The sequence below is a fragment of the Chiloscyllium punctatum genome, chromosome 45 (assembly GCF_047496795.1).
Source record: "Chiloscyllium punctatum isolate Juve2018m chromosome 45, sChiPun1.3, whole genome shotgun sequence".
Classification (NCBI taxonomy): Eukaryota; Metazoa; Chordata; class Chondrichthyes; order Orectolobiformes; family Hemiscylliidae; genus Chiloscyllium; species Chiloscyllium punctatum.
The window spans coordinates 36505779-36627674 of record NC_092783.1 but is presented as its reverse complement, the minus strand read 5'-3'; the positions used below and the strand labels follow the sequence as shown (position 1 = coordinate 36627674).

Here is a 121896-nt window from a genome sequence, read left to right as displayed (position 1 = left end):
AGAAAAAGTTTGAATTCAAAAATACACAATGCATAAATATAAATTAGATAAGCAAACAAAAAAACGAGGTCAGGCAGGCATGAAAGGAGGGAAGGAGACAGAAAGAAGAGGACGAGTCACTCTTGATTGCCTGATTATTCAAATTAAAAGGATAGTGGTTGGCATTTTGTCACCCTTCAGTTTGTCTGTTGGTCACTTGCTTTGGTTTCAAAGACTTGAACTGAAAGACTTAAAACATTAAAAACCTAAAAGTGGCTAGAAAACTTCTCAAAAAATATTCAGCAAAGCCATTCATCATATTTGAACTCAGACCATAACACTACGAAATCAGAAATGTTTCAGAATTTATGCACTCCCAGAAGTAAATCACTGCAGAAGCTGGATATGTGAAATAAAGTGACTGCTAGAGAAGCTCAGCAAGTCTTGACAGCATCTGTAAAGACAAACAGAATTAGTAGAGTCTAACAGCTCTTCTTGAGGAAGCCAGAGAACAGACTTTCAATTCAAAACATAATTGTGTTTCTCTCTCCACAGATGCTGTCAGACCGGAGTTTCTCCAATACTTTGTTTCTCTTTAAACTCAAGATCTAGGCCAATATTTAAATGTTTTTTCAAAGCTGGATTGTCCTGATACAGGAAATATCAACAATTTTCCAGGCAGAACTTATTTTTGAAAAAGCATTTGAATTTATTTCAGAATAGTTTTATGGTTTTACTACAACGTCACACCTGGCAAGTCACGGTCCAATTACAAAGAATTCTACAGATAGAACCAACTTGAGTAGTTATTAATATATGTAAAATATTTTTCATAATTCTACTTAACTTTACACAAAAGTGAAGCATTTTAATACAAATAAGTAAATTTACCTAAATCTTGAATCTGTGTTATTACATTCCCATTCTAACAGTGAAGACATGCCACTCTTAGTTGTAGTAGTATTGCTGAACAGTCAAGTAGGTTTTTAAAATGAAATCACAATAAAACAAATCACCCCTTTATGCTGTAAACAGCAAATATATCTATAAATTAATGTACATCCCATTTGTACTTTTTATAAAAGTAACAATTACTGCATGTAGGTTTCTTTTAGGCTTGGGTGGTTTCGTACATGTAATTAAAACATTTAAAATAGTATGCAATTTTGAAAATAAGGCATACAAATACACAAAGTTTACCAGTTCCAATACAAGTGCTTGCAAGGGATATAGTTAGCAAACAAACCAAGTTCACAGTGGACGACAACAGCAATATACAAAAAGCTGGCAATTGCCCAGGATTTAGCAAAACATGCAGGCTGTAGAAGAATTGTTATAAAAGTTCTATTTTGCCCTCACCCACAAACAATCCGTCATCAAGACCATGATAGGCACTTGATAATATTGGAAAGAACAAATCAGTCGAACTGGTTAAGTCCTCACAGTGATGCAATATAAAAGGATCGTAGGACTGAAGTAAAGTTTTCATGGTGCCAAGTCCATACACTCTACTTGTAACTCAGGTGGCACAAAGCTCAGTACTTCTTCATAGGTTAATCCTGAAGATGGAAGAATAACGTATATTTTAAAGTTTGGATAAAAACATTGAATGAAAGTTAGCCACATTATACACAAGATTCAAATAATATTTAACACTTATTGTAGATATTCAATTTTGATTTACAAACAAACTCAAAAGGACAAAAGACAAAATTTGTGTCAAACTACATTCTACAAGTGTTAATTCATACATATTCATAAACAGATCTATTGTCCTTGCAAAGACCTCCTCACTAACATCTAGAGGCTCGTGCCAAAATTGGCACAGCAGTCTCAGACTAGTTAAGCAACAGCCTAACAATCATATTCATGGAATCATACCTTACAGACACCATCATCCCTGGATATGCCCTGCCCCACTGACTGGACAGACTCAGCAGACATGGCAACACAGACATATAGTCAGGGAATTTTACTGGGAGGATTCCAGACCCCATGAAGTCTCATGGCTTCAGGTGAAACCTGGGCAAGGAACCCCCTAATGACTACCATGTACCATCCTCCCTCGGCTGATGAATCTATACTCCATGTTGAGCAACTCTTGGAAGAACGGCTGAGGATGGCAAGGGCACACAATGTACAGTTGGTGGTGGTTTTGGGGAAGGTCTCAATGTTCAGCACCAAGAGTGGCTCAGCACCAAGAGTACTGATCAACATGGTCAGGTCCTAAGGACACTGCTGTTACACTGGGTCTACAGCAGGTGGTGAGGGAACCAACAAGAGAAAAAACATACTTTATCTTATCCTTACCAATCTGCCAGCTGCAGATATCTCCGTCAATGACAGTACCAAGAAGAGTTGACCACCACACAGTCCTTGTGGAGACGAAATCCCACCTTCACATTGAAGATAACCTCCATCTTGTTGTGTGGCACTAATCATATGCTAAATGGGACAGACTTTGAATAGATCTAGAATCGCAAGATTGGGCACCCATGAGGTATTCTGGGCTATCAACAGTAGAGGAATTTTACTCCAGCACAATCTGTAACCTTATGGCCCAACATTTCCCCACGCCACCATTACATCAAGCCAGGGGATCAACCTTGGCTCCACAGAGTGGGGGAGGGAATGCCAGAAGCATCACCAGGCATACCAGAAAGTGTGATGTCAGCTTGAAGATACCAAACTGGACTACTTGCATGCCAAACAGCAAGGTGATCAATAGAGGTAAGTGATCCCACAACCAACAGTTCAGATTTACGCTCTGCAGGTCTGCCACATGCAGTCATGAATGGTGGTGAGCAATTAAAGAACTCATTGGAGGAGGAAGCTCCACAAAAATCCCCACCTCAGTGCAAAAGGCTGAAGTGCCATGTGGATGATGCATCTCTGCCTATGCCAGTGGTCCCCAGCTTTACAGATACCACTCTTCAGCCAAATTCAAGAAATGGTGGAAGACACTGGATACTGCAAAGGCTAGAGGCCTTGACAACATTCTGACAATAACACAGAGGACTTGTGCTCCACAAATGACTAAGCTCTTCCAGTACAGTTACAACACTGTCATCTACCTGACCATGTACAAAATTGCCCAGATATGTCCTGTATATAAAAAGCAGGACAAATTCATCCCAGCCAATTACCACCCAGTCTATTCTTAATCAGTAAAGTGATGGAAGGGCTCATTGACAACGCTATCAAGTAGCACCTGTTCAGCGATAACCTTCAGTGACAATCAGTTCGGATTCTGCCAGGACCACTCAGTTCCTGACCTCATTATAGCCTTGGTTCAAAAATGGACAAAAGAGCTGAATTCCAGAGCTGAGGCGAGAGTGACAGCCCTTGACCTCAAGGCTGCATTCAACCAATGAGACACAAATCTAAACACTGGCCCTTGATGGTGTTACCATCACGGAATCTCCCACTACCCACATCCTGAAGGTTACCATGGAGCAGACTCAACTGGATTTGCCACTAACAGTAACTACAAAAGCAGGTCAGAGGCTAGGAATACTGTAGCAAGTAACTCACCTCCTGGTTCCCTAAAGCCCGTCCATCATCTACAAAGTACAGTCAGGAGTGTGATGGAATACTCCCTACTTGCCTGGATGAGCGCGGCTCCAGCGACACTCAGTTTGGCAACATCCAGGACAAAGCAACATGCATCCACAACTATCCACTCCCTCTATCATCAACACTCCGTACCCACTGTTGTTACTATCTACAAGATGCACTGCAGAAGTTCACCAAAGATCCTTAGCACCTTCCAAACACACGACCAGTTCCTTAGAGAAGGACTAGGGCAGCAGATACATGGGAACACCATCACCTTCAAAATTCCCTTCCTAGCCGCTCAACATCCTGATTTGGAAATATCACTGTTCCGTCACCATCGCTGGGTAAATATCCTGGAATTCCTCCCTAACGACGTTGTGGGTCAACTCACAGCAAGTGGACTGCAGCAGGGTCAAGACAGCAGCTTACCACCATCTTCAAGGGCAACTAAAGGACTGACAATAAATGCTGCCTAGCCAGCAACACCCACATCCCACAAAAAAAGGAATTTAAAAAAACTCTAAAGACTGACAAAGAATTCTCATTGACTTTCCAAATCATTTGTGATAATAAAACATTGACCTAGAATTATGCATGGCATAAAAGCCACCCTCAAATATTACATTCACAACTCATTCTCAAAAAACACTGATTTTTAAAAATGTTTCCACTATTTTGTATATACCGATCTATGGTATAAACAGAAAGCCTGTCTAGTGAATGTCAGACTGTGCCAATGCAAGAGCAATGCCAATGCATTCAAAGGATGGTAGGATGGTGGTGATGTCTTCCTGAAAGTGAAATGCCAACAGTGAAAAGGGTGTGTGGGGCCAGGAGGATCTTGCCCTGCTATGCCATTATGGTTCTCCTGAAGCAAGCTTTGGTGGGCGGCATGAGGAAAAGAGAAGAATCAGTGAAATGGTGATAAACATCTCACTATAGTCTACACTGTTCAGGGCCAAGTAAGATCCCACCCCATAAGTTTCATTTTGTTCAGCTGGAACCAAGACACTCATTTGTAGCTCTGCAGCTGATCTTCAGATTTATTTTTAGAAACAAACAGATCCAGTTATTGGTTATACATTAATAGTCTTTATTTAAAGACTTCGTGATACTCTGAGATACACTTTAATGTCTATTTGGCTATGACCATCAAAAAACTAGCAAAATTGGGACATGCACAATGACATTTTTGTTTTGGAAATTAATTAACCTAAAGTAAATTGGAAATAATTTGAAACTACAAACAGGACACATTATGGGCTCTAAATTCACAGTTCAACATTCACCTAAATTTACAACTCATCAGGTCTGGACCAGAAGCTCACGAAAATGTAATCCCCTTCTTTGCATTTCTGTAGAATTTTAGATCATATTGACCAATCAACTTGGTATTATATTGGAAGATATTTTCTTCCAGGTAATATGCCATACTTGCACACCTTGTGCTTGGTTGAAGGTTTCAAATTTTTATGTGCTAAAAACTTATCAATACATCAAAATACACTATACAAATGCAGAAAGATGACAAACTGTAAATCAAGTCTGCAAATTTTATGTTTTAATGTTATAAATATTGTTTATCTTAGAAGGCTTACTAACCATAAAGAAAATTGCAAGTGTGTTTGGGCTTGTTGTACATTTGCCAATTGTAGAAACTCAACACCATATATGAAACATTCCAACTCTAACCTGTCTGTAGTGTTTGTGTTTGCAAATAATGTTTCTACACTTTCCACAAGAGGGCATCCTACTTGTCCAAACTGGAACCTCTCAGGGCAGTTATTGGAACCAAGGATTAGTGATGCTAATGTATATTTAGATACTTTATTGGTCTTAACCAGTAAACTCATTCTCAACTAAGCAAAGCCATTGACTATTATTTGTCCAGCAAGGGAAAATGCTGTAAAGCTTTAAGTCCTTGTAATAGATGTGGCAAAGTTAATTGAATAAATTACTAGACAAAAACAGACTAAGCAGGATGGACAATAGTTTACAACACTTACCTCAACAGTCTTTTGATGGTTTATCTGAATGTATACTATTACAGGTACACAATCCTTTAAATCAGAAATTCCGAAATCCAAAGCTTTTAATCATGAAGTTATTTTTCTGCACAACAAGGCTGTTTGGTGTACGAACAGGTGACCCAACACCACACCCACTCAACGTCACATCTGAATGATGGGGGTCACTGCTTGGCCCAGCACTGACAGGCATCGAATGTCTCAGCACCGTACTAGTCATACGTGGGTCTGTACTTGGAACTACATGAGAATCATGGCTAGTAAGTTTTTTTTATTTCACTGTGAAAGTGTCATTTATTCTGAAATCTGAAAAATTCCAGAATCCGATAAACAACTGGCCCCAAGGATTTTGGATAAAGGATTATATATACACATACCTGTACCCACAGCTTGTGCAGAACAAGTACAGGTCCAAAATCATGGGAAGTGTAGGCCTAGGATTTTGCTTCAAATTTTATAGCGCACAGGCTTATCATGAGGATGGGCTAAGAAATTAATTTTAATGCTTTTAATGCAGTAAGAGTAAAACTCTACTGGTACTTTTCTGACTGCTGTGTTACCCTGCAGAGCATCACAATGCACATGTAACAAGCTGAGCAAGAGTCCCAGATAGCAACAGTTAGTACATTTCTTAAATAGGTGAACAGAACCTATTCTTCCACCAAAATTTGTAATGGTCTTCACTCAGTTTGATAATCTTTAAGATGGATCAGGGTGAAAATATATGCAGTGTACATTTCACTAATGTACGAGGTTCATGGATAATAAGGCTGTTTTATGAGTACAGTGCAGTCAACTAAGGTTGTTCAGTAATCTTCCAAAATCACGGATGTTTTATATCACTATTACATGGCTATTTGAGCAGTGAATAATTGCTACGTCAGCCTGATGAGCAATGACTACAGGAAAAGGAATTGCGAGAAGGTAAAAGTTTATGAACTCTAAGCACAGCATTCCTACAAATATTAATTTAAAGAATAGTTTCACTTACTCTTCCATTCTTCTATTTCAAGATCTCTGCTTTCAAACGACTGATCATAAGGGTCTGCTTCAGGTTCATCATCTGGGTCATGATACTGAGAGAAATACGAATGAGCCAATGCTTCTGCTGCTGTGATCCTCTTATCTGTGTCCAGCACAAGCATTTTCTCCAAAAGGTCAACAGCTACACAGTAGCAGGAATAAAAATGGATAATACAAAATTGATTAGTTTTGTGTAATATTACTACCTAGCACTATTCTATTCAATTCAAAGTTTGACACTGTTACATCAGTTGAGTTTTTAAATGTCAATAAAAGCAAGCAGAATGCTTCAAAAAGCAACTGCAAGAAAGAAACATCGCACGTAAAAAAAACTAGCAACCCTAGCCTTCAATGCTTGGATCAATTGCATCCTAATTTTGAAGGAATTTTGAAAGAACAACATCAGTACCTCAGTACCTCAATGCAAGTTTGGAAGAAATAATTTGCTATAAGGAAAAACAATAGTGTTATAAGAATAGCTTAAAAACCTCAATCTCAAGTAATGTCTGATTAAAGAAACCAATCTTTCTCCCTTTTAAAAAAATTCCTTAGCAATCTGCTTGAATGATAAATACAGTACAGCCTGTCATTTCTGCCAAGGACATAACTTTAATGTAGTTCCAAGTAAAGACATTTCTGAACCTGTTAAGGTTGGATCTTCATGACCCAGTCCTTAATCAAGAGACTAAATTAAGGTTGAACAGGATGCCCTACCAAGCAGTAAGGAACAAGATAACTTCATGGAGACAAAATCAGAAGAATTACATCAAATATCTGTTGCATGCTAACAAACTAAAGTGACCGACACGATATCTACAAGTACAGATACAGATGAGCTTCAGAGCAGTGGAAAAGCACTTTAAATAGCAAAACATTTTTCCAAAGTGAATCCATGCTTGTTTTCACTTAACATTTCATCCAGCTCCAGAACACAGGATAGGAAACAGTAATATGTCAGTGACAGATAAATTTCTCTCATTTGTTTGGCTGAGACCAATAAACTGTTCACACCTTATGGGCTATGCACCTTTTCTGCCTGCCTATTTAAATATTATCACTACACTGATAATAAAATGCTTTAACATCTAAACTTTTTTTGGTAATTTGTGACGTTAAACCAAATCTTACTAGATTATGTGAATAGAAAAAGGGGAGTTGCCCGCCCAAAATAACCAACATTAAGTATGAGACTCTTTGGCGATTGATTTTTACTGTGCAAGTTAACTTCACTTTTCATTTTAGTTAGCTGCCTCTTAAAAGCATGGAAAAGACTGTACACTATAGATCCACTGGAGGGAAACCAATGTCTCCAATTCCTAACAAGGAATTAGAATATCAATGTTTTCATTGTATTAAAAAGAAAATATTATCAAATATCAGAAAAGCTACTCAAATCATTTATACCTCTCCCAGTTCCAATATGGCAAAGATGACTGAAACATAGTTTTACATTCAAATCAGGATTGGAAAACTAAGTTTATCTGACAAGATAAATGCACATTTAGAAATGCCATTACCTTGAGGATTAGCTCCAATGAATACATCTTCAAAGCTCTGCTTTGGCATGTGCTGTAAGGATTGTATATAGTTTCTAGCCTGCAGAAATAGTTTACATTGATTATTTTTTGTCTTTTCAAAAGTAATTTGTCCTCAATCCAAGCTGTTGTATCACTTTTCCTTGGTATTTTATGGAAGTATACTGAACACTAGTTGGTTGGAAGTATAATAATCAAAATACACAGTGCAACAACGCAGTATTTATATTTTAGGAAACTGATTTTACATTCACCTAGCAAAATCAATTTAAGTTTAGAAATATCCTAGTGAGGGTCCAATCAGTATTGTTCTTGTTCTGAATCTGAGACAGATAATATTTCAAGTCCACTTGAAAAGTGATACCACAAGCTAATGTTTAAGTAAAATCAATTCCAAACATTAGTAGGTTTTTAAAGAAAATACAATTAGGCATGCCACAATGCAATCTTAAGCAACCACAACACTTCTCAACTGGTCACAGAGAAGAAGGTTAAACACCAAGTGCTTCCCAAATTGGGGATTACAAACTCTGAGGCAGCAATGATCACCTGTCTCCAACCAACTTACAACAGCTGCACTTCTACTCTAGTTGGCTCCCATTCTCACAACTCTCTCAGGTCTCCAATCCATACCCACAGCTGACCAGTCACCTCCATTTTCACAGGTATCTTTTTATTCCTCACCCGCTTTGACCTCCCACTGAGGGGGTGTCACAATTTCATTAAAACATAATAAAATTCTGATTAGATCCAATTTGCTGCAATGCTTTCAATTAGATCACTTTACAGAACCTAAAAAAGTTTAACAAATATTGTCGTGAAATTATTTGTAGAATCAAGATTTGAGAATATTTGAAGTTCTTACACCCAATGTTTGACCAAATTTCACCACTATTAATTCAGAACACTAGTTTTGCTGAACAGATTCCAATTTCCCAATAAATTCTGAACATAGAAATTCTTTTGGATGACAAAAAAAATCAAATCAATCTGCTAGTGGAACAGTAATATTAAAAATAATTTTATAAAATATCTCTCTTCACTGACTGATGCCTTCGTCAGCAGATATCAGGTCAAGTTAAGGACATGAGCATCTTCAGAATTAAATACATGTAAACTTAATGAGATACTGAAGTCAGTCAGGAAAACTTGAACATGATTTTGTATATAGTGCAACTAATTAATCATCGACCACATCTTGGCATACAGCAGAAAAAAATTTCAATTCAAAGCTCAAAAGGAAAGACAGCATTGAAAAGTTATTTAATTAGCTAATAATGATTCAACAGAAGTGACTGCAGATAAGCTGCATGTTTGGAGGGTGGGGAGCAGCACCGGGCCTATGGAAATAAGCTGCTAGAAAGTACCTAAATTTTAAACATCTTAGTCATATACTCAGTAAGCTTACAGTTGCAAATTACTTGTGCAGAGATCTGCATAGGATGCAAATGAACAATCAAAAACAAAGTTGGACTTTAGATTGCAAATTATCTAGAAACTACAATTAGGAGGATTTTGTGCTTCAGAACAGAAAGCTAATTGTGGTGAGATTAATTCTTGACTATGTTGAAGAACACACTATACTGAAGTGACTTTATAGATACTACTTGTTTAGATGATATCATGGACTAGCTTCAACCACCTTTGGAAGAAAGTTTGGAAATTCCTTTAATATTTCATATAGATCTTGGCTTTTGCCTTAGGACGAAGGAAAGATGCAGGGCAGGAACAACAGTGGGTAGAAAGTGAGCAATATATACTGCCATTCATAAACCCAGGAACCCCAACATGCTATGTAAACAAATCCTTGATATCAAATGATTTAGTCCTCACCTCTGCAGATCTGGAACAGAAACAACAAACAAGCTGGGAACTTTTAAGAGTGAAATTGACTTTTAACCTCCAATGTTCTAGTACAGAAATAAGCCATTTAATATCATGGTACGTCACAGAAGAGAGAGAGTGTATTATTTTTCTCAGGTACTTAATGATTATTCATTATGCTATCCACAAGCTTTGGAATAACAGGTGGTTGTTAGCCATTAGAGCAATTATAGAGCTTCCTACATTCGAAGGAATAAGGAACGTGAACTATTTCACAAATACAGAAACTGGAATGAAATTATAATTTTGATTTTTAAATAAAATCTAAATATATAGTGATCAATCTTCTATATCAATCAATTCTTGGAAAACCTCTCGCTTCCAACGTTAAAATAAAACAAAAAAAACACAAGATTGCTTTCTGATTCCAGTTCAGCAAGATTACATACTTTAAGCATTCATAAGCAATGAATAGTATGCCTGTGAATGTGGAGACTACTTCACCATTTCAGTGAAAATTGAATACAATTTTAGAAGTTTTACACCGCAAATTTCAGAAATCTTTAGTGTGCAAGAAAATATGCAAGAGACTTCCCATTTTCTTAAGGGTAGGCTCTTTGTTTGAAAAAAGTGAAGAGATGAACTCCACAAGATCTAGACAATCCTACACTCCAAAAGGTTGTACAAAAAACAAGCTCTTAATTATTCATGTTCCATGATTGCTAAAAATAAACTTGCGAATTTGTACCAAATTATTGCCTGCAGTTTTAATCCAAAGAGGATTCATTTTTTGTAAATGAGTCCTCATTTAGCAATGGGCTTTCTATGTGGTACATTTCTTAGAAATGTCAACAGTAAAACATTATACAATCATTAGAAACACCATATGGATATGTTGTCTCATGTCAAGTTGCTATATTGAAATCTTATTCTGCACACAAATTAAGAAAACAGAAGACAATTTATCCAAAACAATAGCTAGGACTCACGTTTACTGAAAAGTTGATACTAACCCAAATGGTCTATTAATCAAATACAGAAAATATGAATAGCAACACAAATCCTCCCTCTGAAGAGCTTTTAGCAGCCTGTCTGTCTCACCTCATGGCTGGGCATCCTGTTAATTAAGGCAGGAGGAGGGGTTCCTGTCAATCTCATGATCTGCTGAAGCTGGTTAATATCTTAAACGCCCAGGTCAAGGCGTTTATCCATTTTTCAAAAGGGTATGCCAAAAATTTTAAAAGCTGAGTTTTCAACAAATTTAGTAACCATTCTAATGAAATTTTTGTGTTGGAGGTTGTTACATTAGAAAAAAAAGACAGCAGGATGCAGTAGAAAACAAAAAAGACACACAAACATGCAGAGGCAAGGAAGGGCCATGACCAATAATCCCATAGCATGCTGGGTTGTATCTGTTAGTACTAAATGGATGTTACTACATTTTCATATGGAGCACTTTAAAATCTAAGCAAATTACCAACTTTCAAAGTTTTATATTTTCAAACTTTACTTTGAAAACTTAATTCATAAGACACCAAGGTACTTTTAATATTTTAAAACTTGTTATGGATTAATATAAAATATTACCTGCAGTCTTAATTCTGTATCAACTAAAATCAGTGCAGCAAGTGGAAAACATTTCTAGTAGAAGCCAAACCATGCCAATCAATGTTGGTACATTTGTGCTTTGGTGCTTTAAACTGGCAGTGTTGCAAAAGTGATTTACTAGGAGCGGTCAATAACTATCAGTGGAAGTACACGCAATACATTAACTCACAGAATCAGATGATATTTTCATCAAAAGTTCTGGCCCTGGTGTTCCGACGAGCTGCATTATTAGCTTCAACTGATCAATATCTAACATTGTAACATAAAGGAAAACATAGGGGACAGGTTATAACATAAACGGCCAATGCATTTTAGAGTTGTAACGATAATGGAATAGAGGAATCATAAGCCAATGTGCAGGTCATAAGTGATGAATTACTTCTGTTAATTTCTGAAAAGAGAGGATTATGGCTTCCACAAATTGTACCAATTATTTTTGGAACAATAAGATAATAGGTTTTACTCAGCAATACAATTCAACTCTAAGTAATGGATATTCTTATGCTTTTAAATGACTACTTCATTGAAAAATTAAAAATACAAGTTAATTTCAGCTATTGTAGACTGAATGTGAACTTTTCAGCTCATGTCAATCAGCAGTATTAAGACTGTTACATTTCAAAATGGACAGTAAACTCTCAAAACCTCAGACTTGCTTTATTTTATGTAAATCTGTGCAATTTAAATACTGAGTCTGCTTCAGAACAAGTGCTGAAAATAGACTCAATGAATGAGCGGGAAACAAAGAAAAGCGTAAGTATAAAATAGGATTATTTCGATGTTTTAAATTATTTGTAGATGTTTTGTTTTAACTTTGCTAATCTTGTTACTTTTAAAATACATTTTTATAACTTTATTTGAAATGGCAAAGAAACCAACCTGTGGTCATATTCGCAAGATGAAGGAAGCGGTCATATTACCGATACAACTCTAAACCAATGCCAAAATAAAAATACCCTATTCAGACACACATTTTACTCCATTATTTATTTTTCCTCCTTTTTTCCATTTCCAACACCTATTTCCTGGGGACTTTTCCACTTTTGCATTTACGGTGGCCATAATGGCAGTTATGGGTGAAAGCCAACCATTCATATTTCCATTTATGATATCCATTTCTAGTAGCATAGTGAAGACTGTTGGCACTTGAAACTCAGCAGTGTGAAAGGAGACCATACAGGATTTAAAATAAATTTTACTCCACCTCCATTCTCCAAATGAAATAAATTTCTGAAAGAAACAAAGCTTTGCAGTTTCACATTTTCCAGTGCCGTCTATTGATTCTACATGTACCTCAGTAGAGTACATGACGACATTTAAGCATTCAATCAAAATGTCAATATAATGATCTATAGATAATAAATTCCAGAATTCCTGAAAACAATACATGTTTTATGGATATATGAAGTCAAATCATTTCCTCTAAATGTACTCTAGTATAAGTTGGAAGAGTATACTTGTGAAGCAAACTGCAAAGTTGATTAATTTATTAAAAATTCAATCCAAAAATTTTCACCAAACATAAAAGGGGTAGTGAAAAGTAAAGATGAATCACAAAGTTCTCCATTACCTTTCAAAAGATTCATACTTTAAAATCAAGCATGCGAGATATATAGTAATTTTAAATCCCATTCTAGTGATCTAAAGGAAATTTAAACACTTGCATCATTATTTCATCTGCTTCAACTGCAGACTAACATCCACATTCTGTCAATTTATTTTTAAATTATAAAAATGTGGTTAACAAAGTGATACCAACAACATAATTCTTTTAATGGCATCAATTGAAAGCTTGATATTACCCAGAACACCAGAGATAATTTGCCTATCCTTACTTGAAATAATGCCATGCAATCTTTTTACATCCACCTGAATAGGTAGATGGGACCACAGATCAATATCTCATCCAAAATGTAGCACCTATGATGGAGCAATATTTCTTTGGTACTGCATTCAGCGGTCAGCCTTCGGTTTTACGTGCTCAAGCCCTGGAGTAAGGCTTAAGTTGGGACCTTGTGGTTCAGTGGCGAGTGCATGAAAAGCATGCCACTGTTTCATAGATCACAAATGCTAACATGTTTTAAAAATCCTAACTTATGCAAAGCTGAAGGCTAGATTCAGCACCAGTTGAGTATTAGTAAACTATCAACAAAAGCCCTTAAATAGGAGTACTCACACCCAGTGATTAATTCTACCAGCAATGGTAGCCCCAGTGTCTTAAACATTCATGCTTTCAGATTCAGAAAGTTTAACATGCTTTTCAATCATAAATGCTATCAAAAGCAGTCTGATCTTTCTTTAAACACAACTAGTATTCCTAGAAATTTAATTTTGGCAATATTTTCTGGATTAAATTAACTGGCCTTATTATGAGGTCAAAACATTGAATGTTTTTAAGGAAATTTTGGGTTTGGGTGAAAATGGAACAGGGTACAGAGATCGATGATCAGCCATGATCATATTGAATGATAGTGGGCTTGAAGGGCTGCACAGCCTATTCCTGTTCCTTTTGTTTCTAATAACAGGCAAACCAAACATTACTAACTAATCACCTCAAAGATGAGCTTGTTCCCTAGTTGGTATGTGCAGATTGAACTGTCCTCAAGGTTTGAAATTTCAAGTTGTTAATTTTAACAGCTCAGTGTTGTTTGAATCTTTGCTCACTGGATATCAAGTACCTAACTAAAAAGGTAGTAATTATTTTAGTTGACATACAGTCTTAATGTCAATACATCAGAAGTCAATCCTTACTTCTTGAAGGTGGTTTGAACTTGAATTTGCACCCTCAATACTATACACAGTATGTAAGCTTGGTTAAGGTGGCATGCAAAAGTTACCCCCAAAATTAATTTTGTGACAAGCTATTAGAGGTCTAACAAGTAATTAAAATGTTTGTCTGAGCAGGATTGGGGTTAGTAAAGACAAAACACAAAAGAAAGAATGAGTGTAAACACATGAAACTATGGCTCATGCAGAGACCAAGTAACCACAGTGTTAAGAAAACACTTTCCTGTAGCCAGTTATATGACATGCATAGTTGAGGTCAAAGCTGTGGTCTTCCTTCTAAGCAAAAAGATAATTGAAGCAGGAGAGTAAGTATTATATAATATTTCACTGAAACAATGCATCACTCCATGCATAGAATGCTAACAAACCTACAATCAATTTTATGATTAATTTTGTAAATTATCTCGCGCACAGATCTGGCACAAAAGCATAGTTCAGAAATGTTATACTGATTAATGAGTAAGGGAATCACTCAAAAAGGCATCATAAATACAATTACAGAACAATGCAAATATAATTGCAGAGATGATTGATGGATTATGCAATTCAATACTCTACTGTTCTAAAAATAAAATCACAAGTGTTAAAAATATGCAGTGCTCAAATGAAAGACAAGTCTAAAAAAATTGTCAATAGATTCAGGTCCTGTAGTAGAAAAATTCTAATCACAAACCAGTATTTACTCGCACATTGATCAGTTATAAAGTAATTCAGACATGTGTCTTGATCAAAGTTTGGGCTCCCAAGCACTGAGAATGTCACCTAGACTGGGGACGAAACATCCACAACACAAATTCCCAGCTTGGCGAACAGAACCACAACGAGTATCTCGAGTTGAGAACATTGAATTCAATACTATGCAATGGATAGATAACTTCTGAAATATTCACTTTCCAATACAGAATCAAAACTGAAGTAAAGTGTAGAAATTATTAAGAAATGGTGTTTCAATGGTGTCAATGTGCAATTGGCATGGTCTTAACCAAAAACAAAGTTGGAAAAATAAATGAGTTTTGCTTGGAAATGTCAGGACACTGAACTCAGTTTGGTCACAAAACAAACTTGGTTGCTAACTTCAAAATCAGAGCCAGTGAATTGGAGCAAAGAATTAAATAGAAGCAAAAAAAAACTTACATCCAAAACAAATTGAACTATTGTGTGAATAAAGATAAAAGGGAAACATTAAAGGTCATGAAAGTAAAGTCATAAGAAAAAGAACTGCAAATTAGTATTGAGAGAAAAGAACTTGAGATTGATTGTTGAGACAGCTAACTGGACAGAACCCAGCCTATTTAGCAGTAAAACCATTAACCTTTAGGTCTGTTGTGATGGAATAGCTCACAACCTAGAGACATGATAATATGGTAAATTGTTTATGCATAAAACATATGCACATTTCTAAGTCAGGCATCTAAGAGTTGAAAACAATGACTGAACTTGCCAGTTTTTCACATTTTGCTTTGTGCAAAGATTTTATGGAAGTTGGTATCAGCTTTGGCAAATTTGTGGCTGGGTAAACAGAACTAAAAAGCAAGAGGATAGAGTATAAAAGCAAGCAAGTGATGCTACGCCTCTAAAAATCATCAGAGCATATCTGGAATATTATGCTACATTTTGGGCACCTTGTTTAAGGATGGATGGTAAAGCCCTGGTGACAGTACCAGGAACAAGGGATTTTAGATACAGGGAAAGATTAGAAAAAAAATGGGCTTATTTTTCATGCAGCACAGGAAATTAAGAGCTGACCTTGAGGTGTTTAAAACTATGAACAATTTTGACAGAGAAAAGGAGGATATCCTATTTCTAATAGTTGACATATTAGTAACTAGACTTCACAAACTCAAGGCCATCAGCAAGAAGCCAAGGAGTGAGATGACTTAAGATTTGGAATGCACTGCCTGGGAGAGAGTGGTGAAGGCTGATGCCACAAGAGGTTTCAAGAGACAGCTGGACATATATTTGAAAGTAATGAATATGAAGGACTACAGAGTTAAAAATCACAACATCAGATTTTAGTCCAACAAGTTTATTTGGAAGGACTGGTTTTCGGAGCGCTGCTCCTTCATCAGGTGGTTGTGCAGTATAAGATCGTAAGACACAGAATTTAGAAGTTTACAGTGTGATGGAACTGAAATTATACATTGAAAAAGACCTGGATTGTTTGTCAAGTCTGTCATCTTTTAGAATGAACATGTTGGTTTCAATTCTTTCATATGCAAATCCCAGAACATTTTTGTTTTAAAAGTTATGTTCTCAAGTGAACTTTAACAACAGCTATAACATCAGTTCATATTGAGGTTAGATTAGATTTCTTACAGTATGGAAACAGGCCATTTGCCCAACAAGTCCACACTGACCCTCTGAAGAGTGACCCCCCACCAATCGCCTACCCTGATTAATGCATCTAACACCGTGGGCAACTTAGCATGACTGATCCAGCTAACCTGCACATCTTTGGACCGTGGGAGGAAACTGCAGCACCCAGACAAAACCAACGCAGACACCACACAGACAGTCACCAGAGGCAGCAATCGAACCCGGGTCCTGGCGCTGTGAGGCAGTAGTGCTAACCATTGAGCCACCATGCCACCCATAATGTACTGAAGGTGTGAAGTGCCCTATGTGAGGCTGTGTCCCAATGTTCAGACTGATTCTATTTCTAAAAAAGGGATTTACAGCATCTTATGTGGATTCATGCAGTTTGAGCAAAATAAAGTATATCTGTAAATATAAATTCACCCCACAAACTTGTGTCTATATATGCATAAGGGTGTGAGAGAGGGCATGAGTATCCAAGTGTGTGCAGCTGAGAGCAGTAGTAGGAGTGTAAAGGGGTAGAAGTCTGAGAGGAAGCATGCGTGGGTGTGTATGTGTGAGCATGAGAAACAACTGGTTTTTGAGGGGGTCCACGAAACTGCATGGGTCTGTAGGAATGTGTGCATGCACGTGCATGTGGTGCAGTGGGGTCACCGGTAGTGTAACATGAACCCAAGGTCCCAATTGAGGCCATTTCCATGGGTACCGAATTTGGCTATCAACCTCTGCTCGGCCACTACAGATATAGCCCCATTTTCCAGCCGACCTGTGTAGCTTTTTAGGGAGCCAGTAGAGTCTCCTTTCGTACTGTAAAAGTCTATGATTCCACAATGCAATTAGTATCAAGTTGATTTTGTTTTTAGGTGATTTCTCAGGAGATGCAATCACAAGTGCTAAAAGAAAACAAAAATAAATTTATAAAAAAGGTAAAGACGAGGACTACAGAGCTGCTCTGAGCAAGACAACTAGATTGGGGGGAGGAATGGAGAAAGTTAAACCTGAGGGTCGCATGCCTCAGGCAAAGGGCAAGGCTGAGAAGGCAGGATCTTCCAGTGTGCAATTTGAACCTGAGCTTTTGGCATCACTCTGCATTGCAAACCAGCCATCAAGCCAATTCGGACCCAAACAGGACAAACAGTACAGACTACAGATTCAAAAACACCAGCAACGGCTCTCCTTAAAGATCCTCCGCTCCACGCTTGCAGCAATGCGCCGGCATCTAACCTCTATACAGTCAGCTCTGCCTCAGCTGAGGGCCACACTCTCAGAATTGCAAAGGAGAATTCATACTCTCAACAAACATTCCAGAAGATTCCCCCGGCCTCTGGAACTACTGACGCCATTAGCCATTTGGCTGGTGCAGCTACCATCCCCACGCTGATTGATTTCAAATCCGCCCCCATCATGGCCACTCCCACAGCCACTCCCACCCCTCAATTCCTCATGCATCACATGTGACATCACTCCCACCCCTCATAATCGCTGATGTCACATGCTCAGTGACTTCTGCCACCCCGACTGCCGTGTATGCCACCACTTCCGTTCCCACCAACGCCACTCACCTGCATTCTGCTGACACGTTCCCCACCCACTGTCACCATTCTCAGCCGCCAGAACCGAGGGGAACACCATCCCTGCTCACGACTCCACCCCCACCATCACACCCAGTCCAGTTACCGGCTCCGGCCCCACTCCCAGCTCCACACCCACACCAGATCCCAGCTCCCAGCCCTGCCAAGTTTTCACCATCCCTCCAGATCTCCCCCTCACTGAGGACGAACGAACGATCAGTCCTCACCTTCATCCCCCCTCCGTCCACGCAATGAATTTAATACACGCCGTGACGTCGAACACTTCTTCTGCTGCCCCAGAGCTTACTTTCACAATCAGGACTCCCGCTCACCTTCCGAGGACCCCTTCATCCACCTCCAACACACTGCATCCACCTGGACACCCTGCACTGGCTTATTACCCGCCCTCGACATCTTCATTTCCAAATGCTGCCGGGACATTAACCGCCTCAACCTGTCTACCTCCCTCCCCCAGTCCAACCTCTCACCCGCAACAAGCAGCCCTCCAATCCCTCTGCTCCAATCCCGACCTCAACATCAAGCCAGCAGATAAAGGGGCGCAGTGATAGTCTGGCACACTGACCTCTACACCGCTGAAGCCAAATGCCAACTTGAGGACACCTCTTCCTACTGCCCCCTCCACCATGACCCCACCCACTATCACCAAACCATCATCTCCCAGGCCATACAGAACCTTATCACCTCAGGAGATCTCCCACCCACAGCTTCCAACCTCAGTCCGGGAACATCGCACTGCCCGGTTCTACCTCCTTCCCAAGATCCACAAGCCTGACCATCCTGGCTGACCCATTGTCTCAGCATGCTCCTGCCCCATTGAACTCATTTCTACCTACCTCGACACTGTCCTCCCCCCCCCCGGCCCCCGGTCCAGGAACTCCCCACATACGTTCGAGACACCACCCACGCCCTCCACCTCCTCCACGACTTCCGCTTCCCCGGCCCCCAACGCCACATCTTCACCATGGATATCCAATCCCTCTACACCTCCATTCGCCATGACCAGGGCCTCCAAGCCCTCCGTTTTTTCCTCTCCCGATGTGCCCAAAGTACCCTTCCACTGACACTCATTCCTTTGGCCAAACTCCCTTAATTTTTAGGTTCCTCACCCTTAATTTCTCCCTCAAATCCTCCCACTTCCTCCACACCAAGGGGTAGCCATGGGCACACATATGGGCCTCAGCTATGCCAGTCTCTTTGTTGGCTATGTAGAGCAGTCAATCTTCCGTAATTACACCAGCACCACTCCCCCCGCTATATTGATGACTGCATTGGCGCCACCTCGTGCACCCACGAGGTGGTTGAGCAATTCATCAACTTCAACACATTCCACAGTGACCTTAAATTTACCTGGACTATCTGACACTTCCCTCCCCTTCCTGGACCCCTCCATCTCCATTAAATGACGACCAACTTGACACTGACTTTTTGTTTTACAAACCAGACTCCAATAGCTACCTGGATTACACCTCTTCCCACCCTACCTCCTGTAAAAATGCCATCCTATATTCCCAATTCCTCCATCTCCACCGTATCTGCTCCCAGGAGGACCAGTTCCACCACAGAACACACCAGATGGCCTCCTTCTTTAGAGACCACAATTTCCCTTCTCACGTGGTTAAAGATGCCCTCCAACGCATATCGTCCCACACCTCCACCCTCAGACCCCACCCCTCCAACCGTAACAAGGACAGAACGCCCCTGATGCTCACCGTCCACCCTACCAACCTTCACATAAACCAAGTCATCCACCGACATTTCCGCCACCTCCAAAAAGACCCCACCACCAGGGATACATTTCATTCCCCACCTCTTTCCGCCTTCCGCAAAGACTTCCCTCCGTGACTACCCGGTCAGGTCCACGCCCCGCCCGACAACCCACCCTCCCATCCTGGCACCTTCCCCTGCCACCGCAGAAATTGCAAAACCTGCGCCCACACCTCCTCCCTCACCTCCATCCAAGGCCCTAAAGGAGCCTTCCACATCCAAAGTTTTACCTGCACATCCACCAATATCATTTATTGTATCTGTTGCTCCCGATGCGGTCTCCTCTACATTGGGGAGACTGGACGCCTCCTAGCAGAGCGCTTTAGGGAACATCTCCGGGACACCCACACTGCCCTGTGGCCCAACATTTCAACTCCCCCTCCCACTCTGCCGAGGACATGGAGGTCCTGGGCCTCCTTCACCGCCGCTCCCTCACCACCAGACGGCTGGAGGAAAATGCCTCATCTTCTGCCTTGGAACACTTCAACCAGGGCAACATTGTGGACTTCAACAGTTTCCTCATTTCCCCCACCTCACCCTAGTTCCAAACTTCCAGCTCAGCACTGTCCCCATGACTTGTCCTACCTGCCTATCTTTTTTTCCACCTATCCACTCCACCCTCCTCCTCGACCTATCACCTTCATCCCCTCCCCCACTCACCTATTGTACTCTATGCTACTTTCACCCCACCCTCTAGCTTATCTCTCCACCCTTCAGGTTCTCTGCCTTTATTCCTGATGAAGGGCTTTTGCCCGAAACGTCGATTTTACTGCTCCTCGGATGCTGCCTGAACTGCTGCTCTTCCAGCACCACTAATCCAGAATCAAGTCAACTGACCTAGTTATTTTATTGGAAGCATAGAAATTGAGTTAATGCAATAATTCAACTTCTTTTGAGTAATGGTTAATTAGGTTGTATATGGCAATACATTTGCAGCAAGTTTGGAGCAATGCTTAAAATACAAATAATGATTGATTCAAAAAAAAAAAACAGCTGGTCAACAAAACAGTAGAGGTCTTCATGTAAAGACTTTGTTGAGACATTAATAGCAGATAGAATTTTGCAGTACCTGAAACAGGCTGGGCTGGGTCATGGGACAAAGCAGAGGGACAAGAATTAGAGATGTAATCAAAAGCACAGTAAGGTAGGTCTTCGTAAGTCTGTAGAACTTGTAGAGAAAAGTTGTTTAAGAGATCTTCAGAACACAATATGAAATAGAGTCATATAGTCAGAGATGTACAGCATGGAAACAGACCCTTCAGTCCATCCCATCCACGCCAACCAGATATCCCAATCCAATCTAGTCCCACCTGCCAGCACCCGGCCCATATCCCTCCAAACCCTTCCTATTCATATACCCATCCAAATGCCTCTTAAATGTTGCAATTGTACCAGCCTCCACCACATCCTCTGGCAGGTCATTCCATACAAATATATCCTGCCCCTTAGGTCTCTTTTATATCTTACCCCTCTCACCCTAAACCTATGCCCTCCAGTTCTGAACTCCCCAACCCCAGGGAAAAGACTTTGTCTATTTATCCTATCCATGCCCCTCATTTTCGTAAACCTCTATAAAGGTCACCACTCAGCCTCCGATGCTCCAGGGAAAACAGCCCCAGCCTGTTCAGCCTCTCCCTATAGCTCAAATACTCCAACCCTGGCAACACCCTTGTAAATCTTTTCTCAACACTTTCAAGTTTCACAACATCTTTCCAATAGGAAGGAGACCAGAATTGCATGCAATATTCCAACAGCGGCCTAACCAATGTTCTGTACAGCCGCAACATGACCTCCCAACTCCTGTACTCAATACTCTGATCAATAAAAGGAAAGCATACCAAATGCTTTCTTCACTATCCTATCGACCTGCGACTCCATTTTCAAGGAGCTATGAACCTGCACTCCAAGGTCTCTTTGTTCAGTAACACTCCCTAGGACCTTACTGTGTATAAGTCCTGCTAAGATTTGCTTTCCCAAAATGCAGCACCTCGCATTTATCCAAATTAACTCCATCTGCCACTTCTCAGCCCATTGGCCCATCGGGTCGAGATCCTTTTGTAATCTGAGGTAACCCTCTTCACAACACCTTCAATTTTGGTGTCATCTACAAACTTGATAACTGTACCTCTTATGCTCGCATCCAAATCATTTATGTAAATGACAAAAAGTAGAGGGCCCAGCACTGATTCTTGTGGCACTCCACTGGTCACAGGCCTCCAGTCTGAAAAACAACCCTCCACCACCACCCTGTCTTCTACCTTTGAGCCAGTTCTGTATCCAAATGGCTCGTCCTCTCTGTATTCCATGAGCGCTAACCTTGCTCATCAGTCTCCCATGGGGAACCTTGTCGAACGCCTTACTGAAGTCCATATAGATCTGCCCTCAATCTTCTTTGTTACTTCTTCAAAACACTCAATCAAGTTTGAGAGACATGATTTCCCACGCACAAAGCCACATTGACTATCCCAAATGAGTCCTTGCCTTTCCAAATACATGTACATTCTGTCCCTCCAACAACTTGCCCACCAGAGGTCAGGCTCACCGGTCTATAGTTCCCTGGCTTGTCTTTTCCACCCTTCTTACAGTGGCACCATGTTAGCCAACCTCCAGTCTTCTGGCACCTCACCTGTGACTAACGATGATACAAATATCTTAGCAAGAGGCCCTGCAATCACTTCTCTAGCTTCCCACAGAGTTCTCGGGTACATCTGATCAGGTCCTGGGGATTTATCCACCTTTAACCTTTTCAAGACATCCAGCACTACTTCGTCTGTAATCTGGACATTTTGCAAGATGTCACCATCTATTTCCCTACAGTCTATATCTTCCATATCCTTTTCCACAGTAAATACTGATGCAAAATATTCATTTAGTATCTCCCCCATTTTCTGTGGCTCCCCAAAAGGCCACCTTGCTGATCTTTGAGGGGCCCTATTCTCTCCCTAGTTGCCCTTTTGTCCCTAATATATTTGTAAACCCCCTTTGGATTCTCCTTAATTCTATTTGCCAAAGCTATCATGTCCCCGTTTTGCTCTCCTGATTTCCCTCAGAGTATAAAGAAAATAGGAGTATACTTAAGGATTCACTCGATCTCTCCTGTCTATACCTGACAAATGCTTCCTTCTTTTTCTTAACCAAACCCTCAATTTCTTTAGTCATTGAACATTCCCTATACCTACCAGCCTTCCCTTTCACTCAGACAGGAATATACTTTCTCTGGATTGTAATCTCATTTCTGAAGGCTTCCCATTTTCCAGCCGTCCCTTTACCTGCGAACATCTGCCCCCAATCAGCTTTTGAAAGTTCTTGCCTAATACCGTCAAAATTAGCCTTTCTCCAATTTAGAACTTCAACTTTTAGATCTGGTCTATTCTTTTCCATCACTATTTTAAATAGAATAGAATTATGATTGCTGGCCCCAAAGTGCTCTACCACTGACACATCAAATCGCCTGCCCTGCCTTATTTCCAAAGAGTAGGTCAAGTTTTGCACCCTTCTCTAGTAGGTACATCCACATACTGAATCAGAAAATTTGTCTTGTACACACTTAAAGAAAATCCTCTCCATCTAAACCCTTAACACTATGGCAGTCCCAGTCGATGTTTGGAAAGTTAAAATCCCCTACCATAACCACCCTATTATTCTTACAGATAGCCGAGATCTCCTTACAAGTTTGTTTCTCAATTTCCCTCTGACTATTGGTTATCATTGATGAAGGATTAAGAAAGGGGAGCAAGGGAATCAGGCAACAAACCCTACTGGAGGAGTGGAGGGCATTTTCTGGGATGTAGGTTAATTATCAAGGATTAAGAGTTAAGGTCATAGATTCCCTACTTCTCAATTCAATGTAGGTAAAGAAGAACAGATTCCCAAGATCATTATATTTCATATAGAATGGGGAATAGGGTAACTGAACTATAAACTAAGTGGAAATAAAAAATGTTGTAAAAGCCAGGCAGATGGATTTCAGGATGATCATTCTATAGCATTTTCCATATGACAAAGAGCCAGTTCTTTGAAAATATATTTTGAAGTGGAGATGCAATATACTTCAAACTAGGTATTTATACATTTAGCTGAAGATGAATGCAAATAATTAACAATAAACTTCATTCTCAACGTACACATTTCAAAAAGAAACTTTGCAGTGAATAAGTCCATCATAAAAATGTTGTAGAATTTACAGGTGAAAATATTTTTTAAGCCAAAGTTTTTGCATTTAAGTTAATTGATTTAGAGGAATCCAGAAATAGCTTTTTTCCCCTGAGGGATAATTCATTTCTGGATAAAGTAATCAATGCTTAGATTTTATGATTTTACTGAATATTTTTAAATGTCTAACAAGAACAGTTGGTCTTTAAAGACACTTACCCAACTTGTAAAAATGTAACAAAGCACTTGCGACTGTGAAGACAAGTGAAGTGTTTATGACTAGAAAAAAAACCCAAACTTTGTGCTCAAATAAAACAAAAAATGGGTAATAAAGAATTTTAAAATAACTAAAGCAATCAAGGATACGATCTGTGCCTGGAAACAGAGTCTTTCCTGTCAGCAGTTCTGCCATAATGCACCCAACAGACCAAATATCAACTGAAAATAGAAAAGATAAATAATACTTTAGTTTAATCCTGCAAAAGCTGTTTAGGATTAAAGACATCTTACAGCACAATTTTCATTTATTGGTTATGGTTCAGGAATTTGTTTTTAATAAAAAGTTCAGCCAATCTGGAATTACATGTTTAGAAATATTCTATAGTGTGAAATATGTAATGAATCAGTTAACTTTTACTTTAATTAGCACTAGTCATCAGAATGCTAATAGCTATAGAGTAATTAAATTTTCAAAAGTCAATAGCTCTGGTCAGGCAAAAGGTTGATCAAAATGTGGATGTATCTGCTTGTAAATCTGCTGTCAGAGACTGCCCTTTTAAAGTTTAATAAGCCCACCTTAAATTAGGACAAAGTGTGTAACTGAGATGCACAAATACACAAAATGCAGTATCTATTCCATTCTGTCAATGACACTGAAGTTTCTGCTTCTTAAAATAAAAACCAGGTTAAATTATATGAAGTTTGATTCAACAACAAATCACAATGGAATGGCCAAAAACATCAATCAAGTGGATACAACAAGGTTCAAAAGTGGAGAAAATAATAGTTTAAATAGTTTTGAAAAATTACCACAAACAAAATCAAATTGTTACAATATTTTTGAATTAACTACTTCTGGCACTAGCTTGGATTATCTAAACTTTGCTCTTCTTACTAAAGCAAGGTTTGCAAAATGGACAAAGATACAAAAACTGCTTTAAAATGTAAACATTTCATTTAAAATGCTATCAATTTGCATTGCAGCTCAGTGCCTATGGGAGATATATAACCTCAAATTCATGAAGATTCCCAAACTAAACCACCATACTATGCTAGCAGGTTACAATATAAATCCATGACCAAAATGTCTAGGAATCCAGATTGAGAATGCAAAAACAGTAGCTTCATTTAAACAAACAGGTAGCAAATTGCAGGTGGTTGGTACAATTAGTTGAGCTGAAACAATTTCTGGATAAAAATTTCAAATAATCAAAAAGGTACCATAAAATACAACCACCAAGTAATTTGGTAAAAATGAAATATACAAGATTTATCAGCATTAAAAACAACTTTTTATATATTATACACATGTTCAAACTGCTAGAGAAATTCAACAGGACTGTGTGTGAAAATGTGAACATGTAACAACTACTTGGACAACAAAAGTACTTATGAAAGCAAGGGCGAGAGCAGACAACTTAATCCATCAATAAGAGAAAGATACAAACAAAGTAATTGGAGGGCTCATGTTGCATTTTCTACATTTAAAATATGCTTAAAAATATTTTCCAAAGCAACTCTATGGCAAGAATTGCAAGACTCAATTGCATGAAGTTTGTGAAGCCTCAGTTGAGGAAAAAGCAAAACTACACAGCTTTCAATGTATTGGAAAATATCAAATTTCTTCATCCTTGGGCCAGAGCTGAAACCCTGTTAACTAAGTTATTGCAAGTATAAAGATTCATTATTGCTCAGATTTTAAAAAATGGATTTGTCTATCACATCACCACTACACCTTACCTGTTTGATTGTAATGCATCCAATTTAGCATGATTTCTGGAGCTCTGTACCATCTGGTGGCCACATATCCAGTCATTTCATCATCAGTATGACGAGCCAATCCAAAATCCAAAATCTGGAAATGGAGGAATTAATTTTAAAAACAAATTTTAGTTTTAAAGACTGTTACAGTATTCAAGGGTCAAAATCAGTTTTTTCTGAATGTAAAGAATATTCTCACTTCAACCCCAATCCTTAAGACATAGGGAAATAAACTAATGATAGGAGATAGTGAGGAAAGAGATCAATCTGAGATTGGTACAGTTGAGAACAGAAGTAAAAACAGTCAGGGCAGGCAGGGACAAAGCAGAAAACAAGGTAGGACTGATGCATTAAACTGTATTTATTTCGATGCAAGGCGCCTAACAAGGAAGGCAGATGAACTCAAGGCATAGTTAGGAACATGGGACTGGGATATCATAGCAATTACAGAAACATGGCTTAGGGATTGACAAAACTGGCAGCTTAATGCTCCAGGATACAAATGTTATAGGAAGGACAGAGGGAGGTGGAGGGGTGGTTTCGATAAGGGATACCATTACAGCTGTACTGAGAGAGGATATTCCCAGAAATACATCCAGGGATGTTATTTGGGTGGAGCAGAAATAAGAAAGGGACGGTCACCTTATTGGGATTATATTATAGGCCCCCCAATAGTCAGAGGGATATTGATAAACAAATTTGTAAGGAGATCTCAGTTATCTGCAAGAATAATGTGGTGGTTAAGGTAGGGGATTTTAACTTTTCAAACATAGACTGGGACTGCCATAGTGTTAAGGGTTTAGATGGAGAGGCATTTGTTAAGTGTGTACAAGAAAATCTTCTGATTCAGTATGTGGGTGTACCTACTAGAGAAGGTACAAAACTTGACCTACTCTTTGGAAATAAGGCAGGGCAGGTGACTGAGGTGTCAGTGGGGGCCAACGATCATAATTCTACTAGTTTTTAAATAGTGATGGAAAAGGATAGACCAGAACTAAAAGCTGAAGTTCTACATTGGAGAATGGGCAATTTTGACAGTATTCGGACAGCACAGTGGCTTAGTGGTTAGCACTGTTGCCTCAGAGCAACAGGGACATGGGTTCAATTCCCACCTCGGGTGACTGTCTGTATGAAGTTTGCACGTTCTCGCCATCTCTGCACGGGTTGCCTCCGGGCGCTCTGGTTTCCTCCCACAATCCAAAGATTTGCAGGTCAGGTGAATTGACCATGCTAAATTGCCCAGAGTGTTAGGTGCATTAGTCAGAGGGAATGGGTCTGGGTGGGTTACTCTTCAGAGGGTCAATGTGGACTTGTTGGGCCAAAAGGGCCTGTTTCCATATTGTAAGAAATCTAACCTAAAAAACTTTCAAGAGCTAATTGGGGGCAAATATTCACAGGTAACGGCTCGGCTAGAAAATAGGAAGCCTTCAGAAGTGACGTAATGACAATCCAGAGAAAATGTATTCCTGTTAGGGCAAAAGGAAAGGCCGGTAGGTATAGGGAATGCTGAATGACTAAAGAAATTGAGGGCTTGGTTGAGAAAAAGAAGGAAGCATACGTAAGGTATAGACAGGATAGATCAAGTGAATCCTTAGAAGAGTATAAAGACAGTAGGAGTATACTTAAGAGGGAAATCAGGAGGGCAAAAAGGGGACATAAGAGAGCTTTGGCAAATAGAATGAAGGAAAATTCAAAAGGGTTTTTACAAATGCATTAAGGACAAAAGGATAACTAGGGAAGAAAATAGGACCCTTAAAAGATCAGTGAGGCGGCTTTTGTGTGGAGCTGCAGAAAATGGGGGAGGTACTAAAAAAGTATTTGACATCGGTGTTGACAGTGGAAAGGGACATGGAAGATATATGATGTAGGAAAATAGATGGTGACATCTTGAAAAATATCCATATTAGAGGAGGAAGTACTGGATGTCTTGAAACGCATAAAGGTGGAAGGATCCCCAGGACCTGATCAGGTGTACCCTAGAACTCTGTGGGAAGCTCAGGAAGTGATTGTTGGGCCTCTTACTGATTTGTATCATCGATAGTCACAGGTGAGGTGCCGGAAGACTGGAGGTTGGCTAACATGGTGCCACTGTTTAAGAAGGGTGGTAAGGTCAAGCCAGGGAACGAAAGACCAGTGAGCCTGACCTCTGTGGTGGGCAAGTTGTTGGAGGGAATCCTGAAGTACAGGATACACATTTATTTGGAAAGGCAAGGACTGATCAGAGATAGTCAACATGGCTTTATGTCTCACAAACTTGATTGAATAACAAAGAGGATTGATGAGGGCAGAGCAATGGACATGATCTATGGACTTCAGTAAGGCATTTGACAAGATTCCCCATGGGAGACTGGTTAGCAAGGTTTGACATCACGAAATACAGGGAGAACTAGCTATTTGGATACAGAACTGGCTCAAAGGTAGAAGACAGAGGGTGGTGGTGGAGGGTTGTTTTTCAGACTGGAGGCCTACGACCAGTGGAGTGCTACAAGGATCAGTGCTGCGTCCTCTACTTTTCATCATTTATATAAATGATTTGGATGGGAGTATAAGAGGCATACTTAGTAAGTTTGCAGATGACACCAAAATTGGACATGTAGTGGACAACGAAGAAGGTCACGTCAGATTACAACAGGATCTTAATCAGATGGGCCGATGGGCTGAGAATAGCAGATGGAGTTTAATTTAGACAAATGTGAGGTGCCGCACTTTGGGAAAGCAAATCTTAGCAGGACTTGTATACTTAATGGTACAGTCCTAGAGAGTATTGCTGAACAAAGACCTTGGAGTGCAGGTTCATAGCTCCTTGAAAGTGGAGTCAGAGGTAGATAGGATAGTGAAGGCGGCGTTTGGTATGCTTTCCTTTATTGGTCAGAGTATTGAGTATGAGGTTGAGGGGTCATGTTGCGGCTGTACAGAACAGTGGTTTGGCCACTGTTGGAATATTGCGCGCAGTTCTTGTCTCCTTCCTATCGGAAAGATGTTGCGAAACTTTCAAAGGTTCACAAGGATGTTGCCAGGGTTGGAGGATTTGAGCAATAGGGAGAGGCTGAACAGGCTGGAGCTGCTTTCCCTGGAGCGTCAGTGGGTGAGGGGTGACCTTATAGAGGTTTACAAAATCATGAGGGGCATGGATAGGATAAATAGACAGTCTTTTCCCTGTGGTGGGGGAGTCCAGAACTAGAGGGCATAGGTTTAGGGTGAGAGGGGAAGGATATATTAAAAAAAAAGAGAGAGACCTACGGGGCAACTTTTTCACGCAGAAGGTGGTATGTATATGGAATGAGTTGCCATAGCAGGTTGGGGGGAAATTACATTGCAAAGCAGATCCATTTCACACAAAAAACATTCCTGTTCCATCTCTCTTCTATATGCTTTTAGACGGAACCAGAACATGCTGTGAAATGGACTTTGTCAGCTGAATTCTTGAAACCCTTTGACATTTCGTTCCACAGATTGGTTATGACAGCTAGTATCCCATAGGAAAGACATGAAATACATCCAAGTTAATTGCACCAGACATTCCCTTAAGTCTTTGAAGCACTGAATATTTGAGCGCTGTTTCAAGCTCTGCTATTTAATTTTAAGGTATAGTTGTAAAACAGAGCCAAAAAACTGTATTTACAGTCAATTTGAGTGGTGAAATCAATTTTGATTGCACTGCTTTGTAGGTAATCCCTGTTTTGATCTCAGCTGTTTTTCTAAGCCTGCCTCCACTTTAGAAATCCTAGAGTGCATCTTCCCGTCATTTTTCAGTTTCAACATGCCAGAGGAGGCAGCAATTACCCATATTGAGAGCAAATTCAAACATTATGAAAAAGAACACCAGTATAGTGTAACATATTGCACAAGTCAGACACAATCACTATTTTCCTACAATGTAGGAATAGGACTTATACATCTATTTACTTTCTTTAACCTGTTTAATATGCTCTCCCTTCAGCATTCTGCTCTTCAAAAAGCATGCAATCAACTCAACTTCTCATTCAAAGTTAATTAAAAAAAGAGTGATTAATAGTATATAGTCAACCACTGCCTCCACATGTTTAAATTTTCAAGGTCCAAACTTTGAATACACAAGTAAATTTATGGATGCTATCTTCTTGCACAGGTGGGCAAAACACAAGCTGCACTAACTGTACAGTGATAGATGAAGGGGAAATATACAAAAGTTAGTGCCATGCAGTTGGCTAGAAGTAGTAGCAAACAGGAATGGTATTGTCAGCCATATTAAACGCTGGAGGTGAGGATGGAGTAACATGGAACATTCAACAATACAAAGAGTTATGACATCACATTCCTAGCCAATGCATCCCCCAGAGAAAAGTGAGAATCAAGGTTTCTTAAAGCAAATTACTGTATAAATTGGAAATAGGAATTTAAAATAGCTGGCAAGACTCAGCATGCCTGACAGAATCTGTGAAATTAGCAGTTAACTTCTCAATTCAATGTTTTTTTATCCTCTGGTCAATGGCCTTAAATATCTTCATAGTGGATATAGATCGGGCCTCTTAAAAGCCCAACTTTTCCACTCTTATAGCAGTGGAGATATAAGCCTTGAAAGGAAGGTTCAGAAAAAGGCCCCTAATTTGGTAATTTGTTTAAAAAAGGACTTTACTTGCAAAGATGAGCTAAGAAAGCTAGATTTTGTTTTATCCTGAAACAGTATCGATTTTGAAAAGGAGGATCGAAATCTTTTACAAGTGACTACCTATGGACATACTTTTTGAGTTAAGTCAGTGAGAGGAACTGAAGTACAAGTATTGCACGCACAAAACTATGTTAGAAGCCAAGAGGTACTGCCTTCCAGTAGCTGCTCGATGTAACAAGTTTCTGTCTCGTCTTGTGAAAATAAGTTGCAAAATTGAAGAGAGATGGACAGTGTCGAACATGGCGAACATAACTACATACACAAGGCAAGTGTGCCCTGGGAGGAGATTCTCTGCTTACCACTGAACTTTTTAGATGTTTTATTACTTTTAGGGATAGAGGGGGATTTCCCAGAGAATAATTTCATAGAAATTCAGAGAAACTCAGGGTTTTCTGGGGGAGTTTTGCCTCTTCTAGTTCAGGAGGTGGGGGTTAATAAATTGAATAGTTTCTAAGTAGCACAAGCTGCTCTGCACAAAAGTAAATTTCAACATTTTATATAAAACTGCTGTTTGGAGAAGTAGAAAGCTTCTTGTTGAAGTTCAACATCAAGTCACAATCACAATGTTAATTTTTTTTTAAATTGCAGAGTCATCCATACTGTGATTTTGCTTCAAGGTGACAGATTCAAAAGGACTCAAGTTTTTAGGACTATTTCACAGACAGACGCAGGTGCTACTTCAGAAAGAAAACAAGAAAGTGCAAAAATACTTCGTCAGAGATGTACAGCACAGAAACAGACCCTTTGATGCAACTCTATGCTGACCAGACATTCTAACCTAATCTAGTCCCATTTACCAGTACTTAGTCCACATCCCTCTAAACCCTTCCTATTCATTTACCCATCCAGATGTCTTTCAAATGTGGCAATTGTACCAGCCTCCAACACTTCATCTGATGGCTCATTCCATACATGCACCACTCTCTGCATGAAAATATTGGCCTTTAGGTCCCTTTTAAATCTTCCCCTCTCACTGTAGCCTATGCCTTCGAGTTCTAGACCATCCTCTTTCCCTGGTGGGGGGAGGTGGGGGGGGAAAAAAGTCCAGGTCTATTTACCCTATCCATGCCCCTCATGATTTTATAAACCTCGATAAGGTCACTCCTCAGCCTCTGATGTGCCAGGGAAAACAGCTCCAGCCTATTCAGCCTCTCCCTATAGCTGAAATCCTCCAGCTTGGCAACTTCTTTCATTATGAAATCCTTTTGAAGGTAGCAATTATACCACACAAATCAAACATATTAATCAAACATTAATATTTTGTTTCCAAGTTCCTACCATCTCCAGTTATCCACTTGAGAACCGATAAGTTATTCTAAATATTCTCATTAAGGGAATGGTATTCAAGCAAATCAGGCAACAATTGAACTGTTAAAAATATTTAGCTTCCTTGCCTTTAGCTCACAATCTTCATTCACTGCTAGATTGCTGGGTTTCAAATCCTGCAACAAAATAAGAAATAACATCTGTGAATGATTTTTCTCGACTGTTTAGCCACTTTGCAAGTGGTTCAAGTACATTCTGGACCATTCTAATAAGCACAAGCTAAATGATAAAAGCCTACGTGAATGAAGGTCAAGACAACATCCAAGCATTTTGGCTCAGATTGGCAACTTTACATTAAAAGGATGCATTCGAATTGACGGGCCCAACTTACCAACACTACTTTGAACTCCTGGATTCTCTGATGCAGTATTTACAATATCAAACATTTTTGAAGCTTAGCTTTTTTAGTGCCTCAATTTTCAAAGTGTCGCAATCTTCTATTATGAGCACACAAAAACAAAACAATCACCGTAGATGCTGGTCAAGAAACAAATAATGTTTGTATATTTCACATTACAACTTGAAAAAGCATGTGTTACAGCAGAACAACGCAAATTGGCTTTAACGCAATTGAAGAATTTAGACCACTATTTGTAGAACAGAAGCTTTCATTACCTACGTTAGGTAAAATGAAATTGCTGCTCCATGGGTTTAAATGGCGCTGCTATTGTGCAATTTTCTTACAACTCAAGTTTGCACGAGAACGGAACTATCACGTATCAGAACCAACTGTATAAAATTCTCCAACAGCTTGTCCAAAGCACAATGAGCTTTCAGACAAGTGAGCTTTCCAATCTCAACTGCTCAAACAACTGATCCAATTTTCAATAATTTTGTTGAGAAAGTAAACGTTTCCAAATAAATCTGGAGTAGAACTTGTTACAAGGTTAATCAACTTACACTCAATTCTAGTTTATTTTCCAAAAAGAATTAATTAAAATATTAACATATTTGAATTCAAGTAGGAAAGCAATGACTTCTGATCAAATTCATCTCAATGCAACCACGAAGTGATACTTATTATCCACATTTCACTCAAAAAAAGATCAGTGGTTTGTGACTTTCATACTTAAATATGGATTGTCCCACTATCCATAAAAGTTCTCTGCCCATATTCACGTCAGTCAGTCAGTCATTCTCCAGCAGACTCTTACTAACCACATGCCCACCACTAAGTTTAATCCCAACCCCTGCCCTGCAGAAGGGAGCTGCCTTCTTAAACTGTTGCAATACTTGGGATTCAAGGACACCCATAGTGTTCCTACGAACAGTATTCAAAGAATTTTGACGTGAAGCAAAATATACAATGAAATAATTCCAAGTCAGGATGAAGTGCAACTTGCAGGATTACCATGCACCTGTTGCCTTTGTCCTTTTAGGTGGTGAAGATCACAGGTTTAGAAAGTGCTGTCAGCAGGGCCTTGGTGAATTACTGCAATGCACCTGGTAGAGGTGCACACTACTGCCACTGTGCTTTGTTGGCGAAGGCAGTAAACATCAAAAGGTGATGAATGGGGTGCAACTTGCACTAGCTGCTGTATTCTTAATGGTGTCAAGCCCAACGTTGTTAGAGCTACACTCATCCAAACAAATGAAAACTATTCCATCAGGCTCTGACATGTGCCTTACAAATGAACATAAATAGGATTAGGGTTGGGCCAATCATCAAGCCCACAATGCAATTCAATATGGTCATAGTTGATTCTCAATCTTAATGCAGTCATCCTACTTTCTCTCCATACTTTAGCTTTTTTTAAGAAATGTATTCAGTGACTTCAACGCCTTAGCCTTTTGCAATAGTGATTTTCACAGATTCACCATGCTTAAAGTGAAGAAAGTTTGCCTCACTATAAAAATGTAACCCAAGAGTATGACCCTTGTCCCCCACCCAGGTTAGGGGAAACATCAGCCCTATGTTAAGGATATCCAGTCCTGTCAGAATTTTATCCATTTCAGGTGAGATCCCCTCTCATTCTTCAACTCCAATGAATTCAGGCCCAAACTGGAAAACAGACAGGCACGGGAGAAACAGGTCAGAAGTCACTGGTCACAGAATTCTGAGCTTCTACCATGCTATTATAATCACAGTATTAATAACTGACCCAGTTTAGATTAATGATCATTGGTAACACCCAAGATGTTGACAATTGGGTTTCATCAATGGTAGAACCAATGAACAAAGAAAGAATGATGGGTAGATTCTGAGTGGGAGCTGGAGATGGCATAGATGTGGCATGAATGTATCAGCCCAGGCCTGGTGTTGTTTGGCTCTTACTCCATATGGATTTGGACTGCTTCCACATCTGAGGAGTTGCAAATATTGAACGTGATTGTACAATCAAACATCCTCACTTCAAGTTTATTATGAAAGTGAAGGTCATTGATGAAACAAAGATGTTTAGGCCTAGGACAACATTCGGAGGAACTCAAAGTAAGCTTGAAGCAGAGGTGATTGACTCCAACAGCTACAGACATTTTTGTGCTAGGTATGACCCCAAACAACAGTTGAGTTTTCTCAGATTCCCACTAATTCCAGTTTTGTCAGGGCTCATTGAAACCACGATTTGTGCTCCTCAAAACAAATCGCAAAATACCTAGGTAAAAGAAAAACATTTCAGACAGCGCCAACTAATTGGCAAGCAAACTGATTGGTAGAGATCTTACCATGGAGAATGCAGTTCATAATGACCAATAGTTAATAGTCAATGTTCAGGTTTAAAATTTAAACCTGAAAAAGGTTGACTGACTGGGCAAGGTATTAAATTGAATTAACACAGAATTGAATCAACAAATGGCTGCCACTTGCTTTGTGGAATTTAAACAAGCACAGAAAGTGGACATGTTCTGTCAGAAAGGTCAGGGCCATAGATATTAATACAGATATAGCCTGCAGGATATGCAGGTGCACTGCACTAACTTCACCTAGCAAATTTAAATTAATGTCCTGGGTAATTATTTACACTTTTTTTTTTAAAAGCAAGTTTGCCCAATTGCAGAGTTACATATAATGTTGGACACTTATGCATTTTGCAAGCACGTGTTAGTTGGGGATGGTTCAGTATTGTGCTCGTTATAAATAACATATTGGATATGCTATTTAATAAAAAGTTTTAACTTGTTGTTGTGGTTCTGTTCGCCGAGCTGGGAATTTGTCTTGCAAACGTTTCGTCCCCTGTCTAGGTGACATCCTCAGTGCTTGGGAGCCTCCTGTGAAGCGCTTCTGTGCGGTTTCTTCCGGCATTTATAGTGGCCTGTCTCTGCCGCTTCCGGTTGTCAGTTCGAGCTGTCCGCTGTAGTGGCCGGTATATTGGGTCCAGGTCGATGTGTTTGTTGATTGAATCTGTGGAGGAGTGCCATGCCTCTAGGAATTCCCTGGTTGTTCTGTGTTTGGCTTGCCCCAGTCGAATTCATGTTGCTTGTCGTTTGTGTGTGGCTACTAAGGATAGCTAGTCGTGTCGTTTCGTGGCTAGTTGGCGCTCGTGTATACGTATCGTTAACGGTCTTCCTGTTTGTCTACCATTATAGGGCAAGCCAAACAGAGAACAGCCAGGGAATTCCTAGAGGCATGGCACTCCTCCACAGATTCAATCAACAAACACATCGACCTGGACCCAATATACCGGCCACTACAGCGGACAGCTCGAACTGACAACTGGAAGCGGCAGAGACAGGCCACTATAAATGCCAGAAGAAACAGCACAGAAGCGCTTCACAGGAGGCTCCCAAGCACTGAGGATGTCACCTAGACAGGGGACGAAACGTTTGCAAGACAAATTCCCAGCTCGGCGAACAGAACCACAACAACGAGCACCCGAGCTACAAATCTTCTCTGAAACTTTGAAGTTTTAACTCAAAAGCTCAGGACCGGCACTCTGTAGATGTGAAATTAGTTATAATTAGAGTAAAAGAAAATAGTGCTGGGAGTAGTTTTTGACCACTGAGCAGAACATAGTATTAAGAAAATCATATGTGCCTTTAACAAAGGCAAAATAATTGTAGAAAGTTTAACACTGACTAAACCAGTCAAATATGACTTGCATCCTTTCACTTTCTTCTTAGTCTCCAAAATCACATCTTTATGACCCTCTTCCCTGTCCCCACTCCCCCACCCCCACCCTATCCCCAAACCTATAAACTGCATTTCCTACATCTACTCATGACCATCTGACTTGCATTCTTTGCACCCCCACCAACCAAACACTTACTTACTCTGTGATTCCCTCTCATGAACCTGCATCCTCATTTGAGATCCAGATTTGATCTGAAGGCACAGCTGTGCAGTTCTGCAAATACCAATCCTGACTTCTTGAGCTGCTACCATCCTTGGGGCAGTACTTGGTATATTGTGTAAACTTATGAATGAGCCCAAAATGATCACTTTTCGTCCTCCAATAACACATTCCAAACACAATCTCTACCACAAAAGAAGAACAAGAACAGCTGATACTTTGTACCATACCTACAGAACCAAAAGCCCTGAATCTTCTCTCTCAAAATGTCCTGTCTGAGGAACCCACCTGCAGAAAACAAATTATCCAAACAAAACAAGTCACAACTATTGGCCCTAACTTCATGTGTTAATTTGTTTCAGCAACAAGGAACTCCAGCAAAGGGAGCCCAAATAGACCAGAGACTTCTCAATTGCTGGAAAGATAGTATACTTGTTTTAATCTTGATAACAACTTCATCTCTTTATCCCAGAGGAACCTTCATTACTACTTTGTTAGAAACTAATCTTTTTTTTTTAAGCAAGAGCTTAACTGATGGTTTATTTTAACTTGAACAATTCCATATTTAATAAAGATTATATGAGCATCTCAGCCTACAATCCATTGCTCACATCTGTGGAAATACCTGATGGTCATAACAATTGCAACATCAGGCTTTTGAGAGTTTTACTAACCAGATCTAGAGGCAGGGAGTAATTTCCTATCTTTATCTGATTTCATTCTCATCCTATCAGTAAGGAGGAGGAAAGCTTTAGTTTTCCCATTCTCTTTTACACAAATAATCTTGCTTCACTGATATGTGTAGACTACTAGAAAAACAGAATTGGGAGTCTGTCAAAACCAATTCTCCTTCCTATTTAGATGTTGACCACAGGATACAGTTTTTTAAAAAAAAATTTTTTGATTCAAACCCAAGAAAAACAATGTGATGTAGCCATCCTACAAACATTAGAACCTGTTTCTCTAGAAAGTCTTTTTTCCCCAACCTTATGTAGAAAAGTCACAATAAAACTCAAAGCAAAGGTGCAGTTCTACATTTAATCAAAACTACATATCATATGCACTTGATATAATGCTCAATATTTTAAGACATTATGTTAGCTTCTTTATGTCTACACTCATACACCTATAAAGCTATATCACAACATTTAAGATATACTAAAATGTTTAAAAAGAATAAGGGTGTGTCTCGGCCTACAAAAACTCAAATTGCCAATAGCTACTTCCTTTCAATGCCTCTACAGATAGCTCTTAAGAATAAGATACATTCTCAACACAAAATACTTACTCTATGTATGATCCCAGCTGAATGGATATACTGTCAAGAGGAGAGAAAAATTAGATACTATTGTTCTGAAGTTGAACAATTCTACAAATTAAATAGCAGTTTTAAATAAAATGCAGTTTCAGGTCGATTTAAATGGGATTTCACACAAAATTACTAATTTCTGATGACAATGTTGAATGTTAACAAGGATGTTTGGGTTTATGAAAGATACTGGACTGAAAATACTGACACCAATAATGACTTATTTTGATTATTAAGTGTCAATGTGGTACAATTTTGCAGAGAATATTCAGATTCTCATTAAGTGAGGACTTGTTGTAGTTCTGTTCGCCGAGCTGGGTATTTGTGTTGGAGACGTTTCGTCCCCTGTCTAGGTAACATCCTCAGTGCTTGCGATGCTCCTGTGAAGCGCTTCTGTGAGATTTCCTCCGGCATTTATAGTGGTTGTCCCTGTCGCTTCCGGTTGTCAGTTCCAGCTGTCTGTTGCAGTGGCCAGTATATTGGGTCCAGGTCGATATGCTTATTGATTGAATCTATGGAGGAGTGCCGTGCCTCTAGGAATTTCCTGGCTGTTCTGTTTGGCTTGTCCTATAATAGTAGTGTTGTCCCAGTCGAATTCATGTTGCTTGTCATCGGTGTGTGGCTACTAAGGATAGCTACATCAACTAGCCACAAAACACCATGACTAGCTATCCTTATTTTAGGACAAGCCAAACAGAGAACAGCCAGGGAATTTATACAGGCATAGAATCTGTGCTTACAAACACATCGACCTGGACCCAATATACCGGCCACTGCAGCGGACAGCTGGAACTGACAACCGGAAGAGTCAGAGACAAACCACTAAATGCCGGAGGAAACAGCACAGAAGCGCTTCACAGGAGACTCCCAAGCACTGAGGAAGTCACCTAGACAGGGGACGAAATGTCTGCAACACAAATTCCCAGCTCAGCTAACGGAACCACAACAATTAGCACCCGAGCTACAAATCTCCTCACAAATTTTGAATGAGGACTTGTATTAGCCAAGAATTAGCGATTATGAGGATATCCACTGTATATAAAATTGTTTCACAAGACACTGTTCATCAGATCAGAATATTTAAATTATTAGGAAGTGATACATTCCATACATTCTCCAAGTCAGACTGCATTCAAGAAGCCAAGCGTCATAGAAATATTTGGAGCAATGTGAAGTTATGAATCGGGAATGGATTTATTTTCAAGGTTTCTGAGGAAAGAAAAAGGGGGGTTGGTGAAGATTGCGCAGTTGGGTTGTGATATTAAATGCCTTTTGATAGTCTGTAAAGTCCCACATATTACTGTTTAACAACAGTGAATCCTGTGGGATTAAACAAAAGATACATAGCATGGATATAAAATTAATTTTTAAAAAAATGAAAGATTAGAGTGAGTGAATGCTTTTCAGACTGGTTGAAAGTGGTGTCCTCCAGGAATCTGTTTTAGAGTTGTTCTGATACACACTAATGACCTAGACTTGGGCACAGAGGCATCATTTCAAAAGATTATTTTCAAATATTGTCATCTATAGAGTCAGAGAGAACAGCAAACTCCAGGAGTACAAGGATTAGCAAAACTAGCACACACAGTAATGAAGGTAAAATGTGAACACATTATAAACAGTGGTTTTACAAGATGAGGCAAAAGAACAGAAATCTTGGTTGAGAAAATGGCTTTTTGTTGGTGTTACATACATAAATCATTGCAAGTGGCAGGACAAGTTTATAATGCTATTACAAAAGGCATACAAATTCCTCCACCTTATAATTTTGCATTCTATGTTTCAGTCTACGTTATACCAGATCTTTAGCAATCATTGGCCATGCCTCAGGTTGAATATTATGTTTAACAGCATACTCATCAGTTGAGGTTAACTTTAAAGGGATGCGAAGAATTATTTAGCAGTGTTGAAGTGTAAATAACATGAAACTGGCAGAAATGTTGATAATCGACAGTCCCAATTTAAGAGAAGAAGGAAGCAAAAACGTTTTCTTTTAAAAAGTAGCAATTTATGATGATCTGGAATGCAAGGACTGAACAAAAAAAATGATGGATTGAATAAACTTAAAAAAACTGGATAATTCAAAAAGAAAAAAAACATGGGGGGTTGGGGGGGGGGGGGGGGGGGGGGGGAAGGGAAAGAGAGGGAGGAAGAGAAAGAGTTAAAGTAGCAAGTGGAACTAATTGGATTCGACAGATCAGCACACTGGGCCAAACTGCTCCCCCAACTCCCTACGATGCAGGATTCTAGCACTTTTGTTTAGAACTACACACAAAATGACTAATATTAAGAAATGTGTTCAATTCCAATTGCCTAATTTATGAAGTCAGCCATATTCCTGCAAAGGTGATTACATCCAAAGAGAATTGGTGAAATTGGTGAAAACAGAAATCCTCACCTTTAGGCCCCGAAGAATCTGATAAATTAGGAACTGTACATGATCATCCGTGAGCTTCTGACATTTAACTATGTTGTTTAGATCTGCTCCCATTAAGCTGGTCACCAAGTAGCTGTGTAGGAAACATTAAATTCATAATCAAGTTATAAGATGTAAAATACATTAGTCCATGCAGTATTATAACAAAACAGTTAAATAATTACCCCTTTATTTTCTGATATGCCCAACAGGATTCTGAGATAGCACTGTTGATAAGGCAAATCAGTATTTACAATAGCAAACTGGCCCCTTACCCTAAAGTACAGGCAAATTTGATTGGAGTTCATTATTGGGATAGGGAAAACAAACTTATTGCTGTAAAGCTCGGGAACAGCACATTGGTATCAGTCTCTTCAAATTGGAATTACCATAGTAGCTTAGGATAAGTTTCTGTAACTGTGATAATAGCATTGCTCAAAGCTTCTACTTCAAACTTTATTACAAAAATCAGATCAACAAACGTAACAAGAATGACAAAGTAATGCTTTGATAATCATCTATGATCCTAAATAAACTCCAGCATACTAAGCTGCATTGGTTGCAAAAGTTTTCCCTCAGGCATGCTAAATTAAAAGCAACTGCAACCTAACACTGGAAATTTAATTTAGAAATAAATACACCAAAAAGGTTAACACAAACCATTTCAATGCATCCCATAATTGGCTCAATTTTCTTTCCATATCACTGCAGAATATGTATAACAGCTGACACTGAAATGATACATTTGGTAGTCTAAAGGCAGCAAATGTATTTCAAAAACTCACATCACCTTTCTTCAATAGTAATTGTTCTGTCAAATGTTAAGTCATCAAAACAATAGATCAATAAGAAGGTTCAAGCACAAATGTAAGTGCAGCGTTAGACTGAAGTAAAAAGAACAGCTTAACTGATGGGCCAATTGGCCATTATCAGTGGTGTACTTTCAAAGATCACTGATACAATACCACATTCTCATTCTTACTCAAAGTTTTCAATGACTGACTCACTGACTCCAAAGAGTCTGTACCTGTCTTCTAACATTCTTGGATTTAAAGTTTTAGACCACAGTTCCAGTGTTAAATTTAATATCTGCAGAAATAACAGTGATACAGTATGAAGAAAGCAAAACGATAGACACTGGGGAATAGATTAAAACATGGTTTGCTACTGCATTACATGCTTTATTGCTAAATATGCACGACAGTTTTAAAAATATTTGCAAGGATTAATTGAATAAAAGGGCACCTGAAATCAGTTAGCCATTCAGTTAGAAGCATTGCGGCTAGGATGAATAGACTGCAGCTGAATTAACAAGGGACTAGCTCCCAACCTTGAACTGTGCAGCAAAGGAAAGGAGTCAATTAGGAACCTCCACCATACATATCAGCAGACCAAGTGGATGGGTTGCAACAGAACCATGCTGACAGAACATACTTCTCTACACATTCTAGTTCTGCTGCAGCTCTGGACAGAAGCTCCCACTCACCAAAGGATTAAAGAAAGACCTGCATCCATACATTCTTAGCCTATTATCAGAACAGCAAACAGTTCTTTCAGCTTGACTGGATCAGAGCCAGGGCTGTAGAGTCAATGAGCTAACTGATCGTGGCACAGGAGGTTATTTGATGGTGGGCCAACAACACAAGTCCAGGTAGTTGTGTTACTGTTGGTTGCCTAAGAGAGGCGGAGGATCCAGTGGTCCATTCAAGTACTAATGACATTGATAAGACAAAGGAGGTGGTGCTCCATAATCAGTATGAGGACCAGGTATCAAATGCAGAATCTCAACATTCATAATTTAATTCCAACAATTAGATTCCATCCTCAGAAAAATGTCTGTGTGGAGTTTGCACATGCTCCAAGTGTCTGCGTAGGTTTCCACCGGGTGTTCCAAAGATGTGTACGTTAAGTGGATTAGCTATGCTAAAATTCACCACAGTGTTCAAGGATATGTTGGTTAGGTGTATTAGCCATGGGAAATGCAGGGATTGGGTACGGGTAGGCTTGCTGGGTTGAGTAGCCCATTTCCACACAGTAAGGCGTCCATATATTAAAAGACAAACAAAAAACAAGTTAGCATTGGACAAAATCAGATTTCGCGCGAGAAAGCGCACGAGAAAAAGAGAAAGAGAGAGGGAGGGAGGGAGGGAGGGTGTGGCTCATGGAGCACTGCCACCAGGAGTGGGGAAAGTGGGATCAGTACTAATGGATGGTTCCACCAGGATTTTAAACTCAATAGGAGTCCAAGAAGTCAGATTTGGGAAGGTGTAAATCAAGGGAACAAGGTCAAGGTCAAGAAAATGGTATTAACACAGGAAATTAAATAGACTTTTATAAGGAGGGACAGACAGCACAAATCTATACAGAAAAGTTAAACAAAAGGGATGAAACTAAAGACTGTATCCAAAAACTCTGCATTTGAAACAGAACAGAACAGATGAACAGAGAACACAAATAGAAATGAGCAAGTACAATCTGGTAGTACTACAAAGATATGTCTACAGAATGGATTGGAACCAAAGTCTTGAAAGATACAAGACATTTCAGAAAGTCAGCAAACTGGGAAAAGGTGGAAATCTGGCTCTACTGATTAACTGTAATTATTACTAGTAATATTTGATGACCCAAATTTAGGAAACCGAAATGTGCGAACAGTTTAGGGAGAAGTGATAGAGACAAGAGAAATTATTTGTTGGAGTGGGGTACAAACCTGAGAGCAACCACACCGAAGGGAGGGAGGTGCATAAGGAAAGTTTAATGAGTGCTTCCGAAAAGGAACAGCAATTATCACAGTATATTTGAATCTACATAGACTGGAAAGACAGACAGGCAAAAGTAGCCTCGATGAGGAGTTCACAGAATGCTTTCAGGATCGTTTCTTAGCATAGCACATTCTGGACCCAACCAGAAAACAAACTAAATGAGTTTTGATATCATGCAATGTGATGGATTAATGATTTCATTGTGAATATGCCCCTGGGTAGCAATGATCATAACATGATTAAATTTTATCCTGTTTGAGAGAGAGAGGTGGTGATCTGATACTGCTTTATTAAATTTGAAAAAGGGAACCAAAGATAAGGTATAGCTGGCTAAAGTGAATCAGCAAATTAAGATAAAGGATAGGTTAATGGAGATTCAGTAGCAGACATCCAAGGGAATATTTCAGAATATACAGAACAAGTATAGTCCAGTGAATAAAGAAAAAGTCCAAGGGATGGATCGATCATCTGTGGTTAGCCAGAAATGTTAGAAATACTAAGAAATTTAAAGAAAAAGCATGTTACTGCACAGATAATGGCAAGCCAGAAGGTTGGACGGAACATCAAGAATTATAAAAAGGAGGAAAAAAAGTTGTGAAAAATGTTAACCAGAAATACAAAACAAGCACTAAGGAGTTTCAAGGAATATTTAAGGAAGAGTTGGCAAAATGAGCATTGATCTTAAAGAAGAGGAGACTAGAGAACTATTAACAGAAATTTGGAAAATGGCAGAACCACTGAATGTGCATTTTGCATCACTTTACGATAAAGAGGACAGGTAACATCCTAGAAGGAACAATAAATCAGAAAACAGAAGGGAAGGAGCAGCTAGGAAAAATCAAATCACTGCAGAAACGATACAGTAAACTGTTCGAGCTGTTGACGAACAAATGTTTGGGGTCTTGAACTTCATCCTAAGATCCTAATGTGGAGAGAGATAGTTAATGCATTAATTTTAACTTTCCAAAATTCCCTCAGTTTGGGGGTTGGTCTCATTAGGTTGCAAATGGTGTTACTTTTGCCATCTCACAAAAAAGAAAATTAAACAAAAATCAGGAAACTTCAGGTCAGTTGGCTTAACATCTGACAAAAGGAAAACATTCTAAGAACTATTATAAGAAATTGTAAAGTGGCCCTTAAAGTAGTACAAGGTAATCTCACAGAGTCAACATGATTTTGTATGAAGGGATCATCCTTGACCAATGTGTTAAGTTCTTTGAGGATATGATGGGCACTGTGAAGAACAGGAAACAGGTGGATGCACAAGGTGTCACAAAGGCTGAGCAAAATAAAAGTTCATAGTGTAGGGCTGTGGTCTCATCACCAAGTCCGATAGTTGATCTCACTATGCACATGATTGCCTCACCGCTGCATTACTTTGTCTGACAACTGTGTTGCTAGATAAAAGCTTAACAGGCTTTGTCAACTTACATTTTTTCAGTTTGGTCCAGATGGACTATCATTGCAAATAAAGTGACTTTTGTAGTAATATTACAAATGAAGAAACAACTAAATGGGTGAAGCCTTTATAATACAGTACTAGAAGCATAGGCTATTCAGCCCTTCATTTCCATGTCAAAACCCTCTGCAAGTTAACTCAGCTAATTTCACTCCTGCACTCGTTTGCTATAAACTTGCAGATTTTTTTCCTCCAGGTGCTTATTTAACAAGTCTATACAGGATGAAGAAAATATAGAAAGCTGCTACAATCTGAACAAAGTAAGCTGAACAGGGGCCTCTGAAACAAACTGTAATGATAGGAGGTGGCTTCCCACGACTTCATTCTTGAAACGCAAGCAACATTCTAGATATTCCAGAGGTGACTACCTGCAGCAAGACCAGCAGCAGACAAAAATCAGAAATACATCTGAAGCAAGAATGGCAAGTGATGAAGCTGGAACTCCTTAAAGTGAGTTCAAAAAGTGTAACTTCCACATGGAATAGGAAAGTGAAATTCTGTTCACAACTGCAAAAATGTGTTTGCCTAATATGTCAAAGTAAAACAGGGAAATTTAGAACAACACTGAAAAATGATGCACAGGAAATTCCAGGTAGTTTACCCCTGTATGCAGGAAGTTGACAAGCTGAAAGCCATCTTGAAAGCCCAACAGTCATCCTTTTCTAAAGCAGCAAAAGGTAAGGCTTGCATTAAAGTAGTATCTCATTTGCCAATTCAGGCAAAGCATAATATATCATTCACAGATGGTGAAGTAATTAAAGAGACAAAGGCTGTGGCTGCTGACTCTTTATTCAAAGATAGGGAGAAGAGCAGACAAAGGAAGCACATGGTGAGGACAGAGCATGAGCGCGAGAGACAGAGACACAGACAGACAACCTGCACAGTTTGAATTCGTGTATCACTGGACATCGGAGTGCATCTGGGAAAATTAACAAAATGAAATTCACAACTGATCTTGGAGGAACTGTTGGACGAAGTTCACAGCACAGAATCAGATAAGTTCATTGTTGTTTTTAAGTCTGTCCAAGAGAAAGGCTGCAGTAGTGAGTATAGTGAATTCTTTCTGGATTATGTTTGTGGAGATAAGTCTCTTGACTAGACATAAAATAAGCCATAGCTATTAATCCAACCCGTCCATGCCGACCAGATATCCCAACCCAATCTAATCCCACCTGCCAGCACCCGGCCCATATCCCTCCAAACCCTTCTTATCCATATACCCATTCAAATGCCTCTTAAAATGTTGCAATTGAACAAGCCTCCACCAATACCTCTGGCAGCTCATTCCATACACATACCACCCTCTGTGTGAAAAGTTGCCCCATAGGTCTCTTATATCTTTCCCCTCTCACCCTAAACCTATTCCCTCTAGTTCTGGACTCCCCGACTCCAGGGAAAAAGAGTTGGTCTATTTATCCTATTTATGCCCCTCAATTTTGTAAACCTCTAAGATCACCCCTTAGCCTCCAACGCTCCAGGGAAAACAACCCCAGTCTGTTCAGCCTCTCCCTATAGCTCAAATCCTCCAACCCTGGTAACATCCTTTTAAATCCTTTCTGAACCCTTTCAAGCTTCACAACATCTTTCCAATAGGAAGGGGATCAGAATTGCACACAATATTCCAACAGTGGCCTAACCAATGTCCTGTACAGCTGCAACATGACTTCCCAACTCCTGTACTCAATACTCTGACCAATAAAGGAAAGCATACCAAACACCTCCTTCATTATCCTATCTACCTGAGACTCCACTTTCAAGGAGCTATGAACCTGCACGCCAAGGTCTCTTTGTTCAGCAACACTCCCTAGGACCTTACCACTAAGTGTATAAGCCCATTTTTGGATTGTGGGAGGAAACCAGAGCACCTGAGGGGAAAACCACACGGACACAGGGAGAATGCGCAAACTCCACATAGTTACCCGAGGTTGGAATCAAACCGGAGTCCCTGATGTTGTGAGGCAGCAGTGCTAACCACTGCACCACCATGCCACCAATTTGTTCTACAGTTCAGTTTTGAGATTAGGATTGTTGGACTCTAAGACAGCAAGTAGTAGGTATTAAATGTCATTTGCTCCATTGGTTTAAACAGTGCTTGGGATAGCAATGGCTCCCTCAGTCACGAAGAGTTTTCTGGGGGTGGAAGAAATGACTTTGGGGGTTTTGGAAAACGTGATTAACACCAAGCTGCCAGAATTAGCAGACAAGCTGGAGCTGTCTCCTTCCGTGAGGAAAGGAGAGATAATTACAATACCTCAGCATTTAAATTTGGTGGAAACGCCAGAATCTTTGGAAATGGCTAAAATTCAATTGAAAACTAAGCAGCGTGAGTTAGAGAGAAACAGAAATAAAAGAGTTTGAATTACAATTAAAAAGCAGAGGAAAGAAAAAAAAAGAATCACTTTAGCAGAACAATAAAGGAGAGGGAAGAAAGAGGGAGTCTGAACTTCAGAAATTGACACTTAGACAAGAAAGTCAGCTTAAAAAGATGGAGATGAAAGCTGAAGGTAAGCTTAGTGAGAAAGAGAGCGAGGATGAGCAAACCCATGTTAGCCAAAGGCCTGGTGAGAAAATGTTTAAAATATATTCAAGCATCGGCTAAATTTGATGAGAAGGATGTGGAAGCCAATTTCACCTCATTTGAAGAGGTGGCTAAACAAATGCTATGGCCACTGACCATGTGGGTTTTATTGATCCAAACAAAAACTTGTATGTAGAGCTGAGGTATTCAGGGTGTACGAGGTGAAGAAAGCCATCTTAAATGCATTTGAGCTTGTGCTAGAAGCCTAAAGACAACATTTCAAGCATTTAAGGTGGTCAAAACTACACTGAGTCCGAAAGGATCAAACAAATTAATTTTGGTAGGTGGATAAGGGCAAGAAAAATAGAGCAAACCTTTGATGCTCTTAGACGATTATTTTGAAGGAATTCAAAAATTCACTTCCTGAAATAGTGGAAACTCATGTAGAAAAGCAGAGAGTTAAAACGGCACGATTAGCAGCTGAAATGGCTGTTGATGAGTTGGTGCATAAATCAACAGACCTTTCGATCCCACTCATCCATGCTGACTAGATATTCTAAACTAATCTAGTCCCAGTTGCAAGCACTTGGCCCATATCCCTCTAAACCCTTTCTATTCATGAACCCAGCCAGATGCCTTTTAAATGTTCTAATTGTACTAGCTTCCACCACTTCCTCTGGCAGCTCACTCCATACACACACCACCCTTTGTAAGAAAAAGTTGCCCCTTAGGTCCCTTCCATATCTTTCCCCTCTCACCCTAAATCTATGCCCTCTAGTTTGGGACTCACCCACCCCAGGGAAAAGACCTTGTCTATTTATCCATGCCCTCATATTTTCAAGGTACAGATACAAACTTGTTAAGCAAGAGAGTGAGGGGTAGTCAAAGATAAGCAGGAATGCAGATTTGAAGTTATAATCAGATCAGCCTCTATCTTATTGAATAGCATAGCAGGTTAGTGGAATGAATGAACTACTCCTGCTCTGAATTCACGTGCTCATATGGAGATTAAACAGATGGTGCATTCTTCTGTTGTAACAAAATCCGAACTCCTCTGCAAGAAACTTATTTCAACACACTTTTTGTACAGTTGGTTGGGGGAGAGAAGCAGCTATTATTTAACAAACTAACGTATGGACTGTACATGGTGATGGAGATAGGGAACTGTTACTCTAGGTCAGTGACTCATCTAATCCAACCTCACCACCCACTCTTTTCCCCCCCCCCCCCCAAACACTTTCAAAATCTCATTCGGTCCCAGTGGGTAGAGTCCTCACAGCCAACAAAACCACCATACTTTACTGTAGCACCTCATCCTCTCTCCAACATAAAGCAGCTTGGTCATGATTGACCTTAGCCCCAATATCCACTACCCTCACCAATATATATAGTTTTGAAATGTTGTTACATTTGTTGCATTTACCTAGGAGGATGAGCAACTTCACCATATGAAACTGACACGAGAACATATATTCTTAAAAGCAAAATTGCAAAAAATAAAAATGTCAAGTTTTATCATTTCATCAATTTGTTCCTCAGAATGAGAATACCATAATGAGATTGTGATTTTACCACGACCACCCCTACCCTTTCATATTGTGCAGACAATATCTAAGTACTTGATAACATCTAAGATTTTAAGTGAAATACATTTCAATCCCTAATACTCTGTACTGCCAGATTCCCCAACTAGCAAAACACCATAACATTAATTTAGAACTTAGAATCTACTTTCCAGAGTATAATGGATTGCAAAGCATACTTTCAGAATTCATATTTTTCAGCCAAAACTAACCTTTTAAAAAAACCTATGAGGAGAAAGTGAGGATTGCAGATGCTGGAGATCAGAGGTGAAAATGTGTTGCTGGAAAAGCGCAGCAGGTCAAGCAGCATCCAAGGAACAGGAGAATCGACGTTTTGGGCATAAGCCCTTCTTTAGTAATCCTTTCTTGGATGCTGCCTGACCTGCTGCGCTTTTCTAGCAACACCTGATTCAGCTTTTTAAAAGCTGAATCAAGTAAAATATAATCAAATTGGCATTGCAGAGAACTGGGTGGCAATGCTTTTTTCATTTGACACCTTGAATTTCGCCAAGAAGGAAACTTTCCAGATAAAAATTCATGCTTAATTCAGCTTGCATTTTATGCAGAAAAGAGCTACAGCTGCTACCTTTGAAAAGATCTAACTGATTCAGCCAAATCACACCTCAAGCTGTTCGGCTATCTGAGATCTATTCAGAGTTGTTGGCAGGCAGAAGGCTTTTATCAATACTGGTCACTAGTCCGCTGACCAATACCTTGCTCTCAGCCAAAGCTCCAGTCATACATACTAAGTGGCTTCACCTCATCTGCAAATTTGGTTTCGACTAATGCTTGAAAAGGCACTTATAATGAATATCAGGTTACTTGCTTTTAACATTTGGAACAATCCTTCAACAGTCCTCAGGTGTTTAAAACAATTACTTTCCCTTTTCATTCCACAATCGAAAATACAGAGGAAAAGAGATATGACCTTTACATGTCAGAATGGATTTAAATGACAATTGAGTTTAGAACTTGGGATGGAATTCCTCAGAATCTCTTTCTCCATTTTTTTCCCTTTTAGTTATGATTAAAAATAAGATTTCCCTTTTTCCATTCCACCACAAAGCTTTTTTTTGTAGAACACACAGATCCGTCTATAATTATTAACCAGTGAGCACGTGAATACTCTCCATGATTTCAACCTTGCTGTGGAGTTATAAATCCCCTGACTACTTTAGAGTCAGAGTAATACAACATGGAAACAGACCCTTCGGTCTAACCAGTCCATGCCAAGCATAATCCCAAACTAAATTAGTATAACATGACTGCTCTCGGCTCATATCCCTCCAAAGCTCTCATTCATGTACTTATCCAAATGTCTTTTAAACATCATAACCGTGCCCGCATCCACCACTTCCACACGCAAACCACCCTGTCTAAATAAATTTGTCCCCTTGTCTTTTTTTAAAACCTCTTTCCTCACACCTTGAAAATATGCCCCCTAATCTTGAAAGCCCACCTACCATGAACCCTATCTATACCATGATTTTATAAACCTCTATTTAAAAAATGTCACCTCTCAACCTCCTCTGCTCCATGTGGAATTCTTAATGCAGATGTTCTTAACGCATTCACATTGATCACACAAAAGTGTCGGACATTGGTCTTGATGTAGACTACAGTTTAGAAAGATTTTAACACAAACAACAAAGTTTCAACCCTGTTTCTCCAACATTAACTATTACAGAGGTCCAGCCACAAAAATAATGCCCTCTCTCAATTCTAGGTTTCTACTTTTTTTTTTCCCCCTCCGTGGAATACACAGAATTTTACAATTCCCTCCAAATCTGCAGGCATGAACCTTTCATAATTCTGAGGATCTAAATTCACTCAGTTTTCACGACTTGAAGACTACTATACCAACTCTTTGGGCTTAGGGTTTCACAGACAAGAAAACAATTCTGCTGGAGGTGACTGGCTTCCCCGAACAAGCCATATTCTTGTTAGAACAGTCTTAATTAAAAGATGTACCTGTACAGTAGGTTATAACAGGCAGTTTCTGTTGGCTTTTCTAATTCTACCGTCTTTTAAAAGATGTATTACTTGTTCAAAAATAGTCAACTTATCTTATTTGAACATGCATTTAAAAAATACTTTTGTAGCCATTTCAATACTTTATAAAAATAGCAACAGTAAAATTTGAGAATAGTACAAACTTGTTTGAAAAATGCAGAACATAAAGTTACAAAATCAGAAAAATCAACAAATCTGATGTCCTCCATGATTTCACAGTGTCATTCAGAACTATCTCCACCCAGAAAGCAGATTTATTTTAAAATCTAAAAAGTAGCCACACAAATCCAACTTTAGGATTACTAGCTACTAACTTCAAAATAAATTGGCTTTGTTAGGTTGCTTAATAAATTGGGCTGGTTAAGGGGATGAAATGAATAACAGTCAGTGATATATGAAGGCCTATATCTGTAAACAATAACTCCAGAGAAAGAATAAATTTATAAAGATAGCACACTTACACATCAGTAAAATCTTGCAATGTTGTTGCTGGTGTGAAAACATCCAATAGGCCAATTACCTAAAAGAACAAAAACCTAAGTCAAGGCATAAAACTCAAGATGCAGAACTTTTATCTCAGTTACAGAAGCTCAACATGTTCTAAACTCTTCTGCAATTTCCAATGGGATCGATCATATTTTTCCTACTAGTTATTCAGGCACTAGTGACACCACTCTGTTTATAGTTTGAAAGATTTTACCAAAGATAAAATGTACATAAGTCAACTTTTCCTCAAACATGACATGTAGCAAATGCAGTTAGACAGTAATGAGGGACCAATCTTATAAACATCACTCCAGATCTTCCTTTAAATTCTTGAGAGCGCAGGTTTGTGAATAAAATTTTGTGCAAGTTTGCTTCCCCACTTTAAAAAGATCACATTGTTTAAGCTTTGCTTTTCTTGGACAATAAGTTAATGGAGTATCAATTTTAAAACCACTTATAAGTTGCATATTTCTGGGTGGGGGTTTAACAATGAGGAAATGCTGGAATGCTACTTAAGTCTATTTAATTGAATAAACACAGGCAAATTCTGCATATATAGAAGTAAGTGTTCCATAGAGAAAGTCATCATATTCGACGAACTGCCCAAGCAAATCACTGTTAGCTAAACCTTCATCCTGAGGCAGTGGATTAAAAATTCCCAAACAAGTACAAAGTACAAGCAAGTATAATGAACTGTGAAATGGGTCCTGAATGGCTAATATCCTACTCATTTCAAAATAAGTAGTTTTTGAAAACTAAAAAGTCTGCATGAATACTTTGTGAATGATTTAAAATGTTCAAATATAGGAAATGAGGATTCAGTTTACTGAACATTTGTACAATTTTTTAAAAATCGTTTAGGCAATTTGTTTTCAGATTGAGCTAAGGGAGGACATACGTCTATATGCACTCCAAGAGGAGTGCAAATCAAAACAGAGGGCATGCGATTAATGTAATGAAAGAATTTGAAACACAGTTAAATATTTTAGTAGCTGCAGGGAGAGATGCTCTTGGGCAAACAGAAAAACTGTGCAGACAGCTCTCCAAAACGTGCAGCAGTGGAAGCATGTGCCAACATTGGAGATAAGCGAGTTATGTTGAAGATGTGACTGTGGTAAGGGAGAATTTGACAAAAGTGGGAATTGGATTTCGGATCGACTGAATTAACTTGCACTGTGAGGGGGGAGAAACTAGTGCAGTTTTGGGATTGGGGAAAAAAAATTGTCAGGACAATGGAGCATTATAGGGTATGGAACATGTTGCATACTAATACGGAAGAGCTCCCAGAATAGGAAATATTTGACGGCAATCCTGGGATCTCTTCATACTCTCACCTGTCGCAATAATCTAAAGAAGCTTTTGCTAGACTAGGTGAAAAAAAGCAGGCAGGAGGATCAGTAATCAAAGGAACAGATTCAAGATAGCTGAGAAAGAATGAAGAACAAACTGATTTTCTTTCAAGCAACAAGTTTCTACCATCTTAAGTACGTACACACACACACACCTCAAAATTACTTGAAGAGAAAACATTTGCAAGGATAAAAAAAGTAATGCACAAATTATGTAGATTGTGAATTACGTAGATCTAGCTCTTTGACAGTAATGTTAGAAATAGCTTTTGTTCTCAATCATTCTGAACAATCTAAATCACATTAAGTTTGGAGCAAATTCACACACATAAGTAAAGCTGTGGGAATATTAAACTAATCAGATAAAAACAATCTAATTCAAAAGGTCTGCAAAATTTAATACAGCATAATGCAGTACTGTATACTATACCATTTATAACATGTTTCAGTGGCAAAGTATTTACACTATTTTGGAAATGAAATTCCATGTCACATGGATAAATGTAACAATGTCCAACATTTGCAAGAGAAAAACGGTTTTCATTATTCTAATAGTTCTTTTAGGATGCCAGAATAAGTGACATTATTAATATTCACTTAAGACCATAAGACATAGGAGTGGAAGTAAGGCCATTCGGCCCATCGAGTCCACTCCGCCATTCGATCATGGCTGATGGGCACTTCAACTCCACTTACCCGCATTCTCCCCGTAGCCCTTAATTCCCCGAGACAACAAGAATCTATCAATCTCGGCCTTGAAGACATTTAGCGTCCCGGCCTCCACTGCACTCTGTGGCAATGAATTCCACAGGCCCACCACTCTCTGGCTGAAGAAATGTCTCCGCATTTCTGTTCTGAATTTGCCCCCTCTAATTCTAAGGCTGTGTCCACGGGTCCTAGTCTCCTCACCTAATGGAAACAATTTCCTAGCATCCACACTTTCCAAGCCATGTATTATCTTGTACGTCTCTATTAAGTCTCCCCTTAATCTTCTAAACTCCAATGAATACAATCCCAAGATCCTCAGCCGTTCCTCATATGTTAGACCTGCCATTCCAGGGATCATCCGTGTGAATCTCCACTGGACACGTTCCAGTGCCAGTATGTCCTTCCTGAGGTGTGGGGACCAAAACTGGACACAGTACCCCAAATGGGGCCTAACCAGAGCTTTATAAAGTCTCAGTAGCACAATGGTGTTTTTATATCCCAACCCTCTTCTTGAGATAAGTGACCACATCGCATTCGCTTTCTTAATCACAGACTCAACCTGCATGTTGACCTTTAGAGAATCCTCGACTAGCACTCCCAGATCCCTTTGTACTTTGGCTTTACGAATTTTCTCACCGTTTAGAAAGTAGTCTGTGCTTTTATTCTTTTTGCCAAAGTGCAAGACCTCGCATTTGCTCACGTTGAATTCCATCAGCCATTTCCTGGACCACTCTTCCAAACTGTCTAGATCCTTCTGCAGCCTCCCCACTTCCTCAGTACGACCTGCCTGTCCACCTATCTTCGTATCATCTGCAAACTTTGCTAGAATGCCCCCAGTCCCTTCATCCAGATCATTAATATATAATGCGAACAGCTGTGGCCCCAACATTGAACCCTGCGGGACACCGCTCGTTACCGGCTGCCATTCTGAAAAAGAACCTTTTATCCCAACTCTCTGCCTTCTGTCAGACAGCCAATCCTCAATCCATCCCAGTAGCTCACCTCGAACACCGTGGGTCCTCACCTTGCTCAGCAGCCTCCCGTGTGGCACCTTATCAAAGGCCTTTTGGAAGTCTAGATAGACCACATCCACTGGGTTTCCCTGGTCTAACCTACTTGTCACCTCTTCAAAGAATACCAACAGGTTTGTCAGGCATGACCTCCCCTTAGTAAATCCATGTTGACTTGTTCTAATCAGACTCTGCTCTAAGAATTTAGAAACCTCATCCTTAATGATGGATTCTAGAATTTTACCAACAACCGAGGTTAGGCTAATTGGCCTATAATTTTCCATCTTTTGTCTTGATCCTTTCTTGAACAATGGGGTTACAACCGCGATCTTCCAATCATCCAGGACTTTCCATGACTCCAGTGACTCTTGAAAGATCTAAATGGGAGTACTTACATTTTCATGTTTCATATGCTTCAACAACCGTAGCTCTCTGTATGTTCGTTTTGCATGGATGATAGACTGAAATGGTCTGGAAAGTTTTTTTACTGCTACGCGATAACTTGATTGCGTATCAAAAGCAGAGCTGCAAAAAGACAAGAAAAACTCATTTCTGTTCAGCTATCATTACCATCAATACAACTGCATTGCAGTGTGAATATATATAGGTAGAGCACTTGGCATATAAATCAATCATATTCAAAACCCCTAATAAACTGCACTCACCCTTTCTCGCTCACATAGAAAGCATTATATGCAAAAGTTGATAAATTTGGAAAAATGATTTCAGTGGTCTTTGCTTCCTGACTCAGATGTTAAGATAACACTTCTTCAGGTAGTCACACCCATGGTTTTCAGGTGTCTTTGTTTGGAAGATTCCACTGGTTTGCAAGTCACACAGAACAACTGATTTTTCAATTCAACAGTCACAACTCTCAGCAACTAACACAATAAAGGCAACTGGTTTTCCTCAAGTATAAACAGTCATTTTTACTCTAGAAAGCATGCAGTTTCTGCTGGAGAGCAACTATACATTCTTGTTAGGGAGAGAAAGACACTTGCTTCCAGTTCCAACTTGCTCAGTTAGGTGAGAACCAGTTTCACTTGTAACTAATTCCTCAGCTTCTCATCAGCTGTATATTGTAGGAACCCACAGCCACAAAAGCAGTTCACAGTTGGTATCAAATTCTTTGCTGTGAAATTATGCAGTCATCTTGGTAAATCTGTTTAAAACATTTTTTCTTCCACCACCCCCCCCCACCCCCACCGCAGTCCACCATGTTTAGAGACACAGAGAAACAATCCTACAAGTATACTGATTATACTGCTTCAAGTATTTGAAAACAAGTACATTTCAGTAGTTATGGCCTTACCAATATTTTAGTAAACTAGGTTACTAATAGAAAACTGAAATGTAACATTCCACTTAACAGATCTGTTTGCATTCAGTCACTTGCCATTCGTCATGCAATATCCCTAACTATAAATTCATCTAATTGTGAAACCAAAATGTTTAAAATTATTGATTACATAAAGTTTGTTTCTGGGCTTGTGTGCAGTAGCAGTGTGCCTAGCTACCCAGGAGGCCTGGGTTAAAGTCCCACCTGCTCCAGAGATGCGTCATAACATCTACAAATGAGCGCAGCCGAACATGAAATGCAAGTCCCCCTAGATTAGTTAATGGGGAATTGAGTGAGGGAGGAAGGAAGTGTCTGCTTCTTTGAAATTACCTTTCCACTATCTTGTCCTATCAGAATTGGTTTTTGCTCTACTACAGGGAAAGGAGTTAGGAAATAAACAACAGAAAAACTAAAAAGGGAGGCAGCTTCACATTTTCACATCTCGAAAGAGGGGATATTCAGAGCTCAGCATTATCAGTGCAAAGGATAAGGCGGAATCATTTGCATCCACCTTCAGCCAGAAGTGTCAAGTAGTTGATCCATCCTGGTCACCTCCTGAGGTCTCAATATCAGAGACTTCAATCTTCAGCCAATTCAATTCATTCCACTCAAGGTTAAGAAATGGCTGAAGACCTCAGATAGTGCAAAAGTAATGTGATCCGTCAAATGCCTACAATAAACACTGAGAACATGTGCTCCAGATATAACTGTGCCCCTGACCTAGCTTTTCCAGTACAACAACAATAGTGCATCTACACAGCAATGCGAAAAATTGCCCTGGTATACTCTGTACATAAAAAGCATGATAAATTCACTATTACCACTGGGATATTATAGCCATTACAGAAACATGGCTAAGGGAGAATAGGACTGGCAGCTTAATGTGCCAGGGAACAGTTGCTTTAAGTGGGACAGAGGTGGTGAGAGTAAGAGAGAGGGGTAATTGTCTTTTTGATTAAGGCAGGTATCACAGCAGTAGTCAGATGAAATAACTGAAGGATCATCCAGTGAGGCTTTGTGGGTGGAACTAAGAAATAAGGAGGATATGGTGACTGGGGTTGTACTATAGGCCTCCAAATAGTCAACGGGAATTAGAGAAACAAATATGTGGGTAAATTGGGGAGACTTGTAGAAGAATTAGAGTTGTCATAGTAGGGGATTTTAACTTTCCTAACAGACTGGGACTGCTGGTGTTAAGGCCTTAGATGGGGTGGAATTTGTTAAGTGTGTTCAGGAAATTTTCCTCAAGAGGGTCCTACTCAGGAAGGGGCAAAAACTCGACCTACTCTTGGGAAATAGGGCAAGACAGGTAACAGTGTGACAGTGGGGGAGCACTTTGGGACTCGTGACCACAGTTCTATTAATTTTAAAATATAGTTATGGAGAGGGACAAAACTAGTCTAAAGTTCAAGATCTAATTTGGGGCAAGGCAAATTTTGATGGTATTAGGTAGGAGATTGCAGGGGTTGATTGGAGTAGTTTGTTTGCAGCCAAAAGGACCTCTAGCAAGCAGGACACCCTCAAACATGAGATAGCTTGAGTTCAAAGTCTATGCTCTTGTGAGGGTGAAGGACAAGGTTGGCAGGAATTGGGAACCCATGATGACAAGAGATATTGAGGCTTTGACCAGAAAAAAAAAGTGTGGCTCAGTCACAGGGAGCTGGGATCAAGGGAATGCATAGAGATATGACGTGAAGGTTCCGGTTTGGGACTAGAGTGGGTGAAGTTAGAAATCATAACACCTCCAAATAGGTTTATTTGCAAGTATAGGCAGCCTGACGAAGGAACAGCACTCAAAGCTCGTACTTCCAAATAGATCTGGATGATAACCTGGTGATGTGGATTTTAAACTGAATACAGGAGTTTACTAAAGGAGGAAATCAGGAGGGCAAAAAGGGGGCACAATAAGCCTTGGCTGATAAGATTAGAGTGAATCCAAAGAGGTTCTTTAAGTATATTAAAAGGAAAAATAACTAAAGAGATGAGGGTTCCTCAAGGACCAAAGTGGACATGCATGTGTAGAACCACAAGAGATGGGAGAGGTTCTCAGTGAATATTTCTGTGTTTACCATGGAGAAAGACACGAAAACTTGGGGAAGTTAGGCTGAGGGGTGACCTAGGGGTTCACAAAATTATGAGGAGCATGGATAGGATAAATAGACAAAGCCTTTTCCCCTGGGGTGTGGGGGGGTGGGTCCAGAACTAGAGGGCATAGGTTTAGGGTCAGAGGGGAAGATATAAAAGAAACCTAAGGGGCAACTTTTTCCACATATCTAAGGACACTGCTAGAGAAAGTGCAGGAGCCCTGGCTGATATTTTTGCATCATCGTTACCCACAGGGAAGGTCCCAGAGACTGAAGGGTAGTGAATGTTGTGCCCTTATTCAAGGGCTGCAAAGAAATGTCTACGAACTATAGATCAGTAAGCTTAACAGCTCTGGTGGGTAAGTTACTTGAGAAGATTCTTAGTGATATGGTATACATGCATTTGGAAAGACAGGGTTGGATTAAAAGTAGTCAGCATGGCTTTGAGCGAGAGATCATGTCTCACAAATTTATTACAGTTCTTTGATAAAAAGTGACCAGGAAGGTTGACGAAGTAGGGGAGTAGAGTCTATATGGATATCACCAAGGCCTTTGATAAGGTTTCATATGGCATGTTGTTCTGGAAGGTTAGATCAATCGGAATCTAGAGCGAGCTGGCAAGTTGGACACAAAACTGGCTTGATGGCATGAAGCAGAGGGTTAACAGTGGAAAGATGCTCGTCAGACTGGAAGCCTGTAACTAGTGTACTGCCTCGGGGTCAGAGCTGTTTGATATCTACAGCAATTATTTAGATAAGAATGTACAAGGCATGATTGGAAAGTTTGCTGATGATACTAAAACAGACGGCATCATGGACAGTGAAAAAGGTTATCAGAAATTGCAGCAGGATCTTCACTAGCTGGGGAAGTGGGCCAAGAAATGGCAACTGAAATTTAACATAGATAAGTGTGAGATCTTACTCTTTGGAAAGTCAAATCAAGGTACGAGTTTCATAGTGAATGGTAAAGCTTTTAGTAGTGTAGTGGAACAGAAGATCTTGGAATTTAGATGCACTCTTCTCCGAAAGTGGAGTAACAGGTAGATAGGCCCATGAAGGTTACCTTTGGCACACTGGCCTTCAGTCAAGGCAGCGAATATAGAAATTAGGAAGTTACGTTGCAGTTATACAGGCCATTGGTGAGGCCGCACATGGAATATTGTGTTCATTTTTGATCACATTATAGGAAGGATGTTATTAAACAGTGCAGAAGAAATATACAGGATGTTGCCTGGACTCAATGGTCTCAAAAGGAAGAGGTTGGACAAGCTAGGACTTTGTCTTCAGACCTTAGGAGACTGAAGGGAAACCTTAAAGAGGTGTACATGGTCAAGAGAGGCATGGATAGTGTGAATGCAGTCAGTCTTTTTCTCCGGGTTGGGGAAGAGAGGGCTCGTGGGCCATCAGTTGAACGTTACAAGGAAGAGAATAAAAAAGGGAACCTGAGGAGCAACTGTGGTAACACAGAGGGAGATACACATATGGAATGAGCTGCCAGCGGAAGTGGTTGATGCGGGTACATTAGCATTTAAAAGGCATTGGACAAATACATGGACAGGAAAGGATTAGAAGGATATTGACTAAGTGCAGGAAAATGGGGTTAGCGTGGATGGACATTTTGGTCAACTTAGACCAGTTTGAGCCGAAGGGCCTGTCTCTGTGCTGTCAGACTCTGTAGGGCAACAATGCATGCAAAGACCACCACCACCACCTCAACTCGGAACTATATAGTCATTCTTGATGTGTTTTAAATAAAAAGAGAAACCTGTCCAAAGCAGTCACAACACATCCCGGGAACAGGTGGGACCGGAGCCTCTTGGCTCAGAGAGGAGGGCACTACCACATACCCTAAAACTCCCTCCCTGGCAGCACATTTGGTGTATTTACTCCCACCATGAACTGCAGCAGTTCAAAAGAGCTTACATCTTGTCATCAGTAGTTAGAAATAGGGTAATAAATACAAGCTTAGCTAGGAATGCCCACATCCAGTGAAATTCCACGGTCAATTCTACAACACAGTCAAATACGCACATACAATCCAGACTTATGCCGATAGAAAATGTCTTGGCAATAATGAAAAATGGTGCATCGCTTCAACTAAGAGGTATTAAAGGAATGATACTGTTGATTCCCATTTACAACAACTGTACTAAACACTGGCACCACCCCCACATCGATGACTGTATCAGCACTACCTCGTGGGAGGTTGAACAGTTCATCCACTTTAACACCTTCCACCTCGACCTCAAAATTTACCTGGACCGTCTCAGACTCCTCCCCATTTCTATCTCAGACGACCGACTCAACACGGACATTCACTATAAACCGATCAACTCCCACAGCTACCTAGATTACACCTCCTCCCACCCTGCCCCTTGTAAAAACGCCATACTCCCAATTCCTTCGCCTCCGCCGCATCTGCTCCCAGGAGGACCAATTCCAATACCGAACAACCCAGATGGCCTCCTTTTTCAAAGACCGCAATTTCCCCTCAGACGTGTGGTTGACGATGCCCTCCACTGCATTTCCTCCACTTCCCGCTCCTCTGCCCTTGAAACCCGCCCCTCCAATTGCCACCAGGACAGAACCCCACTGGTCCTCACCTACCACCCCAGCAACATCCAGATACTTCGTATCATCCTTAGTCATTTCAGCCACCTCCAAATAGACCCCACCACCAAGGATATATTTCCCTCCCCTATCAGCGTTCCAGAAAGACCACTCCCTCCGCAACTCCCTCGTCAGGTCCACAACCCCCACCAACCCAACCTCCACTCCCGGCACCTTCCCCTACAACCGCAAGAAATGTAAGACTCACTTCCCTCCAAGGCCCCAATGGATCCTTCCATATCCATCACAAATTCACCTGCACCTCCACACACATTTACTGCATCCGCTGCACCTGATGTGGCCTCCTCTACATTGGGGAGACAGACCGCCTACTTGCAGAATGTTTCAGAGAACACCCACACCAACCAACCCAACCGCCCTGTGGCTGAACACTAACTCCCCCTCCCACTCTGCCAAGGACATGCAGGTCCTTGGCCTCCTCCATCGCCAGATCATGGCAACACGACACCTGGAGGAAGAGCGCCTCATCTTCTGCCTAGGAACCCTCCAACCACAAGGGATGAAGAATGCAGATTTTGCCAGCTTCCTCATTTCCCCTCCCCCACCTTATCTCAGTCCCAACTCTCAAGGGGAGCAGAGAAATTGAGGCAGCCAAACTGACCACAATCCATGCACTGACATCCAACCTAGACTTTTGTTATTAACACTGCTGATAAGGGTGGCGCTTTTTTCTTGTCTGGTGTATTGCAGAGGCTGAGCAACAGGTCTCCGATACATCCTATCATCTTCCCTTGGACCATGACCCCACCATAGCACATCAGGCCATTGTATCAACTATAGACACTTACCTCATCTCGTCTGGTGATCTCCTCCCCCACTGCCTTCAAGCTGATAGTCTCTCAGCCCTGCAAAACTCAAAAATCCACAAACAGGACTACCCATTATCTCAGCTTGCTCCTGCCCCAGAGAACTCATCTCTTCCTACCAAGACTGTCTTTTCTACCCAGTCCAGTCCCTGCCCACATACATCCGTGATTCCTGACAATGCCAGTTTCAGAATTGCCAGTTTGCAGGATCCGCCACCTCCTCTTTACCACGGACATGCAATTCCTTTACAAGTCCACCCCCCAACCAGGGTGGTCTCAGGGCTCTCACTTCTCTCTGGAAGTAAAGGCCTGAACTATCCCCTCTCATCACCACATTCCTTTGCTCATCCTCAACCACTTCTCTTAACTCTTCTCATTTTCTTCAAGTTAAGGGGTGGCCATGGATACCCACACAGGCCTCTGTTACACCTCTCTTTTGGAGGGTAAGTGGAACATTCCTTGTTTCAATCCTATTCTGGGCCCCACTCACAACTCATTCCTTTATATCGATGATATCATTGGTGTTGCTTCCCTCTTCCATCCAGAATTCGAAAAGTTTATTGGTTTCGCTTCGAGTTTTCACCCTGCCCTCACTTTCACCTGGTCTACCACGGTATCCTTCCTTCCCGGACATATGCTTCCATTTCTGGGGATAGTCTGACCACTAACATCCACTATAAACCCACGGACTCCCACAGTCATCTGGACTATACATCCTTGTACCCTGCTTCCTGTAAATTCAGCATTCCATTCTCCCACAGTCTCCGCTTCATATGTTCTGATGAGGCACAATTCAGCAAGGGAGCCTCCGAAACGTCCACCTTCTTCCTGAACTCTGGATTCCCCAGCACTACTGTTGACAGGGCCCCCAACCAAGTCCGACCCATCAACCACACCTGCTCTCAACCCCTCTCTCTTCTCCGAGTGACAGAGTTCCCCATACCCTTATCTCACCAGCATACACATCAGAAGATCAGCCACCATTTCCACCACCCCCAGCAAGATGCCATCAGCACACACATTGCCCTCCCCGCTCTTGTCTGCCTTCCGCAGGGAGCATTCCCTCCAGGACTCTTGGTCCACATTCCTTCACTCCCAACATCTCCCAGAGCCCCATGGCACTTTCCTCTGCAACCACTGAAGGGCACTGCACATTTATCTCCTCCCTCCTCAGTACCCAAAGAGCCCAAACATACTTTCCAGGTGAAGCAGCACTTTATTTGCACTTCTCCCAATCTACTCTACTACATTTGCTGCTCACAATCTTTTCTCCTCATTTAGAGGAGACCACAAGTGTAGACTGGGCGATTGTTTTGCAAAACATCTATCTTTTCTGCAGGCAGAATATACAGTTTCCATTTGTCTGCCACTTTAACACACCACTCTGTCTTGGGCTTGCAGAGTGTTCTAGAGCAGCTCAGCGCAAGCTAGAAGAAAAACTCATTGTCTTTTTCAGGACTCAATATAGAGTTTGATCATCTTAGGTCCATGTCTTCGTTCCCTATGCCACACATTGGGCCTTGTTATCACAGTCTGCCATTACATGCTACCTATTGTTAGCCACTAAGTTTCCACTATTCACCCTCCAAGCCAGATTGTTACTCACTCCTTTGTCTAACTGTTCTTCAATCCTTGGGCTCTATCCCTATTATTTACTCCTTACCCCCTACCCCCATCTTATCTTCTGCATATAAACCAACATTTTCCTCGCCCGTATCAATTGAGGGTCACCAGACCCAAAGTGTTAGCTTTGGTTTCCCGTCACAGATGCTGCCAAACCTGCGCAGCCTTTCCAACAACTTCTGGTTTTGTTACTAATTTACAACACCCACCGTTCTTTCGGTTTTTATGTTCACAAAACACTCAGTGTTCAACATTTAGTGCAATTCTGTAAATGGACAGTACAATCCTAGTTATCACTTATGATCCTAATCGATATGACATCAGGACAAATCAAATCCAGAATAAAAACACTCAGATCAGGTTATTTTTTTTTCCCCCAAAAAAAGTTCGACACTGAAGTGGTTTGTGACTGAAACAGGGTCATAAAGCCATACCAGCATGGAAACAGATCCTTCAGTCTAACTAATCCATGCCAAGCATAATCCAAAACTAAAACTAGTACAACATGACTGGTCCTAGCTCACATCCCTCCAAAGCGCTCATTAATGTACTTATCAAAATGTCTTTTAAATATCATAACCGTGCCCGCATCCACCACTTCCTCAGGATGGTCATTCCAAACACAAACCACCCTCTAAATAATTTGTCCCCTTGTCCTTTTTTAAACCTCTTTCCTCTCACCTTGAAAATATGCCCCCTAATCTTGAAAGCACACATCCTACAGAAAAGACACCTATTAACTCTCTATACCCCTCATGATTTTATAAAATCTCAAAAAATGTCACCTCTCAACATCTTATGTTCCATGCAGATATGAATAATACATTATTCACATTACACAAGAGTGTAGAACAGTGGTATAGAATACAGTTTAGAAAGATTTTAACACAAACAACAAAATGTTTCAACCCTGTTTCTCCAACATTAACTGTTACAGAGATTCATCCACAAAAATAATGTCCTATCTCAATTCTACATTTCTACTCAATCTTCTTCCAGTTTTTCCCCCTTATGGAATACACAAACAATTTTACAATTCCTTCCAAATCTGCAGGCATGAAGCTTTCATAATTCTGAGGACCTAAATTCACTCAGTTCTCACAACAAGACTACTATACCAACTCTTTGGGCTTAGGGTTTCTCAGACAGACAAAAACAATTCTGCTGAGGTGACTGGATAACCATACTCATCTGTTCTGAATTGAACAAGTTGATTCTTCTTGAAGTCAAAACAAAACTAGTGGCTTTGCTGTGTTTACTTTGCCTGCCATAAACATCTTATCCAGGGTTCTTAGGGTTTTAGAGGTTCTCCCAAGCACATGCCCAAAATCCTTCTGCTTCTATTTCAAAATCCAACTTTCAAAAATGATAGGTATATTGTACATCTTGCATCATGTCAACAAGTACCGCACTAAGAATTACACTGACAGTTATGATCAGTTAGGCTCACCTTCAGTGCCTGTCATCGACATACTTAACCTATACATATATTCGTTCACAGGATTCTATTCTTTGCTCCTCTTTCACTTAAAAAAATGTGGGAGATAACTAATCCCTTGTGCATTCTCCACAGTACTGCCATGACCAGAGTTCACTTGCTAATCAACACTGCTTTCTCATGCAACATAAATTGTTCTTCCTTTAGAAATTTGATATTCGTACATTTCTCAATAAGAATCATATAACTAAGCTTCAATAGTATCTCTTTTCAGCAATAAACAAGTATGCAATGCGGTCATCCTGATGACAAACTTAGTGTGCAGCTGCATCATACTTTGCCTCAACCCAGAGTACACAAATATCTAGTGTACGTACTGAGGTTTTCTCTGTCCCTGGCATCGAATTCATGGAATGTTCCCAGCAATTGGTCCATTCTGTATAATCTATCCTTCATGGAGAAATTTGCAGAGAACACCATATTCAATTACAAGTCCATCAAGATGTGGTCAGCATATGTTGCTCTCAATATCCTACCAGAAAAAGGAGAGGATGAATCCTGTTGGGCTCTTCCCAGAGAGACTGTCAAAGTCATTTGGCAGAATGCATCACCAGAGCTTTCCAACATTGCTTGGCTGGTGGTAAGAAGGGCATTGCTTGTGAGAGCCCGTGTGCCCAGATTGAGGGCAGTGTGGGTGGCACAAAGTGACTGTCAGGATGTACATACGGTCACATATCATCTTCTGGAATGTACCTTGGCAAAGGAAGTCTGAAGAGAGTGGTTTTTGTTGAGGTTCGTTCCAAGCACATCCATGACGGAGAACTCTGTGCTCTACAATCTGTTCCCTGGGATTGACTGACTGACCTCTCTTTCTCCTTCACACCGCCCCCCCCGCCCCCCCCCAAGACAAACATCAATTGTGCCTGGAAGACCATCAACTCATTGAAAGACACTCTTTAGGTCTGCCTGAAACTGGTTTGTTTTTGAGAGCAAAAAGTTGATCTCTACTGAGTGTTACAGGCTGGCACACTCCAAGGTCCAGCACTATGTGCAGAGGGGTGCACTAAAAATTTGGGCAACTGTTGTCAAGGTGCAGTTGGGAAAGACCACCATCTAAGGTCTTTCTGGAATTAATTGACGTCCAGTTATCAGACCCTCCCGACACCTCACAAGTATGGAAATATAACCTTGTGCAAGAAAGAAATGCCTTTGGATTTGTTAGTTCTCCATATGTACAGAATTGGAAAACCCTAGTGACTGAGTTTTTTTTAAAAAATCAAGTATATTTTTGAAGTAAAGCAGTAACACGCACATTTCCAAGGACAATGAGCAATTACCATAATAAGCCAACAATATTGCTTGTGAAGCAAAACATCAAATCTTTATTTCCTCTTTTTTTGCTCCACTAAAAAACAAACATTGAAAAGTAATTTTTTCTGAACTAGCTCAAATGTAAGCAACAAAATTAGGCAACTATTCAAAGCGGTTAGATCTGACTCATCATAACGGGACAGAAAAGTAATGCAGATCTTGAAAGGCTGCTGAGAAAGCAAAAGCTCTAGATTTTAGAAATTTCTTTTTAACAACAAGTTCTCTCTCATATTTTGTTGTAACTATTTGCACAAATAGTCTGCTTATTCATTAGTAAATGCATCTCTTTAGGTAAAAAGATATTAACAAATAAAAATGCATGGTGGCTAAATGGTGACACATAGTAATATGCATTGCAAAGATGATGTAACAAGGACATCGATTATAGATGAATTACATTTCAAAAAATGAGGCTGAGACAATGTAATTTGTGATGTTTAAATAAAGTGGACGGATTCAAAATCTCTCAAACATTTAAAATTAAGATGCTTCTATAGTGTTGTAATTACTCAAAAACTAGCCAAAGTTTGCAATGTTAGAAGTCAACATTGGATAGACTATAATTGTATTACAATTGTCAGGACACATCTGCCTCATGGACAAGAACTACATTAATACAAAACTCATCTAGCCTCTCCCTTTTGTTAAAGAAATTGTATAATTCAAGTTACAAACAAGAAGCAATACAACCCTTTGAGCCTGCTCTGACATTCAATTAAATCATAACTACATTTTGCATTCCAAATTCTATTAACTCTGTTGCCGAACAAGAATAATGTCACCTTGAAATATTCAACAGCCTTATTTCTACTACATTGAGGCAGAAAGTTCAAAACTCGCAGAGCCCTCGAACTATTTTCCCTTCATCTGTCCTCAACTACTTCATATTTCTCTCCCTCATACTCCATCTACTTGGTTAAATGAGCAGACAAAACTCCATCTATAATCGATGTCCTTGTTACATCATCTTTGCAACACACATTACTATCTGTGTCACCATTTAGCCACCATACATTTAATCCCATCATGTCACTAATATAAACTGTACAAAGGTGAGGGCCCAGCACAGGTCCCTGCAGGACCCAATTTCTCTCATCCTGCCAATATGAACCAAAAAAAAAGTATGCATACTATTGCCCATCAGTCAATCTTTTATCCATAAAGCTATGTTGCCTCTTGCACCATAAGTTCATACTTTATGCAATAGTCTTTGTTTTGTGATTTGAGGCAAGATATTACAGTTCAATAGGTTCTGAAGTACAGGCAGGCCTTGTATCGCAAAGAATCCACTCAAGTCGATTTGTATGCATTTGGGTTATAGAGTTGGGATGGTTTGATCTTCAAAGGGTTGGTGCAGACTCGATGGGCCAAATGGCTTCTGTACAGATTATATGACCATCACAGGCAGAATTGGGAGAATGTACAGTGGAGAATGGTGTAATTACGAAGAAGCCGAATGATTACTCTGTTGTCACTGAGGTCAATGCAAGAAATCTCCCAGAAAGAGAAATCCAAGTAGCTAGGGAAATTGAAGAGTTGCAAGAAATCAATTTTAAAAAGACTGTGCTGACTAAATTAATGGCACTGAAAGTAGATAAATCCCCATGAGCGGATATCCTCCATCCCAGGACATTGAAGGAGTTGGATATATAGTCAATGAATTGGTAATTATCTTCCAAAGTTCTTTGGTTGTTGCAATGACTGCTGCAGATTGTAAAGTATCAAATATCACTACACTATTTAAAGAGAGTGAGCATGAACAGAGAACTACAGACCTGTTAGCTACAGATCAGTAGTAGGGAACATGCAAGAGTCTGCTATGAAGACTACCATAAACACATTTGGAAAATAATGACTGGGCATAGTCAGTATAGATTTGTGAATAGGAAGTCACATTCAACAAATTAGATTTTTTTTTGGAAGAAGTTACTAATAAGGTTTATAATGGACTGCTAATCAGTCCTGTGTTCGACTTAGACTTTCAGAAGATTTCTGTTACAGTACCCTGATACAGGAGACTGGTTAAAAAATTCAAAACAACTGGGATATAAGGTAGTATATTAGCACGCACTAAGGATTAGCTAACAAACTAGAAACCTTGGGAATAGATGGGTCATTCTCACATTGGCAGGTTGCGGCTCGTGGAGCACTGCAAGGATCAGAACTAAGGCCTTAGCTATTCACAAGTGTCAACGACTTGGGGTAGGAACCAAATAAAATGCTTTGTACCATCTGCAATTTTGGAAGTAAGTGTGTGGGGCAAGCAAGGTGGAAAGCAACTTCAGAAGGATTTGCACAAGCTTAAGCAGATGAAATATTTGGAAAACGTGAGGTGAGATTATCCACTTTGGCAGGAGAAACAGATGTGCAGAGCATTTCTTAAAAAGAGGAAGTTGAAAACTGGAGATCTACAAAAGGGACTAGGTGCCCTTGTTCAGTCACTAAAGGCGAACATGCAGGTGCACCAAACAATTAGGAAGATGAACGTTAGGAAAAGAAATGATAGCCTTTACTGCAAGATTAGAGTTCAGGAGTACTGAAGTCTTCCTTCAACTGTCTAGGAGTTTTGTTAGAATGTTGCTGGACATGGGCATTTTTAGGCTTTTTCTCATGAATGACACTTTTGCAATAAAAGTTAGTAAAGGTTCACCAAACTTGTTCCCAGAGTGGGGACTTGCCCAAAGATACATCGGACAAACTGGCCTTGAATTCTCTAGAGTATTGACTAATGAGAGGCGATGTCACTGGAAGTTAAAAAAATTGTAAAAAGGGATAGGTTGTAGATTCAGGCAAGATGTTTTTGAGTCTAGTACTGGGGACACAATTTGAAAATAAAAAGGATGCCGCCACTAGATCCAGATGAAATGTTCTTTTCCTCAAAGGATTGTGAACCTTTAGAATTCTGTACCAGTGGGACCTGGAAGCTCAGTATTTGACCATGTTAAAGCCTGAGATTGATGACTATCAGTGATATAAGGCTATTGGGGTGGGATGAGTAAAAGGCATTTAAGTATTCAAACAGCCATTATTAAAGAGTCATGCAGGCTTGACAGGCTGAATGGCCAACACCTGTTACTATGACCCTGTGAATCGAAATTAGAAATTGTAAATTAGATATTCAATCACAGAAAGCAAATAACACGGAGGTGGAGTGGAAGACAAAGTGCTTCAGCAAAATGTCTCTTTTCAGCTAAAGCTAAACACTTAAATTCTGATATCTACAATGGATTTTCAGTTGTATTCATAGTATATGTATAATGTATATAATTGCCAATAGTTATTTCTGAACAGCTCAGAATAGAGGATGCTAATATTTTATTTTGCGCGCAGGACAATTCATTTTTAAAAGAAAGATAAAACAAAACCAAAATCAAAAAATTAACAGGTCAAAAAGAAATTGTTTGCATTCATTAGTTCTGTTGACCAGTCTGTTGCATCACATTCAGGTCAGAAGTCTCCACATGCACAAGTAAATTAAGAGTATATAAACCAGGGAAGAATTTTGATGTGATCAAATGAATGGCCAAAGTTTTCTGTTTTCAAAATAATTATTCTGCAAACACAGCTGGACTTATCCACTGTTTATTGGCTTTACCATTATATTGAGGGAAAATAGTTTTTTCCTTACCGTACAAACTATTTCAAGAATTTGTAGAGTTATCATGCAAATCAAGATACCATGGGAAAGTATTCGATATTTAAATGGTATTTAAGATTACAAAATGTATAGAACAGTTGCAAAATGCTTTGAAACAATGAAGTGTCAAATAATCAAGTAACAATAACACTACCCTATTTACACAAAAGATCCCACAAACATTAAATGAAATAACCAATTTGTTTTAGTGATATTTGTTGAATGATTAATACTAACCAACTAGGAAGCATTTACTCTGCAAATAATGTTATGAGGTTTCTTCCACTCACCCAAGGGGTCACGTGAGCCAAAAAACATTTTCCCACAGTGTAGAATTCCCTAACCACTATATGGTGGTTAGCTGTAGTTAAATGATGTGATTTCACCTCTAGATTTAAAACTGCTTGAAACCACAATCTTCTGATTTGGAGGCAAGTGTGCTAACAGACAAGATTGATACCATAGCTTTGCAAGTTTTGTGCATCGTATCCTGTCTGATGATTCAATAGAACTAAGAGTGAAACCACAAGGGAAACAAAGTGGAAAATCCCCTTTCATAGCATTTCTCATGAATTTAAGCATAATATTCAGAAAGTAAAAACCTTGAAATTTATTTTCTGCAATAAATTCCACTTTGTCATATTACATCCCTTTTGCCATCCACCAAGTCATACCTTGGTATCCTCTGATCCAGAAATGAACTTTTACAAGATCCAAGGTCATTTTTTCTACCTTCCGATCAATTCCAGTCGAAAATCACAGCCCATGACCATTCAAATTCACTTCTAGGCTGAGTTTTCCAATCCCTTCATGACTGGCTTCTGGTTTTTCACATAACTAACTCATCCAAGATTCAAGACTCCATACCCTATCAGACTCATCTCAGATCACTCAAGTCCTTCTGTTATTGAGAAAATAGAGTCTGTTATAAAGGGTTTAATAGCAGAGCATCTAGAAATACACAAAAGTCGACTTAAAAAGGAAAATATACTAGCAAAAAAAAAAAAGGGCCATGAGATGTCTGTGGCAGATGGGATCAAGGAAAACACCAAGGCTTTTACAAGTATGTTAGAGTAAGAGGATTACTTATGAAAGAGTGGGATCAAGAGATTTAAGGGCCAACCTACGCGAGGAGCCAGTGGACATGGGTGAGGCTTTAAATTAATACTTACCCGTATTCACAGAAGAGAAGGGCATTGACTACAGAGGTGACAAATCTGACTACAGAGGTGGAAGAGATCCTATCTGATTAATTTTTTTTTTGAAAGGTGACTAAATATATTGATGATGGTCATACGGTTGATGTGGTTTACATAGACTCCAGTAAGGCCTTTGACAAGATCACTCATGGAAGGCTGGTCCAAAAAGATCCCATGTAATCCAAGGCAAGTTGGCAAACTGGATCCAAAATTGGCTTACAGATAGGAGGCAAAGGGTAATGGTGAAGGGCTGTTTTTTTTATATAAAGTAGAAACCCATGACCAGCATAGTACTACAGGGACCCTTGCTGGTTATTGTGTATCTTCACAACTTAGATGCAAATGTAGTAAGTATAATCAAGCTTACAGATGACATGAAGATTGATGATTTTAATCATGAGGAGGATGGTCGCAGGCTACAGTTTGATATTGATCAGTTAGTAAAATTGCACAGAACAATAGCAGATGGAATTTATTTTCGATAATTACAAGGTGATGCATTGTGTATATCCCTCCCTTTTTGCATAATGAATAGCAGAGGGTACTGAGGAACAAAGGGACCTTGATGTAAAAGTCCATTGATCCCTGAAGAAGTCAGGACAGGTAGACAGGATGACAAAGGCAGCATGTGGGATGTTTGCCTTCAAATAGCCAGAGCAAAGAATATAGGAGCAAGGAAGACTTGTTACAACTTTGTAAACCACTGTTTAGGCCACAGATAGAATACCATGTGCAGTTCTACTCATCATACTATTAGAAGGGTGCAAATGCACTGGAGGGGGTTCAGAGAAGATTAACCAGCTTTCAACTGGAATATGGGAAGTTTTACTAAAACTATACAAAGTATGACTCAGCTGAGACACTAACAGTTTTAGGTCCCTTGTCCAAGGAAAGCTATATTGGCGGTGGAGCCCAGAGAAGGTTCACTCCACTGATACCAGGTATGCAAGGACAGTTTTACGATGAGATGTAGCTTAGACTTGCACTTATTGGAGTTAAGAAGAATGAGTGACAAACTTATTGAAACAAAATTCTTACGGGTCTTCAACAGGGTAGTTTGTAAAGAAGGTAGTTTTCCCCTTGTGGGAGAATCTAGGTCAGTCATAGAGTCAGATGTACAGCATGGAAACAGACCCTTCGGTCCAACCCGTCCATGCCGACCAGATATCCAAACCCAATCTAGTCCCACCTGCCAGCACCTGGTCCATATCTCTCCAAACTCTTCCTATTCATATACCCATCCAAACGCTTCTTAAATGTTGCAATTGTACTAGCCTCCACCAGTTCCTCTGGCAGCTCATTCCATGCATGTACCACCCTGTGTGAAAAAGTTGCCCCTTAGGTCTCTTTCCCCCCCCTCACCCTAAATCTACACCGACTAGTTCTGGACTCCCCCAACCCAGGGAAAAGAGTTGGTCTACTTACCCTATCAATGCCCCTCAATTTTGTAAACTTCTATAAGGTCACCCCTCAGCCTCCAACACTCCAGAGAAAACAGCCCCACAGCCTGTTCAACCTCTCCCTGTAGCTCAGATCCTCCAACCCTGGCAACATCCTTGTAAATCTTTTCTGAATCCTTTCAAGTTTCACAACATCTTTCCAACAGGAAGGAGACCAGAACTGCACGCAATATTCCAACAGTGGCCTAACCAGTGTCCTGTACAGCCACAACATGACCTCCCAATTCCTGTATTCAATACTCTGACGAATAAAAGAAAGCATACCAAATGCTTTCTTCACTATCCTATCTACCTGCGACTCCACTTTCAAGGAGCTATGAACCTGCATGCCAAGGTCTCTTTGTTCAGCAACACTCCCTAGGACCTTATCATTAAGTGCATACATCGTGCTAAGATTTGCTTTCCCACAATGCAGCACCTCACATTTATCTGAATTAAACTCCATCTGCCACTTCTCTGCCCATTGGCCCATCTGATCAAGATCCTGCTGTAATCTGAGGTAACCCTCTTTGCTGTCCATTACACCTCCAATTTTGGTGTCATCTGCAAACTTATTAACTGTACCTCTTATGCTCGCATCCAAATCATTTAAGTAAATGACAAAAAAAAATAGAGGACGCAATATCGATCCTTGTGGCACTCCACTGGTCACAGGCCTCCAGTCTGAAAAACAACCCTCCACCACACCATCTGTCTTCTACCTTTGAGCCAGTTCTGTATCCAAATGGCTAGTTCGCCCTGTATTCCATGAGATTGAACCTTGCTAACCAATCTCCCATGAGGAACCTTGTCGAATGCCTTACTGAAGTCCATATAGATCACATCTACCGCTCTGCCCTCATCAATCCCCTTTGTTACTTCTTCAAAACACTCAATCAAGTTTGAGAGACATAATTTCCCACGCACAAAGCCACGTTGACTATTCCGAATCAGTCCTTGCCTTTCCAAATACATGTACATCCTTTCCCTCAGGATTCCCTCCAACAACTTGCCCACCACTGATGTCAGGCTCACTGGTCTATAGTTCCCTGGCTTGTCCTTACCACCCTTCTTAAACAATGGCACCACATTAGCTACCCTCTAGTCACAGGCGAGGTGCTGGAAGACTATCGATGATACAAATCTCTCAACAAGAGGCCCAGAAATTACTTCTCTAGCTTCTCAGAGTTCTAGGGTACATCTGATCAGGTCCTGGGGATTTATCCACCTTTATGCTTTGAGACATCTAGCACTTCCTCCTCTGTAATTTGGACATTTTGCAAGATGTCACCATCTATATCCCTACAGTCTGTATCTCCAATATCCTTTTCCACAGTAAATACTGATGCAAAATACTAATTCAGTATCTTCCCCATTTTCTACAGCAGCACACAAAGGCTGCCTTGCTAATCTTTGAGGTGCCCTATTTTCTCCCTAGTTACCCTTTTGCTCTTAATGCATTTGTAAAAACCCTTTTGGATTCTCCTTAATTCTATTTGCCAAAGCTATCTCATGTCCCCATTTTGCCCTCCTGATTTCCCTCTTAAGTATACTCCTACACTCTTTATACTCTAAGGATTCACTCGATCTATCCTGTCTATACCTTACATATGCTTCCTTCTTTTTCTTAGCCAAACCCTCAATTTCTTTAGTCATCCAGCATTCCCTATACCTACTAGCCTTCCCTTTCACCCTAACAGGAATATAGCTTCTGTGGATTCTAGTTATTTCATTTCTGAAGGCTTCCCATTTTCCAGCCGTCCCTTTACCTACGAAGGTCTGCCCCCAATCAACTTTTGAAAGTTCTTGCCTAATACCATCAAAATTGGCCTTTCTCCAATTTAGAACTTCAGCTTTGAGACATGGCCTATCCTTTTCCATCACTATTTTAAATTAAATAGAATTATGGTTGCTGGCCCCAAAGTGCTCCCTCACTGACACATCAGTTACCTGCCTTGCCTATTTCCCAAGAGTAGGTCAAGATTTCCACGTTCTCTAGTAGGTACATCCACATACTAAACCAGAAAGTTCCCTTGTACATACTTTACAAATTCCTCTCCGTCTAAACCCTGAACACTGGCAGTCCCAGTCGATGTTTGGAAAGTTAAAATCCCCTACTCTAACTACCCTATTATTCTTACAGATAGCTGAGATCTCCTTATAAGTTTGTTTCTCAATTTCCCTGACTATTAGGGGGTCTATAATACAATCCAAATAAGGGTGATCATCCCTTTCTTATTTCTCAGCTCCATCCAAATAACTTCCCTGGATGTACTTCCAGGAATATCCTCCCTCAGCACAGCTGTAATGCTATCCCTTATCAAAAATACCACTCCCCCCTCCTCTCTTGCCTCCCTTTCTATCCTTCCTGGAGGATTTGTATCCTGGAATAAGCTGCCAGTCCCGCCCATCCCTGAGCCATGTTTCTGTAATTGCTATGATATCCTAGTCCCATGTTCCTAACCATGCCCGGAGTTCATCTGCTTTCCCTATTAAGCCCCTTGCATTGAAATAAATGCAGTTTAATTTATTGGTCCTACCTTGTCCCTGCCTGCCCTGACTGTTTGACTCGCTTTTGTTCTCAAACTGTATCAGTCTCAGATTGACCTCTTTCCTCAATATCTCCCTGGGTTCCACGCCCCACATTACTAGTTTAAATCCTCCCAAGCAGTTCTAGCAAATTTCCCTGCCAGTATATTTGTCCCCTTCCAATTGAGGCGCAATCCGTCCTTCTTGTAAAAGGTCACTTATACCCCAAAAGAGATTCCAGTGATCCAAAAATGTGAATGCTTCTTCCATACAGCAGCTCCTCAGCCATGCATTAATCTGCTCTATCCTCCTATTCCTGCCCTCACTAGCTCGTAGCACTGGGAGTAATCCAGATATTACTACTCGAGGGCCTCCTTTTTAAATTCCTGCCTAACTAATTTCCCTTCAGACTCTCAACCTTTTCCTTTCCAATGGAAGGAGAGGGTATAATCTCAGAATTAGGAGTTGTATATTTAAGAGTACATAGGAGGAAGTGCTTCGCTCAGTAGTGAATCTGTGAAATTCCTTATCTCAGAGGAATGTCTAAGCTAGATTGTTAGTCATTCAAGGTTGACAGAGATCTGTCATCAGTATGGGAATGAAGGATTATGGAGAAAACCCAGGAAAGTGGAGATAAGGATTTATCAGGTCAGCCATTATCTTAATGAATTGAGCAAACTGACAGAGGGAAGGACAAGGTATCATAGGCTTAAAGTCAGACAAATAGCCAGGTCCAGATAAATTGCGACTTAGCCTGCTGTGGGAGAGGCAAGGGAGGAGACTGCAAGGGCACTAATCCAATTTTTTTTAAACTCCTCTTTAGCCAGAGGACTGTAGAACAGCTAATTTAGTTCTGATATTTAAGAAAGGCTTAGAGAAAGCCAGAGCAGCAAATCTCACATCAGTGGTAGGGACACTATTGGAGAAAACTCTGAAGGACAGCATCTGTCCCCGCTTGGAGAGGTTAGGCTTGATCAGGAATAGTCAGCATGGTTTTGAGTGAAGGTTTTGAGAAAGTGACCAGGCACAAACATGAAGGTAGTGGAGTTGATGTATGTTATATAGATTTCAGCAAAATTTTTGGCAAAGTCCCACATAGGAGACTTGCCAAGAATGCAAACACTCATCAGGTAGAGGATAATTTGATAAAGTAGACTCAAAATTGGCCGTGTTGTTGGAGACAGAAGGCGAGGACAGAAAGCTGATTTAATGACAGGAACCCAATGTCCACTAGCATACCACAGGGGTCTGTGCTGGTCCCCTATTATCTGTCATTTCTACAAATGACAGATGACTGTATGTATGCACGCACGTGCACACACATGGGGGGGTTGGATTATAGGGTGGGGGAGGGGGGCATTGGATTAGGAAATTTGTGGATTAAACAAAGATTGGTAGTTAACAATGAGGTTGAGTGCCTTTGGCTACAAGATGATATAAATGGGATGGTCAAATGGGCAGATAAGTGGCAGGTAGAATTCAACCTGGAAAAAATGAGAGGATACACTTTGGAAGGAGTATTTTGACAAGAAAGTGTTCAGTGAGTAGCATGACACTAGGAAGCTCTATGGAACAAGCTTTAGTGTGTTTGATAGATCTCTGAAAGCAGAGGGCATTCTGGTAGGGTAGTGGAAAATGTCATACGGGGCACTTGCCTTTCTCAATTGAGGCATAGATTACGAAAGCAGGGAGGTCATGATGGGATTATAAAGAGTTAACTTCCTCCAACTCTGCCATCATGATTTATTGTCCATTCTCTTTTTGAACGTGTTCTGGATACCACCAATACTAAGATGCTGTATAATGCAAGCTGATGGCAACACACAAGATAGGGGCATTAAAGGTGACAAACAATTCTAAAGGCCACAAAGAAAACTTTAGACATGGCAGCTGGATTAGGCCATTTGGACCTTTCAGGCTACACCATTTTTGAGCAAGATTGTCGCTGACATTCTCCCTGAATGTGTCCCCTAATATCCAAATTCCTCACACATCCAAAAAAAATGCACAATGTGTCTCAAATGCACACAACAATTGAGTAGCAGATCTGAGGCACAGAATTCCAAAGATATTTGATTAGAGAAATTTTGTCTTATTTATTCTAAATAGCTTACTTATCTTGAAACCCTGCTTGTGTTATACATTCCCTGGGCAGGGAAACATTGCTTTAGCTTTTGTCCCTCAAGAATTTATATTCTTAAAATTAGATCATCTCTCATTCTTCTAAACTCCAGGGAATAAAGACTAATCTATTCAATCTGCCCTCATTGCATGTCATAGCAGAAGTGCAACACCACTGTGGGATTTTCAGAATTGTATGAAGAAATTTTACAAACAAAAGGTAAAAAGTAGAACAAATGCATTAGCAGCTTAACATGCTGAATAGTGGCATAACTTAACACTTATGAAATACTACAAAAATATGTAGATTGCTGCACTGAGATAAATATTATGCAATTTAATTTTCAGAACATGAATAGGTTTTGGACATGACAATTTCAATGTTTAAATAAACTTTAAATATCAAAATGTTTAAAACATTGAATTTGTTTGGAATTACCAAGCACAGCAGTGACAGAATTTGAATTAGCACACATACTTGGCAATGACTAATCACTGATTTATATTTAAAATATTAAAGAAGATTAAATGCAGAGATCATAATTCTCAACAGGTTTTTGAATTTTTAATAGTGTTGTATTTTCCCATTCCAATTTTTCTGAAGTACCTGTGAACATTTATTGCAACATTTACATCCACAGGAAACGAAATGTGACGAGAGAAACTGTTACTGCTTAATTAGTTGCTCTGTTTAACATACTGCCATTTACCAGTCTCCTCAAAGATTTATCAATGCTGGTTACAGCATTGTTCCCATCATTTGGGTGGAAAATATGAACTAAATAGCACAGGAAACATTTCACTCAAAAGATAATTCAGTTAAGCACTCAGGTACAAAAGTAAGATTCTTTTGAAAAGTACACACCAAGGGTTGAAGCATTGATTCAGTATTTCATTATTTCCAATTAATTGTACTGATATTACAGTAAAATCATTTCCAGTTTAGCACAGGTCAAAATTGAGTACAAAACTAAGGCAGCACTTAACTTGCTAATTTCTTATTCCCCAAATTTCTTTTCACTTTCTAGTCTGCACTCTAATTAGTCACCTAAAATCAAGGCTGCTAAAACCTATCATGGATTTTATAACATTTAATGTTTCTGTGGAATTGTTGTATTGCAAATGTGTCCATTTATAGTGTAAATGCGCAAACAACAGCAGTAGCAAATAACTATATGTGGTTTCCCTGCAACACAGCATCTCAGGGCATCATGGGTTGGTTGCATTATGATGAAACAACATTGCTGGACTATACAGGTGAGCCAATGTGTCAGCTCATCTAGCAGTGACCAAGCACATAATGGTACCCCAAGAAATTTCCTCCCAAATGGATATTGGTTCCCTTAGCAGCTCTATTCCTCTTTAGATAGTGCCCATCATGGTAGCCAAATTGTGTGAAAGTAGTAAACTTGTGACTAACACAAAATGAGATATTGTGCAAAATCAATGTCACAGACAGTAATCGGCAATTTGCAGGCACAAGAACTAATTTGTCACACTCTGGTTGGAGTTAAGCAATGCATTAGTTGCCTACAATTAGCTTCCCAGCAAAGTTGTGTTACTCAAGAAAATCATTTAAATTTTTATAATATTTCCAAAATAAAAGCACCATGAATTACTTCAGCACATCTATTTGTGAAGTTTAAAATACTCTTTATTTACACCCAAACTTCTCAAATCAGAGCAGTGATAGTATAGCAGGAGCATTTCAGCCACTGAGCCTAGCAATGGAGAATATTCTGCAACTTATTTTACTTGCACGAATACTGTAAGTAGATGGGCATTAATTGGAAGCAGTGAAATCAGTTTGTGATACGTTATAATGGAGTATATAAAGGAACTTTGGAGGTCAACAATTTCAAACTTGATCAAAATTTTGCCACTCATCCTTCCACATTCTTTCAATTGGATCCAACTCATTTTTAAACCTTTCCGCAACATTATCCGACTCTTTGTAAACATCTAGTTCCAGTCGTCGATACTGCAGCTAAGTTTCTATTGAACCCACAATTCTACTCCATTGTTAATGGCAGCGTTTCGTAGTAAAAAGATAGCAATTAGCGAAAAATGTGAATTTAAGGCTCATGTTTGGTTGGAAAGGATCCCAGAGATTCAAATACAGCACTCATGAAGACAAGGCAAGCTGGTCAAATTGTGCAAATCAGTTAAGTTCTAAACTTTCACCAAACTGCTCGTTATTTCGGTGTCGTGCCTATATGAGGAACTAAGTCCCATCGGGTCAAGGCAGAGCTATTCAACAAATAGCATTGCTAACACAATACAATTTAGTCAATTAAAGTATTCCCGTGAAAATGAAAAATGCAACCATAAACACAAAGAGCAACAATAGTCCTTAAAACGAACAAAAGACAACCTCTGTACACAAAAGTTATCAAAATGCTGAAAAGATTAGGGCATACTATTGATATACCACAGGGCTTAGAATTAATCCACAAGGCAAACTCTGATGGGTTAAAGTCCAATGATGATTTTAAAAAAAACAGGAATTAGAAGTACACAGCAAACTTTCACTGCTGCTTTACCTTTTTGTTGGACACGGTAGGCGACCTCGGGCAGTGGAGAAAACCAAGGCATCATGCAAAAAGTTATTGAGCAATTTGTTTTTGACTAGAGTGAATAAGTTTTGCCAAATCCGCTCAAGAATTGTGCGTAAAGAAAATGCTTAATAATGCAATGCGTGCACGAGTCCCAATGAACCACACGCCAAAACATCTTAGTGGATCATGAAGAAAAAAAGTGTGGGCCTAGCTAGGCCTGCAGGGGTGCACAGCTGCCAAGGCTGCTGCAGCCCTTACACAACTTTCCCACAACTTGGGGCAAAAACAGAAACCCGTGCGCGGCTCCAGCAAAAAAAATAAGTAAATGAAAGCGGCGGAACACGTACCAAACGGAGCCGTAAGCCCCTGATCCGACGGGAGAGAGGTTCTGGTATCTCTCCGGCACTTCCCAGATTGTCTTATTCAACTCCTGTTTGTAAAAGTGCGGCCTGACTTCTGACATTGTGCAGGGAGGCTGCTCTCCTCTCTTGCAAAAGGGGAGGGTCGCAGGCGGTTGAGGGAGGCGGGTGGAAGGAAGAGGAAGGCGTCGGGGTGCGGAGAGGAGTTGCTGCAAAAAAAAGAATTTAAAATTTTGAAAGAAACCGCCCCTTCCGTATCTCAGCGGGAGTTCACATTTAAAACAAAACGACTGACTCGTGGAGGTGGGCAGTGTCGTGATATAGCTCCTTATTGCAGTCCCGATGTGGAGAAAGTGAGATCCATCCAAAAGGGGGTAGATCTGAAGCATCAGGAACACCCCCCCACGGGGAATGACATCTGACACCCGACGGCTCGAGCCGCTCCACTTCCCCCTTCAGTCGTGCTGACGTCAGTGAGCCACGCCCACAGCCGCGCGCCGGACGGTTCGGTCATTGCGTCATGCAGTCTCTCTCTCTTCTCCCCCTCCCGCCCGGGATCGTCGCACGCGGCTACCCCGTCCCAACGGTTTCTGCTGTCACTCGGCCCGATTGTTCCCCCCCCCACCCCTCCCCCCTTTCGTGTCTCCGCTCACTGTTCTCGCCCCCCCATCAGATCAACTCCCGTCGTCAGCTGCTCCACATTGAACACTTCGTGCTTTAATTTCTCACTAACTGCGGGGGTGTCGCTGAAAATAAGATACGTGGGAGAGAAAAATACACACACACAAACGACGTTTTAAGTTGTTTCTCGCAAAGGTACATACGGCTCGCAGATAAGTTGAGAATTGAAAAGCTGAGGTCGATAAGCTTTTGTTAGCGAAGGTCGCTAGGGGAAGGTGTGGGGACAGATACACATTGTTTAAGAGGTATTTAAACACACAAACAGGCAGGAGATAGAGATAGGGACCACGTGCATGCAGATCGGATTGGTTTAGAATGGCGTCATAGTCAGCACAAATATGATGGGCTGAAGGGCCTATTCCTGCTGTATGTTTTATCTGCTGAGGAATAAGGGACTAGGTCACTGATCCAGACATGGCTTCATTGGCCGATTGAATGGGCTGAAGTGCATTTGATTGCCTTTTTCCTGTTCCGATATAGCTTTTATAGTCTAATTTTGCAAACATCAATCACTGGCTTGAGTAAAAGCTAATTTGTAACAAGTTGTGTTGGATGTGTCTGTGTGTTAGTATTATTATATAATGCAAGACTGGAGGCTATATTGAAAATTTGTCATTTTATTTCATGTTAACATTCTATCTCCCATTTCTTTTGTGGAAAGTTAAAAATCACACAACACCAGGTGATAGTCCAACAGGTTTAATTGGAAACACACTAGTTTTCGGGGCGACGCTCCTTCATCAGGTGATTGTGGAGGGCTTGATCGGAACAGAATTTATAGCAAAAATTTACAGTGTGATGTAACTGAAATTATACATTGAAAAATTGATTGTCTGTTAAGCCTTTCATCTGTTAGAATACAGTGATAGTTTCACTTCTTTCATGTATAAATCACAAAACCTTTTTTATAAAGTTGCATTCTCGGGTTAGCTGTTAACAATGGTGATAGCTAGACAATATGTTAAAGGTGTTAGACCCCTGTGTTCTCTGTCTATGACCTGATGTTTAGATTGATTCTAATCTAAAAAGTGAGATAACAGAGTTTTATATGAATTCATGCAGTTTTTGAGCTCAGAGTTCTACATGAATACAGACTTCTACAGAGTTCTTTTGTGGACTCCTTGTAGAGCTGAGAATAAGCACAGTACACTTAACACTTCCCACCATTTAGTGAAGCAATATAGGTAGGCATGCTTGTATGTTGGAGATCCGTGAAATGTAGAGGTGCTGATGTTGGATTGGGATGGACAAAGTTTGAAATCACAGCACCAGGTTATAGTCCAACAGGTTTATTTTGAAATACAAGCTTTCAGAGCTCTGCTCCTTAGTCAGTAGCTAGTCGACATAGTATTAGCTACCTGACCAAGGAGCAGGGCTCCAAAAGCTTATACTTCGAAATAAACCATTGGACTATAACCTAATGTTGTGATTTTTAACAATGTTGGAGAAATTATTATCTGGAGTAGTTAGTTTCACGTTGCAGACTCTGCAAGTATGACAGCTACCATCAAGTAGGAAGTCCAGCAGCTCCTACTGTTCAGGTTGCAGACTGGCAACATAGGAGGGGGAATATCTTAATTATTGGTACCATGTCCTTTGGAGGATTTACCATGTTTTTATCACTAATCCCCATCAAAGCTTTCCATTCCCCAGTGGCCTGTTGACTGTAAAATCTACCCACTCTTCACCCAAGCCTGCTAGTCTGACCCATAAAAACTTTCCCGTCCATCCAATGCCCCCCGCCTATCCCAACCCACAGTAGATACATACACACATACCTCCCCATCTGGCTGCAGTGAAGATCTCTGTTGGGAATTGCATGAAGTCCCAACAGTGGACATCACAGCCTTTGGCACTGCCAGTACGAGAGTTTCCTGCAATTTTATTCCTATATGGGGGCGGAAGTCTCTGCCTGAACTGATTAATGCTCTGCCAAGTTTTAAATGACAACAGTGAATCCACATGAACAAGAGAACTTACTTCCAAAATAGTAGGCTGTGAGGTGCAAGGATCCTGACGCAATGTAAAATTATGCCTTTTGTCAATATTCAAAATTAGTTTGGAAATGTGGATTAAGTTGAAAGAGTGTGGGAACAAGGGGGTAAGTATGATTAGAAGTTTTTGGTTTTGTTTAGGGTAAACAACATGGATTGATTGGGTTAGTGAACTGTTTTCATGCTATGGCCTATTTCTCGGTAAATAGATTTTAAATGTGTATCACTTTAAAATCTCACTACAGTTCACCTTTGCAAATGTGCTGTTTTGTATTTGATTATACAACAATAAAAGGAGTTGTTTTTATATAACAGCAAGGCATTCCGAGGTGCTTCACAGAAGTATTATCAATCAAAATTTTATACCAAACCACAGAATGAGAAATTAGGACAGATGATGAAAAGCTTGTTAAAGAAGCAACTCACAAAAGGGAAAGAGGTCAAGAGAAATAGAGATTTCAAAATTCAAGGTATTTTGAACTCAACAGCTGAAGGAACGGCTGCCAATCTTGGAGCAGTTAAAATTCATGATGCACAGGAAGCCATAATTAGAAGAATGAAGGTATCTCTGAGGTTGAAGGGCTGGAGAGGCGACAGTTATTTGAAACTAAGAAATGAATTTTAAAACTAAGGTGGTGATTAACTGCGAGCAAATGTGGATCAGTGCCCACAAGAGGTGAACAAGATTTGATGTGGGTTAAGTGTAACAGAGCTTTGAATGAGCTTAAGTTCATGGAGGTTGGAAAGTGGGTTGCTGAAGTTCTCAGAGTAGCAAAGGACGGGATGAATGGTCGAGCAACATGTGAACTGAGACAAAAGCAATTAGTATAAGACCATAAGACATAGGAGTGGAAGTAAGGCCATTCGGCCCATCGAGTCCACTCCGCCATTTAATCATGGCTGATGGGCATTTCAACAGTATGAAAGTGGCAATTAGCAGTCTTAGTATTGGAACAAATGTATGGATAGATGCTCATCTTGGGTAAAATACAATGCTAATGTTGTGCACAATCTCCTACAAACCCAAGAATATAACTAACTTGGTGGCTAGCGAACACAAGTTGAGAACACAAGGTCATTTTGTGATCTAATGAGAGTCACTGGACTCAAAACATTAAGTCTGCTTTCTCCCCACAGATATGCCAGATATACTGAGTTTCACCAACAATTTATGTCTCTGCACAAGGTCATTTTTCAGACTTCCTAATAATGAATTGAAAGAAATTTCTGCTTATCCAGTATTGGCTGTCAGACATGCAATCAGACAATTTCGAGATTTTGGAAAGAGAGGCTGTGGAGGGTTAGAGCTTGGTGTCATCAGCATACACAGGGAAACTGGCACAATGTTGTCAGATGATTTCAGGGGCAGCACATGGATGAGAAATAAAGATTTTTCTGTACCATATTTTGTTTAAAGAGCATAAATTTCATGAGTTTTAGTGCAGAATTAATTCTATAAACAAAAAGCTTGACTGTTTTGATATCAAAACAAATATTTTTTGAATGGGTGGGAGTGTTGGAGTTTCATAATTCAAAAATTATTCCATTTTCTGTTTCAGACATTTTTAACATTACTATTGGCACATTATTGCAGAAATTTGTTATAAAATACTCAATACCATTTAAAGCAGTATGTGGAAATTTACTGTACCAAGTAATCCCCTTTTAGCTATCAATTGACTGATGTTCACAACAATTTATTAATTTAAAAGCAAACTTTCAGTTTTCAATTAACTAATTATTGTTCATTAAGACATTGAAATCTGTTCTTTATCTCTTCTATTATTTAAGCTAATTTTAAAACTTCAGCAGAGTGTCACATATTGAAATTAATCTAATAAAAGGTATATGTAGAATTTGAACAGATCTTTTATATGTCATCTGTGATGTCCAGCTGGCTGACCTCGTTACAATCACTACAAACATTATGTTTAAAAAAAAACAATAAGTTATGGTCATGTTCATTTTTAATAGGCATATGAATTGTGGGAAGAAGGTATGACCAAGAAGGTAAGGAGTTATAAATCTTTGAGATACTTTTAAAAAAAAGTGCTTTTTCAAGAATTTCTTTCTCATGAATGTATATTGGTCTTTTACTGCAAGTTCCAGTATGCAGACACCCAATTATGATAAATTAGTTGGACAGATTGTTGAGGAGAGTCATTGAGCAGTGGTGAGAATCAGGAAAGAACCAGAGCTGCCTGAGAGTGTCTTGCAACACCTTTGTAATCTAGCCCATTGAAAGTCAACAGTTTTACACTGACTAATCTGCAGCCACTGGGATATGTAAGAACACTAGGTTACGCAATGTCAATCGTGTGACAGGCACTAAATGCGCAAGGGTGGTTAGTTGAGCATTGTATGGACTATTGGATGTGTAGTTAGATAATGTTGGTACGACATAGTTATGTGCAGCTCATTCCTCATGATCGTGGTCAAAAATACTCTGACAATCCATCATAGAGGGATGATAAGATGTGAAATAGTTGGATAATGATGATCTATGGTTTCATTCAAGAAATTTCCCCCAAGATGGTTCTTCAACAATTCGATTAATGGAACTCCTCGAATATATGGTAGACATTGTATAATCCTGCTCCAGCTCTGCTCGGCTCCAAACCTGCAACCAGAGCACGGGAGCAGCCAAGAAGACAGAACAACTGCTGATGCCCTCATTCCTCACTACCTACACCTGTCACTTGAGAATTCACTACCATTGGATGGCTACTTTGACCAGGCACAGCAGACGACCCTTGAGGAAATTGTCACATTTATCCCAATGGCTCTGTCACAACAGAGTGATAAAGTAAGCTGCACAGTAGTCACAGACGGATGGAATGAGATAGAGACAAAGTAAATATCTGGGAATCTAGGACAAACTGGGAATTCAGCGGGGCGGGGACAAGAGATGCTTTAATTAAGATTTACTGCAAGAAATTAAATCTCAAGTGTAAGAGGTGAGCAGGAGAGGAAATAAGGCACAGATTGAGAGGCTTATCTGCACCAGAACAAACGGCATGACATCATGAATGCAGGGAAAGCAGCTGATTGCTGAGTAGGATTGCTTAGTGTTTGAAGTAAACGGGGTCTTTAGGATTTTAATCTTTCTTTCAGAGAAATAACTTGTTAAGTTTCCATTGTAAACTCATACGCAACAGTAACAAATAGTTTTTAAGTTACAAGATGGCAGGTCAAAAGGGCCAAATGGAGTGTACATCCAGCAGTATGTGTAAAGTTATGGACAAATCATGTGTCCGAAAACAAACACATCTCCAGGAAGTCAGTAGCTGCACAAACTCGAGCACCAATTTCAGAACTTCAGCAGCAGTGAATTCACTGTTATAAATCTGAGCAGCAGAGGACTATGGATAATATGTATAGAGAGGTGGTAACACAGCAAATTAGAACGACACAGGCAGAGAAGCAATGTATGACTACCAAGCAGTCTAAAAAGAAGGATGTGGGCAGGACTCCTTTGGGAGCAAATTGCTTCCCAGTTGGTGTTCCATTTTGGCAACTGGTGAAGATAATGATTCCTCAGGTGAACAACAGCCAGAGCTGATAGCACCATGGGCGCCTCCGTTGTATAGTGGGGGAGGAACAAGAATGGAAGTGCAATAGTTATAGTAGGTCCATCGGGGCCAGTGACCATTTAAGTTCTCAATAAGCATCACTGGACTTGAAACATTGACTCTGCTTTCTCTCCACAGATGCTGTCAGACTTGTTGAGTTCTCCATCAATTCTTTTTTTACAGGTTTCCAGTATCCTCAGTTTTTTATTTTATTTCAGGGAATTTATGCAGGCTTTAGTGAAACATAAAAATGTGGAAAGTAGATACAAGAATAGGCCATTTGGCCCACTCGAGGCTGTTCTGCCATTCATTATCATCGTGTCTGATCATTCAACTCAGTAGCCTGCTCCTGCTTTTCTCCCATATCCATTGATCTCTTTAGTCCCTTGTGGTATGTGCAACTCCTTCTTGAAATCATACAATGTTTTGGATAATGGCATTAATTGCTTTCTGTGGTTGTGAATTTCACAGGCTCACCATTTTCTGAGTGAAGAAATTTGTCCTTCCCTGTATCCTTAGACGATGACCTCTGGTTCTGGACTCCCCTGCCATCTGGAACATCTTCCTGAATCTACCCTATCTAGTCCTGTTAAAATTTTATAGGTTTCTGTGAAATTTCCCCCTCATTCTCCTGAACTCCACAAATATAATCCTAACTCATTCAACCTCTACTTGTATGTCAGTTCCATCATCCTAAGAATCAGGTAAACATTTTCTGCACTCCTTCTACAGCAAGAATATCCTTCCTCACATAAAGAGACAAAAGCTGCACGCATTATTCTAGATGACATCTCACTAAGGCCCTGTATAATTGCAGAAAGATATCCTTGCTACTGTACTTGAATTCCCTTGCTATGAAGGCCATTTGCCTCTTTACTGCCTCAGCACTGCATGCTTATCCTTCAGCAACTGGCAATATGAAGACACCTATGTTTGTTGCACATTCACCTCCCACAATTTATAGCCATTCAGATAATCTGCCTTCCTCTTTTTGCTACCAAAGTGAATAACCTCACATTTATTTACATCATACTGCATCTACCATGCATTTGTCCACTCATTCAGCTTGTCAAAATCACAGAAGCATCTCAGCACCCTCTTCATAGCTTGTCCTCTTGCCTAGCTTTATGTCATCTGCAAGTTGGAGATATTACATATAATTCCCTCATCTAAATCATTAATATATGTTGTGAATAGCTAGAGAACTAGCACTGATCTCAGTCGTATCCCACTAGTCACTATCTGCCATTTAGAAAAAGACCCATTTAATCTTGCTCTTTGTTTCCTGTCTGTGAACCAGTTTTCTATCCATCTCAGTAGAAAATTGGTTGGCAGACTGTTCATGGGCAAGAACATGGTAGATGGAATGTGAAATTTTTCATTGTGGTAGGAGGAAGAGGTTGTGCAGAGTATTTTTTTTAAATGGTAAAAAGTTGAAAAGTGTAGACATCTGAAAGGACCTAGGTGTCAGTTTTGATAAGTCACTAAAGGTTAAACATGCAGGTACAACAAGCTATTAAAGAAAGGAATTGAGGACAAGAGTAGTGAAGTCTTGTTTCAATTGTGTAGGAGTTAGACTATACCTGAAGCACTGTGTGCAGTTTTAGTTTCATTGTCTCAGGAAAAGTATTACTACCATACAGGTAGTGGAGTGAATGTTCACCAGACTTGTTCCCAGGATGGAAGGACTGTTCTCGGAAGAAAGCTCAGGCAAAGTGGGCCTGTATGCTCTAGTTTGGAAGAATTAAAGATGACCTCATTGAAACTTACAAAATACTTAAAGGGATAGTTTCAGGTAAGATGTTTCCCCTGCTTGGGAAGCACAATTTTAACATAAGGGGGATGCCACATATTCAAATTAGGAATTTTTTTTTATTCAGAGGGTTGTAAGTCTTTGGAATTCGCTATGACAAAGGGTTGTGGAAGTTCAGTCTTTCACAATGTTTAAGGCAGAAATTGTTAGATTTCTGAGTACCAATGATATTCAGGATTATGGAAATGGATTGAGAAAAGGCTTGAAGTGTTCAATCAGCCAGGATTGTATTGAATTGTGAGTCAAGGTCAATTGCTCCCAGTCATCAATGATATTATTCCTGTTTCTTTTCAGGGTCTTGCTGATGTTGTAATAGGACTGGAAGATGGTTTGGTAACTGGAGCAGACCTGATTTGTCCCCAAATCCCTCTCACATTGGATCACCATGAGTAAGGACCTCATACACCCTTGGTTCTGATTAGATTCTTGTTATGCCATTGGATTGCCACGTATCTTCTGTGGATCCAAAATGCCAACTTGACAACTCTGAAGCTGCATATTGCTCATCTTCTATTGTTATTTTACAAATTGTTCTTATGTCTTCAAAAAAGTACTTTGAATACAAATCAATAAATTAGTATACAGTGGTCTGCCAACTAAGAGCCCCCCCCCCCCCCCCCCCCCAATGATGATATGATTTCACTCAGAGATGTTGCTTTCAAATATAACTTTGCAATGTGAAGAACTTGCTTGCATTTGAAGATTAGATTATTGACTATTAATCATGAGTTCAGCTAGACATTTGAATCTAGGATAATGTGAAGTAGTAATATGATAGACACACTATTTCCCATGTATGTCTTGGACTGACTTATGAATAAATTGTAGTCTATTGTTCTTTGTAATCTCTCTAGAAGTGCCAAATAAACTTATCAGGTTTACACAACAGTTGTGTTTGGCATATCATACAAACCTGTCACTTTCCGAGATTTCTTCCAAGTTTTGAGAAGACATGTCATCTGCTACTATCCAAAATTAAAGGCAGACACAGCACGTAATCTAAATTTTTGGGGTTCACACTGTTGAGTAGGTGGTGGTTATGGTGGGGGCAAGGAGCTAGTGGAACCAAAGGGGAAAGTGAGGGAAAGTTTAGAAGATGGGGGAGATTAGGGAACAAAGGTCATAGAACAAAATACAAAAGGAACGGTAATAGTTGTAGAGATGTAACAAGGCATTGTTCCAAAGTAGATGTTAATAGCAAAATAAAAGCCAGCTCTGACTGAAAGTGAAAACATGGGAACAACATGCAGATGATGTGTGCCAGTGATGGAGAGGGATATATCAAAATGGAGAACAAAGTTCTTGGTACAAAGTTGTTGAACTCAATGTTGACTCCAGAAAGTTGCAAAGGGCTTAATTGGAAAATGAGGTGCTGTTTCTGCAGTTTGAGTTGAGCTTCAAATGGAACACAGCAGTAGGTCCAGAACAGAAACGTGAGCAAAACAACAAGGTGGTATTGAAAGGCAATGTCTGAGGACATTGAGGTGAGTGAGGGCACAAAAGGAAATGAAGCCATGAGAGGAAGGCACAGTGGGCCCTACTTATTCACCCCCTTCACTCTGTTTCCCCACCTCCCTTCGCCGAGGCTCCGTTTTCCCCACACTTCTTGGCCCTGTTTCGTCCCCACCCCATTCTCTCCTAGGCCTTCCAAAGCTAATAATCTGTGTGCTTTGAGAGATGAGTCAATTATGAGAGCATATCTTTTTTTGGATAACCTGTTAAATGTATATTTTGCTCCAAGATCCCTGAATTGAGTATTAAGCCTTTGGACTGGCAGACCAACACTTCAAATAGAATTTCACAACACCAAGTTATAATCCAACAGGTTTATTTGGAAGCACTAGCTTTCAAAGCGCTGCTTCTTCATCAGGTGGTTGTGGAGAAGAATCATAAGACACAGACTTTATATCAACAGGATTGCAATGTTATGGAATGCAATATTAAATAAATTTAGCTTAAGTCTTTCATCTTTTCGAATGATCATGTTAGTTTTAGTTCCTTCATATGTAAATCCCAGAACTTGTTTAAAGAACTTCAAAAGGACTTTTAAAAAGTTCTGGGATTTACATCTGAAGGAACAGAAACTAACATAATCATTCTAAAAGTTGAAAGACTGAAGCTAAATTTGTTTAATATTGCACTCCATAACACTGCAATTCTGTTGCTATAAAATCTGTCTCTTATGATTCTGCTCCACAACCACCTGATGAAGAAGCAGCGCTTCAAAAGCTAATGCTTCCAAATAAACCTGTTGGACTATAACCTGGTGTGGTGTGATTTTTAATTTTGTCCACTCCAGTCCAACATCTGCAGCTCCCAGTAAAATTTCAGTCAACAGACAGCTGTCTCCATTGATGTTTATTGAAGGCTTGTCAAACTCTGTAATCTCGAGAGCTGGCTACAGTCATTGCTATGCAAAATACTCCTCCAGGAATATCCATCAAATCTTCTAAAAGTATGAAGATGCCTTGGCTTCTGAGAAAACAGAATATTTGATTCCAGCAGAGAAGCCTCTTTGCATGATGGAAAAATTGTTCATTTGAAATTAGCATAGCAAACAGGAAGAAATAAATTACTGTTGTAGTGAAAAAGTCAATGTAATCTGCGAGTGTTGCAACTGCATTTAAACCTTCTGCTTTTCTTTCCCAAAAACTGTTGAATCTGTATAGGAAAAGATCAGTCATTCAACTACAGAAGTCAACATTGCTGTTGAATCTATCTTCAGGTTTCAAATCTTGCACTCTGAAAAAGAATTGTACAAAAGATGCCTGAAACAATCTTAGAGATTGATCTTATTTTTATCTTTATAAGTATCTTTTATCCTCATCTACTTTTAATCTGACTATATATTTTTCATGACTTGGAGGTGCCAGTGTTGGACTAGGGTGACAAAGTTAAAACTTACAACACCAGGTTATGGTCCAACAGGTTTATTTGGAAGCACTAGCTTTCAGAGCACTGCTTCTTCATCACCTGAAACCTAGTGCTTCCAAATAAACCTACTGAACTATAACCTGGTGTTGTGTGATTTTAACTATATATTTTTCACCAGTAATGTTATCATTTTTACTTTAGAACCTACACCAGTAGCTTTTGTAATAAGCTAACATATGTTTAAGACTGAAGACTTCCTGCAGACTATTGTATAAGTTAAATACTCAAACTAAAGTAGGACTATATATTAATTTATACAAATTCTTAGGTCGCAGACTACTTTGAGAATACACTTGGTATGTATTCATGACACTTGTGATCCATAAGACCATAAGACATAGGAGTGGAAGTAAGGCCATTCAGCCCATCGAGTCCACTCCGCCATTTAATCATGGCTGATGGGCATTTCAACTCCACTTACCAACATTCTCCCCGTACCCCTTAATTCCTTGTGACATCAAGAATTTATCAATCTCGGTCTTGAAGCCATTTAGCGTCCCGGCCTCCACTGCACTCCGCGGCAATGAATTCCACAGGTCCACCACTCTCTGTCTGAAGAAATGTCTCCGCATTTCTGTTCTGAATTTACCCCCTCTAATTCTAAGGCTGTGCCCACGGGTCCTCGTCTCTTCGCCTAATGGAAACAATTTCTTAGCGTCCACCCTTTCCAAGCCATGTATTATCTTGTAAGTTTCTTTTAGATCTCCCCTTAACCTTCTAAACTCCAATGAATACAATCCCAGGATCCGCAGCCATTCCTTGTATGTTAGACCTACCATTCCAGCGATCATCCATGTGAATCTTCGCTGGACATGCTCCAGTGCCAATATGTCCCTCCTGAGGTGTGGGGCCCAAAACTGGATACAGTACTCCAAATGGGGCCTAACCAGAGCTTTATAAAGTCTCAGTAGCACAACGCTGCTTTAATATTCCAACCCTCTTGAGATAAATGACAACATTGCATTCGCTTTCTTAATCACGGATTCAATCTGCATGTTTACCTTTAGAGAATCCTCAACTCGCACTCCCAGATCCCTTTGTACTTTGGCTTTATGAATTTTCTCACCGTTTAGAAAGTAGTCCATGCTTGTATTCTTTTTTCCAAAGTGCAAGACCTCACATTTGCTCACGTTGAATTTCATCAGCCATTTCCTGGACCACTCTCCCAACTGTATAGATCCTTCTGCAGCCGCTCCACTTCCTCAATACTACCTGCCTGTCCACCTAACTTCGTATCATCGGCAAACTTTGCTAGAATGCCCCCAGTCCCTTCATCCAGATCAATAATATATAACATGAACAACTGTGGCCCCAAAACTGAACCCTGCGGGACACCACTTGTCACCGGCTGCCATTCCGAAAAAGAACCGTTGATCCCAACTCTCTGCCTTCTGTCAGACAGCCAATCCTCAATCCATGCCAGTAGCTCACCTCGAACACCATGGGCCCTCACCTTACTCAGCAGCTTCCCGTGTGGCACCTTATCAAAGGCCTTTTGGAAGTCTAGATAGACCACATCCACTGGGTTTCCCTGGTCTAACCTACTTGTCACCTCTTCAAAGAATTCTAACAGGTTTGTCAGGCACAACCTCCCCTTACTAAATCCATGTTGACTTGTTCTAATACGACCCTGCTCTTCCAAGAATTTAGAAACCTCATCCTTAACGATGGATTCTAGAATTTTACCAACAACCGAGGTTAGGCTAATTAGCCTATAATTTTCCATCTTTTGTCTTGATCCTTTCTTGAACAAGGGGGTTACAACAGCGATCTTCCAATCTTCCGGGACTTTCCCTGACTCCAGTGACTCTTGAAAGATCTCAACCAACGCCTCCGCTATTTCCTCAGCCACCTCCCTCAGAACTCTAGGATGTAGCCCATCAGGGCCAGGAGATTTGTCAATTTTAAGACCTTTTAGCTTTTTTAGCACTATCTCTTTTGTAATGGCAACCATACTCAACTCAGCCCCCTGACTCCCTTTAATTGTTGGGATATTACTCATGTTTTCCACTGTGAAGATTGATTCAAAGTACTTATTAAGTTCTCCAGCCATTTCCTTATCTCCCATCACTAGCCTTCCAGCATCAGTTTGAAGTGGCCCAATGTCTACTTTTGCCTGTCGTTTGTTTCTTATGTATTGAAAGAAACTTTTACAATCATTTCTAATATTACTGGCTAGCCTACCTTCATATTTGATCCTCTCCTTCCTTATTTCTCTCTTTGTTATCCTCTGTTTGTTTTTGTAGCATTCCCAATCTTCTGATTTCCCAGTGCTCTTGGCCACTTTATAGGATCTCTCTTTTTCTTTGACACCTTTCCTGACTTCCTTTGTCAGCCATGGGTGTCTAATCCCTCCCCGGATAATCTTTCTTTTCTTGGGGATGAACCTCTGTACAGTGTCCTTAATTATACCTACAAACTCCTGCCATTTTTGCTCTACTGTCTTCCCCGCTAGGCTTTGCTTCCAGTCGATTTTCGTATACGATACTATACTATACCCAGTATACCAAATGAGATCTAAACTGTGTATTTGAATAATTCCAGCAAAACTTCCTAACCTGTATATTTAAATCCTCTGGTCATAAAAGCTAACATTCCACTAATTTATTGGATTTTTCGTTTTTAACCTACTACTACTTTTTAATGTTCTGTGTACATAGACTTTCAATCTATTTGGACCACCATTGTTCCTGGCTTTCCACCGTTTAAAAAGATCTACTGGAAAATTCTCAATGATGTCATATAAATAGCAATTTATGTATCCTTTTCAATGTCACCTGGCCACAATTCTTTCCACCCCTTTCTACTTAGAATAATTCTTCTCTTTTGCATCCCCACTACAGATCACACTAAGCCACTTTCGCTTTCTGTTTAAACATATAATCGCCTTTATCTTGCACCCTTCACATCAGTACTACCATGCTCTAAATTGGTAACAAGTGTAGAATGAAAAGTTCTTGTAACTCCTTCTTCACTTCACATAGCTGCCATTTACTTTCCCTTCATGTCTTATTTCACTTGTGGAGAAATATCCCATGTCCTCGAGCCATCCTTAATGCATATTCTGGGATAGGTAAAAATGTGGTCAGATAGATAGGTGTCACAGGGTTAAAGTGTTGTCACAGCTACTATGCAAACCTCACTGGAGTATGGCATTTACCTTCTGTAATAACCATATCCCAACTGTACAATGAAGGAGTGAATGACCTTCGTGTTGACGGGATTTCATGGTTCAGGTGCTAGTTAAAACTTGCAAGTGGGTAAAGTGAAAGATTTTCCATATGGACGCAAGTTAAATTCTGGTGATAAAAGGGGTCATGGGAAATTATATGGAAGCGTCACTGGTTGAAATTTAATTACAGAGAGAACTCGTTAGTAGCAAATAATAGCAGGTCTATACCAAAGATAGATTTTTGATTGGGCATGATCTTACAGGCAGCAAGTTACCATTGAAGATTAAAGAGGTTGGAAAAACTAAGAAAACCAGGAAGCAGCAGAGAAACCGGGAAGAGAGAGAAATTTGGAAGCTGACAGGAGGACAAAAGAAACCATTAGGATTGGAGTTGCTCAGGAAGGATCAACTGAATTAATGTGGCTGATATTAGACCAGCAGTGTCAGAAATGGTCAGGGCAAAAGCTGAAGAGGTTAACAGGGCATGAGTTAGATAAATAGCCATAAAAGAAGACAAGAAAATGTTAGTGAAGATAAGGGGAAGATGACAAGGAAAAGCCAGAGATCTTGTTGATAGATACTTTCATGATAAATTTCAAAGGTGTTCTCAGACAGGCCAGGAGAGTGTGAAGGTAAAGCCTCACTTATTGGAAGAGCTGGGGGAGTATAGCAGAAACGGAATATCCATCTGTTGCCAGTAATGTTCCAGGGAATGTGGAACTGGTTAGAAGAAAATTCACATCCAAATCAAAAGGGGGAAAGGATGATGAGCTGTATTGGAGATTAGTGGGGTGGAATCTGAGGATTGGGGGACTCTATCCATGTGTAGTTGGTGGGGGGGGGGCACGGTAGTTGAGGGCAGAGGTGTGAGTATTAGAAAAGATGCAGTTGAGGGCATTATTGATCACAAGGAAGTGGAAATTACAGTCTTTGAAGTAGGAGGACATATATGATGTCCTGGAGTGGACTTGTTCATCCTGGGAGCAGATACGGCAGAGGTGGAGGAATTGGGAGTAAGGGATCACATTTTTGCATGAGGAGGGTGGGAAGACGTGTAGTCGAGGCAACTGTGGGAGTCGGTGGGTTTGAAATAGATGTCGATAATGCGTCAGTTGGAGATAGACAGGTTGAGGAAGGGGAGGGATGTGTCAGAGATGGTCCAGGTGAATTTGAGGTCAGGGTGGAAGGTGTGGGTAAAGGAGATGAACTGTTAGAGCTTCTCAGGCAGCGTAAGGCAGCATCGATACAATCATCAATGTAGCAGAGGAAAAGGTGGGGGGTGGTGCCAGAGTAGGTAGGGAAGAGGGACTATTCAACATATCCTATGAAGAGGCAGGCACAGTTCGGACCCATGTGGGTGCCCATAGCCGCTCCTCTGGTTTGTAGAAAGTGGGCGGATTGAAAGGAAAAGTTTTTAAGGGTGAGGACCAGTTCCACCAAGCAGATAAAAGTTTTGGGGGGGGGGAGGAGGGGGAGTTGTTGGGTCTGTGGGAAAGGAAGAAGACGGCTTTGAAGCCCTCTTAATGGGGAATAAAGGTGCAGAGACACTGGGTGTCCATGGCGAAGCTGGAGTGTTGGGGGACGGGGAATTGAAAGTCATTGAGAAGTTGGAGGGAGTGGATTGTCTTCCGAATGTACATGGGGCAAGCTACCCAGCACCACATACTGATTGTGATGGCAGGTATCACAAGGTATCAGCATTGTTCATTGTGGAAAATATCACATCAGAGTGAGACAAACATCACTAACTCCTGGCAACCAAATTTGTAAAAATGGCTGAGCCAGGTACATGTAGTATAGAACTGAGCAGTCAAAGTTTAAAACTCAGATGGCAACACAGCTCAATGAACAAGTTAATTTGCCAGTCCTAAAGCAAGGTTTAAATCCAAGTTAAGACTAAGAGAGTGAATGCAGAATGAGTGTAATGTTACAGAGTCATAGGGTCAGAGAGCTGTACAACAAGGGAACAGAGCCTTCGGTCCAAGTTATCCATGCCAGCCAGATATCCTAAATAATTTAGTCCCATTTGCTGGCACTTAGCCAATATCCCCCTATGCACTTGCTATTCATATACCCATCCAGATGCCTTTTAAACATTGTAATTGTACCAGCCTCCACCACTTCCTCTGGCAGCTCATTCCATACACTCACCACCCTCTGCGTGAAAAAGATCCCCCTTACAAATCTTTCCCCTCTCACCTGAAACCTATGCCCTCAAGTCTGGACTCCCCTACCCCAGGGAAAAAACCTTATCTATTTACCCAATCCATGCCACTCATGATTTTATAAACCTCTATAAGGTCACCCCTCAGTCCCTCCAGGGAAAACAGCCCCAACCTATTCAGCCTCTCCATTTGGCTCAAACCCTCCAACCCAGGCAACATCCTTGTAAATTTTTCTGAACCCTTTCAAGTTTTGCAACATCCTTCCAATAGGAAGGAGACCAGAATTGCACACAATATTCCAAAAGTGGCCTAACCAAAGTCCTGTATAGCTGCAAAATGACCTCCCAACTCTTATACTCAATGCTCTGACCAATAAAGGAAAGCATATCAAACACCTTCTTCACTATCCTATCTACGGTGACTCCACTTTCAAGGAACTATGAACCTTCACTCCAAGGTCTCTTTGTTCAGCAACACTTCTCAGGACCTTACCATTACATGCATAATTCCTGCCCTGATTTGGCTTTCCAAAATGCAGCAACTCACATTTACCTAAATTAAACTTCATCTGCCACTCCTCGGCCAATTTGTCCCATCTGATCAAGATCCCATTGTACGCTGAGGTAACCTTCTTCACTGACTACTTTTGGCGTCATCTGCAAACTTACTAACTATATCTGCTATGTTCACACTCAATTCATTTATTGATGAAAAGCATGGACCAGCACCAATCCTTATGGCATACCACTGGTCACAGGGCTCCACTCTGAAAGGCAACCCGCCGCCACCACCACCACCACCCTCTGTCTTCTATCTTCAAGCCAGTTCTGTATCCAAATGGTTAAATTTCACTCTATTCCATGTGATCTAACCTTGCAAACTAGTCTACCGTGAGGAACCTTGTTGAACTCCGGACTGAAGTTCATATAGATCACATTTGTCCTCTTTGTTACTTCTTCAAAAAACTCAATCAAGTTAGTGAGACATGATTTCCCATGCACAAAGCCATGTTGACTATCCCAAATCAAATACATGTAAATCCTGTCCCTCAGGATTGTCTCCAACAGCTTGCCCACCATCAATGTCAGGCTCACTGGTCTATAGTCCCCTAGCTTTTCCCTACCACTTTCTTAAATAGTGACACCATGTTACCAACCTCCAGTCTTCTAGGACCTCACTTGTGACTATCAATGAAACAAATATCTCAGCAAGGGGCCCATGATTCACTACCCTAGCTTCCCACAGAGTTCTCGGATACACCTGACCAGGTCCTATGGATTTATCCACCTTTATGTGTTTTAAGACATCCAGCACCACCTCCTCTGTAATGTGGACATTTTTCACAATGTCACCATCTATTTCCCCACATTCTGTATCTTCTATGTCCTTCTCCACAGTAAACACTGATGCAAAATACTCAGTGTCACCCCCATCTCCTGCGGTTCCACACATAGGCTGCCTTGCTGATCTTTGAGGGGCCCAGTTCTCTCCAAAGTTACCTTTTTGTCCTTAATATATTTATAAAATCCTTTTGGATTCTCCTTAATCCTTTTTGCCAAAGCTATCTTGTGTCCCCTTTTTGTCCTCCTGATCTCCCTCTTTTGTATACTCCTACTGTCTTCAAACCCTCCTAAGGATTCACTCAATCTCTGCTCTCTATACCTGACATATGCTTCCTTCCTCTTGACCAAAACCTCAACATTTCTAGTCATCCAGCATTCCCTACACCTACCAGCGTTTCCTTTCACCCTAACAGGAATAAGCTGTCTCTGGACTCTCGTTATCACATTTTTGAAGGCTTCCCATTTTCCAGCTGTCCCTTCATCTGCGAATATCTGCCCGCAATCAACTTTTGAAGATTCTTGCCTCATATTGTCAAAATTGGCCTTTCTCCAATTTAGAACGTTAACTTTTAGACCTGGTCTATCATTTTTCGTCACTAAACTAATAGAATTATGACTGTTGGTCCCAAAGTGCTCTACTGACACCTCAGTCACCTGCCCTGCCTTATTTCCCATGAAGAGGTCAATTTTTACACCTTCTTTAGTAGGTACATCCACATAGTGTAGCAGAAATTTTTCTTGTACACACTTAAGAAATTCTCCTCCATCTAAGCCTTTAATGTTATGGCAGTCACAGTCTACGTTTGGAAACTTAAAATCCCATACCAATATCACCCAATTACTCTTACAGATAACTGAGATCCTCTTACAAAGTTAATTCACAATTTCCCTCTGACTATTGAGGGGTCTACAGTACAATCCCAACAAAGTGACCATCCCTTTCTTATTTTTTATTTAACACCCCTTAATGTATTCCCTGAATATCCCCCTGAAGTACAGCTATAATATTATCCCTTATCAAAACAGCACTGTCCCTCCTCTCTTGCCCCTCTTTCTATCCTTCCTGTAGCATTTGTATCCTGGAACATTAAATTGCCAGTCCTGTCCATTTATGAACCACGCTCTGTATTTGCTGTGATATCCCAGTCCCATGTTGCTAACATGGCCTGAGTGAATTTGCCTTCGATGTTAGGTCTTCTGCATTGAAATAAATGCAACTTAATTTATCAGTCCTATTTTGTTCTCTGCTTTCCTCCAGACCAAAGGGGTAGCCATGGGCACCCGTATGGGCCCCAGCTATTTGTTGGCTACGTAGAACAGTCCATCTTCCGTAGTTACACCGGCAACACTCCCCACCTCTTCCTCCGCTACACTGATGACTGCATTGGCGCCACCTCGTGCTCCCGCGAGGAGGTTGAGCAATTCATCAACTTCACCAACACATTTCACCCTGACCTTAAATTTACCTGGACCATCTCTGACACCTCCCTCCCTTTCCTGGACCTCTCCATCTCCATTAATGATGACTGACTTGACACCGACATTTTTTACAAACACACCGACTCCCACAGCTACCTAGATTACACATCTTCCCACCCTATCTCCTGCAAAAATGCCATCCCGTATTCCCAATTCCTCCACCTTCGCCGTATCTGCTCCCAGGAGGACCAGTTCCACTACAGAACACACCCGATGGCCTCCTTCTTTAGAGACCGCAATTTCCCTTCCCACGTGGTTAAAGATGCCCTCCAATGCATATCGTCCACATCCTGCACCTCCGCCCTCAGACCCTACCCCTCCAACCGTAACAAGGACAGAACACCCCTGGTGCTTATCTTCCACCCTACCAACCTTCGCATAAACCTAATCATCCGCCGACATTTCCGCCATCTCCAACGGACCCTACCACCAGGGATATATTTCCCTCCCCCCCACTTTCTGCCTTCCGCACAGACCGTTCCCTCCGTGACTACCTGGTCAGGTCCATGCCCCCCTACAACTCACCCTCTTGTCCTGGCACCTTCCCCTGCCACTGCAGGAATTGCAAAACCTGCACCCACACCTCCTCCCTCACCTCCATCCAAGGCCCTAAAGGAGCCTTCCACATCCATCAAAGTTTTACCTGCACATCCACCAATATCATTTATTGTATCCGTTGCTCCCAATGCGGTCTCCTCTACATTGGGGAGACTGGACGCCTCCTAGCAGAGCGCCTTAGGGAACCTCTCTGGGACACCCGCACCAATCAACCACACCGCCCTGTGGCCCAACATTTCAACTCCCCCTCCCACTCTGCCGAGGACATGGAGGTCCTGGGCCTCCTTCACCGCCGCTCCCTCATCACCCAACGCCTGGAGGAAGAACACCTCATCTTCTGCCTCAGAACACTTCAACTTCAGGGCATCAATGTGGACTTCAACAGCTTCCTCATTTCCCCTTCCCCCACCTCACCCTAGTTCCAAACTTCCAGATCAGCACTGTCCCCATGACTTGTCCTACCTGCCTATCTCCTTTTCCACCTATCCACTCCACCCTCCTCCCTGACCTATCACCTTCATCCCCTCCCCCACTCACCTATACTCAACGCTACTTTCTTCCCACCCCCACCCTCCTCTCATTTATCTCTCTACCCTTCAGGCACTCTGCCTGTATTCCTGATAAAGAGCTTTTGCCCGAAACATCGATTTTACTGCTCCTCGGATGCTGCCTGAACTGCTGTGCTTTTCCAGCACCACTAATCCAGAATCTGGTTTCCAGCATCTGCAGTCATTGTTTTTACCTTTGTTCCTGCCTGCCCTGCCCTGACTGTTTGACTTGCTCGTTCTCCCACCTGTACCAGTCTCAGACTGGTCTCTTTTCTCACTATCTCCCTGGGTCTTTTCCCCCCTCCTCCACCTTACCCGTTTAAATTCTCCCAAGCAGCTGTAGCAAATCTCCCTACCATTATATTCATCCCCTTCCAATTCAGATGCAATCCATCCTTTTTAGTCACCCCAGATGAGATTCCAATGATCCAAAAATGTGGACCCTTCTCCCCTGAACCAGCTCCTCAGCTACACATTCATCTGCTCTATCCTCCTATTCCTACCCTCACAAGCTTGTAGTACCAGGAGTAATCCAGATATTATCTCCCATGAGGACATCCTTTTTAAATTCCTGCCTAATTCTCTATACTTTCCCTTCAGAATTTCATCCTGTTCCTTTTCTATGTTGTTAGTTCCAATGTGTACAATGGTCCCTCTCCCCTTTGAGAATATTCTGCACGTTCTCAAAGACATCCTTGATCCTAGCACCAGAGAGCCAACACACCATTCTGATTTCTCACTGTCGGTCGCAGAAACGTCTGTCTGTGCCTCTGACTAGAGAGACCCCTATTACAATCAATCATTTGGAACCTGACATTGTGTTATTGCCAGTCTCATTACCAGAAACTTGGCTGTTCATGGTACATTCCTTGAGAGCCCATCACACCTTACATTTTCCAAAACAACATACTTGTTTGAGAACGGGATAGTCACAGGAGATTCCTGTCCTATCTGCCACCTTTTCCTACCTTTCCTCGAGGTCAGCCATCCACCTACCTGTATCTTTTTCTCCCTTCCCATAACTGCCATTCATCACACAGTGTAGCTCCCGTGAATTCCTCATGCCTCTAATTGCCACTCCAACCGATCCATGTGGTCTGATAGGATTCGCAACCAAACACATTTACCACAGACATAATCATCAGTAGCTTGGAAACTTTCCATGATCCCCCACATTCAACAAGATGAGCACATCACTCTACTAAATGCCATTTTTGCACCTTAACAATCTGCAGACCCAGAAAATAGCACAGTTTTATTGCTTTAAAAAACACTGCTCCAGGCTAACTTAGCACCTATATTTTATATTTTTAACATGTAATCAAGAGACAGATCTCAATAAAACATATAATAAAAAAACCATTTACTATTGTAGATTTACAAAGAAATAGAACAACAAGTTTACACTTAAAAACTATGCACTTATCTGCTCCTGTGCTGTCAGCTCTCCCACACAGGTTCCTCCAAGGTCTGCTGTGAATTTCACTGTTTGTTAATTTTTCTTAGATGCACTCCGATGTTCAGAGATACTTGAACTCAAACAGCAAAGGCAGTAGCTGTGCAGATTCACGACTATGTCAGACAGCAGTGTAGCTTTTTTCTCTTTGATTCACTGACCATGTGGTCCCTGCCTTTGTCTCTCTTCCTCCTTTTTCAAGTGCCCTTATTTTGCTCTTTTTTCCCCAAAGTTTGAAAACAATGTAACAGCTTTAAAAACAGTAATCACTGCTCCTGGAATTCAAGGAAATCAGCTCCAACATCTAAAATACCTCAAGAAAGGAGCAGCTGTTACAGCCACATTTTCTTTCCTGTCTTCCATCTTGGACTGTCCCTTTTTTTATTCATATTTCATTTGAATCTTATTATGGAACACTCACCATATTCAAAAGGGTCAATTATCGTTTGTGTTCCAATATACTTAGAGGGAAGATGTCATGATGATGTAAAACACGTACTATTTATCTTTGAATCCCATCGGTCATCTTAATACCTGGGACTTCCATGAACTAAAAAGGACCAAAACACTGACTTCAAATGATCATATCACCTGATTCACATGGGTTGGCCAAATTTCATGAAACTGGCGTGAATTAGATAAAAGACAGTCTGAGCTGAAATTAACATTTTACCCAAAGGCACAGACTAGTCAGCTAGGCCCCCCATGGGAGACATAAAAGGGCTCATTCAAGCAATCTTCACATCTTCAAAATATGTGACATTGTCTACAATTATAAAGCCTGAAACACATTACTTCTGCCAATGTGAAATTTACAAATAACCTGCTATTTCAAGGGGCTTCTGTTGGCAGAGGGGAGGAGATGGAACTAAGGATATGAAACATAGACTGAGAAGTCTCTCTTTCCCTCTCTCAAGAAGAAGAACCTGAAGACAACATTAACTGAGAACTGAAAGGTCATAACAGCTGCAATACTTGCCACTTCTGATGGTTCAAAAATCATCATGGTCTATATAATCATGGTCTCAGATGAAAACCTTTGGTCTCAACATCAACTAAATTTCTCTAAACTATATTATTTTGCCTTCCCTTCTATTGGATCCTATCCCTTTTTAAATTTGCACATGTATGGGACTCAACAGCAGTTGTATGCTTGACATTGTGTCTTATTATTTTTCCTGAGGTAACAAATTGCTTTTCCTTTCACTCAAGAAAATTGGCTTCTTATTGCTTACAGTGAAAACATTTAATTATATTTTCCTAGGAGAAATGAATAGCATGCATGATAAATAAACTGGCGGGGCTGAAAAGATGAAAGCTAATTCATTGCTCCTCACCTAGTTATAATGTGCAACCTCAATTCGGTCCATTTTGCTGAGGGAATGAGGAAAGCCACTTACTGCTGCAAACTCCAGAGCACACTTAGTCTTTCTGTCGGTGTGCAAGATGTTATTTGTTCCCTCTAGAAAAGAATCGAAGTGTCCAGCTGGATAGAGTTGTGCATCGCAGATTGGAAGCTGTTGTTCACAACTCCAGGAGTTTGGAAAAAGCCTGAGGTTAGACATATTAATAGTGGTGATGGCTTTCACAGCTATTCTCAATGCATTTGTTTATGACTGCTAAATGACCCACTCCTGATTCATTTCACAAGATGAATATTGGGGTAGATTGACAGTTGGAAATCTTGCCACTGCATCTTAGGCAGAAGAGCAGGCTTTCCACAACTGCATGCCCAACCTCCTTTGGTATTCCATGCCTTCATTTATCATGTAGTAATTTGTTTTCATAACAAAGACTTTTGTGGACTGTAAGCATACACTTTCTTTTTAAAGGTCATGCACCTGTTCTTTAAGAGTCGCTGCTTTGGTATACTTTTGTGAATTTGGACTGGTCATACCCCTTAAATGAGATGGAAGGATTTGCCTCATTGCTTTTTGCTTTCATCACTATGGGCAAGCACAGCCCATCTTCACATGTTGCTAATTTCCTAATTTTAGAATTATAGTTGCACTTGATGTGGAAAAAAAATGTTTTTTTTTGTTGACTCCCTTTCCTTTTTAAAGATGTATAACACTTAAAACCATTATTAGTGATTTTCTTGCTTTCACCCACATAGATTTTAACAAAACTCATTTTCCAAGTGCTGTGATTCTAAAAGGCAGTTTCTACCTTTGTCCGAGATGTTACTTTAACATTTTGTACCGATGATTCAATTCCAGTCAACAACAATTAAATCTTAAAAATTAAGTGACAACTGTCCTAAATCTGGAGGTATTTAATTATAAAATAGCTGCATTGCCTCCTTCAGTATGTATGTTCGGGATAATGTTCTTCCTCCACAAACTGAAAGTATCAATGGGATTTATACTAGCCTAATCTTCGAAGATAGTAAAAGGCAAATATATTTTGTAAGCTTAAGAACAGTTGACAGCGATCTGAAATTCAAACTCTTTTCTCCTCCCTCTAATAAAACTGAAGTATTTTTGAAAAACATAACTTCCGGTTCACAAGACTTGCATTTACCTATAAAAGGTTGAGATTTTCGAAATTTGAATCTAATCAAGGGTGGAGTTACAAATTAATTTTGGAGTGTAAAAGCCAAGGGCTAACGAAGCACAATTTAAGTGCATAGGATCATAAGAACAGGACTACCACATATATAGCTGCACAAGCCGGCTCAACTTTTCAATAAGATCATGGCTGATCATGTATCTCCACTCCAACTTTTCATTTGATTCAGATATCTCTTGAATACCTAGAGTTCAAAACTCTATCTATCTTAACCATTAATATATATAATGACTGAGCATTCACAGACCCTTAGGACAGAGAATATCAAAGATTATCAAGAGAAAAATCTTTCTTATTCAGTCTTTAATAGTGATCCTTTATTCAGAGAGTTGGTCCTTCAAGTTCTGGACTCTCCAGGCATGGGACAAACTTCTCAGTTTATTTCAGACCGCTTCTATTTCTAACAACAGTTGATGCTGATCTATATTATTTTATTTTCAAACATCTATTCTACCTATAAACTAATTCAGAAACAGAACTATACGCTGAAACTTAAAAGAAACTATTACCTGTATAACAATAAAAACAATGATTTGTACAAAACTGTACAGCCAGCAATTACTCTTATAAAAGTAACAGATGATATCAGAACACATACATGAAATACTTCTGCCTTTATTTTAATGCATTAAAGCATTTATCTTAAACTTAGAAACACTACAAAATAATGAAAAAGAAATATCTCACCAAATTCTTATGCAATTTTGCACTAATATGATAGCAGTAATTCCTGGAATTAAGCTTAAATATCTCTTCCTCCAGACATCATTAAAGCAAAACACCATCATTTCAATAACATATTCAGAAGTTTTGTGCCAGATTCTAACTGGAAGTTCCATGTGGCTAAAATAGAACTTGGTAAATTTGGAATCCAAACAACACAAGGGGCAAAACATTATGATATTTTGGGTAAGTGTCAATTTTGACAAGTTTCATGGGAAGTTTCTCTCCGTGACACCTAATGAGATTTCTCACTGTATTGTCACGATTCACTGAGATAGCACACTGGAAAACAATTATTCCCAGAGTCATGGTAGAGGTTAAAGATCTTTAGAAGTTCTCAAAATTCCCTAATTTACTCATCTTCTAGAACCATGTTTAATGAAAGCACGGACCAGATTTCTGTATTTACAAAAGCTACAATTTACTACAAGTAATTAGACTCCAGCTAGGGGCAAACAATTATGAATTGTTATCATTTAACTCTCCTAGTTAGAACTCTAATCTGTTCATAAACTTCCCTTACAAACATATACACACACACACTCACTTATACACATAGGGAAAAATATGTGAATGGAGGAAAATTAGGAAAGCAGTTCAGTGCTTCCTATTCAAGGGGTTCTTGAAGTGATCCTTCAAATTCTCATACTGCTTAGAACAGTCATCCTTCTCCAGATTCTTTCATTGGTTTGCAGGAGACACCGGGTAATTTTTTTTCCCTTACAAGGAGGTCTTTAGCTTATTAATTAAAAGCCACAGCTTGCAGGCTTAATATGGCTTTTTCTGCAGAATACAGAAATACAGTTCCTGAACTAGTGCTGGTGTGGCAGCCCTGTTGCTGCTAAAGCACAGATGGATTGCAAACTTGGCCAAACAGCAACGGATGCTTGGTACATTGCCCAAGTAAAACTCTGAAAATGTAAAACCCATACATCAGACACAACAACCAGATGCTTATGACGTTAACAATTATCCTGGACAGTCATATCCCCAACAACTGATCCACTAAACAAAGGAGACCCCAGACAGAAAGACATTGGCTCTGGCTACACAAAGAAACAAACAATAGCAAGCCATCCAAATGATTGACAATGTTTCAACCTCTTAATTGTGTCTCCCTGATTGGCAAGAACTATAGAAATTTCCAGAAAATCATCCAAAATGCTATAAAAACAGGGTTCATCTGCAGACTGCTCTCTTGAATCTTCTGGAGACCTTCTGAGGAAACCAGCATGGCAAGAGGCAGTGACCAACTTACTCAGAGTGAAACAGAGAGGGAGAGAGAGGAAAAAATGAAAGTAGCATCACAGTATAAAAGAGTCAGAGTGAAAGTGACTGTTTAAATCTACTAGAGACTTGAAAGGTATTGTAAGCTTAAGGAGATGAAAAGGATTACAGAGAATATGTGTAAAATTAAAGGTTATTGTAACTTGTTTTCTAATAAAGTTGGGAGTGTTTTGCATTGGTACCAGCTTGTGTTCGTATTGATTTGACCACTCCAGTATTATGAGACATGTGGGAAAATTCATTCATAATATTCTGGGTTAGTGTTGTCTAAGTAGACAGCACTGGTCTGATCAGCTATCTTTGTATCTTGTTCATAATCCAAGGTGCTCAAATACCTGAATACCAGTCATACAGTTGTTGGCAGGCAGAAGGCTATTCTCATTGATAACTGGTTACCAGTTCTCGAACCAATCAGCTTCTTGTTAGCAATCAAGACTCAATCAAGCTCCAGTTCATCTGCAAACTAGACTTCAGTTACCAACCAAGCAACTGTATAAATGATGCTTGCAATGAGTGTCGGGTTAGTTATTTTTCCTTTAAATCCTTGGATTTAAAAAAGTTCTTTCTTACTTCAATAAAAGCAAAATTCTGCAGATGCTGGAAATCTGAAACAAGCACAGAAAATGCTGGAGAATTTCAGCAGGTCTGGCAGCATCTGTGGAGAGAGAAATTAAGTTGACATTGTGAGTTTGATACAACCCTTCTTTAAACAGAAAGGGGTTGGATGTTTTTTTCTAATACTCTCTACAGAGGCAAGGGGAACAGATAAGTTTGGAGGCCCGGTGCAAAAGACACAACATCTTGATTCCCAATTCCTCATTTTCCACTTAAACACTTTACAGCCTCTTGGACTCAATACTGAATTTGACAACTTTAGAGTCTCATATCTATTTCTCTTACATTCTTCTCTCAAAACCATTCCTCACCTTATTTCCCCCAGGACCAGCATTCATAAACATGGGCTGCATGTGGCTAGTGTCCTGGATTATGCCCTGAGACATTGCCAGAAGAAGCAAGTAGGTACTCACTCTAAATTTCATGTTGGGAATTGACGATGTCTAGTCTCTTCATGGCAGATGGTAGAATAGAAAGTTGTATATTAATGAAGTAAAATTCAATGAGGCTGACAACAAGCAATAATCCCCATTTATATGCATCTTGCCACTGCCAAGCAAGAACCTTGCCTCAATGTCTGGAACTTTTTTCGAAAATGCAATGGGTTGCTCACAACGTCACGAAAGTTCTTGTCTGAATTTTCACACGCTGTTCTCATATTTCTCACCATAGCCAGCTTCAGTTAAGGCCCCTTTCAAGATTTCACCCTAACGGATCTCCCCACTCATCATTGCATTTCTTTACATTTTTTGTTAAATAGAAATTTATTTTCCTTCCACTAGATGTTACATAGTTAATCACCTTTAACTTTACTTAATTAACTAGCATGTCCTTCTTCTGAATTAATATTTGAATTATCAAAGTACACTCTGGAAAAGTACCCTAATTTCATTTTATGATGACAGCTATATAGGCAGTTGAAACACATATTTTTCAATGGCTTCCCACATCAATCTAAAAAAAAAATTGATCTCCCTACTGAATTCATGCGATATTTTGCCTTGAAATGGAAAGGGAGCTTGGTGCCAATTAAATTAATCTTCTTGCCAGTCATAAACTGAAAAATATTCATGTATCTCAGGGAATAGTAACATTAATTACCTAATAAGCCTTGAGATCCAAATAATTGGATACCTATTACTTTCTTCTGAAATGGAGATGCTGTAATGTACTGACCTAACATATGGCTGGCCTCTTTAACCATAAACGTGCCAAGTAGTTGATAGGTCAAGTCAATCATTTGTTGTGCTAATGCCACATAATTCTTCTACCATGTAAAAAGAAGTCCCAAGTTAAAACAATATTTTGAAATCACTGTCTGATTTGTAGAGATTTTTATTTTGAAAAACTTACCTGTAAGGTTGAGGATGCATCAGATCAGCATTGGAATGTTCAATAGTTTTGTTCATTGAGATTGAGATGGCAGTAATAACTTTAGCTTTTTATTTAGTTCTCAAAGCTACACACATTAAAAACAAGCGGACTGATCATGCTTAATTTGGAACAATGCTCTGTGCTCATTCTATACACTGCTCCTGCAGAGAGCTAATCTCTCAGCAGGATCAAATGCAGCGCTCCAAATTCGTACATCTATGTTTGCATTAGGATATGTAAGTTTCTTTTTATGGTGCTGGCTGGATAAGTGCAGACTATTGTTGTTTAAGTAGTTTAAAGACATCAGCCTTGAAAACAGGTTTACTCCAGAACTAGAATAAACCAAGCAAACGTTTTCATCATAGTCATCCAGTGACTTTACATAACAAAAATGTTATTTTCAAAGCTATATTTAAGTTAGGTGATGCCATAAAAGATTAATATTAATAAGTTATTAAGGAATCTTCCAAATACTCTTATGTAGCTAAAAAATATACAAGCATATCCATAACTCAACTAGTGACATTTGTGGAGATATTGCAAACATGATTGTGAGCCTGTTTATCATTGTCCCATGGGAACATAATAAATGAGATCAAGTTTCAGGCAGGTGGTAATGCACAACTATATTTTGTCTTGATGTTGAAAATAAAAATGCTGTAGTATGTCTCTGCATTGTAAATGTTAAAAATAATTTTTTTTTACAATTGGCAAATTCTAGATGGCAGCACTTGAGGTTATAGTGGCAGCTAGACTATTAAGGAATTAATGCTTTTTAAAAATTATACATTATTTCAATAATTAGGCTTTGAAGTTGTGTTTACAAGAAGTCATAAGTCCTTTATTTTCATCTACCAATCTACCAATTCCCCCATCCCTTCAGCAGTTTCCAAACAAATCCTTAAAGAAGATTTCACTGTAACAAGCTCTCCCATTTTAGTCAGTATTTGCATTCAGTTACTTGGAAAGGACACACAATCAAAATAGCATGTGACTCACCAGATTTATTGTGGAACCTTAATCTCAACTCAAAACACTGTTAGATAAAAATAGAACTTTAAAATCTCCCACGGATAAAAATAAAATGTACAGATAATATGTGACCTAAATTTGAGATACTTTGCAATGTAAGTGATCAGTGTCAAAGTCTAAATTACATAGAAATCAAGCTACATATGATAGCGAAAATGTTTTGCTCCAAAGTTCTCAAGGAAAACAATACTTTTGGATGTGCTTTGAATTCTTTTGGTGGCAAATTTTAGAACTGGAATGTCTATAGGAATCTAAAACTTAACTGAAACTGATCCACTCTATGGATCAAAGTGCTGAAAAAGGAGTGACCCCCCGCCACCCTGATATTTGCACTGTGTCTGCCAATGAATTGGAGGCAGGATGAAACTGGGATCCACAGCAAACTGGCTATTTTAAAGCAAACAAAATCCATTAACCTGGCAAATAATGTGTTTTCGTTTCGCTATGGCAAATAATGTATGCTACAGCAATCCATAGAGCAAATTTGCAGAGTCACTATGAGTTACAGCAAATAAAGTTTCTTGCCCTAAGATTCAGATAAACCAAGCACCTGCCTCAAACATATCTCTCACTTCCGCTTGCCTACTTAGCCATATTTCCTTTAATAGTATCTCCTGCTTCAGACTGGAATTCACATCTTTTGCTATAGTTTCTCTATATCCCATCATGTCCTCTTTGAACTCATGTTGTCTATAAGGCCCATCTCCTACTCTCTTGATCCTACTCCCACTGCTGATCAACTTCCCCTCCTGCATCTAATGTTAACCAATATTCTAAACAGTTCTCCTTCAGGTATTGTTTTTCCCTCCTTCAAAATTGCCATCATTACAGCTATTCTCAAAGACCAATCATTGACTCTAGCATTCCAGGAAAGCTAACATATTAGTCTAGCCTCCCTTCCATCTCCAAAGTACTTGAGCATGTGTCAGCTCTCAAATTTATTCCTTACTTTCCAAGAACTCCACAGTTGAATCCCTTCAATTATGTTTCCAGCATTGCCAAGGTACTGAAATGGCTCTTATCAAAGTCATAAACTATGATGTGACAATGCTGTGGCTTTAAGAACTGTATTTTGTCCCAGTTTCTTTTAAGAGAGAGTTTGAATGAGAGGCATTGAGCAGTTTGTGGTAAGACAAACAGTTTGTGAGGCCTTGGGTTTTTTTTAAAGTTGGAACAAAAGAAGCTGCCTGGATAAGTATGACCTGCTCTCACAGTCCAGGATTTCTAGGGGCTTTTCTTGGCTTTTAGATTCAGCAGAAGTTGCTGGAGCTTTGAAGAAGTTAAAGCTATCTTTCCCCTCTCTTGGTTACAGCTAGAGGGTGGGGTTTCTCTTCTTACTGTGGGCATTGCACGTCAGAAAATCTGATTTCTGAATTTGCCGTTTTGCCATGGAGTGTGTTTATGGGATGTTATTGTATTGGAACAGTTAACTAGTAATAGTTACTGCATCTATTATTCTGTTAAGGTTTCAACTAGAGTTCATTTATTTGAAGTTCTTCTTTCTTTTGTTATATTTTAACTATCGTGTTTGAATAAATTGTGTTTTGCTTAATGCTGAGTAGTTTGACCAGTCAAATTGCATCTGGAACACAGCACTTTACATTTGCCTTTAACATAAGAAAAAGTTAGTATCTAGCCTACCTTCTTAAATTATTTTGAGGGAATCTGGCCTGGTCCACAACAATGACTTATCACACAATGACTGTGGCAAAGGTAAACTTTTCCTCTTCATTCTTTTTGATCATTCCATTTATATAACACCCTTCTAAAAAAAGTCCAGTTGACAGAATTTCAACCCTGCAAGTTTGTTATTCCTGCTAATTGTCATGGACAGATGCAGTTGTAGTAAATTAGTGAAGATGAAGTCAAGTAGCCTTTTCCCTCTCTTGCTTTTCTCATATCTGCTGAAAGCCCTGGCCAACAATTGTGTCCTTCAGCTCTCACCCAACTGAAGTATTGTAGTTTTGCTATCAAAGCACTCTTAGTCATCAATATTGAAATTCTCCAACCAGATTACTTTGCTATTTTCTTCAATATTTGTTCAATATTGATTAGTACTTGCAAGAGAAAAGAATTTCAGCAATCTGGAGAAAAAAATCAAAGATAAAGGACCAAAACAAAGAGCTGATACAGACTCGATAGGCCAAATGGGGTTTTTTTGTGTGCTGTGCTAAACTATAATTTTATGATTCTTGTACTGAGGACTCCCCAAAACATGTTGTCTGACTCTACCATTATGCTAAATGGGATAGGATCATTACATCAACAACAACAGAATTATATTTAATTACAAACTGTAACTACATAACTAGCATCTTCCCACCATTTACTGGCTGTCAAACCAGGGGATCAACCTTGTTTAGTGGAAGAGTGTAATAAAGCATGCCAGGAGCATCACTGATTGTATCTGAAAAATGATATGCTAACTTGGCAAAGTTAACATAGGACTGCGTGCAAGTAAAACACCAACATCACATATTGTAGACAGAGCTAAGCAGTCTCACAGCAATTCGTGTGGGGTATGTTAAACAAATAATCTGGATTATTAATCCAAATGTGTCAGTTCAAATCAAGTAAGGAACACAGAATTCAAAGAGCTAAATAAAGTCTGAGATTAAATAGCTTTATCAGCAAAGGTGACCATAAAACTGTCATAAAAAACATATTATTATAGATGGAGATTTTCCTTCTACACAAGTGGTGCCAAAAATAGTTAATGCTGAGGGCTCATTTTATTTCTTCCTACAACAATGAAAGTAATTTATAGCTGAAGTATTGTTAAAGGATAAAACACATTTGAATGTAAGCATGCATTACCTTTGTATCTGTTGAACAAAAGAAAATGACTACTCTTATGCACTTACTCTCATCAAACTGTAACTGGAATTGTCTTATATGGTAATTACTTGTTTAGTTCTCAGTAAAACTTACTCTTCTCCATAACAAACAAATTTACATTCTCCTACCATCAATGCTCATCAGTGATCAGCAAGTTGTCAGGAGATCACATAAGTCTAAGTCATATCAACATACAAACAAGGAACAAGAGTTACGTAAGAACTAGGATCAGGAGTAGTAAAATATCCCCATGGACCTGCTCCACCATTTGATATGAGCATTGCTGATCTAATCTTAGCCTTAACTCCACTTTCCTGCATGCTCCCCATAACCCTTCAATCCATTAATAAATAAAAATCTGTTTATATATTCCTTACTCATTGTCCTGACATCCATTGCACTCTGGGGTTGTGAATTCCACAAATTCATGACCTTTTGAGAGAAGCAATTCCTCAACTCTGTTTTAAATATGCTACCCCTTATCCTTATGACTTCTCTTTCTAGATTGCCTGACATGAGGAAATATTTTCTCTACATCTACTTTGTCAATCCCCTTTAGCATTATATGCCCCTCAATTAGAACATAGAACATAGAAAAGTACAGCACAGAACAGGCCCTTCGGCCCACAATCTTGCGCCAAGGATTAATCCTAATGTAAAATAAAATAACCTAACCTACACACACCTCAATTCACTGCTGTCCATGTGCATGTCCAGCAGTCGCTTCAATGTCCCTAATGACTCTGCTTCCAATACCACTGCTGGCAACATATTCTATGCATTCACAACTCTCTGCATAAAGAACCTACCTCTATACTTTTCTCCTAATATCTTAAAACTATGACCCCTAATGCCAGTCAATCCTGCCCTGGGGAAAAGTCTCTGGGTATTAACTCTATCCATGCCTCTCATTACCTCGTATACCTTGATCAGGTCACCTCTCTTCCTCCTTCTCTCCACAGAGAAATGTCTGAGCTTCGTCAACTTCTCTTCATAAGGAAAGCCCTCCAGTCCTGGCAGCATCCTAGTAAACCTTCTTTGTATCCTCTCCAAAGCGTCCATATAATAGGGTGCTTTTCTATAATAGGGCGACCAGACTGGACACAATATTCCAGGTCTGGTCTCACCAGGGACTTGTAGAGCTGTAGCAAAATCTCACGGCTCTTAAACTCGATCCCCCTGTTAATGAAAGCCAAAACAACATATGCTTTCTTAACAATACTATCCGCTTGGGTGGCAACTTTGAAGGATCTATGTACTGAAACACCAAAGTCCCTTTGTTCCTCCACACTGCCAAGAATCCTGTCTTTAATCCTATATTCAGCATTCAAGTTTGACCTTCCAAAATGCAACACTTTTCATCACTTCCAGGTTGAACTCCATCTGCCATTTCTCAGCCCAGCTCTGTATCCTGTCTATGTCATGCTGCAGCATGCAATAGCCCTCAATACTATCAACAGCACCTCCAACCTTTGTGTCTTCAGCAAATTTACTAACTTACCCCTCAACCTCCTCATCCTAGTTATTTATAAAAACTACAAAGAGCAGAGGCCCAAGAACAGAGCTATGTGGGACACCACTCAACACTGATCTCCCGGCAGAATACTTTCTATCTACAACCACTCTCTGCCTTCTGTCAACCAACCAATTCTGAATTCAGATACCCAAATCCTGACTTTATGAATGAGCCTACCATGGGGAACCCTATCAAATGCCTTGCTTAAGTCCATATATACCATATGGGCGGCACGGTGGCACAGTGGTTAGCACTGCTGCCTCACAGCGCCAGAGACCCGGGTTCAATTCCCGCCTCAGGCGACTCTCTGTGTGGAGTTTGCACATTCTCCCCGTGTCTGCGTGGGTTTCCTCCGGGTGCTCCGGTTTCCTCCCACACTCCAAAGATGTGCAGGTGAATTGGCCATACTAAATTGTCCGTAGTGTAGGTAAGGGGTAGACATAGGGGTATGGGTGGGTTGCGCTTCGGCGGGGCGGTGTGGACTTGTTGGGCCGAAGGGCCTGTTTCCACACTGTAAGTAGTCTAATCTAATCTAAATCCACCTGCTCGACCTTCATCAACCTGTCTTGTCACCTCCTCAAAGAACTCAATAAGATTAGTGAGGCATGACCTGCCCCTCACCAGCCATGCTGACTGCATTTAATCACACTATGCTTTTCCAAATAGTCAGAAATACTATCCCTCAGAATGATTTCCAAAGCATTGTGACCACAGACGTGAGACTGATTGGTCTGTAATTGCCAGGGATTTCCCTATTACCCTTCTTGAAAAGAGGAACAACGTTTGCCTCCTTCCAATCCTCCCATACGACTCCCATAGAGAGTGAGGAAGCAAAGATCTTCACCAGCGGCTTAGCAACCTCCTTTCTCGCTTCCCAGAGCAACCTAGGATAAATCTGGTCTGGCCCTGGAGACTTATCAATCTTAACGCTTGCCAAATTACCAGCATGTCAACTTCATCAAACCTGATCTGTTCAAGCCTGTATCCCAGCTCCTCATTCACAACAATGTCTTTTTCCTTAGTGAAAACCAAAGAAAAAACTCATTTAGGGCTTCCCCTATCTGCTCAGACTTCACGCACCAAGTTCCCTATGCTATCCCTGATCGGCCCTACCTTCTCCCTGATCTGGAGATGCTGGTGTTGGAATGGGGTGTACAAAGTTAAAAATCACACAACACCAGGGTATAGTCCAACAGGTTTAATTGGAAGCACTAGCTTTCGGAGCGCCGCTCCTTCACCAGGTGGATTCACCTAACACCTAAGCTCTGTCATAAGATAAACACTGTATCTCTGGAACCAATCTCTGGACTTGGCCCTTCAAGTCTGCACTGCCATTCAGTAAGACCATGGCAGATCTGATTTTTAGCTTACCTCTAAATTCATACATAACCCAGATAATTGATCATCTCCTTGGTAATCAAGAATTTATCTATCCCATCCTTAAAAATATTTAAAGATTCTCCATCAGCTGCCTTTTTGAGGAAGGGAATGCCAAAGACTCATAGCTCTTTGAGAGCAAAAAATGTTTCCTTATCTCTATCTTAAACAATCCATTATTTTTCAAGTATGATCCCAAATTCTAGGCTCAAGAGGAAACATCCTGTTGACATTCACCCAGTCAACTAAGTCACCTCCTGCTCTGCTAAATTCCATGGGATACAGATCTAGCCTTTCTTCAGAGGGCAATCTGCTCATCCTAGGTGTTAGTCTTAGAAGAGAACACTCTTCTCTAAGTATGGTCACTAGTATTGTACTAGTACTCCATAAGCAGTCTCTCTATAAATGAAGCATAACCTCCCTGCTCTTGTATTTAATTCCCCTCACACAAAAAAAATCTATTAGCTTTCCTGATTATTTACTGGACCCGCAACCTGATTTTCAGTGATTCATGCATGAGGACATCCTGATCTCTCAGCATCTCGGAACTCTGCAACTTCGTGCCATTTAGATAATGTGCTTCTCTTTTTATTCTTACTGCCAAAATGGGTATTTCCCATTGTGTTCCATTGGCCAATTTTTTTGCCCACTTATTTAATGTATCTATTACACTTTGTAGGCTTTTTATGTCCACTTCACAACTCATTTTCCTTGCTTTATTTGTCTCAGCAAATTTAGACACCTTTAGTCCCCTTTATCCAAATCATCTAAATAACTTGTAAAGAATTGAGGACTCTGTGGATTACCACTCATGATATCCTACCAGCCTGAAAAAGTCCCACTTATTCCTCCTTTCTGCTTTCTATTAGCCAGCCAACCTCCTATCCATGCCAATATGTTATTCTCTACACTGAGCTTTTATTTTCCACACAAACATCTTGACGTGGCACCTTATCAAATGCCTTCTGGAAGTCTAAGCATTATACATTCAGTGGCTCCTTTTATCCCCAGCACAAGTTCGAAATTGGGACAGGAGTAGGTATTCAGCACACCCCCACCCCGGGCCTGCTCAGCCATTCTATAGGATCATGGATGATCTGGCATCCCCATAATTCTTGTTCAGCCTTAAATATACACAAACTCTCTATAGCGAGGAGTTCCAAAGACTCACCATTCTCTGGGAGAAGAAATTCCTTTTCATCTCAGTCTTAAATTGGCTTTTATTTTGAGACTATGCCCTCTGATCCTAACTGTTCCATGAGGGGAAACATCCTCTCAGCACTACCCTCTCAAGACCCTTAAGAATCCTGTATGTTGCAATGAAATCACCTCTTATTCTTCTTAACTGCAGTGAGTAAAGTCCCAAATTTACTAGCCTTTGCTCATTAGGCTATTCTTCTATACCAGGGATCATTCTAGTGAATCTCTTCTGAACTGCCGCCAATAAAATTATATATTTCCTTAAATAAGGGTCCAGAACTGCTCACAGTACTCCAGATGTGATTTCATCAGCATCTTGTACTGTTGTAGACAGACTTTGCTACTCTTATATTCCAAACCCTTGAAATAAGGGCAATGTTCCATTCGCCTTCCTTATTACCTGCTGCATCTGTATGCTAGCTTTCTGTGTCTCGTGCACAATTACCCCCAAGTCCCTTTGGATTGCAACATTTTGCAGTTTTTTTTCCATTTAAATAATACTCTATTCTTTTGTTTTCCTTTTCAAATGAACAACTTCACATATATACTCCATTTCCCACATTATACACCATTTTGCTAATGTTTTGGCCACTTAACCTATCAATGTCTGTCTGTAAACTGTATCCCTAGCGAGTTTTGAGGAGATTTGTAGCTCAGATGGAGGTTCTGGATGTAGGTTTGCTCACTGAGCTGGAGGTCCGTTTTCAGATATTTTGTCATGATACTAGGTAGCAGCTTCAATGAGCCTCCGAATGAAGCACTGGTAGAGTAGCCCACTTTCTATTTATATGTTTGAATTTCCTAGGGTTGGTGATGTCATTTCTTGTGGTGACACTATTTCCTTTGGTGATGTCATTTCCTGTTCATTTTCTCAGGGATCCAAGTCAATGCATTTATTGACAGAGTTCCAGTTGGAATGCCATACTTCTATGAATTCTCGTGCGTGTCTCTGTTTGGCTTGACCTAGGATGGATGTGTTGTCCCAGTCAAAGTGATGTTCTTCCTCATCCATATGTAAGGATACTAGTGAGAGTGGGTCATGTCATTTTATGGCGAGTTGGTGTTCATGTATCCTAGAAGCATGGCATTCCAACCAGAACTCGATCACAAACACATTGACTTGGATCCCATTTACCACCTTCTGAGAAAAAGAACAGGAAATGGCATCACCACAGAAAATGATGTCACCACAGGAAATGACATCACTGACCCTAGGAAACTCAAACATAAAAATAGAAAACAGGCTACACCACAATGCTTCATTCGGAGGCTCACTGAAGATGTTACCTAGTATGGTGTTGAAATGTCTGAAAACGGACATTCCAGTTCAGCGAGCAAACCTACATCCTGTTTGTATCCCTCTCACAAACTGCCTTGCCCCTTATTTTATTGTCATCTGCAAATTTGGCTGTAGTACATAGACATTGTCCCTCCAAGGCATTAGTATGTATTTTAAACAGTTGCAGTCCAAGCATTGATCCATATGGAAGTCCATTGTCTTGCATTGCCAACTTTAAAAAGAATCCCTTATCCCCTCTTGCTGTTTCTTTCCCATGCACCAATTTTCTATCCATACTAATTGACTATCTCCAAAACTGTGGGTTCTTATCATATGTCTTAACCTTTGTTGGGCCCCTTCTGAATGTCAAAATACAACACATCATCTGGTTTCCCTCTATGCACTCCAGTTGAGACTTCTTCAAAGATCTCTGATAAATTAATTAAACATGATCTCACTTTTACAGAACTATAATGTCTTTGATTATCTTGAACTTGCCCAAATCCCTTTGTTTTGTTACTGTTTTGATAATATTTTTTGCTAAAACCTGAAGTCTCATTATAATGATTAAACATTGAACATATTGGTAGTTGCCGGGTAAATTTTTCCTTCTCACTACCTCGGAGTGTTGGTTGCTATTGCCAGGGTAACTGTCACTTATAAATCAATAAGCCTTACTTTTCAAATGTTACTTTGTTTTTGGCTTCCTTCATGAAATGTTTTATATCTCTTATTTATTTAACAATTTTGTTTTTATAGAATTCCCATAATGTGGAAACAGGCCATACGACCCAACAAGTCCACACCAACCCTCTGAAGAGCATCCCACCCAGACCCATCCCTTACTCTGTCCCTGCAATCTTGCATTTCCCTTGGCAATGCACCTAGCCTACACATTCCTGGACACTATGGGTAATTTAGCTTGGCCATTTACCAACCTGGCAAAAGTGAGGACTGCAGATGCTGGAGATAAGAGTCTAGATTCGAGTGGTGCTGGAAAAGCACAGCAGGTTATGCAGCATCGGGCAAATGTCGATTTTCCTGCTCTTCAGATGCTGCTTAATCTGCTGTGCTTTTCCAGAACCACTCTAATCTAGACAATTTACCATCCTGCACATCTTTGGATTGTGGGAGGAAACTGGAGCACATGGAGGGAACCCACACATACATAGGGAGAATGTGCAAACTCCACACAGACAGTCGCCCAAGGCTGGAATTGAACCTGGGTCCATGGAGCTGTGAGGCAGCAGTACTAACCAGTGTTGCCTCACAGCACTGGGCACCCGGGTTCAATTCAGCCTTTGGTGACTGTCTGTGTGGAGTTTGCACATTCTCCCAATGTCTGCGTGGGTTTCCTCTGGGTGCTTCGGCTTCCTCCCACAGTCCAAAAAGATGTGCAGCTTAGATGAACTGGCCATGCTAAATAATCCATTGTGTTCAGAGATGTGTAAGTTAGGTGCATCATTTAGAGGTAAATATAGAGTAATAGGGGAATGAGTCTGGGTGGGTTACTCTTCGGAGGCTCAGTGTGGACTTGTTAGGCCAAATGGCCTGTTTCCACATTGTAGGAATTCTAATCAATTCTGCCTCTTTTCAGCGTCCTTACTATCTTCTTTTCCTTCCTTTTATTTTCTGTATTTCTTATTGACTTCCTTGCATGGTATAATCCAATAATTAGAATTACTAGTGTTATCATTTATGCTGTTACCAATCCTTTCTAAAATAATCTAATTTGTGAATGTAGTTCCACACTCTGTGATCTCCTAGAATTTTAATACTTTCCACTATCCCTTTTTTATTGTGGCATATTTACACAAAAGTTTTTGCAAGGTTCTAGACCTGTAGATTATTGATTTCAAGATAAGCAATGAGACAACAACACAACATACAACCTATTGTCAGCTACTAATACACCTCATTAGCAGCTATTCATTCTCCCAGGCTGATCTTTACCCAGGTCTTTATCTATCCAGCTATTTTTCTCTCTCTTTGGGCTCTAACTCCAGCTATTGTTTATTCCTCTGCCCTTCCCCCACCCCATCTTCTGCATAAATACCAATCTTTTCCTAGCTACCATCAGTTCTGAAGAAGGGTCACTGGACCCTAACTCTGCTTTCTCTCCACAGATACTACCAGACTTGCTGAGTTTGTTCCAACAATTCCTTTTTTGTTGCAGCAATATGTTTTGTTTAGGGTAAAAGCCTCATCATCTATACCTCAATTATACTGTACAACTAGAGCATTTTTGCTTCAACTTCAGGGCATACGCAAAACCATGTTTTTGTGATAGTACATTCAGTTGTACCCACCCCAAACTGACTGCTATAATCATCACTCACTATTGCCCTTTGCCTTTAAATACTGTGTTCATTCTCTCCTACTCCCACAATTAGATTAGATTAGATTAGATTACTTACAGTGTGGAAACAGGCCCTTCGGCCCAACAAGTCCACACCGCCCCGCCGAAGCGTACCCACCCATACCCCTACATCTACATCTACACTTTACCTAACACTACGGGCAATTTAGCATGGCCAGTTCACCTAACCTGCACATCTTTGGACTGTGGGAGGAAACCGGAGCACCCGGAGGAAACCCACGCAGACACAGGGAGAATGTGCAAACTCCACACAGTCAGTCACCTGAGGCGGGAATTGAACCCGGATCTCCAGCGCTGTGAGGCAGCAGTGCTAACCACTGTGCGCACTAAGTTCCAAGTCAATTTTCTGGGGAATCATAATCAGCATAAATCCGCGGGACAGAACAGTTTGTTTCTACCAGTTCACATCCATAGGTTCCCGTGGTTCCTTTCTGAGTCCAATATTCCATGTCTAGCAATATCCATGTGTTATCACTATTAATCAGATAATTTAGGAATTCCTGCATTGTCTGTATCAAGTCCACAGCAAAATTCTAATAATGCCAATGCCAAAGCTCTTGTTTACCGAGATTGACTTCAATTCTTTGTTATTAAGAGCAGTGATAATACCATTGATATAATATCACGTTTTCGAGGGCAGGGAATTGCAAGAAATCTATTGCCATCTGGTGCAGCATATTTTAGTCTCTCTTTTGTTCTGTTGAATCATATTCTTAGATGTTCGTGAATAAAGATTAGATTAGATTAGATTACTTACAGTGTGGAAACAGGCCCTTCGGCCCAACAAGTCCACACTGCCCCGCCGAAGCGTAACCCACCCATACCCCTACATCTACATTTACCCCTTACCTAACACTATGGGCAATTTAGCATGGCCAATTCACCTGACCTGCACATCTTTGGACTGTGGGAGGAAACCGGAGCACCCGGAGGAAACCCACGCAGACACGGGGAGAACGTGCAAACTCCACACAGTCAGTCGCCTGAGGCGGGAATTGAACCCGGGTCTCAGGCGCTGTGAGGCAGCAGTGCTAAACTAAGGGATTTAATCACTCCCTGTCTTTCAGTACCTTCTGTATTATGTTCATCAGTGCTATAAGGAACTTGATTCTAGTTATCCCAATTATTTGTCTAAAAATCTCATTTATTTTATTCTGAATCTTTCTCAGTTCCTACAGTCTTATATGAACAACATGGTATTCTGATGGCCTCTTAGATTATCACTCTGTTGTTGACTTATGCCTGTCAATGATCCTTTTACTTGTCTTTTCATTCCCTCATTGTGTGGCCACAAATTTTCTATAACTATTCTGTTTAACCCTGTCAATGTTGCTGTTACTCCTGTTCCAATTCATTCTGTCAGATCTTGTTTCCTTCACAATTAAAATTGATCCTCCTTGTTTTTAACCATCTTTCTCAGTTCTTGGTTCATACTTCCCCAGAAACCTTTGCTGCTGCTGAAACTGCCGCCTGTCCAATCTCCCCCAGTGCCTTGCAAACATGTCCGGGCAGGATCCACTTACACTCTGAACCAAGACACTACTATGACCCGCCGAGAGGCCAGACCGGGACCAGCCATGAGCCGCTGAGAGACCACACCGAGGCCTGTCAGAAGCCACTGAGAGACCAACCCAGGAACCACCACAGACCACCAACAGGCCAAGCCAGACTTGTCATGAGATGCCACAAGAACAGGTTGAGAGTTGCCACATGGCCAAGAGAATAGCCTGCGACCTGCCATGCCCCTGACAGACCAAGCTGGGACCCGACACGAGCCACTGAGAGACCAGGCTGAAAACTGACACAAGCCACTGAAGGACCAGGCCGGCACATACTACAAGCTGAGACCAGGCTAAGACTTGCTACGAGCCACTGAGACACCATGATGAAAGCTACCATGCCACTGAGAAACCAGGCTAGGACTCTCCAGGAGCCACCGAGAGATGAAGCCAGGTCCCACCACAAGCCACTGAGAGACCAGGCTGAGAGCTGCCATGCCACTGAGAGATTAGGCCAGGACCCGCCAAGCTGCTGAGAGACCAGACCAGTACCTGCCATAAGCTACTGAGAGACCAGACTGGGACTCGCTACGAGCCACCAAGAGACCAGGATGGGACCCGACACAAACCATCAAGAGACCAGGCCGAAATCCACCATGGGGGACATGAGTCCCAAGAGGGCGAAAACACCAAAAGGAGGGGTGGGGGGAAGAAAAGTGAAGGAAAAAAAAGAAGGAAATGGGAAATAAACAGAAGGAGCAGAGGAACTCCAGTTGGAGTGACCTATCTGCTGCTATCTTGACATCTGTTTTTCCTGTGTTTCTTCTCATCTTACTTCTTCCCTATTACTGTACTCCTGTGATGAATTCCACCGTTCTGAATAATTTATTTTGGCATCCTTCAATTTTCCCTGTCTCTTAACCATTATTTTTGAAGATCTTTGCAGCCAACTTTATATTTCTTCATGCATTGGCAACTGTTGAATAGTTGCTAATTCATGTTCTACCTGTACAGCACCCAATTCATTTCCAAGCTCTTTCAGCCTGAAGAGTTTAAACTTCAGTCTCTGTTTCATATAGTTTTCCTCCAAACTATTTAATTATACAGTTGACCTCCTGTGTTTACTGAGTTGTTTTTCATTTTAAAATGAAGTGTAGTAATCAATTAAGTTTTGTTAGCATTCCTGTTATGAAAGGTTCTTTCACAATGTGCATTTGCACATAATTTTGTCCACATCATCTGCAGTTATACTCCTTTTCTCTCCCATATATTGAAAGGTTGTTCTCTGTTTGCTCCTTGCCTTCTTGGACTCAACACTTTATTAAAGGTGATCAATTAGGGTTGGCATGGTGGCTCACAGCAGCAGGGATCCTGATTCGATTCAAGCGACTGACTG

At 40.3% G+C, this 121896-nt stretch overlaps 1 protein-coding gene across 3 annotated transcripts; it reads right to left on the bottom strand.

Moving 5' to 3' along the window:
• Positions 1 to 664: 664 nt before the first annotated feature.
• Positions 665 to 79551, bottom strand: LOC140467294 (mitogen-activated protein kinase 14). Of its 3 annotated transcripts, XM_072563560.1 has the most exons (13): positions 79390 to 79498; positions 79083 to 79303; positions 54357 to 54486; positions 50870 to 50928; positions 40056 to 40167; positions 37637 to 37666; positions 32188 to 32235; positions 26125 to 26239; positions 24532 to 24603; positions 11724 to 11803; positions 8105 to 8183; positions 6556 to 6729; positions 665 to 1538 (listed from the first exon to the last, which is right to left on the bottom strand). In XM_072563560.1, the coding sequence occupies exons 2-13, from the start codon at positions 79196 to 79198 to the stop codon at positions 1465 to 1467; spliced, it is 1089 nt and encodes a 362-aa protein (XP_072419661.1). In that variant the 5' UTR covers positions 79199 to 79303; positions 79390 to 79498; the 3' UTR covers positions 665 to 1464. The 3 variants fall into 3 exon arrangements, with proteins under 3 accessions (XP_072419661.1, XP_072419659.1, XP_072419660.1); XM_072563558.1 differs by having other exon boundaries at positions 79083 to 79551; XM_072563559.1 differs by lacking the exon at positions 11724 to 11803 and adding an exon at positions 11048 to 11127 and having other exon boundaries at positions 79083 to 79551.
• Positions 79552 to 121896: the final 42345 nt, after the last annotated feature.

Excerpts from the sequence above, each read along its gene's own strand:
- LOC140467294 (XM_072563558.1), bottom strand. The coding sequence starts at position 79,483 with ATGCTTCAGATCTACCCCCTTTTGGATGGATCTCACTTTCTCCACATC. Across the intron at positions 40,168-50,869 it reads TTGCAAGATTTTACTGATGT|CTACTTGGTGACCAGCTTAA; the intron begins GTAAGTGTGCTA and ends TTTCCTACACAG. Across the intron at positions 6,730-8,104 it reads CATTGGAGCTAATCCTCAAG|CTGTTGACCTTTTGGAGAAA; the intron begins GTAATGGCATTT and ends GCTACTGTGTAG.